Below are 132,255 nucleotides of genomic sequence, written 5' to 3' on the forward strand. Positions count from 1 at the left end.
ATTTAGCTTTTTAATTTAATTTCTTGAATCCAATGTCATTTTTTATTTTGTCATTTCAAAATCAGAAGAAAGAACACTGGCCGTTTCCTCTATAGCCATGGCAACATGAGTCCACAACATGCTATTGGGGGGAAAAAAACACACACTGTAATTTTAACATACAGAAAGTTATAATAAACATGATTACTGTTCATCAGTTTAGGGAAGTTGAAGAGCCATCCACGTGGTCGTGACCTTTGACATGTCTTACACTTCTGAGCTACCATCCTGATGGCTTCAAGTGTCACTCTGCAGTACCACTAAAACAGCGTCACGCCAGCTATAGTGAGATTAGAAAATTACACAAATGGAAGGGTGGAAAGGTATAATTGAAAATGGCAAAGGGTTGAATGGGGAAGACATTTAAAATGAGTGCTCTTTGCTGTTAGGCTGGCAGGATGTTGGGAAGCCTTGGAGGGGCATGCTAAAGAATCATTACACTTTGTGACAGGGCTCCAGGACAGCGCCCGTCGGAGAAAGCTGGCACGTCGCGCCCAGACAAACAAGAGTGGAGTTTAATCACGGAGATTACTGCACTGCCGCTGCTGCCATGACAGGGACTAATTGAGGAAATACAAGACACCTTCTAATGAACATCTAATTAAAGCCACACAATGTTCCAAGAAGCATCTAGAGGAACTTACGAGGGAAAATAAGACATGGCATGGTGCCTTCTAGAGCGTAAGTAGTGCGTAAGCCGCTTTGTCTCTGTGGCTTGTTTCCCAAAAGCATTGTTATGCCGTACTTAAATAAATCTGGAGGTTTGAGAAAGAGTGATGACTGTCAGCCAGCTGCACCTCCCATTTAAGTGTTCACATTATTATCATTAGCGTTAGCAGTATGGAGTTTAGTTCAATTGTGTGTCCAACTTAGCTTTCAGGTCAATAAAAAATATAAGCTTATCCAAGATCATTACTCCTATATGAAATGTATTTGTTAATGAGTGTTATTTATAAGGGCAAATACTTTTTTTCCATTTAATTATTTTCAATCATTTACGGACATATATATTAACCTGAAAGAGAACCGTGTTTTTTTTGTTTTTTTTTGCAATAGAATTGCCAGTGTTGGATGCTTAAATCCCCTGAGTGCTAAGCTGTCTCCTGAAGGACCTCCTGAGGATACTGTCCTCATGTTGGCCTCCTCTTTAACATTATCGTCTGACATGCATTCAGCTTAACCAGGGTGCCAAGTTGGATGCCAAGAATGTGCCCTTAAATGGTACCATAATTTGGACCACTGCTGGTCCCATTATATTTAGATTCACAGAAGTCTTGGAGTTGCATCAGAAAATGACCCTTAGCAACCAAGGCATGTAACAACATTATTATCTGCATTCTAACAAGACTTTTTGGAGTGCCTTATGACATTGCCATTCAATTCTGTCTTGTATAGGCGACATAACGAAGCCCACTCTGAGGACGTATGCCAATGATGAGACACATTTTCGAGCTGTCACTTTGCTGGTCATTTCACCCTAATTGGGACATCACCGACCTGCTTTCCCTGAAAATATGTCATGGTTTGCCCTTGTAATTATGCTGTACCTGTCAAAGGCTGTAATATAACACCAAACAACTCAACTTTTGCTTGTTTTACCAACATAAAGCTATGTGACCTTATGTGTTCATAATATAACACCATTTTGTCTTTTTGCACCCATTTAGTTCTTGGAATATCACTATGGAACACATTCAGGAAATCCATTGCCAAGTTTGATCTAAATCTTACTGAATTTTCCATTTTACAGCATAAGTTGTTGCTCAAAATTGTGTAATTTTTATTCATGGCCACACAAATGTACTCAAGTAGCTGAATACCACTAAATGTTGGGCTTTCTCTTTTATTTTCCTGAAACGCTGTCCAAGACAGTTGGGGTTATTGGAATGTCTTTCAACAGAGTATATCACCAGAGAAGGATGACAAAAATCAGTCATCTAATTCTATGTGACGATAAATACAGTTTACGTCATTTGGTTACAATTTGTGCATTAATGGATGTTCTTTATTGTGCCTTTCTGGTGATGGGGATAACATTATGACTGTCTTCTGTTGTGTTTTCATACTCAATGCTATATAGGCCCATTCACGCAACTTTTTCTTCTGGATTATTATTATTATTTTTTTTTTTAATCCAAGTACATCTTTAATGCGAATCATATCACTGAGAGTAGTCATCCAGTTGTAGCCAACAACAGGGATCAAGTTGACAAATTACTTATCTAAACTTTAAAAGATGCTAAGTATACCCACCATCACAAATCATACCAACATCACATTCATCTGGGCTGTTTGTCTACATGATTACAAGTGCTAAATTTGTGCAAAAGAAGAGATCTGGACTTCATCTTTGTATAGATTTTCCCTGGCTTTCACCCCAAACAATCTGCCACCAAGACTTAGTCAAGGACAGAGATGTAGCAACAGAAACATCCCTCAGGTTAAAACCCATTTTTACTGATGTTTCAAGTGACAATTTCTCAAATTCAAACCATGAACATTAATTGAGGAACTCTTTAAAAAATCCTGTCCAATTTACCCACAGGAGCTTTAGCGAACGGGATTCACATTATCAAAGAGTTTGCCAATTTTACTCTTTACTTAGCTGCTAATATGTTTGACAAGTCCTTTAAATCGGTGATACAGAGAAGGCCATTTGATTGGACTAGTTGTCACTTTGAAAAGGATGCCTGAGGCTGGTGATTGACTCACTCTAGATGGAATGAGAGAGCTTTGTGAAGGATGCTGCTCTGGAAGTGTCCGTTGGATTAAGAGCTATTATGGGAACATCTATTATGACACCTAAATCATCAGCTGCAAGGCGCAGCCAAATGCGCCATGAAACGGACCCGAGAAGACCTCGCTCCTCACACTCCATCTGTGCTACTTGTCACACGCTTTTCGGCGAGTGGAGACAGAGCTGCTAAGAGAGAGAGAGCTGAAGAGAAACAGAGGGATGTACATATGTAAGCGCTCCATCTATATACATGGCATCCAACGTAGGGCACATGAAAGGGTCTCATTGAGCTACTCGCCTTGGGTGAGATGTGTTTGTTTCCATCAAACACACTTGGGGTCTTTCCAGCGCCCTCCCAAAAATGTCATTTGCTCGTTGTTCTTTTTTTGTCGCATTAATGGAAACTGAGATGTTCTCCATTTGATATGAACGATCTATGTCGAATAAAGTCCCATTATGGGACCTAGCTTATTAAATTTAGTCTTTCGAATAAATCCCGTCTCATATATCAGATGTATAGTACAGAGATAACTTGGAAGAAAGGGCCAATGCCGGGTCTTGCTCCACTTACCTTGAGGTGAGTTCCTTCCATCTAATTAGAAGATAAAAGCTGCCACTTTCACAGCGCTCAGGGCATGCTCGGAGAAACTCGGAGACTGAGTGAAGCAGACAGAGAATGAATGGGGTTGAGTGTGCTCTCAGGTTGCCATGGACACCCGCCAGAGCGTTCAGGTTCGAGTTCTGTAAGCACTGAGTAGACGGAGATGTGTATGAAGAATTGAAAACATGTGCGTTTTCTTAATTAGATGTTGAAAGCATGTGAAGATGCTTATTTTTATTTATCATTATAAAAATAAATAAAACAATTACATAAATTAAATAGGGAGGTTAATAAAAAAGAGATGATTCATACAATAATGCAAACAGCTGACTATATATTTGAATAAAAAGCAGGCAGAGTTAAAATAATAACAATGAACTTGCAGCTGCCAAAACAAAAACTGCTCTTTTGTTTTTTTATTTTTTTATTTATTCATTTATTTTTTTGCTGTTCTGTCCAAAAGTTTCGCGACTGATCTAGTTTGGTATGTGCAGAATAGCATATTCTGAGATTGTGCAGAACCCAGCAAGGTTCTGTATTGAAATGTAAGCCAGTGAAGTAAAACTGTCCTTGAATACTTTTCCATGTATTCAAAGTAGTCTATTTTCAAGCATACTCAGATAACCCATTGTTTCCCCTTAGTAGATTGGAGAGCTGTTCGTGCAGCAGCAGGGTGGTTGTCATCATAGAGGGTCTCCATGCAAGCTAGTGGCTGTGTCTGTGGCAACCAGAGTGGTAATAGGGGGAAAAATAAGCTGAGGCACCAGCCGTAATCCTGCGTTCAGAAGATCCAGATGGCTAACCTTTCAGTCAAAATATTGTTTTTGGAAAGAGGTGTGCAGACTTCTACCTCTCTCTCCCTCACTCTGTCTAGAGCTCTTGCCTTCTTCCCCCCCCCCCCAAGATCCCTCCTCCATTCTTTCTCTGTACTTCATCAGATCTATTCATGCTCAAAGTTCATCAGAACTTTCTAGAAAGCAGATGCAATGTGCTTGGTGTGTTTACTGTGCACATACAGTATGTGTGGAAGTGCGTGTGTATAAATGGATGGATATGCATGTTAAACGTGGGCTCCCCTCAGTCTCATGGGTAGGACACACACAGAGCGACCTTGTGTTAAGGAGAGGGCTGACTCGAACCTGCCCATGCCACTCAGTACCGTTGATATAGAGACCACCAGTGTAATTTCCAACACAAAAACACAGTTGCTGAGAGTTAGCAGAGAAGTATCTAACATATGTTATATGGCTTGTTTTGATTTGGATATTCGAAATAATGAAGTGGCCTAAAGATTCTGGTGGTACGGATAGGTCTACGGATAGGTTGACCCATCGCTTTTGTAAGGGATGGGTCAAAAATGGAATTATAAATGTAATTACAGAAATTTATTACAGAGGTAATTACATGCAGGTATTTTTTTTTATATGTTCAATGTAAAAACATTTATGTACACAATATGTACATTAGGCCAAATTATTAATTTAAGTGTAAGTACATAGTTGTTAAGGCCATATAATATATGAGTTGGACCAAAAAAATCTAAATATCAAAAATATTTGCTTTTATGTTTCAGTGGGAAAGAAGTCATGCCGTTTTTTGAAAGAACGACATGAGGATGATTAAATCATGTGGTAAACAATCACTTTCAGTGATATTAGAGTTTTGAAGCAGATATTATTATTTTTATTTTACAAATGTTGTAGATAATTTATTTTCTTTAACAATTTTCAGTATAGATTTTTACATTTAATTCTTTATATATATATATATATATATATATATATATATATATATATATATATATATATATATATATATATATATATATATATATATATATATATATATATATATATATATTTTTTTTTTTTTTTTTATTGGAGTTAATTTACAAAAAATTATTATGGTGCTATTTTGCTCTGAAGTAACTGCTATGAACACAAATTACAAAAAAATTAATCTGTCAGTAGATTCATCAAGATAATTACTGTTAATGTGCTGTCAACGACTAAACTAAACTTGAAATTGCACTGAAGGCTGAAAGAAAACAAGGCATGCGGCCTCAGGAAAGATGCCGTTTTGGGCATCCTGTTAGTCTTCTGTCACCTTTAAGATAACAAAACACACGGTGTAAAATAAAGACATACTTCCCACACTAAAATGTACTCATAAATAAATAACTAAGTAAAAATCAGCAAGGACAAATCCTACTCTTATGCCTTCTCTTTCTCCCTCTCACACACACACTTGGGTCCAGTCAGCGTGCCTCATGGGGGGAGCCGGGCTGGCTCCTGTGGTTGATGGTTGGGGCGTCTCTGCTGCTGTGCATTGCCACACTGGTCCTCTTTCCTCTAGAGCCGCACAGACAGCCAGACTCCTGCACGCTGCTGCTGCTGTTGCTGCTGCTGCTGCTGGGACACGCAGCTTATGTCCAGCATTGAGCGCTCTAACAGTGCATTCGATGGCCAGCAGAAACATTCCAGCTTAAAAATTAGACTGTCTGTGAGTAATTTAGTGGAGAGGAGAGAGACAGCAAGTCAATTCAAGTCAAATCAAGTCACCTTTATTTAAATCGCACTTTTAACAATACATATTGTGTCAAAGCTGCTTTACAGTATTAACTAGGAAAATAGTGTGTCAGTAATGCACAAGAAAGGTGTGCTGACTCAGAAATGCAGTTTTCCAGGTTGTCACTCTGGATGCTGAATGAGGCATGGTATTGTAACTAAGTTAAGATAAGTGGGGAGGACCCATAATAAATGCAATTATAAACAAATTATGCTTTTGTTACTGAGTGCTCTGTACAGTAAGGGATAATTATTATTTTTCCCCCCTTAATAGTTTCCCCCTCCCTTGTGACTGAGCTCGGCTACATCCTGTTGCAGTGTTTTTACAGTAAGCAAACACTTTTACTGCTTTTTGTCATATTTTTGTGTCCCATTTCAATGAAATCCCTATTAGCTATGTTACGATGAACTCATTCCTTCTTACCAAAACCCATTCCCATTAAAGGTCAAATGTCCTCAGGATATTACAGACAGGGTCAATACAAATGTGATGTCACTGAGAGAATGGAATTTTGTGAGCCCCTGGGAGTATACTTTTGAACTGGTAAATGCTTGTCTTCTCTGTAGTTGCGCTATTCCAGGTTAAAATATCATTCATAATTGGATTGGCATAAATATTTATTGAAAATACACATTGTGTCGCTGTCCATGTAATGTGTGTGGTGTAGATAGATAGATAGATAGATAGATAGATAGACAGATAGACAGATAGATAGATAGATAGATAGATAGATAGATAGATAGATAGATAGATGTTTACACATGTTCTTATTGTCACGTTTTGTTTGATGTTTTTGATGACAGTTGGGACAGCAGTTCAATGACAAAGGTCCAGATGTCACTGATATCTCTCAAGTCTAAATTTACCTCTTAGCCTGGAGAGACGGGAACAGGTGGAGATCAGGCACTGCCAAATTCTTATGCTACAAATCTTACGGGTCACTTTTTCATGGGGGTGTGTGTTTAGAGAACAAGTGTCTCATTTCTGTGTGTATGCATAACAACCTTTTCAGATCCAAGAGAGTTTGCGGGGCAACACAACCCACATCGGGTTTCTGTTCGAAGCCAGCTGGTCTGGCTTTATTAATGCAGGGCATTTCTTTTCATTTTAATTTTTTTTGTAATGATTTTGGATTTTTTTTTTTTTTGTAACCGTTTGATTAACCTGGCCCACAGCTGGAGCTGCAGGGTGTGACTTCCTGGGGAAGCACAAGAACGGCACCGGTGAGTTTTTCCTTTGCAAGCTCTTCCCTTCTTCCTTCCCCTCTTGTGATGAACCGAAAAAGTCTGTCTGTGGAAAAATTGAGAACTGCACAATGGCCGAGCGTATTATGTTGTAGAGACTGATGTTTTATTTGTCCTTCTGTTAGGGGATTTCAGTTCAAACAATGTGAGCTGTGAACTTTAGGGGGTTTGAAATGGCATAAAGGCTAGTAGTCATACACATAATCATTTGTACTAATTTATGTAGGTTATCTACAATAGAAACGATCAAAGACAGAAGGGCTCTGTAATCCTGAGATTATTTGGTGCTTTTATTTTGTTCTAATTCCTCAACATCAGAGTAAATCATTACTCCTGTTTAGAGTAATTGAATCCAGCAACTATTTGCTTGGCTTGAAATGAAGCATGGGAGAAACCTCTGAGCCTCAGCACAGTGTAGGTTCTTCTCACGTCTGAGCTAGCTGCCACAACAGAATCAATATCAATTTGTATCACTCAGGCCTGAGTACAAGTTTGACATTGCTAGTTTAAGTTTGAAGTAACGGGGAAATTTGTGAGTTTACACTTGCAGAAGCGGTCTCTGAATGGTTTTATAAGTTTGGACATGAGGAGGAATCTGTGGGCAGTGTTTAAAAAGAAAGAAAACTGAGAAATACCTTTCATTATCTGAAGACATTCAGAAAATGTAAAGAAGAATGCTAGCACATACTGTATAATAAACAAATCCCTGTATTATTGAAATGAAAGCATGTTAGAGAGATGGGTGAATATGATGTTATGTCTTTCTCAAAAAAGATATCCTTCAGACAGACAGATCGACGGACATATACAGATAGATAGATAGATAGATAGATAGATAGATAGATAGATAGATAGATAGATAGATAGATAGATAGATAGATAGATAGATAGATAGATAGATAGATAGATAGATTGATTTTTAGTTGATTGGAAATTCTTCATCATTACCCTGGTTGTGGAAATGGGAGTTTTCAATGCTTTAGCTCTTTTCTTAAAGCCACTTTCTATTTTGTGAAGCTCAACAATCTTGTTCTGCACATCAGAACTATATTCTTTGGTTTCACTTTATTGTGATGGATGATTAAGATTCTTTTTTTTTTTCTGTGACACAGGAAGCAATTGCTGGATAATTTCATGTTCATAATCACCCTGGTGTGCTAAAATGATTAATATGAATGGGAATATACTCTACTTCAGATATATTTTACCCTTAGAATTTTTAAGGGTACCATTAATTTTGGCCAACGTGTATTAGAGAAAAACATTTATTTCATAATGAGACTTTCCCCATTTTAAAGTCTTAATCTTCAATGAAAGGTTATAGATTTTTGTAAATTTTTCAAATAAAAGATCAATATGATTAACAAAATTAAACATTAAATGTTGTATATTTACAATCTTTTCTAAGTTTTGACAATCTTTTATAAGATTATATTTTTTTTTTTTCATTTAGTTTTCACATCAGTCCTCGATAATACATTTAATAAATTAATAATTGATATGAAATCTAAGATTTTTTATTTAATTTCTTATGAATTTTCTCATTTATATTTACCTATATATTAAATTCTATTTTAATTTTTTTTTATGTGTGTGTGTGTGTGTGTGTGTGGGTGTGTGTGTGTGTGTGTACAGATATGTAAGATTCATCAATATGGAATAAGTTTTGACATCAGCCCAGTGAGAATAAAATGTACAGAATTTTCTTATAATTTCCTCATTTTTATTTACTTTAAATATTTACAATATTTTTAAGACTCAAAAATATACGGCTAGTTTTGACATCGGCTTAGTCCTTTGAGAATAAAATTGCGATTCAATCTGCTTCCTCCTCTAGCGTAGTTTGTTTGCATTCTGAGAACAATATTTCTGAGGCAGCATATTTTTAAGAAAGCATCACTTACAAGCTTTCTGCCATCTAATCCCTCTCTTCCTGGGTGTTCAGGGTGTGACATTCTGCACCCCCCACCACCCCACCCCATGGAGACTCTGGCAAGGCAGCTCTGACCCAGTTTACCAAAGCTCCCATGTTTGTCATTTGAAAAACTTTTCTCGCTACCTAAATAAATAAATAACAAAAATCTTTGATCTGAATTGTGGTTGCGAAAGAGCGTTGTTTTCTCGCAGCAAAGGTGGTGCACTTTGTAGAGAAGGCACCTTTTTCTTTTTGAACCCTTCTCTGTCTATTCGCCAGTGGCTATGTCAGGGTTTGGTTTGTCTGTCTGTCTTTCTCTGTGTGTGTGTGTGTGTGTGTGTGTTTCTGCACTAGTCCTCTTCTCCAGAGCTCCCGCAGGCTCCCGTGTTATTTGCAAAATCTATAATAGCCCCAAATTAACTGCCAATTATACAAATATGGCAGTCAGCCTTGGTTGCTTTTCCTCATATTTATCAGTGCATCTAAAAGCATAAGCGATTTGACTTGAGCTATGAACTGAAGTACCAGCAGCACTCTGCGTTAAGGGTGCGACAAAGACGGACCTGTTTCTGCACTAATGCCACTATTAAGTCTGCATTAACTACGAAACATATACGGTGTTGAGAAACAAACCCCCCACATTTATTTATATTAATCACAGTTGGCACGCAGGCGTCGCAGTAGTTGCCATCCTTATGTTGCTTATTGCAGATCCAGATGCTATGTTCTTAGGTTACATGCTTCCATATTACTGTCTGTCAGAGGAGTATTTCATATTTAAAACAAATTCTCAGAAAACAGTGACATATTATGCACATGGAAACATTTTCATTTCCCTAGCGTTGAAGAAAGGGAGAATTATCTTGGTCCTACTATAATTGCACGCAGTTTTTCATTCTTCTCTCTTTTTCATAAACTAACTGGAGGTGTCGTCTTGGCCGTCTGTTGTTGCTCCTTTCTTTCTTTATTCTCTTTTCTCTCATTTTGCTCATCTTACTCTTCTCTGTCCCTTGGAGAGGGTGGCATCGGCGCAGCGCTCTGCTCCTTGGTGGATCTTACATGCTGGATGGGGCCCGTCTGAATCTACAAAACACGAGTGCTTCACCGCCTTTTGATCTCAGGCTAATCTCTGTTGCCTGCCTCCAGTCTCATCTTGTTTGAATAAGAATGAGTCTGGGGTGCTATTGCAGGCACAAAGAGGTTTAGGCGTCATCCGTTCAGCATAGCAGCACTGCGCGGGTATGTGTACATCCAGAATCGCTCCTCAGACTCGACGCTCCTGTGCTTCTATGTTCTCCAGTGTGAAGCTTCAGCGAGTGTGTGTGAGGGCGCTTTTCTGCCTCGTTAAAAACTCTTGACGTTTTATTTAGTGGAAGTAGTAAGTAAGTGGCTTTTCCTGCAAATATACAGATAATTTGACATTCCAACATTTTATTACTCAAATTGATCAAATGTTTAAAAATCCTTCATATTTAAGACTCTTCAGGCAGAGTTGACCAAAAATGAAAATTCTGTTTTACCATTTTTTTAGAAAGTGAAATTTAATGCAATGTCCGTGGGCTGCTTTACCATGCAAAGAAAGTGAATAGTGAGCATGTCCTTCCACCTCCATATTTTTTTTTTTAAGAAAATAATTCAATTTATCATATTTGAAAATGTTTTTAATAATACAAAAAAAATACTAAATGCCATTCAGTGCCATTCAAACCGACCCTGAAGTTTTGAACAGTATTTTACTGAGTTCTGATATGAGGATGAGTAAAAAATGTTAGAGACACTTTTAGGTGAGCTTATTTCTTGAAGGTCCTTTTTAAAATGTTGCTTTGTGTAATTTATGGGTAAGGCCATTAAAATCGCACAACCTTTCCACTGTGGGCCTTAAGATCCAGTATATTCTGCAGTTTATGTGGCATAGAGAGGGGCTTCGCTCTTCAGTTTATGTCTCAGGTAAAGAGGACAATGGTCCTTTTTCTACTTTTCTCTGAAGAGAGAAATCAAGAGAGTTAAAAGTGTAAAAGTGAGTTTGATTTCTTTACCACCTGAAGTGTGCATGAGTGCAGCCGAGCAGCAGTTTCAACGCTGTCGAAGAGAGAGAGAGAATAAATGAGAGAACAACACAGACAGAGTGAAAGGGATGAAAGAGACTGCAGATGTCTAATAAGAAAACGTTTTCTGAAATAAAACACATCAGACATACTTATACATGTACGTAACCACCCCCCTGCAAAGATAATCTACACTGTCTGGTAAAGCAACTATTATGACCAGTTTGAAATAAATGTAAGAAAATATAGGTAGAATTTCCAATTGCCTGTCCATAATGCCCACCATCTGTTAGGACCCGACTTCTGCACTAGCTCAGGAAACACCGGTTGGCACTCTAAGTCTGGAGAGAGAAAAATGTGATGTTGGCATCTTTTTTAGTGCCGCCGTTGTGAGAACAAAAAAAAAAAAAAAAAATCCATTGAAACAATGAAATAACTGTGCAAGTTTCACAGAGGTTACGAGTGAATTAGTTTCCACCGTTCAAAGGAGGAAAAATCATTAGAGTATATTTTTTATATATTTATTTTTCCAGCTTTTAACATTAGACAGAAAAGGGAACTTTGAGCTGAAGGGGGAAATATACAAAGATGTGTAACTGATCCAATCAACAGAATAATTTAGGAAGCAGAAATTGAGGGTGCCTCCATTTAACTCACTGCAGTTAAACTCTTGTGTTATTTAGCTGTGATGGGCAGGGTTGACTCAGCTGTGAGAAAGCCTTAGTGTGCCCCTGCTGGCAGAGGTATGTATTGCAGGTACATATTTCACTCAAGTCAACAGAGAACTGTTCAAAGAAACTGGCCTTTAAGCTGTGCTCATACATGTTTGAAATTAAAACAAATAAAGTTTTCAACTTATACTGTCATTTGACACTAACTCTAACTCCTATTAAGGCCTCTATTAGCAAGTGGGACAGAGTACAGGTGTATTGACAGGGGAGATAAAGACTTCAGTAGAGTGCAGGGTAACTGGAACTGGGGTGGCTTTTTCCAGCACACAGCTTTAATGCTGAAACCAGAGCAGCAGCATCCTGCACAAAGGCTTAACCGTGTTGTGCTGCTTGTGGTTCATCTATAATGAATCAAAGGTGTAGCGTTCACGCGCTGTTTGCCCAACAGAGCATGCAAATTATCAAATTTGTCCCCACACGAGTCAACACTTCACTACCGGTTTTCTTCCTACCACAATGTGTGTTAGCGTGCTCAGGTGCTGTTTAAATGCAATGAAGAGAGGGCTCAGACCATGATGATTTCATCAGCAATGCACTTTTACGAGTTTCCAAGTTAAATGTATGCTTTTTTAATACTCTGAGATCCACTGAAAGTTGCAGACATATGTAATGTGGCTTACTGTAGACTTTTTGAAGGGTCAGAGCTAATGAGAGATGAGATCCCAGCCTCTACTGAGAACTGAGAATAACCTGATCTCAAATTATCTTAAATGGCTGGTGTGATGAAGATAAATCAGGCATTCAACTGCTTAATATATGTGCTAAATCAGCCAAATATGAGGATGACACTGATTCTGTTAGGCTGCAAGATGTTTATGAAATGAAAGAATTATGCTTTATATTTAAAGGTGAACATGCAGAGACACATCTTATACATTTGTGTGCAGCTACTGTGGCTTAAAATGCTTTCAGACGTTCAGAACTCCTGATGGATTAATTGATTGATTTATAGATAACAATTTCTCAAAAAATTGTATAGTGTTATGTATTTTTTTAAGTAATAAAATGATACTTGCCTGCTTAAAATATCTGCCTTTTGACCACAAGAATATATAAATAACTTAAGGAGAATAATGTTTTTTTAAAATCAATAAATAGGTTAATTATTATATTATATTATATTATATTATATTATATTATATTATATTATATTATATTATATTATATTATATTATATTATATTATATTATATTATATTATATTTTATTTTATTATAAATTATAAGGCATTCCAACATAAAAACAGACATAAGGGTGACTGAACAGTACATAGAGACACAAATGAAAAAAAAAGCCATTTTTACACCCATTTGTGACTCTTACATAACTTTGTGCTGCAGAAATACCCCAGCTAGTAAGTGTGTTTTTCCTCTCCCTGGCCGTCGGTGTGTCTATCTGTCTGCCTATCTAAAACTTCAAAGTTTAAGAGAGGAAAGAGGGAAAGAGAGGAAATGGGTGAAATTGAAGGTGGCAGAGAGAGAGAGTGAAGCTGAGGGGAGGAGTAAAATAAACGGATAAAATGAGGAGGGGAAAAGAAGAATCTATGATTTGGCCAGACTTGGGAGACAGCCTCATCCCGGCGCTCTCATGCACTGTGAAACCTCAGCGCTGGTGTTTGAGTACTTGACAATGTTATCAGCTCTGACAGCCAGATTGTGTTTCACATGAGTGTGATCGGCAACAGATTACACACGTATACTCACGCATACACGCAAACACTAACAGCCTTGCTCGTTCCTGTTTGCCAAAGAAAAATGTGTTGATGTTTATCGTGCTCTTAAAATAAAATGAAATAGAGGCCTTGTCCCTCTATCCTCCCGAACGCTACTTATGTCTGACTGTAGATAATAAGACACACGTGGGTAACTACCAGGCTCCCGAAAAGAAAACAACGTAGGCGGGATTGTTGTCAGCCACTAACATTGTGTATTTATCTTCCATCTCCTTACATCTGCTCGTTACAAACATGAACAGATGAGGCCGAAACCTCAAAATTACCTTTCTCTGAAAAGCCTCTTGTATGTGTATACGAAATGACATAACTGCTACTGGGCACTTTCCTTGTGGCTTTGAACTTACTGGAAATCGGATTGTTGATCCTGAGTGATGGCAAGCAGGGCCGACAGTCTGGTAGGGATCGACAGCCAAAGAAAACAAAAGGGAGAATAATTCATGTGGGTATACACATGTATACAGTATGTGTCTTTCTGTTTGTAAATTAGGTCAGGAAAACGAACTAATCTTTACAGTATTATGATTCCATTGACAGAAACCCCCTTTTGAGATATTAGATTAAAGTGCCTTTGGGGAAATTCTAACAGGCAAATTTGAACAAACTCATTAGTCAGCTCTGCTGCACAATGTTTAGTAGACTGAACTAATGTAGTTAAATCTACCTATCCGAAATCAAATCAAATATATTTAAAATGTGTAAAATAAATAATAAACATGTAAAAAATGTGTATAATGCTCTTATATATTTATTTTACATCTTAAAATGTGTGTATATCTATCCGTATAAAGAGAATGGCTGGAAACAAATTTTAAATATTTACCTGCAAATGTGCAGTAAAGGTTATTTCCTGCATGTGAGAAAAATAATAACAGAAATGTATTATTTGTGGTTAAAACTGCAAGTGATCTAAGTCTGCCAGGTCACCATCAGTGATGTATGGTATAGTTGCTGTAGTTACTGTTGTTTCTGTTTCTCTTCCTGTTCTTTATCTAGTTTACCTAAGACATGAATATGCAAGAGGCAGCTCGGTAACATTGTTTATATATTTATTTATTCCTTTTGTAGTTCCCCAAGCCATGCCGTGTATCTTGAACACTGTGCCTAGATATAGCTATTAACACAGAAAGAATCTCTCTCTCTCTCTTTGTGTCTCTTCACCAGGTGCCAACTAAACAAACAAAACCGCACTCTGAAACCTAAGAGGGTCTTCCTGGTAAAACTGTGCGCTGGAGCTGGAAGCTGGAACTGAAGCAATTGTGAACACGGTGGGTATAACATAATATACATGCTTTTCAAATAGACATAACAGTTAATAAAAATGATAGTGTGGCCTACTGATCCTGAGGCTAAAGACATTTTCATTGACTCATATAAGCTGACTGGCCAAATGTGAGGAAATGTCCGTGTACATATATGGGGAATCAGAGAATCTGATGAAACTTAGCATGTGCTATCATATAGCTGGTGGAACCGAAGCTGTATTGATCAAGATATTGAAATTACCTATAAAAATGCAATTCAAGATTACAGTGTCTTGTGACCCAGAAGTGGGTTCCCACGGAAGCTGATACTGCTGTGTCCAATTACAGTCTGTCAGGCAGATTAGCAGGTTTTATTAATTCATTAACTGATTTCATGTTTTACCTCTACCTCTGGTTCGTTTGTCAGTGACTCAAGTGGTGCTTAAGGTTAAATCTAAGGCCATAGCTTCATGGAGCAATGAAATATGTGCATGATGAAATTCAGATGACCGCTTTAAGATGGGGAACTGAAAAAAACAGCAATATGATTGTTTCTATTCCTTTAACAAAATGTAAACGTGAATTAAATTATTATTTCTAAGCATTCACGGGGTGGTCTTTGGCATGGAGAGCTTTGGTGGTGTCAACCAAGGTTTCTCTAATTATCATCTCTTGAAGATGCGTTAAAATCGTTTTATGGTGGGACAGATCTGTCTGTGATTTATTCATGTTTAGCATGTGTTACAGTACGTATCTTCAGTGAGAAGGAGGCTCATTTAAATATATGGTGAGAAGATTGGGCTGTGAGAGGGCACTAATCTATGCAGGCTTATATACAGTACATCTAGTGCTAGAAGAAATTATCACTCTATACGGTTTGGCTATATGTCTTTTCCATAGACTGACAAAGTCATTTATGTTACTTTATAGATTCTTCAGATCTGGATTTATTACAGCCCTGCTGCATACATTGTTTTCGAATGAACTAGAGAATAAAAAGTCCAGTCTCTTAAGAGATCCACTACAAACTCAAATAATAATAATAATAAATAAATAAATAATAATAGTTTTTATGTTTACACCAAACAGTATGTTTGTTTCCATTAATTTAACTAACTTACAAAGTTTCTGCTTGATTCTTTTTATTGTTCATTAAATTCAAAGCTACTGAAAAACAAGCAATGAACCTAGCACTGCAGACTTTCCCTTTAAATATATCTAGGTTACTTCAAACAATAAGACATCAAAAAAAAAAAAAAAAAAAAAAAAAAAATCTTTAGTTTTACATATTAATTGGCTGAAATATTTTACTGTTTTTATTGCATCAGGGTCGGTCTGGGTCTAATTAAAACCTTGTTTCAGTTTCTTGTTAGGCTAATTGTAGCTACATTTAAGAGCTAAATAATATTAATTACATCTACTTACTTTAGGGTTATGGTTGAAGGATGAGGGTTTGGTTTAGGTTTACAGTAGTTCTATGTAATTATGCATAATGTAGCTATTGCTATTACAACCTACATGTAATTTCTAACAAGGACGCCATAAAGAGTTACCATAGGCTATACCTCTAAAGTAGCCTACAACAAATAACATACTGTAGTAAAATATTCCATTTAAATAAAGTAGACTTTTTGTCTTTGCACATTTGTGATTTGACTTTATCAAGTAGAAGATAAAAACGCATTAATGTTGCGCTTCTTTCATTAAAACACTGGAGTGATGTAAGCCCGTCCCCCTTGAAGAGTAAACCCGATTATTTGCCCTGCGTAGAGAGAGAGAGAGAGAGAGAGAGAGAGAGAGAGAGAGAGAGAGAGAGAGGCGCGGAGCTCAACATCATCAGTCGCAATAACGGTTTAATCATTCCTCACCGTGGACGACTGACACCAACCTCAGCATCTTAAACGCTTTATTAGAGACAAGAAAAGAAACACGCATTAAGAAAACGACACTTTTCCTGTGGTGCTGGTGATTTTTGGTGGATTTTAAGTGTGAAGCGGTGAAGTCCACCCGGCGGCTCAACACCTTCCGTCACACCGCAGGACAAACTTCACCGGACCATGAAGTAAGTGACACTCATACCGGACCCCGGTGCGTAGTCTATTTGTCCGTTGATAGGCCTACATTAGGTGACATTGTTTGGTAAACAGTAATTCGATGATTTTATTATCTCCGTTATTTCGCGGGAACACAAGGGAAAGTGTTACAGAATCTCCGTTAAGAAAGTTGACCCGACTTCACACGTTATTTCTGTGACTGCTGTCAGGACAATCATTATTAGTGTTTCTTTATGTAGAGGGTTTTTTAAAGAGAGCAAACCAGGCGCGTGCTTTTTGGGGTCTTTTCAAGTACTTTATTATCTCGCGGAATAAGCCGACACACTTTACAGCGCTCGTGTATGAATTAACAGTTACTGCCCTTGTGAATAGTAAAAGAAGTGTCCGGTGATGTATTGGAGGTCCAAGGTTAATACACCGATAAATGTTGTGTTGAATTAGTCTAACATGCGCTCACATATGATCAACTTTCATTCGCCTCATTGACACTATTCACTATTTTTATATGCAGGCAAATCAATCGCTACAGTCTAAAATTGAATTAGACCAACTCTGCTATAGCTTATATCCATACATCAATAAAACTAAAGAAAAAAAAATAAAAATAAAGACAGCAACACGAAAAGCAACATTAGTCATTCTAGACACTAAATATTTTATTAGATCAACTCAAGCTAAGAGACTTTATCTGTTTATTATATAGCCAAAAGCCATAGTTTTCAGTTTTTATGAGAGTAATTTAATTAATTAATTTATCAGTAAGCTTAAACTTAAGATTGTATAAGCTTAAAATAAGCAACATTTATATAGCTACATACAAACTTGTGAGTTTATAGCCTAGAGAGAGAGAGAGCGAGATTTCTTTATAAATAAATCTAGAGAGTGAAGATGAGGATCAGAAATTTACAATTTCATGCTACCATAATGAATTAAAGTGTTTACAAAAAAAGAAAAGTGTTTTTTATATGTATTTAATTGTGGCATTTGGGTGACATGACTCTGTGTAGGCAACATTTTTATATCAGTTTTTCAGGAGTTATTGTAAGAAGCTGTTATAATCTAATTACATTTGAAGTGACTAATTAAGCTGCAAAAAAAAGAAAGAAAAGAAAATAGAGAGAGAGAGAGAGAATCTGCATACTTTTACAATCAAAGGTGAAGACAGATACAGATGTAATAAAAGAATGAGATGTTTAATTAACAGGAGAATTACTTTTTGGTGTTTTTTATGTCTTAACATACTTTTTCTAGAATTCCTGTACTTAACCTTTTGTTTTAACAATTTCAGTCGCTCTGCAATATTTGAAATAGAGGTACAATTTCTCCATTCAAAAGGGTGTCACCTATTGTATTTCTGTCATTTTTACCTCAGGTGCACTCTCTTCCCGACTATACTGTCGGACAGGCAAACACAATCAATGAAGCTCCTGTATATGTGTGTGTTTGTGTGTGTGTGTATTAGTGTGTGTGAGTGTCTCACCTGTTGCTCTTCTGGGATTTAGTGTTTGCTTAATCTGCCCAAGAGGAAAATGAACACACTCTCATGTGGACTCATATGATTACACTCAGAGGGTCCTCTCATAGCCGTGCACATATACGCACAGACACGCGCACACAAACACGAGCGGTCGTCCTCAGACCTGTCGTCTCTAGGAAATCACCAGGGATTAGGCTTCTGTCGATTCACAAAACCAACAGTGACAACATGGCCTTACACTTCTCTCAAAGAGGGATCAGCTCTCCACGTGTCACTCTGATTGGCTGAGGTACTTGAGCCGATTGTCAGGGGCATTTACAGGCACAGTTTGTGTGCCCCTCAGATGCACAAATTTACACTGGTTTGTACTGTCCAAAGAAAAGGATAGGTGAAATACACTTCTTTTGCTATCAATTAAAGAAAGCATGTGCAGTGTAATGAATGGTTATTCATCTTCAAGCAAAGGCAGGCATTATGCAAAAAAAAAATATATATATATACATTTTAAGTAATACTCATCAATCTAAATGTGTTCAAATTTTTTCCCCCTTAAAAATAACTCATTATACGTGTTTAAACCAAACATTTGCCACTATCTCCCACTAAGTTTCATGAGCTCACAGAGAAAGAAAAAAGTCTTTATTTTTCATTGTAACTCTTCAGCAATAATAATAAAAAGTAATATCTGCTCATTTTATTACACAGCAGTGTGTTCATTTTGATTCAGTGAAGTTGAAATTTCCTCATTTAAATTTTTTTTCATACCCTCTTAGCTTCATTTACTAGGCTAAAAATTAGTTTAATAAAGCAAATAAGCCAGCTTCAGATAAGTCATTTTTACCCTCAAAGAGGTTATAATGTTTGGCATTAGATGAATGAACTCGGCGCACAAAAGTCTGTCCTGGTTTTTGCATAATGAATTGAACTTTGCTTCCGTCTCTATTTTGTAATTAGCAGTGACGCTTGGCAACTTTCTTTCTCGCTGTAAAGTGGAAGGTGGTGTATGGAGTGGATTCACCAGAGTGCGTCTCAATCACAGAGGAATAGTCCTGCCTTTGATGTTTAATTATATTGTGAAAAGAATATTTCTGCATAAAATTTAATTTTTCAGCTGAGCTTTCTCTGTTCTAAAGATCTGCTGTGGGCTTACGTGGTATGTACCGAACACACAATAATTATTATGTATGCTGTCGAAGTCTGCGTGTATGTGCCTGGAAATAGTTCGGAGAGTTGTGTATGTGCATTTGCGTGATATGAGAGAAACTATAATTCACTGTGTATTTATACGCGAGCAGATGATAGAAAGCTGGTAGAGGCTGCCACGAGGAGGCTGCGATGACAGACAAGTCAGTGTGCGTGCGTACGCCGAATGAATGTGCACAACATATCACGCTGCGAACATGAAAGAAGTGCTGTTCCAAAAAATCAGATGGGTAAAGGTGACTCCTGTTTCATATAAACTCCTCTTTAGCTTTGGGTGGTCCAGCATGGAGCCTCTTCTGGCCTTTCTCTCCTTAAACATCCAAGCACTTCCACTTTGGTCAGTATCTTAGTAAACAGAGCACATTTTAAGCTAGATAATAGTTCACAGAATATTAAAAACTGTTCAGGAAAAGGTTCATCTATAGCTCATGCATATTTGATGCAATCCAGCATTTGTGAATTTATTTATTTATTTGTATTTATTTTTTTGATGTTGCACTTCTGTTAGAGTTGCCGATTTAAAATATGCAGTTAAATAACCAGTTCAGAGACTTCACACTTTCAGATTTAATGCAAAATAAATAAATAAATAAATAAATAAATACATCCGGTCATGTTTCTATGTCTTGATGGCACCCAACTTATCTTTAACCATCTTTATCTGCATTTGCCGACTCTGTGCTTAAACACTGGAGACGGAGAGTGGATTTCATGATAAAGCACAGTGGCACAGTGTGTGCGTCTCGCTTCACAGCAGAGGGACCCATGGCACACTGCTGGATGAGGGCCAAAAAAGCGACAAAAATCTTCACAAAAAAAAAAAGGGGAGACGAGTCGAAAGGGTAGGGGAGAGGAAAAAATGCTGAAATATTTTCCAGCAAATGTAATTTATCTTTGTCAGTGGGGCAGCATAGCCCAGTCATTCTGTAAGGTTCTCCGGTGAGAGGGGGGACAGAGGGGCCTCTATGCCCCAGCTTCGCATAACATTCATAACCCCAACGTCTCTGTCGCCGGAGCTGCCCGTAGCACAGTGCCGTGTGGCAAGGCATGTATTTTTAGCTATTTTTTGCACTCGCAATGGACTCGACGGTCCTTTTGACACTTTCAAAGTGTCGCAACTCCCTGATTTTTCACGTCATTTACTGTTTCACATGTTATTTTTTTTAGCTCGTTCGCTAGTAAACACAGGCCACTTCGTCTGACAACTCCCAGACGTGATTCAAATACGCTTGAACATGAAACGATGGAAGGAAATAAAAGTTTCTTTTCATTAGTGTGAGGTTGAGGTGTTTCATTCAGCCTAGCTTGCAGAGACAGCCTCTCGGGCGCTCGCAAGAGCAGCTCTCACGAGCGGTGTCCTGCCAAGCTACACACGTGTGTCTTTCTGCAGTCATCTGCGCCGCTCTCAACAGCGGCCTGTCAGCAGCGGAGGCTGAAACTTCGGAAAAAGCGTGCCGCGCTGGACACTCGAGATTCGAGGAAGAGAAAGAAAAAGAAGAGTCGTGAAAACCGATGCGGAGATGTGTCTGTGAGCCTGGCATTGTGACACTTAATGCCTTTATGTTTGTGGTGGCGTTTGCACAGGGTCCTTCAGCAGGCTGTCATCCACCGCCAAAACAACCAATCAGACGAGCCAGTTTCAGCCATTGGCTGTCTGCTCTGTCTTAAGTCGGTTTTATTCCACTTTAAATGCCAGATGCAATTAATTTTAGACTTTATAGAATAATATGTTAAGATTTTAATTGTTATTTCTTACTGTGTTTTATATCAAACAGTGGGAAAAGAAGAATGGCTATAGATAGATATAATATTGTTTTGAAAACTCTTCCATAAGCACTTAATAGCATCTTGCTGACGTCTTAAAAAAGAATAAATAAATAATAAAATATATATCCGCTTCTTTTCTTTGTTTCATATCTAACAATGGAAAAAGATCAGTCTAGGAGCTATCTAAGATTTTTCCTTTTTTCCCCCCTTCTCCACAGTACACTGTTTACTTTGATGTATCACTTTTCTTCCAGTAGTTACTCCGAAGTACAGCCAATGATGTCATTAATTTTATTACAGATGCTCCATCTGGGAAAGAAGAGAATGAAAGAGAGAGAGGGAGAGAGAAAGAAGGAAAGGAAATGTGCAGCACCGACTTGTATGCATAATTAATAAGAGCAGCGCTTCATTTGAAACTTCAGGGTTTGCTGGCCAGTGCAGGACGGGCCGTGGAGTGCTCTGCTTTGTATGGTGAAACGCGGAGGTGGCTCCTTTCACCTGCAGCTGCTGTGGAAAAACAAATAACCTTGTGCGAGCGTGCGTGTGTGTGTGTCCGCGCTCAACCCTGACAATGGCGGGAGCTCCTGTGACAAGAGACCATGTGATGCAGGCGTGTCATTAAACTGCTCGTTGGCCCGTGGCCCACACTTCCTAAATGTTGCTGTCCCGCCAGAAATAGCTCAGCCATGAGATCGACTTTTTTTTTCATGTGTTTGTCTGCCTGTGTGTGCATATGTGTGCCAGGGACTACGATTGTGAGCCTGCAGCATTGTTCAGGTTAAAATTGGTCACTGTCTTATTTTTGGATCAGAGCGGCTCATGGGTTATAAATAGATGAGGAAAGGAAGGGAGATACCTGCCGAGACTCTGGTGAGCTCTGCTGTCCCCCCACCACCCGATATCCATGTTATATACTCTTGATATCATGCTCTCCCTATACAGAATTTGATATGTGTGGTTTTAACAGGAACTTATTAAATGGAAAATAGTCATATGACTATAAGTTAGGCTTGAGACAGAGCCTGGTTTATGTCTTCTCAGTTGGCAAAGAGAAGGTAGTGTGCGATGTGAAGAGAGAGAAAAGAGTGCGTAGGCATGGAGTGTAATCTAATAGGGCGATGTCCACATCATGGAATATTTTTAGAAGTGAAGTGCTAATTTTATTTCTTCATTACAAACTCGAGCTGTTTATGAACATTAAAGTATTTTCCCACCTCCAGTAGAATACAAAAAAAAAAATATATATATATTATTTGAATGTAAACAATTATTAAAAATATTCTTAATAAAACTCAATCAACCTAACTACACCAGATTGCACCAAATCAGATTTAAGCATTACATAGATCATTAAGATTAATAAACCTGAAGTTAAAGTGCATATTACACCTTTACTGTTTTACTTTTAGTGTGTGTTAAATTCAGTGAATTCAAATTACGAGGTACTTTGCTAAGCAAATAGTTCAGTTTATTTACTTTGTTTTAAAATGCGTACAGTACCGTTCAAAAGTCAGTAAGATTTATATTAATCACTTTTATTCAGCAATGATGCATTAAATTAAAATTGTAGAAAGTGATAGAAAGTGACAAAGACATTTATAATATTACAAAAGATTTCTGGAGTAATGGCTGCTGACAATTCAGCTTTGCAATCAGATAAATAAATTACATTATGAAATATATTTGAATAGAAAACAGTTATTTAAAATTGCAATAATATTTCACGACATTACTGTTTTTACTGTATTGCAATCAAAATAATGCAGCACTCCTGAGTGTAAGAGACTCCTTCAAACACCACAGTCCAAACTTTTGAACACTACTGTATATTTGCTTAAATCAAACCTTAGTGTAAAGAGCTATGCACTTAGCACATTACGACGTCCCCAGCCCTGTTGCTAACTGTTAAGATTGTGAATTAATGATGTGCCATGATTGAATTTGACTCGGCAAACATTCCTGTTAGCTCGCTCTAGTTTCCCGCTGGTGTCCCTCTAGAGGGGTTGTGTATTGGACCTCTGGACTCTACGTTAGCACCTGTAGACCGCAGAGAGGCCTGAACATAGGCCTGACACCTTGGTTAGATTAGAACAACTTTAACCGTAGCGTCTGAAGTTACAGTGCTGTTGAGGGAAAGGGTTTACAGGGGGATTTCAGAGTGGTGTATCACTTGTGCATGCATTGTACATGACAGAAACTGTCATAATCTCTAAAATACTTACTCAAAATCTTACTGCTGTTGTCTCTTTCAACAACACTAGAGTAGAGGACACACAGTGGTTGCTTTTATCCTCAGGTTATTGTTTCCCAGGTCAGATTAAAAGCGATGTGCTCTGTAGGCCTGGTAACGTAGGAGGTGTAATCTTATTATATTCATCATAATCTTTCGCAAGAAAGAGGAACTGCTCTTGTCAAGCTTCAGCGATCAGGTGAAGAAACCTCATGTTAATAAAGCAGCAGTTAGCCTCTTTCCCTTTCTCCCCGAACGGGCATGTGCCGTTATATTAATGCGTTTATGACAGTTTAATTGGATAAGCAGGCCACTCGTAAAAAGTCTACAACTGTTTTCACCAGGGCAAAGCACAGACCTTTCTTTCCACATTCTTCAAAACGCTTCTAGGCAGCCCGTCGATGACCCACTTCTGAAACGGTCGAGAAAACAAGTAAGAGCCAAGCACGAATCGTGGAGAATGACAGAGAGAGGGCAAAAAAAGGGTAATTTTGTTAGGAAGTCGATTAGAATATTTTTTTTGCTTTCCCTCTTTCTCTCTTACTTATCCTAAACACAGCCGGCTTTTTTTTTCTTCTCCAAGCTCCCCTCCAGCGGAATCGGAAAAGAGAGGGACTGGGAATGCTGGTGTGGATTAGCTTCCGATGCTTGGCTAGCCCCCTCGGATAATTACATGTGTAATGAGTTGTTTATTTGGGATAATGCGCAGCAGGAACGTCTGCCTAACGCCGGAGCTGGGAGCAGACCCAGGGAGAGTCAAGGATAGCATAGGAGGATGGAGGAAAGAGGAGACAGGAGAAAGACCGTCCCCACTATCGGCGCCAGAACGTGGAAAGGGAGGCTCGGCAGAGAAGGGTTGGGCATTCTCATCCCTTCTCAGGGTCAAACGACCACAGGACTTTTCTCAGGGGTGGGGGGAATTGGAATCTGCCAAAAAAAAAAAAAAAAAAACATACAACGCAGAAAAAGAAAAACAACGGTTGAGGGGGAAAAGGGCCGATATGTGCCCAGCAGTGCAGAAGGGAGTGGAAAAGTCCATGGGTGCAAACGCAAAGGAGGGAGGGAGAGACGAGTTGTGCTATCATAAGCCGAGGGGGACAGCTGGGGTTATGTGAACACTGCAGCTGGATCGGGAGCCGAGGGAGATCGCCGGGCCGATCCCTGTGCTGCCGAGTGGCTGGAGCCTTGAGAAAAAGCTTCCCTCCTTTCGCAACCTTCTGCAGGCTGCACTTTCCCAAACCCCCCTTCTAAAAATGAGATGGTGTAGATAAGCCTCTGGAAAACACACACACACAGAGACCTGATTTACACAACACCGGCTGTAAGCACTTGCTTTCTCTTGTTTTCTTTTCCGCTCTTATCGAGTCGAATCGAGAAGCGGTCATTATTTAGCTAGAGTGAGCGATTACCATCAGAATAACAGCAATTAGAAGGGTGATTATTTTTTATATAAATGCCTAGAAAAACAACACGATATGTATCTCGCAATTTTTTATTCTTCCGCTGAGCAGAGATTTTTGTTCTTCTTTTTTTTTTATTTGACTAGCATTTTTTTTTCCTCCTCCATCGAGATGACTGAAAAGTGTGAAGCAGAAAAAAGTGAAGCCGTTTAATCCGGCATGCGGCGTCGCAAAACTTTCGCTGTCACTGTTTTCTGATCACATATAAAAAAAAACAAACGTCACAGGCCCGTCACAGCTGCAAGACACACGAATCACGCGGTAAAGGAAGCTATGCAAATGTGCGCAACCTGACACGTTACTGAACAACAAGGTGAAGCCTGAGAAAATAAATAAATAAATAGTGAAATACATGCGCACACATCACACACTACACATGGATACTCCTGTGTGGAGGATTTGAAAGAAGAATGAAAAAAAATGTTGTGGAACATTTTTTTCGCACACAGGGGAGAGACAGATTAATTGCAGTGATGCACGGCAGGACATCTTGAATGTAACTGTGAAGCTAAAACATGAGAAAAAAGGAAACAATTACTCTTAAAATAAAGCTTAGCATATACTGTATATATGTATATAAGACGGGAAAATAGGAAACTTTGCATATATATTAAGAGTAAAATAAATAGTTTCAAAGTCAGTCAAGTCAGCATGTGTGTGCGTACTACCAGTAAAACTCTCAAATCTAATCTAAACATTGAAAATCTAATATTTACGCTCACTTTTCTTTCCGCTCTTTCTTCCTCCTCAAGGGTTAACCAGCAGCACTTTATCTGATCACACTAGCTCTGCACTCTAAACCTCCCGTCCATGTTTGAGGTTTTCTTTGAAAGTCCGGGCCGTTTTGATTCACCACAGCTGTGCTGACTCTTTAATCATATGCTATCTTTTCACTGCTTTGCCCCATCTAACCTTCTCTCTCTCCCTCCCCTCCCCTCTCTCGTCCCTTAACGCATCTTAATTGGTTGCTTTCTGTGACAAATTACGAGCGCGTGCTTTGATGAGGTCGGGGCAAGCCGGTACTGGAGTAACTTGTGCCAGCCCCTGGTGGTTCCTCTTACCACTACAAAAGGGGGGTGGGGGTTATGCATCGGCATGCTGAGACCGTAATGAGAGACTTGGCCCGGGGCAGCCTGGTCCCCCTGCTCCAAGCTGAGAGGACATGAAAGGGGGGTTTGCAGGTATCTTACCAGAAGAGATCAGAATTTGTTTCTTTTTTATTATGATATATTTAATTATATTTATATATTGTGTGTCTATTTTCATATGTATTTTCTTTTATATATATTCTTTTCATATACATATTTATTTTGTAAATATAATAAATATTTCAATGTATTAATTCGTAATATTTTGTAATGCAAAACTAGGCCTGAGGCTATCTTTTCCCCAAGGTCCAAGCTTTGAGGACATCAAAGTGGGGTTAGAATTTTGATACATGTCTTTATTTATATATATATATATATATATATATATATATATATATATATATATATATATATATATATATATATATATATATATATATATATATATATATATAAAGATATATATGCTTTTATTAGCATGCTGAGAGTGCTCTTTATTTCACAGTTACACAATTTGCACAGTACACTCTTAAAAGTAAAGCCTTTTTGTCTAAATGGTTCCATAAAAAACATTTAACATCTGAAGAAACTTTCTGTGGCGAAAGAAGGTTTTTCAGATGATAAAAAGGTAAGAAAGAGATGGTTCTTTAAAGAACCTTTGACTGAATGAATGTTTCTTCTATGGCATCGCTGTGAGGAACCTTTTAAGCACCTTTATTTTTAAGTGTAAAAGCTCAAAAAAAATTATATAAAATTAACTTTTTTCAGAGTACCGTTGCCTCAGTCATAAACATTCAGATGGGTGTCCTATGACGTTGAGTCGTGTCTAGAGCTGTTTGAAGCGTCCCGCCCATGAGCATTGCATTTTTTTAGATGACAAGTCGAGTTAAAAATAGCTCAGCTTTTAAAAACGTGTCTCAAAACCCCAGTGTGCATCAAGCTGTTTTTGATCACATCTTATGTAAAGGCCCCCTAAGAAATTCATCTAATGGAGGTTCGGAGCACTCAAAATTAGCCTAATTATACAAGCTTCCTTAAGTCGACTAGTCATACATGCAACTCTCCAACTAGTTGGTTTACTAGACATCCCTAGTCTTGCATAAAAGGAAGTGAGGCCAAGAAATGGAAGCAGTGATTCAAGAAGGAACCGTTAGAGAGGAGGAAAGAGAGATAGGCGTCACCCAGTCATTTTGCCACTCATGTTTAGATAAACGCTAACTGCAACAATCACGGTTTAATTATCTGCAATGTCAACAGTGCCAAAATGATTCCAACAATCAAGTGGATTAACTTGCGCTTAAACTGAACAGTGACATCACTTGAAAATCAAGGAGGGGGAGGGCGGAATAATGGGATAACATTTTGCAGCAGGAGATTTGAGATAGTGTCTGAGCTCACGTAATCTTCATCTCCTCTTCCGCGCTCTCTTCCTCCCGATCTGGGTTACTCGGTTTCCTCGCAGAGCTTTGGGACTGATGAGAGAGAGAAATGTGGGGGAAAAAAGAGGCAGGTCAACGTTTTGAAGGACATCCTTGCTGAATGTGTTTCAACTTCAAATTATGTTCTCCCTGACAGATCTAAATGTCTTTTGTGATCAGTTTAGATGTCTTCCAGTCACCTCAAGGGGGGTCAGAAACGGCATGTGTGATGTTAGGGCAGCAATCAATTCATTTCTCTGGCCAGTGTAGGCACAGGGAACAGTCATTTGGACATAGTGCTTTGAGAACTGCAGTGGCAAGGTTTCAAAATGACAAGTCTTGCCATTTGCTTACAGAGCAGGTCACAGATCAGTCAGAAGAGCGTATTTGCATTGCTGAGTTTCCAACCATAATGGAAACACAGAGATTCCTACATATTGCAATATACTAAATTCAACCTGATAAGAGCTGGAGCCATCTATCTATCTGTCTGTCTATCTGTCTATCTGTCTGTCTGTCTGTCTGTCTGTCTATCTATGAGAGAGAGAGAGAGAGAGAGAGAGAGAGAGAGAGAGAGAGAGAGGCTGTTGAGTGTTAGTTTTTATGTACTGAGAAAGTTCTTCCACTTAAAAAGTACTGAGTGAATTATTTTCACAGTATCTGTACAGAAAGTATTTCAGCATGCACTACTATTATTAAAATGCTTCATTAAATTCAGTAAACTATCAATTTTGATGTAGCTACAGTCTTTGAGATTGAAGAGATTCTTATATTACTGGACGTTAGAGTTATGTAGAGGGAGCTCAGTCTGTAGAAAGATCAACAGATAACTTAAAGTATAGAAAATAATGATGAACGGTGATTTGAAACTAGATTAAAATCAAATAATGCTGGACTTTGGGGAAGTCAGAGAGGCATTCATGTTATATTAATGTATGTAGAACCAATGAAGTAAGTAGCTGTTGATTCCTGACGAGATAGAAGAAAGGAATCGCAGCAGAATCTTAAAAAAACACATTGTTTAACATAAATACACAAGAAAAGGACACTTGAGGTGACACATTTAATGATATAGCAATCTCATTCTGAATTTGATTTTTTGTTTGCTTTTGAGTACAGTGAAAATGAAACAAACATCTGCTTTCCGACTCTTACGCCATCATTACTGAAACATCATAAAAAGAACTTTCATGCAATCACTGCCGATTGATCGGAGAGGTTGCTCAACTTCCCTTTTTCACCTTACCCCCTTTCTCCCCCTTCAACCAGCATCTTGTAAAGCCACTGCAAGAAGGAACCATACAAAAATTCCCATGAACAATCTTTAAATCATTGCAATGAGATTCTGTACATGAATTAAAAAAAATTCATGTACAGAAAAAAAATCCAAAGAAAAGATAGAGAGGGAGCAATGATAAAGTGGCAAAGGAAGTATCTTGGCCCTCGCTCTTGCCTGGTGAGCCACGTTAGCCTCTGGGCTTAATTGAAGCCAGGAGGGAGCGTTTAATAATTGCTGTCAGAAGATCAAATTTAATTCTCTTTTCACAGGACCGCTGTAGGGTAGAGTGAAACAAATTGTCATCGGAGATTTCCAAATGAACAAAGCTTTTAATTAGTCTGATTAGAATGCCGTGGTACAGAGGGAGAAGAGGGGATAGAAAAATGTGCAATGAAATAATCAGAGGATCATCCGAGCATGCTGTCTTGTGTTGCCGGGAGGTCACATGACTTTGTCTTCTCTCAGAACTATCACCCTCAAAAACATGGCTGACATTGGCATTCTCTGCCAGCAATCTTTTTGGGTGAAGATATCAGGCCTTATCTGTTGACAGTGACGAGCTTAGGGTTTTTTGTTTTTTCTTTTCTTTTATTAAGTTCTTTGTGTGCAACGCTTCACAGCAAATGCGTTTGTCATTCTTGTTTTAGCATAAACATGCCTGTTCATATACAATTCAGCTTTCAACAAGAGTGACGCTGCTTTCTAGAAATGATGTGACTCTTTTACATTTTCAGAATTGTAAAAGTAATTTCAGTTAAACTTGAGCTCACATTTTCATGCAAAACAATGTGAGAGCCACTGCGAGTTTGTGTTTTTAAATAATGTCATATCAATCGTAACTTTATGCTGAGTTAGTCGCAATAGATTGCATATACTTTAGTCACTATCATTATAGTTACAGATATATTGACAATTAAAAGGGGTTTGACCACAGTTATTAATTCCTAAATGATTCAGTGCACTTCTGAAAGATGATGTACCGTAGGGTTATTCAAATCTTGCCCTGGAGGGCCAAATGCGGTGCAGAGTTTAGGTCTAACCCTAGTTAAACACACATGAGCATGCTAATCAATGTTTTTGAGATCATAAGAAAATCACAGGCAGCTGACAGCTGATCAGGGTTGGAGCCAAACTCTGCACTGCAATGGCCATCCAGGTGAATAGTACTGTATGAACAGAACAAAATGAAACCAGATAGTAAATATGATTGTTTATCTCAAACACTGAAGGTGTGAACGCAGTAAAGGTGTGAACGTAGTAAACACAGTCATAGTCATTGTTAATGAAATTACATGTCTATCATGCAAATGAGTCTGTTTCTCTTTGGGTTTTTTTTTTTCTTTCTTTTTTTTTGACATGCTAACGTAGTTTGTTATTTCAGTTCTCCTTTCTGTCTTTAACTCTGTTCCAGTATACTAAGAACTCACCCAGAAGTCTGAGAGATTCTTTGAGGTAATGCCTTATTGACCGATGAAACCACCCAAAGCAACTCACGCAATCTCCATTTCATGTCCACCGCACGGCCATCGCCCTGTTGACCAAGACCAAGCCGCTGTTAGAGCTTTAATTTTTGCCTTATTTCTTTACTAACAGCTGTTCGGCCAGAACAGGACAGTGATCAGTCATTACACCATTCACTCAGTATGTGTCTGTCAGCTGAGCAGCTGGCTTCAGCGTGCCTCTTTCATTTACAGTTGACACAGTATGTTGTGCCATGCTTTTCTTGGGCCAGTAACCAATCGCTAATTGAAAGATAGCTCTCACCTTCCCTGGTTCTGGCTTTAGCTGGCCACACTTCTCTGTTTACTGACTTCATGAAGGATGCAACTGCTGTTCACACCCTTTCATTCTATTTTCCACTGTGGCGCTAGATCAGGTGCCACCATATGAAAGACCAATACTACTGCGCTTTTTCATCAGACTTTGCACCAAATATCCAAACTTTCCCATTACAAAGTATTCAGAAAGCAATTCATCTAATTAGTTGGAGACAAAAACATACTATTCGTGACACAAAAGGAAAATATTAGGCAGGTTAAACACTATATCAACAGAGATTCTGAAGTGTGCAACAAGTAGACACTATGAGAGTCATCAAAGTGAGGGTGTGCAGTGGAGGGTCATCAAATTTAAACTGTTTTAATTATATATAATTCAATTATTTAGTTATTTTTATTATTTAAAAAAAATATGAGCCGTTTGGCTGTAGTAAGTAAGCTGTAGCTGTAACTTGCCATCATACATACAGAATGTATTTCAGAGGTTAAAAATACTTCATTAAATTCAGTAATTAATGGTATATTAAATATATATTTGGATATAGCCAAAGTATTTGTCTTTGAGATTGGAGAGATTCTTGTATTAAATTGAAACTGATAACTATATGATAACTACTGAAGACAATAGAGAGTTCGACAAATGATTTAAAGTTAAAATTGTTACAGCGATTTGAAACTGGATTCAAACCAAATAGTGCTGCTTACAGTGTAAACTCACATATTTGACAAGAGCATCTTATATAATCGTACATGATTCTGTGCCAAGATTCTTGGTTGTTTTGACAAAGAGAGGTGAACTTTGGGAAGTCAGAGGGGTAGGAGTGTTATTTTAAGGTACTTGTAGAACTATTTTAGTAATTAGCTGTTGATTCCTGTAGAGACAGAGGGAAGGTATTTCAGCAGAGTCCTGAAAGAGCGCCCTGTATCACATAAATAAATCCCTCCACCCAATGCCCTAATCTAGCAAAGCACCTGAAAAGAGTTATTCACTAATCACTGCAAAAACAGAACAGCAGTTCATCTATAATTTTACACTTTTGGTAATAAAACCTCACATTACATTTTTTTTTTTTTTTTAAGTCTCTCTTCATCTTTGCCCTTTTTCTATCCGGGTTGAAACGAGTTTATGAAACTAATGACTTAAATCGTCTGGAAAATAAGATGGGCTGTGAAATCAGTTTTACTATCTCAGAATGAGGTTGTTTTGTGTGATGAAATCTGATTATGGTGTGGATGGCTGCCGTGATTTTTTTTTGACCATATCTGCTGAATGTTGGTAAAGCCTTGTCATTAAAGTTATGGCCTTCAGTGCTTAAAAAGTAAAAACCGCAAGATCTTTTTGTCAGGGCTTGCATCAGTCAAGGCCGTTTGTTTACAGTCAGCTGTGGCTCAAGCCCTCAAGTCTTTTTCTTTCTATTCTTCTCTTCTTTTTTCTTCTTTTCTGGCCTGGAGAAGGAAGCGCAGGAGTTTTGGTTCCCATTTTGTGTACGCTGGAACAGTTTAGGAAAGGAAGCACCTTTACACCTTTGATTGTCTGTGGCTGCTGATGTCATTTCCTTCCACCATTCTGTGTGTGTGCATGTATGTTTCCTGTCTCTATCCAGTCATACAGTGGGGGGTCTAGGGGGTATAGATGACCATGGAGGAACCCAGATAGACACTGATGCTCTCTTACTGTAATGAGACTGTGTGTCTAACAACAGCTTTTAATGTGTTTTGACTGCATTCAAAATACAGTCCGTGGAAATTAGAGAGAATTCAAATTAAATGTGTGGTGTAATTGCTTTTCTGCACTAAACGTCCAAATATTAGTACCAATTGTAAACTGGTTAAGCAATATGGCGGATGAACATAAGATTTTTTTTTTTCCTATCGGTGCACAGAAGAAAAACCTTTTAATTTGTGTTTTTATATTTACTAGAAATAATTATCATACAGTTTAACAATCATTTTAAATGTTTTCTTTTTGTTGCAAAATTCTCAGATTTTCCTTCTTAACAAAAATTTGCCAAAAAAAAAAAAAAAAGATTTATTTAGTTATAATGCATCAAATCTTACATTTGCATAGGTTAGCGTTCATTCGTTAGAAAAGTCTGTACCATTTAATACAATTTGAAAATCCACACGCAAAACAAAAATGCATTCTGTATGCCAACCATTTTTACCAGCACTCATTATGATCTTCATTTCCAGGGTCGCTCCCACACTGACCGGATCTCAGGATCAGGTCACCCATCCTGTGTCTTTTCCACAGCCGAGATTTATAGGCACTCTTCCCTCAGGCAGACACTGCCACACTTAAGAAGCACTGCCCATAATGACTTTATACAGACAATAGGCTGTTAGCTCTCTCGCTATGGGCTCCCTGCCCCTCGTCAAGCCCAAACCAAAGAGCCTCACCTCCATGAATATATGTGTTAAAGGAAAAACCATTGAGCGTAAATAACAGTATTTATTTAGTTTTGATGATTACTAAATAAAAAAAAATTATTCGGATTGAGATGTGGAAAAAGTCTCAAGGCTCAAAATCGCGCCTTTGTATTGGAATTGTTCGGAAGACATATTAAAAATTGTTTTTTGGCCTCTTCAAGGAAATGAGAGTTTATTTTAAAAGAGTGAGAGTTTATTTAATATATCATGCACCTCCTAAAAGGTTTACTTTCTGCCCCGTAATATGTTATTTCAAATCTTCGCAACCACATTTCCCACGAGGATAGAGGATACTGCCCTTTTTTTTCAAACACAAGCAAGTACCAAATGTCTTGCAGATGTGCTGCGAAGAAAAGCAAAGAGGGAAAGTTGAAGCCAGAGAGTTTACGAAGGGTGGCAACATTGCGCTGAGGTCAATTTCTCAAAAGATCAACTCCTGTCTGATTGTAATAATAACGTACAGATGACTTTAATGTGGTGGGAGTCAAGCACCGCTGCACTGTTGCGCAGATCGCGCCAGATCTCAATAAAAGCGAAGCCTGCCAGAGTTGTGTATCTCATCAAAACAAGTGTTTCATTATCAGATATAGTCTCTGTACTTTTTTACAAATATATTCATGGCATTTGCATCTTATTAATTTTTTCATTCTCAGCCAGAGACCCCTTAGAGAATCAAAAAATTGCTTTGTATCTTTTTTTTCATCTAAAACAAAATTATATCGGTGAGCATGAAGAAGTCATATTCACTTTATTAGGACTTTGACAGTAAAATTGTGCGCTTTCGAAACATTTTTTTCTTTTCTGGTGGAACACTAGGGATGGAGCCGACCCAGAATCATGCCTGTTTATCAACGTACTCATTGCCCTTATAGTTCCATTTCTTAAAGGCAGAGAGAGAGACAGAACGAAAGAGAGAAAAACACACAGCACCTCATTACATCCCAGTGTCGGCGCCCCCACCTCTTTCTCCTTTCTACCCACGATTTCTCCTCGTTCCCCCACCACCCTTGTGCTCTGTGGCAGGGGAAGAGCGGCATGGTTAACAGATGGGAGGGTGGACGGCAGATTCTCCTCCTTTTCCTCTAGAGAGACCTGCTCACATCTCTCTCGTTCTCCTTTGGGTTTCTCTTTTCGCTTGGATTTGCTCTTTGTACGCGTTTGAGCCCAATATATCAAATGAGAAAGGTTGTGGGTTAACTTGTGTTATCTTTCTCTCTCTGTCCTGTAGCATCCTTCTGTGACCCTTCAGCCCTTTGGTGGTGACCCCTCTTCCAGGCTTTCTTCTGTCTATCACACTAAGCCAAGTCTGTCCTGATGTTCACTTTCAGGGGAGGGATCTTTTTGGCACTTGTCTCTCTCTCTCTCTCTCTCTCTCTCTCTCTCTTTCGCTCCCCATATGCTTTGGCTATGGATTAGTGAATTGGCTTATCATGGCAGAGAAAGCCTGTTAGTAGTCCCTCTCCGCCTTACTCTTTTCTCCCTTTCTGGCATAATTGCACATACTAAACCTAAAACCCTCTCACACTCATATATATTTAATCTCAAACGCGCACACAGTCTTTGTTCCCTTGATTTCATCAGGGGTCAGTCACTCTTACGCATCAAGAACAGACATATTCAGCCATATATTGTACTTGAGTGCTTGTGTGGCGGCGACAGGACCGTTTTTATATCTAAAGCGCCTCTGGCTGCTGATCAACCACAGCTTGTCTGCTGTAGTTCGGCTTTACTGGTGTAAATTGGATTGTACTCATCTGTGGTAATCTGAAAGCAGATGAGTGTGAGCGTGTGTACATGTAAAGGAGGGGATGACGGAAAGAGAGAAGATGGGGGAGGTGGGGTGGCCGGGGTGTACAGGGTGAAGGGAGAATGAGAGGTTGTGCTGAAGTTGAACCAGGTGAGGGAAGGATAACTGGTGCCTCAAATCATCCCATTCCCTCCCAAAAAAAAAAAAAAAAAACATTTACTCTTAAGTCACACTTAAAATGAATGGATATCTTTATATGCTTTAGATAAAAAAAGACAAAATTTGTACAAAAGCTTTTGTTGGTAATGACTGCTTCAAGACGCCTCCTGAATGGAGAAACTAGTCACATGCATTGCTCAGGGGTGATTTTGGCACATTCTTCAACACAGTCTTCAAGTCTGGAAGGTTCTGTGAGCATCTTCTATGAACTCTAATCTTTAGTTCTTATTTTCTGTTGGATTCTCAGATGACTGGCTGGGCCATTCTAGCAGCTTTATTCTCTTTTTCTGAAACCAATCAAGAGTTTCCTTGGCTGTGTTTTGGATCATTGTCTTGCTGGAATGTCCACTTGTTTCATCTTCATCATCCTGGTACTGTAGGTGTTGGGACTGAACCAACTAATATTAATATCCACTGACTAGTGGCAGGTTTGCTTTCTACTTACTGATAGATTTCAGCTGGTGTCTTGGCTTTCCTTGCCTATTTGCTCCTCCCTTTATTCATGTGTTCAATCATTTTTCCCGGCATCGTTCCATTTTGTTACACATCAGTTGATTCCTGAACATGTTTGTTTTGTTTTCTTTGTATGTATGGATTACTTGGGGTGTTAAATCTGGTGAAAATGTTATGTCAACAGCACCTTTAGAAATATATGTACTAAGAAAAATGGTGACGTGTTCAATACTTATTTTACCCACTGTAACTACGCATCTATCTTAATGTCCATAGGTAATGCGAGGTCACTGAAAGAATAAGTAAGTAAATAAATAAAAAATATTTTAAAAAGTTAAATCAGGTTTTCTTTACATGTCTACAGGTTTAATAATTTGTTATCTAATGCTATAACATTCATACTTTCATTCATTTCAGTTGTTGGTGCCACTGTAAACACGAGTCAGTCTCCAGATGAATCCCATTAAAAGCTGTTTAAAATTATGTAAGGTCCACGTTGAGACTCTGGCATGGTTGAATCAGGGATTACAGACCTGTCATTATCAATGAGGAAGCTTCTCTTTGAGTCGCAGCCATTGACCCTGTTTTGATTGAGTTAACTACTTAATCAGCTTTCAAATGTGAGCAGTGAAACCGCACTCTGTGACGCCAGGTCTGCTTGCTGCACGATGAGTAAATATTTACACGGGTGTCCAGTCATTATCACCAGCTTGTAGTTGAGTTGTTTTGCTTCTTGTTTTATGTCTTTTACATTGGTCCTCTAAACAATCATCAAGCCCCTTCGGATTTCGCCACTTACACGTTGAGACGTGCTCGCTAACGGTCCAGCTAACAGCTATTGTTTGTATGCTAATAGAGTGTAACTTATTCACAGCTATTATTAGAGACAAAGAAAAATAAATCATATCCATATCAGCACAAGGTTGTATTTATGGCGGTGAAACTTTGTATTTAACAACTATATTTCAACGGCACAGGGAATCCAACAAATCAGTGCGGAATTTGGGAAATTAGCCACACTGTATGAAATGAAGATGGAACTGAGCCAATGAAATTAGAGTTTGCTTGCGGTTTAACTCGAATAACATGAAAACGTCTCTGGAAAGCTTTAAAACCCCTACTCCACCCATAAGCACTTGATTATTAATAAAATAGAGCAGCATGGCAGTGCGGATAGACGTGAGAAGCGCAGCGTATCCTTTAGGTGGATCTACATCAATGTTCCTTGCGCGCTCTGGCAGGTGAAATCTGGTTCAGAAAGAAGAAAAAGAGCTGGAGAATAAAGAGAAAGCAATGGAGGGCTTTTAACGTGACACCACTGACAGCTTTACTGCATTACAGCAAGCTTAAATAATGGGACACTCATTTGCATAATGAGGGGCGTTATCACCTCTACTGTCAGAATAAAACACAACAACACTTCTGCCGCTCCTCCCAGAGATGAATCGGGTTGGCCTACTTTACAGCACCAAAGAGGTGCGCACATGCACACAAACACCGGCACGCACACACGTGTGTTCTGTGATCGTGCTGTGTGGATCTGAGCTGTGAGCACTTTATAGAAAGCCTGGGTTAGCTTCTTGGGTGAGGGCAGCCTTTCAAAAGCAGAAAGAGCTCAGCAGGAGGGCCTGATAAAGGCCCCGCATACCTTTTTCCCTGAGAGACGGAGAGCCGAGCAAAGCCGCGACGTGACAACGGGATCATATTCTAGAGAGGGTTAAATAAGGATGGCCCACGTTTCCATTCAGGTTCTTCTTCTGATCTATTGGATGGTAAAGCCTCATCTCATCATCAGCCACAGTTTGGTTGCATCCACACGCATTTTCAGCTAAAAGGGCAATTCCAATGTGTTCGTTCGGCGCGCTAGTGACAACTCTGTGCAATGTTACACCAGCGTTGTTTAGGAAAGTGGTGCTGCTTGTCATTCGGGCGACAGTAAAATTTACACTGCAAATGATTAGAGCTGTTAAGTTAGTGGCACTTCCAAAACACTGTCAAATTCTCTGTGACTGTAGAGAGAGCATGACAGTGCTGTCTACCCTCATAGTCGCAGCCGAAGCGCGAGAATCTGATTTGCATGATATTGATGGCAGAAAACAGCGCTGCCTCGGATCGTCTGCAGATTCTTTTGTCTTTATTTGCTGTCCCATGTGGCTCAGACTCTGCCTTCCCCTGTTTTTTAACGCTGCGGTTTTGCCATTTTTCATCTGACTTAATGCCTTTCTCTCTCTGCCTTTTGCAGGTACAGCTACTGGAATCTTTGAATTGAGCGGAGGAAGTCGAGAGAAGAAAGCCCGGTTTGAAGAAAAAGCGAGCCAAAACAGAGGGACAAAAGAATAAAGTTCATTAGAGCAAGAGAGAAACGAAAAGACGGGGACAATGGGGAGGAAAAAGATTCAGATCACACGGATTATGGATGAACGTAACAGACAGGTGAGTCACATTGACCAGAAGGAGAACAAAAACCACCTCTAGACTACTTCCTTCACAGAAGTTTGATGGGTAATTTCAAACCAAAATAGACCAAGTAGGTGGTGTGCGCAGGCTAATTGTTGGCGTCCTCGCATGCCGCCAACTCTTGCTTATGGCTGTGGAATATTACTTTAGAAGGGGCAGGGTGGGTGGAGAACACAAACACACAGAGATGGCAATGGTGGAATGATGCCACATGCTTCAGGGCTTTAGGTGGAGTCAACACAGAGGTAGAAGATGGCCCTCGAGGGGCCCTCCTGTCTTAGCTAGTAGTTTTCCTTTTCAACTTGGCTCTCAGCTTTGACTAGTTTAGACACTAAGATAATAAAATATATATATATATTAATTTGGCTTTAAAAAAAATCTGTTAATGCATTCAAATTCAAATATAAGGAAATCATTTGTATCTCCATTTCTCTGGCCCTGAAGCAGAATCAAGTCGGGAACACACAAAAACTGGCAGATATTATGCATAGCAGATACTGTAGTTGTATTGATCGTATTGGTTCCAGTTACATAGACACTTGTTTTACTGCAAGATCAATAAATGTTGTTTAGGTTTGACCATTTACATTTGACTTCTTATGGAAAACAAGTAGAAAACCTGGAAAGCAGTTTGACAGAAAGTAACCATGACTAGTTTGAGGTTTTTCACTTTGCATCGCAGGGCCATGCAGAGAATTTTGGAGGGGCAGGTGCTCAAAAGTATATAAGGGACATATGGAACACAGCTTTAAATAGGGCTGTGCTCCTTGCTGATACATGTATCGAAACGGATGCTCCTGTATTAATAGCAGCAAATGCCATGACACAGTTTTTTAAAAAGAAACACAGAACAGAAAAGACCATTCTAATTTTAAAAGTTAAATACATTTTGCACCTCTTAATTACTGTGGAATTACAAACTGAATTATATTATAGATAGTATTATTAGTATTAGTATTATTATTGATTTTACAGGTTATGGTGATTTTGTTATGGTAAACACTACTGTGTTGTTGTCGAAAAAATATTATTATTTTTTTTAAATTATTTAAAATGGGATTCTCTTCTAATCCTGTTCTAAATTTATTAATTCAGTTTATTTATTAATTCAATATGATAAGTATAATTCGGAGGGTGAGAAATTCAGTATAAGCCTGTTTTACCAGTGTAGTGATAATTGGTTTAAGGCAATTTTTTCAATAAATACTCTAATAATAATAGTTCAAAGTAGGAAAGTTTTTTTAGTCAGATAACAAAGACAAGACCCCTCGACACACTTTATACTCTAATCAATCAAACAGCAAGAACAAAAGAGAACATACACCTTTGTTTTTATTGCTGTGTGTACAACTGTATTAGCTGCATTTTTATTATTTAATGAATATTTAATTAAATAAAATGTGTGTTCACGGAAAGGTTTCTAGATTTAAATTAAAAGAGACAGTATTGATAGTCTTTACATGAGAGTTTTAAGTTTTATTCATATCCAAAATGAGGAGATGTGAGTATCAGGAGCGCTAAACACTCTTATCCAGTGTATGTTTCATTCATTCATACTCGAAGCCGGAGGGCGCTCTCACGCAGAAAGTCCAAAACAGACTCATAGAAGTAATAACTTATGATGTGCAGGACATCCCTAAAATGGACGAAAGCATCCGGCAAATGCTGTATCTGAGCTGGATAAAAAGCAGAAACATTTTTACTGATCAAACTTGAAGACAATAAACACACTATTGCAAAAAATATATGGTTTATTTGTGTTTTTCAAGTTATCTCCAGGTATAAAAATGAATAAACTATATGAATAATGCAGTACTGATTGACATATAATTTAGTATAGAAACTATGCAATATATTTCCTGCCTTATTCTGTGATAAAAAAATAAAATAAAAATTACCCGTTATAAATCATGCAATTGTCAATTGGAAGATATTGAACAAAAATATTAAATTACTCAAGGTGTCTGAAATTGAGGGATCGTCAGGTGAAAGGTCATCGTGTGGATCATTTTATTTACGGCTAAATTATTATTCATTAATTTTACTAATAGTAAGATTGGACAGGCCTTCACAAAAGGGTGTTTAATAATAAATAAATAAAAAACAAATAAATAAATAGTCTCGACAAAAGGGCACTTTGGGCATCAAGGGGAAAAGGGGCAGATGCTAAAGCACCCACCGCACCCCCTTCTGCACGTGCTTGCAGTATATCGTAACGTGACTCTCTGAACAGTCAACCAGAGTCCTCACATCCTTTCACAGGATGACACTCTGTCACAGAAACAGACATTCGTAGTTCCTCAGTCTGGTCTGGAGAAAAAAAAGATGTGATTTTGGGAAAAGGACTTGGCTAACAGTTGATATGACTGAGTAAGACCATACTGCTGCAGTTAATGGCTGCTGTCTGGACCTTGGGTGGGTTGATCAATTATTGAAGATAGTGTGAGGGCCCGAGGAGAAGTGGAGGAAAAAGAAAGAAAAAAGCGGTGAGGAAAGTAATGGGCGTGTCAGCCGGAGCAGACGGAGGGGGCACAGTGACATTAGTCATTCAGTACTTGTGGGTTGAGTAAGTCCTCCCCCTTGAGGAAACCAGAGGCTCACATGCATGTGGGCACTCATGCCAAACGCTGAAAGAATGAGTCAAGGTACTTCTCAAACCAGAAACTTCTCTGTTCTCTGTTTCTATTTATTTTGAAAAACCAACAAGTTTTGAGATTAACGAGGCATCATAATGAATTTGCTTCTGAGTTTAAAATAACATTAACATGTACGGATTTCAAAGGTTTGTGTGTATGAAAAATCCAAGTTGTATTGGTGAATTTAAGCTTGCTTGAAGGAATAGTTCATCCAGAAAGGACATTTTTCTTATATGACTTTATGCAGGTCTTTGCATACAGTGACAATTCATATATGTCAAGCTCTAAAAACAACAAAAAGCATAAGTAGTCCATCTGAGAATATGTGATATTAGATCTCATTAATGTTTAAAATATATTTGATTTAGAGTCATTGCTTAGGGAAACAAAATATAAGATAATGACTTATATTTTAGCCCCCCCACAATTTATTTTTTAGGGGGAGATTGGCACAATAAGTGACTATTAACTGCCATTATATAGATTCTTCTCTTATCCACAGATAAAATCATGAGTCTATAATGACAGAATTGTCCTTTTTTTCACTATTTTCTACTTTCATTGCTCCGAGACACTAGAGTTTCTAATCATGAGCAAAGATAAAAAGGAGAGGAGGAGGGGGGCTGAGGTCAGGATGTTTTTGGCGAGGCTATCGGATTGCACAGAGAGCATCCTGTCTTGGTGTTATCGCCGTTCTCTTCTCCTTCTCTCTCTCTTTTCTCTCACTCCCCCTTAACTAGACTTCAAGATCAGAGATTGATACAGGAAGGACACCTGATGAGAGTCAATGCCACAGATTTCCAGGTCTTGGGATAGAAAAGAAGAAAGGCAGGGCACAGAAACAAACAAGGATATGTATTTCCTTTTGACCAGTTTCCTTAAATATGGTTGAAATTAAGCTTTTCTTACTCTACTGCATTACTTATGTATCTTTGAATGTTAAGATGCAAGACGCTTTGTGGGATTGACCTCTTGGCTCAAGTAAACTTCCAATCTGCATGATTGCAGTGTTGCAAGACTAGGAGTAGATATAGTATGTTAACATTTTAAATTCTTCTAACTATTTATAATATGAGGTATGACCACATCTTTAGCCGTATGTCAGCATCTTTAATGAAAACCAATACCAAAACCTTCTGTGGCCTTGCATAGTGATAAGAATAAGCTCATAAATTCTCCATAGAGATTTTGATCAGAAGATGCTATGCTGAAAATATGCAATCATAAATTGTGTATTTATAGAGTATGCGCCATGTTCGACAGCTGGCACAGGGGTTATCATTGACTCTTGTCCTCTTGCTGCCATTCATCTGGGGCTGTGGCAAACAACTTGCTTCTTTGTATTACAAGTGAAGCATGAAGACAGACATCACAAGACAAGAATGGATGGCCTTTGACTTAATAAGGTTTTTTTTTTTTTTTTTTGCTTTTTCTCTCCCCTCTAGCTCTTAATGTGTTGAAGACATGGCTGGGGCTGTGCATATTTTCACTTCCTCTTTAAGGAAATCTTTCCATACTGAAGCCAAATAAACAACAGACTGTTTCAATGGTGTTACCTTAAGCTCGACATTCTTGAGATGTTTGCTCTCTTTTCATGCAAATGCAACACATTTTTGTAGCAGAGTTTCATTTTATGGGTGACCAAATTCGAAAAAGGCAATGCTAATAATAAATTACTAAAGAATTATGTATTAAAATTTATTAAAACAGAATATATGTATATAAAATATATGCATTTAAAAATTATTACAAAATAATAATAATTTATTTCAGTGATTTGTTGAATGTTCAGCTTCAGTGAAAATCAGCTTCCAGTCTTCAGTGCACTTGAGTCTTCAAAAATTATTTCCATATGCTGATTTGATTATGCTTTATATTTTGTGTGTGTGTGTGTGTGTGAGTGTGTGTGTGTAAAAACTGTGATACATTAATAATAGATTTATCAGTTTCTGATCAAAAATTTACTTTTCAACTGTAGTCTATATGAAAATATTTTTGATATAATAGCATATACTTTTTTATTAATGTGTTAACATTTGTTTATACATTTTGCCTGATTAGCTAATAAAAACAAGGCAGGATAAGCAAAAAATTGAATTAAAACTGAATTAAAAAATATATGGTAAAAACCTAAACCTACACAGTGCATAAGAATCAATGTTTTCAAACATTTAATGTTGAATGCTCAAAAATCTTTGGCTCGACTGTCGTCTTCCATCATTTCCTTGCTGATATCACCTCTTCCAGATTGGCAGCTTCACTACGGCCCACCCTGCTTCTGGCGCCATGCTTATGGGCACAAGGCCTCAGTCGCCCTGGGCGGCCACTTTGGCTCCGTAGCCCACCTCCTGAAAACACTTGCACAGAGCAAGGCACCTCCAGCAGGCCTCCCTGGCGTTGACTGGCTGCCCAGAAGCTTAGACAGAGGGCATCAGTGTGAGGAGCCTGGCTTTCTTCCCCCCAGCCACTCAAACACTTTCCTGGGCACGTCACATGAAAGGACCTCCTGTGTCATAAAAGTGCTAGCTGCATCGCTAACAAGAGCATGCTTACTGTCTAATTTTTCACACTGCTGGATACACAGCATACACTTACCGGCGCGTTTGAGAGAGATGAATCTGTGTAATAATTATATTAAAATAAAATGATGTTTAGTCAGTTGTATTTGGAAACTAGTGTACATTTTTAATCTTACAAAAGTACATTTTAAATAAATGCTGTTCTTTTGAACTTTCAGTTTCAGTCTTCACAAAAATATTTAGTAGCATGACTGATGACTTATTTTGATAATGTTTCTTGAGGACCACATCAGCATATTAGAATGATTTGTGAAGGATCATGTGATGCTTATAACTAATGGGTGCAGAAAAATTGGGTTTCAGATCTAAGTAGTCGTTTAATATACATATAAAAACAGTTATGTAAAACTGTAATAATATTTCACAATATCACTTTTTACAGTATCGTTTGATCAAATAAATGCAGCCTTTGTGAGCATAAGAGACTACTTTCAAAAACATTCAAACGTGAACCAAACATGTGAATGGTAGTGTATAGTTCATTTTGATGTCTTCTATTCCATTTTTATTTGAATGGGACAAAAAGGAAATGATTACTCACTTTGATATGAGCTCAGGGTTTAACCTACAAAGAGCAAAAAGAACAATTGCGAAGAATTTGGGATTTTCCTCGGCAGAAAAGGGGACAGTTGTCACACATTACTTCTGTATTAGAAATCCGTTTTCTGGAAGTTCATTCAAAAGTACGCACTTTAATTGGCACTCAGCATGCACTAGATGTGGTTTTCACCCCTCTAACTGACTTGGCAAATGCAGGCACCACACGTTACCACACGTTCTGTAGGCTTCTGTTACCTTTCTTTTCATCTCTGCCTCATGATGGTGTGATGGCATGGAGACAGAGCTTGATTCAGCCACCCATGACAACAGAGGCGTCTCTCCAATCAACAACGGAAAGGTGTAAAACAGTTTGAGTAAAATTAACAGCAAGAAAATAATGAGGCCCTCTGGGTATCCCATCACCCCTTGCTCTCCTCTCCACGATTCCCACCTTTCTCTTGTGATCGTTACCTCTGTGCCTGTCTCCTCAAGAAACACGCTGTGCGTGTTTTTTCACTTTTTCATCTGTCTCTCCCTCTCTCTGTCTTATTTTTCTGCTTCTCCACCAACATCTTCTCAAAAATTCCTTTGCTTCCGCGAAGTGTAACTTCTCCAAATTTCTCCTCTTAGAATTTATCTTCTTGAAATTCTTTTGTTCCTCTTACGCTAATTGTTATTCCACTTTTCTTCTCATTATTCAGTGATTTTCTTGTTTTCATTTTTCACGCAGGTTTTGCTTCTTATTATATTTCTGCTGATGACCTTCAAAACATTCTCTTTGTTACAGCAAGTGACGCTCAGTAAGGTTTTGAAAGCAGTGCTTAATGCAATTTTGTTACTATCAATGTAGTTTAGAAGAAACAGAGCACAAACGCATCTCCTAACATCTTTTAACATTTAAATATAAGCTGTTTGGAAAGGAAGTCGAATTTGTGTTGGGTAAACATGTCTATTGTCAATACAACCCCTACTGTGAGACTTCACCATAATGATTCATAAAACACGGAGCGTGAGCGGGGAGATTTCGGGGTGCGTGGGTCGCACGGATGATGGTGCAGGGGCAGATGGTGACAAATGGACATTCATCCTCCCTGTCTCTGTCCTCTAGAGGAACTCCCCAGGGGAAAAATGCACTGGAGGCGGGAAGCAGAAGCGAAGCCATTGTGAAGGGGAAGCTGTCAGTCAGGCACTTCCTGTTATGAGAGGAAATGCATACAAATGTGCTTCCTGACCTCCCCCCTCCGACTCCCCCTCGAACACGTGCACACACACACACACACACACCAAACTCAGGCTGGGAATCGGACCATTTGTCTCCGTTCTCCCTTTCATTCCTTCTGTTTGGCAGTAGAAAGTGATTCTCAATCCTTTGAACAACAGTTCAAACTCACCTCACCGGTACGTGCGCGACGGCACATTTAAGTCTACGTACTCGGCAGTTTGTTTGCCATGCATGACAAGAATTTGCTCACATGATAAGGGCTTCACACTTCTGCGGTCTACAGGTTCAGGGTTCGAAGAAACAAAATCACGATCGTTATGAACCGTGGTCCATCATTTCTTGCAGCTCTCACCACATCTAGGAGGTGTTGCAACTGGCATTTTCTGCAATTAGCACGCTGGCTCGCTGAAGGCTCATGAGCTCCGCGGATAACAAGGAATGAGATTGCGGAGGCAGGTAGCGAGCAGGAGAAGCTGGAGAACATCACACTTAAGGCCCCTGTGACTACATTATTCTGGCATGTTTCATATATGGTGAACTTTGTACCAAAACATAGATTTTTGAGATAATGTGTAGGAAGTCATTTGCTTTGAGTTCTTCATCGTCAGGTGAAATAAAATAAGTCATTTTAGCTAGTATTCAGTAGTGTGATATCAAAATGGTGGCCACTTTGTGTAAAATAAGCAGCTTTTATCAGGCTACTGGTTTTAGTGTTTCTCTCATGTTGAGTGGACATGATTTTAAACAGATTTTCCACTCAGATTTGGGGGGGTAAAACTTAATAGTATAGTTCACCCCAAAGTAAAAACATTATTTTATCATTTATTCACCCTCAACTTTCTTTTCTCAACAAAACACAAGAGAAGACATATTGAAGAAACTTCAGAAAGTTTCAGAAATATATGACAGAATTTTATTTTGGGGTTGAGTCTCCATTTAGGATTTTACACCTTAGACATAAATGTGACCCTGTACCACAAAACCAGTCATAAGGGTAATTTGTATATATATTTTTAATACATAAGCTTTCCATTGATGTATGATTTGTTAGGATAGGGCGATATTTGGCCGACATATAACTATTTGAAAATCTGCAATCTGAGGGTGAAAAAACCCCCCAGAGAAAATCACCTTTACATTTGTCCAAATTAAGTTCTCAGCAATGCAATTACTAATCCAAAAAAAAAAAAAAAATATTAGTAAAAGTATACATTAAAAGTTTTGGTATATTTACGGTAGGAAATGTACAAAATGTATTTATGGAACATGATCTTTACTTCCCAATGATTTTTGGCATGAAAGAAAAATTTATCAATTTGGCTTTTGCCACAAATTTACCCATGCTACCCTTGAATGTTTTGTGCTCCAGAGTCACAAACTGAAATATACCTGAACTTGTGTTAATTACTAGCAAAGTAAAATTATAAGGAAACTTTATGGATTTGATGGACATCAAAACAATATAAATGCATTTGCAAAAAGCCACCGATGAAGGATTTGTGAAGTATCTTTAGAATTGGGTTATTTGTGTTTGACTGTGGGTGTTGATGTCATTGGCCACAGTTTTTAGCTTGACCGCAGCGATTATTAAAAGTCCTTATACCTCCATATCTGACTATCTGTGTGATACAACATCCTCTTTCAGAGAACTGCATGCCCTGCAAATTTCTACATTTATTTTGGATCTGCGAATTAATGACTGACTTTGTTATTTCTTATTCAAATAATCCAAAATTCAAAGTCTGTTCATCAAACACACTATTCAGCATTTTCTTTTCTCAACCTGCTGTCATACCGGAGGTCAAATCATACAAATGACAGATTTTTTGGTTTATTCTTTTCGCATCTTGTCACACTTGCCAAATCTCCAGAAGTCTGAAGAAGAAACCTCTCAGAACTGCTATGCCACACTATAGAGGCTTTCTCAGGAAGCTCAAAACTCGCATTGTGGCTTTATCTTGGAGAAAAGGGAGCTGTCTAAACATTTGTTTTGTTGTGCCTACTCAACTTGTCAAAATGATCTTGTCAAAATGATACATAATCAATACATCATTACTTCTCTCATAAATGACTGAAAATATGATGATAGAGGATGACCAGCAGGATGAGAATCACTACTATAACTTTTGTAACTGTAATCTCTGAAGATTGAGAGAACGCTGTCAAACTGAATTGGTGAAATGCAGTTCAAGTACACAAATTATTAAAAGTGGTGACAGGACAGTTTACCCAAAAATGACAATTATTTTATAATTTACTCACGATAATATCATAGCAAACCTGCATTGCTTTCTTTATTCTGTGGGACACAAACAAATTCTTAGAATGTTTTTTTCATTTATTTATGACCCCATTGACTTTTATTATATGGACAGAAATGTTTTCCAAATATATTTTAAGTGCTCTCCAGTTGAAAAAAGTATAATGAGTTTGGAACGACATGAGAGTGAGTATTTTAGTTTTTAATTTCAGGGGGAACTATCTCTTTAAGGAGCTACTTTTACTGTTCTGGTTGATTCAGTGATATTAAATAATGTTTTTGTCTCAAATTAAACCAGTTCATTTAGATATTTCCACACACAGTTTCTGTTTAGATTACCTGACAACAAAGATTTTTACAGTACACTATAAAATGTTCCTACTTGTTACACAAGTGTTATTTAGACTTTACCCATATATTTTTTTAATTAAAACATATTTTTTAAATAATGTGTCTCTTATGTAACTAAGGCTCATTCTTTATTTTCTTTTATTTTTCGTTCAACATACCAGATAAACTAAATAGTTTCACCATGACAATGTCAGAAACAAAAGATTAGCAGCATCAAAAAATCTATACTTTATGCTAATACATGCAAATTATCTTGGTGATTGTCACATGCACAAAATATTTTGTAATGTAATGCACTTTCATAATGCAATAAATAAAGTGATATAGATTATGTATCACAATAACAGGTGCATGGGGACATTTTGGCTACATTTAAAAGAGATGAAGAGTTTAGTGGTTTGGCATCAAGGTTCCTTCTATATCATGAGCTGGTTTTGTGTGTGTGGTTTCTCAAGCATTGCATTTAAGTGCTAAAGAGACATGAAACCTATGAGGTCAGAGAGAGATGCTTCTTATTTTTAATACTGCTAATTTAGATGAGAACATGCACTGAGAAGTCATTAACAACCTCTCAAACACAGCAGCGATGATCTTTGTGTGCATGTGTTTGTATGTCTGTGCATCTGCTAAAAAACGTGCCTTTGCACACAGATGCACGCAAGGAGAATTTGCCTTCTGTGCAATTCAGACAATCTGTATTTTCTTTTGTTCCCCAGTTTACTTAAGATTATACTATGAAATGAAATCCTAATTATACAGTTAAACATTTGTATTAGAGAGGTATGTTAATGCGTAATTTGGAAGGTTATAATTCAATTATTAAAGCTATTTTCTTCTTAGGAATGCAAGAATAAGCGCAAAAGTGAAATAAGTGTTTTACTTTTGGTTAAAGAACAGAATTTTTTTTTTAAAGATCTTCAGTTGATTTATGAGAGGAAGGAGCTATTACACTATTGTCTGTTTTTCCAGATAATTTGGAAGAGCACAAAGGAAAATAAAGGAAAGTAGACAGAAGGAAAGAAAAGTAACATTGATTTTCCGAAGGAACACTGTATTTAGGACAACTCAGGAGTCAGGAATATTTAAGAGCATCAACGCACATAGAGTCATCCATCTCTGTTTTTATGCCACCAGCCAATGCTTTGTGCTACACCGTCAGCACAGCCTGTGACTTGTCTAACCTTTTTTCCCCTCTTCTGTCTCTCACTAGGTGACGTTTACAAAGAGAAAGTTTGGCCTGATGAAGAAAGCCTATGAGCTGAGCGTGTTGTGTGACTGTGAGATTGCCCTCATCATCTTCAACAGTACTAACAAGCTGTTCCAGTATGCCAGCACAGATATGGACAAAGTGTTGCTCAAATACACTGAGTACAACGAGCCACATGAGAGCAGGACCAACTCTGACATTGTTGAGGTGAGTTTCTCCGATCTGCACACACTTACCTGACATTCTCACACTGGCAGCAGGGCATTGTATTTTTTAATAATTAAAATATCTTACTGACCCCAAATATTTGAACAATAATTGTTTTTTTTTTTTTTTAATGGCATGTCTGACAAATTGAATGAACTTTAATTATTGACCTGATAAACATCATATAATTTAGTGGTGGTAACACAAAGTGTTACATGGGAAATGTAGATTGTTATACTGGGGGTCATTTGGGTTGGTTGAAAGTCTTGGCCAGTGTGTTGTGATGTATCATGTTTCAATAGACTAAAGATCATTATCATGAGATTTTGACTAGGATTCCTTGTGCATAATGCCATTGCACTCTTTTTTTCAGAATTTCTTTTTTTCTTATTTTTCATGGAGAGACTCTATAGACACAAACCCAAATGACAAGCAGTTTTTAGAGTCGAATGAACTGTAGATCATGCAGCACCTCTTTTGATTGTAATTGTAATTATTTCATTTGACTCTGTTCTTTTTGAATGCCAGCTACTTTGATGTCTGCATTTTCTCAATCAGCTTAATGCTCCTAAAGACTCTCGGGTCTTAGAGACATGTTTTTTCCGTGGGTTCCTGCCATAAACCTGAGGCCAGGCCACACTAAGCTATTGTAGCCCTCTTGAAGCAAATGTCCAAAAGCATGTTACAGAGTGAGATCTACTTTTCTGAGATGTCACAAAACATCTTAAAGAGCGAAGGTGACATACATGGGTTGACAAGGTAGTCCTACTGTATGAAGGACTTGTATGTCCTCTTTACATGAACAGCAACAGCTCCACATCTACATACAAAGTTAATATTCTTATACAAGTTAAGATCTATGGGTGAGTTTGTGTTGTGGGTTGATCTCAATCTAAGTGAACTCCAACTTCTTTACCATTAGAGTCAATCAAACAAAATGTGTTTTTCTGTCTACTTCCTTTTTTATACTGACATATGTGTCATAAGTCACATTCCCGCTCACTCTGTGGTCCATCTTCATTTCCGCTCTATCTACACTTGCTTTAATTCGCTTAGTAACTCTGCAGCTCGATAATTTCTTTTTATTTATTTACATATTTAGCGAGTGTATTTTTGCATGCATATATCTCATAAAGCCGGTTTGGCATTTATAATTAATGTATTTTTATTTCGTTTTTATGTGCTAGGAAATATCATCTCAAATGCAAAGATGGGGTTTTGTAAATTCATTGATCATCTGTCATAAAGGTTTCTTTTTTTGCCATTTTTGTCTCTTCTACAAGCTCAGACCTTGAGGCAGATTTAAAGGGCAGGTGGAAAGTGCTTGTTATTCCTGCAGTGCATCAAGGCACAATTACATAAATGCACTCCAAGCTTCAGCAGCTGTGCTAGATGAGGTTTACAATTATGAAGCATGAAGAATCTGATGGAGGACTGAATGTCATGTGCTTTTCATGTGTATTACAGTCCACACTCCATGGCCAGTAGTGTAGTAACAAAAGGAAGCATTTAATAAAGAAGATCCACTTAACACTGGGTTAAGTGGTGTAATAATTTGTTAGTATAATTATTATTAATTTCAAATTAATAATAATAACAATAATATGTATTATTATCATTATTCTTTTTTACATATGTTTGTTTTTAATAATTTAATATAATATATAATAATAATTATAATATATAATATATAATATATATAATAATAATTTAATATAATATATTAATAAGTTAATATAATTATAAATAAAGTATTATATAAAATAATTATAATAACATATTTTGTTATATTTCGATTGTATACATTGAATATTACAATGAACATAAAAATAATAATATCTGCATAGTTGTTTTAATTTAGTTTATTTATTTTGCACAATAATACAATAAATACAATAAAAGCAGAACATAAATGTACAAACCATATATTGTGCTGGGAGAGGCTAAATTACAATAACAAATATAGAAATAGAAATAACTACAAATTAATTACAACATATGTATAAAACATAAAATCCATTTAAAAAATGAAAAAATGCACCGCTGTGTAACTCCATGAAAGCTATAAATTCCTAAAGGTTTTGCTGAAATGTTAAGGTATATGGTGAAATATAATAGTTTGTAATTACATTACAATTCAAACATTACTTGTGTAACACAGGTCATACTCACAACTTGAACAAAAACTATTTTAGTTAGCTAGACCTGAAACTGTCTTTATCAATTAGCTCTGAGAAAGAAGTAAAATCATACTGGTATATATATATATATATATATATATATATATATATTTGTATTTTTAGCAAGTCCTAAACATCTTGGTTTGCTCTGCCGTGTAGACAGAAAATCACCACATGCAAACATCGAAGTGGGAAGAAAATAAAAAAGAGCATATAGCGAGTCAAACTGCTCCCATCACCAAGCAACAGCTTTAGTGGAGTTTCTTTCCAATTTGCCAGATCTGGTGTTGGAGAAATCGATTTGAAGGTGGCTAAAACGCCGCCCTAACTGGATTTGTCGACGCTGAAGTGCTGAGCTCCTGCAGGGCCCCGTTTTTCTGCTGCTAGGTTACATCACGGCCAGGGGATGTGGGCGGTAGGAGGTAAAGAGGAACAAAGCAGACTTCCTGTTGTGATGGCAGGATGGGGACGAGGCCTTGGGGTGGGCCGGAGGGGGAACTCGGCATAGGGGTATCAGTGCCATAGTTCAGCTTTGAGCTGTAGTGTGTGTGCGAGACATGTTAGACAAACACATATATCGGCTATGGACTGTCTGCTGTACATGCAGAGATTTAGCATTGTTTAAACGGGCTAAAACACACACACACACACAATCATAGAAAACACTTCTTTCCTGTCTTTGCCTGGAGTGCCTGTGGGGTGCAGTGGGAGGATGAGGAGAGGCAGGGGAGCCGGGCGCAGCGTGTGGGCGTCTTGAAGAGCAGCCCGCTACATTAGCAATAAAGCTCCGTGTAATTAGCATGTCTTTGGTTGATAATTAGCGTTGTTGGGAGAGAGGCAGTGAGAGGCTTGCCCAGCCTCTTTAGCTCTGTTTATGAGAGGCTAAAGGCTCTTCTACGCTACTCCACTGGCCCTGGCTCTTTCTTTCAGCTTATGCCTTCCGTTTTCATCCATTTTTATCTCTGCTTTTGTAAGTCAGGCCGTTCTTCAGCTGAAATCTATGCGGATGTGCCTTTCTCAATTTGGCATTTGCGTAATAAAATATATACATTTGAGAAGAGGGACATGAAAAAGCAAGAGATGAAAACTCATTAAGTTGTTGATAGATTTAAAAAAATACATTTTCAAAATGATAACCGGGACATTGGTAAATAAAAAAAAAAAGTAGTGTCAAACAAATTAACAAGTTTGTTCGTTGTTGTTGTTGTTTTTTTTCTGTTTTTTTTTTTACATAGCTCTTCGTTCCTCAATCATGGTTTGGTTGTCAAAACGCTCTCTCATTTGTTGGCATGGTTGCAATGCAGCATTTATTTGGCAGGAGATTAAAAACTTAAACAGCCATAGATTTCCCATAATGCACCGTGCCAGACCAGTTTCCCCGGCATGTTGCATTTGCAGTTGCATTTGCATTGATACTCATCAAAGCCTCTGTTTCATTATTATTACATTTAATTTTATATAACAAGAAATCAGACAATTACCGAATTATAAAATATCAAAATAAAACAATATGAAGCATTTAGGAGATTATAAATAAATAAAACACATGCATTAATTTGATTGTTTTTATGTATTTGTTATAATAAATAGAATCAGTAAATTAATTATGATTTTATATATAAAATATAAAACCAGTCAATGAATGAATTATGTAAATATTATACAAAAGAGAGATTAGCATGGCTATGAAAAAAAGAAGCTCATTGTGGTTGCATGCTTTACTCATGTCACCTCTCCCATCATCACATGGAACGGTCGTGTGAACAGGACACAAACACTTTAGAGAGTTTGCTAAAAACTCATCCCATCATAGATTAGCTTTATCTGAACAGCCACCTTTTAATCTTCTCTCTTCTCCCAGCGCCACAACTTCTGAATGAATCGGCAATAGAAAGGAGCGCGTTTAGCCGCAAGCGCCGGGAGACAAACTGAGAGAGAGAGCGACAGGGAGGGAGGCTGGTGATTATTTCCAAAGGTCACACTGTTAATGACTACCTGCTTGGTTAATGAGATTCCACAAAGCTCCCTCACGATGTTTCACCCTCATATGTGTTGCCGTGTGCTGAGATGTGCGAGAAGGGTTGCAGGCGTCAGCCTTCTCTCGACTTGCATCTGTTTAAAGGAGAAGGAGAAAGGGAAAAAAAAATGAAGATCAACACAGGTTCATTAAACGTCTCGGAGAATGCTTAATGTGGACAAGGTACACTAATTAACTGAATTTCATTTTTATTTCTCTTCAAAGTGGCAGTAAAGAGTTAATTAAAAGATATTTTCCTCATAAGGACTTTGCACATTAGCAGGCTGCTCCAGTAGAATATTCCCTCAGTTGTCTTTTGAAAAGACTTTCTTTCTTACTGGTTTGAGTAATCAGAGATCAGAGAGAACATTAGCCTACAGCGATTTTCTCTCAGCGCTGAGTCTCAATGACCATTTATTTAACTTACAAAGGCCCGCTATGACATAACACACTGACATAACTGTGTCCTCTTACAAACAAACATACATCTGATAGAGGGAAATATTTGCGTATCACCATAATCTACCGCCCCACACATACATGCTATTAATGGCTCAAACGAAGAGTCAGTAAGTTTATGGTAATTGAACCAAGTGATGTTCAAGCTCGATGTTTTTGCCAGAACTTGTCATTAAACTCAGAAGAGGCTTTGTCTAGTTAAGCAAATAAACCCAGCGACAAAGCCAAGTCAACCGAGGAGGAGATGCGTCACAAAGAGTATGTGAAGTATAAATGGAAACTTTAATATTATTACTTGATGATTTAAATGTAAATATTATAACACATTATAACTGTTTTAACTGAAAAGATATAATGGATTACGAACATATATACCGTATTTTCCGGACTATAAGTCACACTTTTTTTCATAGTTTGGCTGGTCCTGCGACTTATAGTCAGGTGCGACTTATTTATCAAAATTAATTTGACATGAACCAAGAGAAATTAACTAAGAGAAAACATTACCGTCTACAGCCACCAGAGGGCGCTCTATCCTGCCAGAGATGCTGCTCAGCATTCCTGTAGTCTACACTGAGCAACATAGAGCGCCCTCTCGCGGCTGTAGATGGTAATGTTTTCTCTTGGTTCTTGGTTCTAAATAAATGCAACTTATAGTCCAGGGCGACTTATATATGTTTTTTTCCTCATCACGACGTATTTTTGAACTGGTGCGACTTATACTCAGATGCGACTTATAGTCTGAAATATACGCTATATATATATTAGTTTGTATTCCTGTATTTGCTAGCAACCTTTTAAAAGTTTTTTTTTTTTTTTTTTGACGTTGAAAAATAACTGTAAAATGGAACACCTTGTCTTCAAAGCAGATCTCATCACTCGTTCAGTGAGGAGCAGCACCGGTCCAGAGCATTTTGACCACACCGCCTTAGAACAACTTAGAACAACAGCTTTGAACTTCTGCCACACGGCTGCTGGATGTCAGCAAGGAGAACCCAGAGCATTTGTTCTGCCTCTCTTTTGCGTTCTCTTCTTTACTCGGTCTTACTACTTCCCTCTGATTGGAAACAGCTGCAAAGCATCTACGGCAACACTTTAAAAATGAGTGCATTTCAGATGTGTCCAAATTAGGAGCCCCCTCCCTCTCCCCCTTTCTCCCTCTGTTTGTGTGAGTGTGTGTGATGTGGGTCTCTGTGTGTGTGTGCGTGTGCACATTAGTTTTTTTTAGTATCCTTCCCCTAATAAATGGCTCAAAAAATGGTAGCGGTCTAAAAATAGTGTGCTCTGTTGCTAAATTTAGCACTTGGCTTATGCGCTGGCGAAGTGAATGGAGAAGAATAGGCTTGGAGAGGCAGGGTGAGTAAGCAAGGCTCTATTCAGTCAACAGCTTCCGTGGAGGCCTCTAGTGAACCCCTGCCCTTGGATTGCACCCCCCTCCACCGCCAGACCTGGGGGTGCCACTAAGCATTTGATCCAGCGGATAAAAGCTGTTATTATTTTTTTATTTTTAAAGACTCTAAAGGGTTTTTATAGCCAGTGTAACCAGTGCTTCCATGTTACAGGCAAAGAGCAGCACACATATCCACATTTATAGAAAAGTCTGTGATTGTAGATTTAAATTGATATGAATGGTTTTAGGTTTTAAATTAATTTAATTTTAGGTTCCCTAAATATTTATTGAAAAACATTCACCATTTTTTAAGCTTTTGGTAATACTTTAGAATATTGGGTTAACTGACAATAAACAATCATTTTGTTATTTATTAATCTTTGTTAACATTAGGTAATATACCTAATGTAAATGTAAAATACCAATGTAAAACTAATGTTAAATCAGCACAACACATGACATCAGTGTTTAAGATACAAGTAACAAGGCTGTCCTCTCTGGATGTCCCTCATACTGTCAATGGAAAATGAGCAATCTATTTCTGTAAGTGGGTGTAGATGGCAGTGTCCCCTCCCACAGGGCCTGAAGGGTGTGGAAACGCAAGGTCATGCCAGAGAGGTCAGGTGCCTGTGCATTGTTCCTCAAAACCCTCTGCCCCTTCCTGTAATGCAGCTGCGTGATAAGAACCCCTACAGACAAAAGCCGATAACTGATGTCTGTGTGTGTGTGTGTGTCTATGCATGCAAGTGTGCTCGCAGTCACTGCATCCAAAAAAAGAATCACAGCCCTTTCAATATGTGTGTGTGTGTGTGTGTGTGTGTGTGTGTGTGTGTGTGTGTGTGTGTGTGTGTGTGTGTGTGTGTGTGTGTGTGCGCGTGATAGGTGTCCTTCTGTCTGTCTGGAAATAAAACAAGACATAAAGACATAACCAGCATGTTTCAAACGGAAAGATGGCCATGGTATAAGCACCCCTTTATTTAGCTTGACTGAGTGCCATTGTGTGCATGTATGGGATGCTCCATTAGGTCATATGAATGACTTGTCTGTCTGTCTTGCTAACAGCCATGGAGAGAGAATATGAGATGACACGCTTTACAGTCATGTACCAGAATCTGGAAAACATGGCACGACAGAGTATCACATTATTGAAAAGGTAGTAAATAAAGACACAAGCGTACCATTTTCCCCTAGAGTTTATCGTAATGTTTCTTTGAGTAACAGCTATTTCTCTCTGTGCTACTCCACTTAAAGCCTATATATATCGGGAATTGCTTTAATTTTAGAAATGCATAAATATAGATGATTTTAAGTGGATTTGGTCTTTCGTTCATCCATTCCAGGATGTAATTAGATGCTCAAGGTATGGTATTACTTATCCATTACTTACTGTAATCATGAGAAATCAAATTTTCCTTGATCGGTTGAGATAAAAGAGCTCATTGTGTAAGGAAAACATATTTTAACTTTTAGAACTGAAAACTTCTAAAAAAAAAAAAAAAAAAAAAAAAAAGCTAATTTGTTGAAACTAAAGCAGCTTGTTTATTCTGCTATACATTTGACTGTTCAATATACCTAAACACACACATATATGTGCAATCTTATTACAATTTAATTTAATCTGATTATCTTAAATCTGAATTTTCCACAATGTGTAATAATTGCTGTGTCACATGATCCTTCAGAAATCATTCTAATATTCTGATTTGCTGCTAAAGAAAGATTTCTTAAAATATAATATATACATTAGGGATGCACCGATAGGATTTTCTTTTGCCCGATACCAATTTAAACAAACAACTATTGCCCGATTCCTATACCGATATTGGTCAATTGCATAAAGCAGGGTTGAAAATGAGGGTAAAAACAAAAAGATTGGTTCACTCCCTGCAGAACAGTTATTTGAACGTTTCTCTTCCTGCATTCCTCTGTTAAAACCAGTTTGAGTGGAAAACATACCGTTATTTTTTTACCACTTTTCTTTGCCATTAATAATAATAATAATAATAATAATAATAAAGTACAGCATTTAATTTACTCAAAAAAATAGAGAGCCTTGATCTTGCTTAGTCATAGCCAATATAGCATCATCTTGTCTAAAGTTACCAAAGACCAAATGTATTGAACAAAAGAAAAACACACACACACACACACACACACATATAATATATATATATATATATATATATATATGCACAAACTGATAATGAACATTTTTACATTGTAAATTGGCCTTATGGAAGAAAAAAATATATATTATGTGACTCCTACTATTACTCATATATCCCATGGAATGGCAGGCCTATAGTTGTTGTCTTTGATGCTTGATTACAGCGTAGAGGGGGAAGGTCTCAAAGCAAGACAATTTAAAGTAAAGTATCTGGATTTTAGCAGTTAAGAGGTGCCCACTTCCAACAGCTAAAGAGCCTGATGGGTTAGTTCAAAGACAGATGGTCTTTTGTGATGCACCACCTCATACTACCATTATACTGTACAGATACAAACACAAACAGGCACATATGGAGGCCATGTCCCTTGTCATCTGCATTCGTGTCTCGCTACACAGTTGTAGCATGTTCAAACCACACTTAATGAAACGGTGGCTTCCCTGCTTTCTATCCAGCCATGTGCTTCCAATAAGGTCAAGACAGACTGGTTCTCTCCCTAAAGTTCTGCACTTGTGTGTTCAATGGGAGCAGGAGACTCTGCGGTCCCCCCAAAAGTACCATATCAAAGCACAGATTTTTTAGTTAGGCCATCTGCAGAGCACTTTTGGATCATGTGCACGTCTGTCACCGAGCTTCACTGACCTCCATCCACTCTGTTGAAGCAAGAAGTGTGTTCAACTGTGTTCAGTAATCAGTTTTCCACTCATTGGTAGCACACACATGGTGGAGGCGTGACTGCTGAGGTACATGATTTCATCTCTGTTGGCCTAATGGGACCACCTTGGAGTTAGTGGCTTTATAGTGGATTTGTGTAAGAGAGAATGAAGTGGAAAAAACACTTGTACATGCGCCGAGCAAGGAGAGTCACTGAGCTGCCAAAATAGACCTTTGTGTGAAATTATGTCTTTTTTGTGAACCGCTAATGTGAGCTAATGAAAACGAATGTAAATGTTCCACTTGGACCTCATAGTTACAGTGCAAAGTTTGATTATTAGCGTAAGTTCTTCGAATCTGTCCGATATGAGCACACAAATGGTTTAAAATTGGAGAGAGAGCAACAAGTGACCTTCCACCAGTAGGAATAGAGATGCATGATAATGTTTAAACTGCTCTATTCTGCAAATGATTGCATTGTGATTATTAATCATGATTGTTCTCATGTGAAAAAAAAAAAAGTTTTTACACTTAATCGGAATTATTGCACTTTAGCATCATAGACAGTCGCTTCTAGACCGCGCGAATACTAAATTGAGCTCTCTTCTGCTTTTTGTGCATTGATGAATAAATAAAGACAAAATTACATTAAAAAAAGCATTTTGGTGAATATCCTAGTAAACACAGACGGTTAGGCATATGTCTTAACGTAAACAGTTGAGAAAGAAAAGGCATTTGTATCAGTATATTAAATCCGTGAAAGCAAACTAATAATAAATCTAATGCTTCCAAAGAAAAATACAAGTGCTCAGTGCTCCTGACTAAATAACCGTTGTAACATTAAAAATTATTAATCTATATTTAATTTATACAGTGAAGACTGTGCAGTTATTTTACATTTGATTAGCCTATTACATTTCTGTAGTGTACATGAAAGATATGTATAGACCTATCTTTTTTGTTGTGAATGTCCCAACTGGGGTACAGAATGTTAAAAATGCATCTAAATGTTCTTGTTTTATGTTTTGGTTGCATTTGTGTTTTAATAAAAATGTAGATGGTATATTAATATATTATCAAAATATTGATATATCGATCGATATACACCTGTAACGAATCAAATCTTAATCGTATCGTATAGAACTTTTTGAGGTATCAGAAATGATCGTATTGCTTGGAATGAGAATCAATACCGTATCGTGACGAACCATCCGATTTACACCACTAATTTATAATTGTGCAGATGAACTGTGCAGCCCCACACAGGGAAGAACAGAAAGAAGCTGAATGTGACACTTTCTCTGAACCTTGCTGCAAACCTGTCAGATCTATTCCACAACCGAAATCCTCTTGAAAATAAACCGTGAGGTCTGTCTGGGTCAGACTCCCTCATCAATCTGGCCTGGTTTTAACTAGATGTCTAAATGAGCACTGGACACTGTTCAGATTTTAAAAAGAGGCCAGAGTAAAATAATCAGTAGTGAAGACAGTTGGGAATCGTCTTTGGCTACTCGAGCTAGAGTTTCTCTGGCTTGATTACAGCTGGAATTGCAAGACCATAGTTGATATCAGTCCATTATTTAGGCTTCAGCCTGGAGAGAAGGTCTGACAGAAGGAGCCAGGAGGGATGAGAAGTATGAAGGAGTTTAATTAGGAGCACAGCACTGAAGGAGACATTCCTTCCCACTCTTTTCCCTCCCTTGTCTCCACTGATTCTTGATTCTCAGAAGCCTCCAGCCGCTCATCCCTTCACAGCTCTCTATTGACTATCTCTGTGCATTTTAGCTTTTTATCAAGCCCCCTCACCCCCGCCTGGCCATTTTCCACTTTGTTAGATTGATTACTTCTCATCGATAATGTTTTGGAAGGACGATCACACAGCTTTCATCTTGCCGAGCTATTAAGGCTTTAGAATGTTCTCGCTGCTTGGTCCAAGTACAGGGTATTTGTTGTCTACTGTATCTTATTTTTAGATCAGCAAACTGGAAGCATTAATGTAGCTGTTGCTTCCTGGGAAATCAATTGCATTGGCTGTGTGTTTTGCCTCCCTTCAGAAATGGGAGTGATTATTAGTGAGTCATTATAAAACCCATAGGAAAGAAAAATTACTAATGGGATCTGTTTAAAATCTCAGTTGTTTCTCATAGAAAGCAGTGTCATTCAATGGAGTTCAAATAGAGACTTTTGCTTAAATCTCCTACTTCTTCTTAGAAGCAGACCATTGTAACCTGACGTGGAACAAATGGATCTGTTATCAGTGGCTGGCCTTGAAAGATTCCAAGCTGTCCAAGAGTTAAACAAATTATTAAACATTAGCATTATTATTGTTTTTATCAAATGTATATTTGTATTATTACAACATTTATAAAAACAATATATATTATTATGACCTGTTTTCATATATAAACTAAATCTATTGATTGTTCTTTTTAAAGTCTCGATTTTTTTCCTCAGCAATGAGATTAAATGAAATTCAAATAGAGACTTTTGCTTAAATCTACTTCTACTAAGAAAAGGACCCTGGTAATCAAAAATATGCTCATATTTGCCAAGACACCACATAATCCGTTGTTATCTGAGATAATTAGTATTACTGCTCTGTATTATTACTGTCTCATTCTATTTTTCATTTAAGTGAACCTAAGAAAAATGTGATGCATCAAAGATGTATAAGTGAGACCTCCACCAAACCTCCTGAGCTATGAAAGAGTAACATCGGAGTATTTCTCTTTTTCTCTGAGGAATGGGTGTTTTTTTTTTTTTTTTTTTGCCATTTATGGCCAGCTTCAGCATAATTCAGTGATTGGCTAACTCCCTGCAGCAGAATATGCATGTGTGTGTGTGTGTGTGTGTGAGAGAGAGAGAGGGGGCTGGTGACAGGTGTGGATACTCTGACAGGTGCACATATCTGGAATGAGTGGCATAGCCGCGGACTTTAGGGGGTTCACAGCGGCTGCATGCTGGGTCTTAAACTGCGTATCCCTGCTTGAGCGCTCACTCAGCCAGCATGCCCTCCCATCAGCACACTACAATCTCTCCGCACTCCCCTGCATCCGATCGACGCCGGCCGCGCTACATCATAATCTTCCCTCCACCACGTTGCCGAGGCACTGCCTGAGTACTTGAGTAGGGGGCAACCTATCATTTGAAGTGAAGAATTTAAGTAACCAATTTTATTTGAACTCAGAAATCACTAGTAATTTCCACAAACGATTACAAAGAAATGGTTAAGTAACAAATTGAATTAACTGTGGTATTTTCATGTAAAACATGCTCCAGCAATCTGTGTTTATAGCTTTTCTTGATGTTTAATTTAATTTGTTACTTTACTATTTTGTGTGTGCGTATATATATAGTAGTTGTTTACTTAATCTTTTTACTAACTGAGACACCATATCTCAAATTTTCCATCCTTTTCTGTTTCAATCTCACAACAGCCATGCCGGGACTCGTCTTCAAAGCATTTGATCAGCTCAATACGTATAAAGGAATCAAAAAAAGCTCTCATCACACAGTGCTCTCCACACAATCCCTCAGCACCTAATAGAAGCGTGTCATAGCAAAGAAAAGAGGATGAGAAACCCGCCTTCATCAAGCCCTCGCGTCAGCAGAGTAAATTAATTATCGTGTGATTGATGCAGACAGGCAGATGAAGGCAGGGAAGGACTGCGTGTGTGAGCCTGAGCGGCACATATGTTAGCTGGTGGCTAATATCCCGCCACACCACACTAAAAGACAGTCGATCCTGTGGAACATCTCGCTTTGATGAGACGTAAAACCTTGTGCAGATAATGACAGTTGAAGACTTTTTTTTCTATGGGTCTGCGGTGCAGCATATGGCAGTGCGCCTCAAGTTTTTATTTCTTCTTTTCATAAAAACATTATGTCCCTCACAGACTTTGCTAATTTTATATCATCTAGGACAGTAGTAGCTTTGACTACATTCAATTAGCACAATAGCATATATTAAATTATTAGTCATTTAAGATGTGGTGGTTAAGTGTTAATATTAAAGTAGCATTTCCCATCTGGTAGACACTCACTCATAGACTGACTCTACTGTGAGAGGAAGATCTCATTCCTTCTAGAAGGTGGCCATCAGGTGGCAGAGAGAGAAACTGCTGCTTTAATATATCAGGAGAGCCCACAATTCTGTCTTTTACCGTTACACTAGCCTGTTTGCTTAAGCATAGCACAACCTTTCAGCTTCATCACACATTTTTGGTTTATATTCTTAATGATTATCTCAAAAGAATCCTTGTATCATTTTAGGTTCACTGGGAGTCTCTCTGTTCATCTCTATGGGCGTCTCTGTGCTGTGGTCAGGAGCTGTAGCTGCTGAAATCACATTTAGAACATTTTTTTTTTTTTTCTCTTTCTCTTTGGTACCCAGATCTGGTTAAATATTCATGTTTACATTTTAGGCTGGCCCTTCCTGTATGTGTATCCTGTTGTCTCTCAACAACTTCCTTTAAAACAACTTACAAAGAATATCTATGATTTATTTCATATCACATGAATATTAATAGCATGGTCTTAAGCAAATAATCTAAAAACAAACAAGACATGAAAGAATTCTAGAAAAGAAACCATCAGCTTGAATTACTTTATAAACAACCCCTTCAAAGATTCAGCTCTAGTGCTTCTCAAACTGTTGTTCACAAGCTGCCTCATATTTTGATTTGTGATTAATATTGTTATTAATTGAGTATGAATAAATTATGAAATTGAATCATTATTATATTAAATGCATACTTCACCATATAGAAGTTTGGGGTTGGTGAGAGAATAAAATTCAAATTTTATATTATTATATTAGATATATGTCTTACCATTGAAAAGTTTGAGGTTGGTGAGAGAATAAGGTTATAAGGAATACAATATTTCTGAAAGAATATTTTGGTAAAATATTGTTGGAAGATGTTTTTAATGCTTAACCTTTAATTTGATATAATATAAGCAGTAATATTGTGAAATATTGTCACAATTTAAAATAACCATTTTCTTTTCAAAAGCAATATATTCCTAGGATGGAATGTTATCATCAGTGTTACAAACAGTTGCGCTTCTTAACTTTATATATTTGACAGTTTCCCCTGAATTCTGAAGTGGGCTCTCCATGAATGATTTTCACCTTCATTTTTGACTCCCATCTAAATCCAACTTGTATGAAACCCACCTGAAGGTCTTCATGGTGGTTTGTATTTGAACTGTGTGCAAACTTGTATTTACAGACCCTGAGAAAGAAGGGTCTAAATGGCTGTGACAGCCCAGACCCCGACGCAGACGACTCGGTGGGCCACAGCCCAGAGTCAGAGGACAAGTACCGTAAAATCAACGACGACATTGATCTGCACATGATCAGCAGACAGAGGATATGTGTAAGTACCTTCATCTCAGACAACAAGCCCTCTCACGCTTCCTTCTCTTTCTCTCTTTTTCTGTCTCTCCGTGTGCTCTGACTCACTGCCGCGCACGGGCCTTCAGGCGTTGAGCAAGAGGGAGAACAAAGGTGGCGAGAGCCTGGAGCTCGAGTCTGCTCTCGCTCTCACTCCGTGCACGGAGGAGAAATACAAACAGATTAACGAAGAGTTTGATCTAATGATCAAGACTCAGAAGATCCCTGTAAGTACAGTGAAGAGAGGAGAGGTGAAAAACTAAAAGCTAGCAATGCTAACAAGCATATTTGAAGAAACAAAGCAATTCATTCTAATCTTGATTTAACCATTATGTACAATCTATAGAAGTCACGATGATGTAGTATATCTAGCATTTGTAATGACACTGACACTGCCTTTGGATGCATGGGAGATAATTGCACATCTGAGATATGACTAAAACAAGAAGCACAATGACAATTACTGTAAGAAATACAATCATATTAACCTCCAGAGTATATTTTGTGCGTTGGAAGGCCTTTCACTGATTGGTGTTCAGAAATAGATGCTCTTCATTACACATCTGAACCAACAGCCTGATTGATTTCAAACAAATTTATTCGCAGATCTTTAAGACGCATGCGCTTTCCTAATTACATGTGTGTCATCTATCTATCTATCTATCTATCTATCTATCTATCTATCTATCTATCTATCTATCTATCTATCTATCTATCTATCTATCTATCGTTTCAATATGATCATGATGCATGATTTTGAGGGTTCAGAAATGATAGAAAAATACTGATGTGTATATGTGTGTGTTTAAAGGTTTGTCGAGTAAGTTACAGTGTGTGTGTTTGTGTTTTTTTGTTTGGTTAGGGTTAGAAAAATTAACTTGGGTTGGGTGGAGTGGTAAACGATGGTGGTGAAGATAGTGGTCACAGTGACGGAGTTATATTTTCCCAGTTAGAGAGAAAAGCAGCACAAAGAGGAAGAGTGGCACCATGCAGAAGATGCCTAGGCTCACGTACACATACAAATGTGGAAAGCTTTTCCGTAGAAAAAATAAATAAAGACACAAGAGAGAAGAAAGGCTGCAGTCTAGGATAGCTGCACAAACATGCTAAAGATTCTTTCATGTACTGTTTGGAGGGACTAAATCATGTAAGGGTTTTTTATGTCGGTATTATTTAAACAGTATATTTCTGTTTTGTTTTTGTTTGTTTTTCAGAATCTAGACATGCACTTTTTAGAAACGTGATCTAAAAACATATTTGACTTGCACTCCAGCAAAAATACAAGAAATGGTTGGTGTCATCAGATTAGAATTTGGTTTATAATCAGTTCTCGTAAGATTAGAAAAAGTCATGAAGCATCAGACTGATATTTTTCAAGCTATTAAAAGGGCCTTGGGGTCTCTGAGACTCCAAGGAGAACACGAGGGGTAAAGACGGAAAAATGAACACCTAACGAAAGTGAAGCAGTGCCCACCAAGACCTTCACTGCGGAGAGAAAATATCTGGCTGCCTCAAGCCATGATTGCTGTGGCCTTGTGAGTTAATGAAGAATGAAAGAGTGAGAAAGAGGGAGAGGCTCCTCTTCGCTTTCTGTCAGTTGATGCTTTCCCAGATGAGCACTTACAGACCCTCAGGACACATGGCTACAATTAGGGGCTATTTTGTCCTTAAAAACATAATATGAAGGAGGAACAAGACTCTTGAAGGTTAAGCCTGCGTCTTTTGGAGGGATGCGAACAAGAGGATTTACAGAGATTTAGAGACTTTAGAGCCATCTCAGGATGTTCATTTATGGTAGATAACAGAGAAACTGGACAGAAATACTTTGAGGATTAAAGGCATTGTATGCAACATATTTGTCAAAATGGCTAATTTCTGTCTTGTTTTTTTTTGTTTTTTTGTATTCAATGTGTTTCACTCTTTGTTTTTACCATTATTATTGCAGTTTATATTACTAATTATCTTAATGGTGTATGTACTGCTTTTGTCTCCAACCAGGCTGTGCCCTCTTCCACCTATGAGATGCCCATCCCCGTGAATAACCAGATATACCCAGGCAATCATAACCTGCTTCCACTGGCCCACCACGGCCTGCAGAGAAACAGCATGTCACCTGGGGTCACACACAGACCACCTAGTGCAGGTAAAAACACTTAGGACACAGTTTGTCTACAAAACAAAAAAACAGAATTATTTAAACTTCCCTAATGAAAAATATATATACTTCATTGTTTACTTCAATACATTTACTTTATGCTAAGAAAACTACAAATACATTTTTATATTTATGTACTTAATACTGCAACTGTACTATTAGTATACTAAACAGGTATACTTAAAGTCTGCTAAATTGGAACAACTGATTTTGTACTTAATGCTCTTTAATTGTGCAGAAGTAGTGCTGAAGTCTAATTAGAGATATACTTTGTATATTTGAGTGTGCTGAAGTGTAACTATATTTCAGGTACACTTTAAATATGTCGCATTTCAAGTCGGATATTATTCAAAGATCATACAATCCTCATCAACGGTGACATTAAAACACATTTTAGACTTAATATGAAATATGTGCATTTTGCACAGGTAATATGCCAAGTAAAGTGTAATTATACATTTAAAATCAGAAAGTCTCGAGTTATCAGTAAATATGTTAATAGATTTGACCTATACTTAGTATGCAATAAATGTATTGTTCTTTTTAACTAGGGTTTCATTGGCACAGGAGCAACTTTTCTATTTTGCAGATGTAACCAACACTTAAAAAAAACAATTATTAAAGATAATTTTACAAGAAATTAAAATGTTTATAATTAATATACGTATATTTCGTTTACTTATAACTGTTTACTAAAAATGTGTGAGTGAAAATCATTTCTACACCTTTTTCTGACCTTTTCAGAAAAAAATACTATTTTAAAAGAATTATTCAAAATAGTATTGCAATTACAAACTCTTTTTCATGCTGGCTTCAGATTTTTAAAATATACCTACATAATTAACCATTACCAATATTTAATGGAATAACCAGCATTCCTCTATATTTCTATCCACTTTTGGCCGTTTGTTATTGTTGTGATGTCTTGCTTCATTAGACAGAGTCTCTCACCCACAGCTCTGTCATTAAAACTGCTTTCTCCTGATGCAATCAGCTCTGTATTCCAGGAGCGCTTAGCTAAATATGAGTTTTGGCCCAGTCTGCACACCTCTGACCACACTTGCTCTCCTGCATGCTTAAAAATAAAAATGTGTAATTTTTCTTGGACACCGCAGCCGAGCCCCGCCGGCCACATCGCTTCCCCCTCAGAAAAGTGTGCTGAGGTGGAAAAGGACAGTGTTTTGTTCTTCTCAGACACACACACACACATCTCTGTCACCTTATATTAGTCTTTCGGTCTCCACCGCTCTTAAACGCGATGGGAGGGAGGAAGATCTCTGGGGCTTGAGGGAGCTGAATAAATGACCTGACAGTTTTAAGAAGGAAGATTTTGCGGTAGGATGTGGATGTCAGTTGCTATGAAGTGACTGAAATCTCTCTCTTTCTGTCTTTCTCTTCCCATGCTAGGTGGTCTGATGGGCACTGATCTCTCCACTGGCGCGGGCACCAGTGCTGGTAAGGACGGCATCCCCACATACTACAGTATGTTCCCTCTCCATCACATCTTTTTACTCAGCCAATAACTGCACAAATTCTCTTCCAGCTCTAACCAGCCTCACAAATTTTCAGCAGGACGTTGTGTTTATAAAAGCTGGGCTTGTATTCACAGTCATTTCTTTGCAGACTTCAGTCATTAAGTGACCTGGGCTGTACTGAATTGGTTTTAAACCCAATAGCCACAGTAACTGAAAAAAAAATCACTTCAGTTCCTGCAAAATAATTACTGTACATTATTGTTTTTGTTCTAATGTGTGTATCAAGTAGCATATGCAATACCTTCAAAAGTTTGGGGTTGGTAAGATTTTTGATGTTTTTGAAAGTATATTGTGTTTTTGAAGCTGCATTTATTTGATCAAAAATACAGTAAAAAATGGTATCATTGTGAAATATTACAATTTAAAAATAAATGTATTACAATTTAATAAAATAGTTGTTTTCTATATTAATTAATATACTTATATATTATATAAATTATTTTTTTTTTTTCAATTTTTTGTATTTAAAAAAAAACTAATAATATATTTAACAATGTATTCCTATGTCCACAAAGCTGAATTTCCAGCAGCCATTACTCCAGTCTTCAGTGTCACATGATCCGTCAGAAATCACTCAAATATGCTGATTTCATATTATTATTAATGAACAAAACAGTTGTACTGATTACTGATTAATATTTTGTCATTATTTTATTATTATCTCTTTTTTTGTGGAAACCATTTTTTTCTTGATGAATAGACAGTTCAGAAGAATAGCATTTATATGAAACAGAAATATTTTGTAATATTATAAATATATTTACTGTCATTTTTGATCAATTTAATGCATCATTACTCAATTAAAACTTCTTACAAAAACAATAACCTTAATGACCCTAAAACTTTTGGTATTTGGTTTTAACACTTTTCTTGCTGAATTTGTCAGATTTGGTGAAATCAGTCTTCTGTATAGTTTGTCCCTCTAAGCTTAGTAAATATCAGAGTGTTTTATGGTAAACAAGCATACTGGCATTAACCAGATGCTGCACTGTTTGACCCGTCTCCTCTGTTTGTTTGCTTAAGCTCTTGTCTGAACATGACAGCACACAGCTCTCCTCTCACCCTGCACTTCTGTATGTCTTTTGTAGGATAACCACTATCGTATGTTTGGAGTGAAACATAGTTAGAATATTTTACCATCTAGCAGCCCAGTGCTTTTGAAACATTTGTATATGAGTTTATGTATACAAGAACGATCCACTTGAAAGGGATAGAAGTACAGTCGCAGTGGTGCTTTGACTTGTGGTTGCCTCCGAGTCTTATGTGGACGTCTGTGTATGCGTGTTTGCGTCTGCATGTGTGTGTGTGTGTGTGTGTGCAGTTCTGCCGGTCTTAACCACTAACCAGTGGTCACTACAGTAGCATGGCTTGGATATTTAAAGCAGGACAGTAGATGTTTTGAACTTGGCTTTTGAGTTGCTGGGACACAGCTGGGTAACCTTGTCTAGCCCGGGGTCTATTGTATGAGGGTAAGGGTGAGGTCTGTCAACTGACCCCCCTCTCCTCACTGTCTCGAATGCACAAAAGTACCACTTGTTAGTGTGGCCCTGCTGTCCACATTCAAGGTCTCCAGCCATCAAATATAGCCACTGTGCCGACTTCAGGCTGACACAGGGCACAGTGTGGAGTTGATGTAGGCCACAACTCTGGAAACAAGAGTTGAAGAGAGTCAAACGACACAAACGGCCTCAGTTTTAATGGTCTAATAAAGGAGATTCAAGTCTTTTTTTTTTCCTTTCTCCCTTAGCTATCTCTTGATTCTTAATGCTATTCAAAAGAGTATAAAAACTGAATACATTTATTCAGCAAGAATGCATTACATTAATCAAAGTAAACAGTAACAGTAAAGTAAAAATAAATAAGCAAATGCTGTCTTTTGAACTTTCTAATGATCAACTGTTTTGCAGCATTGATAATAATAATAAGACATTTTACTATAGCACCCAATCAGCATGATTTCTGATAAATCATGTGACACCGAAGACTAAAATAATGGCTGCTGAAAATTCAGCTTTGCCATCACAGGAATAATTTCAATTTTAAAATATCAATAACATTTTTTTTTTTTTTTAGATTGTAATATTATTACTACTTTTTCTTTTTTTTCTATCAAATACATTCAGCCTTGGTGGACATAAAAGGCATAAACATTAAGGGGGAAAAAATTGAACAGTAGAGTCTGTATATTTTTTCCCCAAGTTACCCTCTGTACTGTTGTTTTGACAGCATGTTCCATCAAGAGTGTGTCATGGTAGGATGTTTGTCACAGACAGTTATTTGCTCGCCGAGCACCCTGGCATTCTCAGACAACCACAAATCCTCTTCTACGTGTATTTATGTATCTGTGAAACATAGGGTTGTGCTGTGAGATACGGAGAGGTCAGCCAACACATGAGAAAGTGAAGCGGCCAGTCTTTTTTTTTTTACCTCTTAGGTGGAGTCTCATAGCAGAGTTTTTCTTTGTGTTGTTTTTTTTTTATTATTATTATTGTTAATTTACTGTTTCCGGGCATCTGCTCCCACCACACCGCTGAAGTTCTTTCAGTTGCTCGAACCAGGGCTGGCCTGAAACCTCAACACCGAATCAACAAACACGGACAACAGGATCCAATGAGGCCGTTACACCACAACAAGAAATCAGAGACATTCCAGCTCGCAGGGAAAGCGAGCGTGTACTTAACCACACTAGCCGGTCAGCTTGCTTTGACGCTGGGTGGAAACTTAGGCCAAGCCCATTTACAGTTAAGCCTCCTCTGCAGAGCCCCAGAAATAGAATCGGCTCCTTTATCATGTGTACACATCAGGCCATTTGTGTGTGAGGAGGGGACCACTCGTTTCTGGGCAGCTGTAATTTTAGCACTTCCCCATTGTGAGGGCGATGGCTGGGCCACAAGCGCACAGGGGAGAGACTTGTGTGGCTTTTGCGAGGGAAACGGTGTGCGTCAGAAGATGGACACTGTTGTGGCCTAGCGCGCTGGTTTTGGCTCTCAGATGCCTTCTAGAACAAACTACTTTAAAAGTCAGCGGATGGCATGAGAGAAATTAGTTTTGTGCTACTTATTGGCCACCTGGATCAAGTCGCCAAGGCTCATTTTAGGTCTAGCACACGTCGTCCGTCTGTCTGCTCTTGACGGGTCACTTTAACTCTCGCCTGGTGTTGCTGATCATTAATGACGATGGCCTGCTTGTTAAATAGCCTACACCTCGGTCTGTGCGATCTGAGCGCTCCATGCGTCTCACGATTGGCTCAGGGTGTACTGTACTGTACAAGGCTATTTAATTCATCTGCGCACATCACAAAATCACAGGTTCCTATGGTTACCGGAGCAGAAGTAAGGCCAGTCTCCATGAATGCTTCTATCGCTCTGTCCTTTTGTGCAGTAATAATGTGCATCTGTCAAATGGCTTAAATCTAAAAAAAAAAAAAAAAAAGTTCCAAATGCACAGTTATACACTGAAACTTATATAAGGCCTGATTTGTTGAAACACTTTAAAATGAAGATTTTGACTTCGGTACAAGACATAAACACACATATCAAAATTAAGGTTAGACACTTATAATGGAAGTGAATTTTTAAGGATTTAAAAGCAAATATGTTCAGCATATAATTTTATATGCTTACAGTACTTGTGAATTGACCAGTATTTAGAAAACCTTTTTTTTTTCTCATAATCGTCAACATGCATATTGTTATTGTATTGTGGCTATACTATAGAAAAAAGTGATTTTAATGTTTACAAATTGCCCCAGTTATTTCCATTGTAGGTTTCTCACTGTAGTGACCCTGTTAAAAAAAAAGAATAATAATAATATATTTAAAATACATTGTCATACAGTTCAAATCTGTCAACATATTTAGTGACATATCTCTTGAGACTTACTGATATAAATATATATATAATTTTTTCAGAGTATTAAGTACATAAATATGTGAATGTATTTGTTATTTACTTAGCATGAAATATATTTAAATATATTTACCCTAACTTTCACTAGGGGAAGATTTTTGTAATTGCTATTTATTTTTATTATTATTATTTTAGAGAGAGAAAAAGCAGGCATAAGTTCTTTTTTTTTATCAGCATTATGCCACAAGTGTTGTGAATTGAGCTCAACTTGAGCTGAACCCCTAATATTCATTTAAATGTGGAAATATATTTTTATCAAATGCTGTGTTATTTCCTCATCTCCACTGTGAACAATGAAGTGTAGCTGTTTAAGTGTTTAGAGAAGAGCTCAAACCAGCTGTTTTTCGAGCCCCGTACTTCACTATGTATGAGGAGACAGGAAGTGTACCAGTGCACATGGCATTAACATCCACCCGCTCACACTTGTACAAACAGTCTCTCACAATCACACTTACTCTTCCTGGTTCCCGACTCATGTCCTCCTTATTTTCCTTGAATCGTGCAAATTGCGCTTTCAAGACTTCTCATTTGAAAACAACAAAAACCATCGCCTTCAAATTAAAGAAAAATCACCATGGCGAAATTGCCGAGGACGACATCTGCATCTAGTTTTCCTCTCGAGTGTATGATTGGGAAATTCATTTATGTCTACCGTATAATTCCTAACCCTCTTTTAAGTGGCAAAAGCCATGCAGCACTCCACATTTTCCCCCTCGAAAGCAAAAAAAAAAAAAACTAGAGGGATCTGGATTGAAACAAAGACTCTGTACTCTGTATTTTTTCCAGTATAATGTACCCTCTCTGGTTCTTTGGAGATGATGAAGTTGGGTTAGCAATTGTGGATGAGGAATAAAGATTGCTTGTCTGATCCACTTCTGGTAGTCATAAGAGAAAGCCACATGTGCACACATGTATTTATCATTGATTGCCAAATGATGGCCTTCACTCTCAATACTTAAGGGCCATGGATTTTATGTAATTTATAGAGACTGCTGCTTTGGGAAATGAGATGTGATAGTGGCAACCTTCCCATTGTGCTCCAGATGGGACTTGGAGTGATCTTTTACAGTTGGGCCTGAAATGACTGGAATATCATTCAGAATCCATTTTCTCCCTTATATTGTACATTCAAATATTTCAAAATTAAATGTAATGGATTTGCAGGATTTCTATTCATTCCAAATAAGGAAATGAATTTGTCTTACATGAAGTGTTTGAACAAAAACATCAATGTTCTTGTCAAAAAATATGTATTTTTTAAATGAATAATTTTTTCTTAATGAGCTTTCTAATTAAGTTTTTACTGTTTTGCTCTCATTTGACATGAGCTCTTAAAGCACCAACGCATGCCACCTGTCTCTATTCATCAAACACCTGCCTCCTTACCGCGAAACCACGAGAGGAACAAATGAGCCTCATCTCTCTCCTCTCTCTTTCTCTTCATCTACCCACACTCCACATTTTCAACTCTCAACTTTTTTTTAAAGAGACATGATGCTGCAACAGTTTGCTCAGAAACAGAAACATTCTCAAGCAATCTGTCATCAATTCGGTTTAGCTTTAGACCAAACACCTCATCCTCACATAGACCTTTGCACTCTTTAGAAAGACTAGACTTGCATCATATCTTTTACCAAGTCACATTTTAAATATTAGCACAAATAATGACAAATAAAAATTAATTAAAAAAGTACTCTTACCAGTGATTGTTTTTTGTTTGGTTTGGTTTATGTTTTATGTTTTATGTTTTGTGTTTTGTGTTTGTTGTTTGTTTGTTTTGTTTTGTTTTTGTTTTTGTTTTTGTTTGTTTTGTTTTGTTTTTTGAGGATCAAATGCAGGGTAAAAAGCCTTTTTTTTTTACATCATTTTTTACATACTTTACGTTTCCATTTTTTTTTTTTACATTTCTGATTATAAAATTAATAAGATTCATATATTTTTTTATCTATATGAAGTATTGAGTTATTACAGGTTGGACAACTAATGAGTGATAATGTAATAATTTGGATAAATAAAATAATGTAATGGTATCTCATATTAATTTCAAAGTGAGAATGTTGCTGTTTTTAAAATATTTTGTCCTACCTTTAAAGAATTTCAAGAAAAATAATGTAGCTTATCCTTGATAATCAGTTGAACTGGGAACTTGGATCTTTTTTACCCAGAGGCCGACAAAAACCATATTTTGAATCATAATGACATATAATGATTCATGAGTGAAAATCATCCGAGCGTGATGGGGTGATTTGGGGTAGCTGAATTAGTCTGGTTTGGTTTGATGGAGGGTGAATGAGAGGGTGTGTTTACCAAGTGCTTGGTACAAATGAATGAGTGGTGGTGGAGGTGAACGTTGCGTGAAATGGTGTGGAAACGTCGAATTGAAAGAGCACATTCTTGGTGAAAGATGGTTGCAATACTCCAGAACGGATAAAACGGTGTTTAATGGCTGCATGTGGTGAAGGCTCACTGGAACCGTGTGGAGAGCTGCAGACAGGCTTGAATAGAGGCTTCACAGTAGATGACGGTGGAAATGGTGCATTCTGGTGCAGGCGAGAGACTCAAATGAAGCTTAAATTGTGTGGCATGGTGAAAGTTTGATGTACTTAATTTGGTTCTCTTGTGTCTAACGCCTTTTCCCCTCCCTTTCTGTCTCGCATTAGGAAATGGCTATGGAAACCATCGTAACTCTCCAGGACTTCTGGTGTCCTCCGGAGGCATGAACAAGAGCATGCAGGCCAAGTCCCCTCCACCAGTGAACCTGGGGATGAACAGCCGTAAACCTGACCTACGAGTTCTCATCCCACCCGGGGCCAAGAACAACATGCCCTCTATTGTAAGTTCATAGCAGTGTGAGCCCTGATGATACAACCCATGCACCCCAGTTCCTTCATAATCGTCTGTGGTTCTCCTGTCCTTTCTTCTCATTTCCTCTTCAGTAGTTTCATAAATTAAACTTACAAAAAATAGAGAGTCCTTCATAATCAGTCTCCTCAGCTTTGGTGTTGTTTAGCAAAGTGCTCACCTGTAGGTTCACATAGTCTCATATAGGTGGCCCTCAGCTTGACTAATTCTGGATTTATCACCCTCCCTTTACTGCCATCAGTCTGGGGATGTTGACCTTCTGTTGGTAAGTGACACTGTCACTCAAACCCCTGACATGGGCTAATAGACCTGAAGGGAATTTGTCATCCTCATGTGCATAGAAAACGAATAGCGTGCCCTAAGATGTTGTTTAGCGTATTGTTCTTATGCAAATATAAGTGCACATGCTGACCTGGAAAAGTCATGTTAGTGAATAAGGAACATTTACACAGAGAAGCTCCAGAGTGACATCTAGTGGTCATAAGAGCCTCATTTTCAGGTCTTATTGACCTCTCCATCTCCACCTCTGCTTTTCTTAATCTCTGTCACATCGTTCAGTCATCATGCCAGCTCCACAAAAGAGGAGAAAACACCTCCAACCTCTGTTGCCTTGGAGACCTTGAGTTTCTATAGCGACCAATGCCCTATGAGGGATTGCAAATCATAGGTTGAGAGGCTTCAGGGGTGCTTTATGTCAAGTGATTATTTTTCATTCATTATTTTGGGGGGGGATGCGTCATCTATATGTGATAAGTCATCTATATGTGTTCCTCTGCTCTCTTCCTCTTCTTCTAGAATCAGAGAATAAACAACTCTCAGTCCGCGCAGTCACTGGCGACCCCCGTGGTTTCTGTAGCGACACCTACTCTACCGGGACAGGGAATGGGCGGCTACCCATCAGCCATTTCCACCTCATATGGTACTGGTAGGTAGCACTTGATCTGCCATAAAACTATATTCACAAACACTTAACAATAAATAGACTTTGTACTATATACTGATTTGACATCTTAAGCACAATATTTAAAAAGTTTTCAGATAGAGGAATACATTTTATTTTATATAGTTATATCACTTTAATGTTTAATTTTTATTAATAAATAAATAAAATGTTTATCATACAAATATAATAATTACTGTTAAAATAACAATCTAAAATACTGTTCAGTGATCTATAATGATCTATTACTAATTACTGTAAAATGACATAATTAACGTTAAGAATGAATACATTTAAACATTTAATTTGTTTATTTATTGATTTACTTATTTAATTTCTTAATGTATAGATTACTTTATTAAACCCAGATGAAATTAATGCAAAATCTTTATGCATGATTAATTTTTTTTTAATAAAAATAAAAATGATAGTAAAAAAAAGAAATCTTGAGCTTTTCAACCTAAAACATGAAATTTGAGATGATTTTCTCTCTCTCTCTCTCTCTCTTTCTCTCTCTCTCTGTAGAAGTTTATTTTATTTCTAAGTATAACAACATTGCAGTATTAAATATATTATTAAATATAAGGATTACACTTGTTTGAAATTAACATGTATAGATTATTGGAATTAGAATTGATAGTTTTTTTCTTAATTTATTTTATTTATTATTATGGTTTTTATTTATTTATTGTTTGGCTATCACTGCGTTAAATCTACACTGAATGCAGAATCTCATTTTGATTTAGCATGTAATAGCTCTGTCTCTCCAGCAGGCGGAGACATTGTTATCCAAATAAGCAGGACGGTAGTTTCAGATACAAATGTTAACCCAGGTCATGTGTTTTCTTTTAGAATATTCCCTGAGCAGTGCGGATCTCTCCTCGATATCTGGCTTTAACAGTGCCAACACTCTGCATCTGGGCTCAATGAGCGGATGGCAGCAGCATCAGATCCAGAACATGCAGCACTCTGCTCTCAGTCAGCTGGGGTAAGTCCAAACACACGTGCACTTAATCACCCATACACACGTCACATAGCCAGTTTTAACTCTTACACACTTAATATATGCAACTTTCTCTCACTGTTCTTACTGTTCTGTATAGAAAACTTTTCGCAACTCTGCAAAAGTTGAAATATTGTTAAAGAAATGTCGGTGATTTGATTGTATCTTTGGCACCTGTGTACAGGAGTGCACCAGCACTCGTTCCGATCCGTAACCCCCTTCATTTCCTTTCCTTCCTACAGAAATTGCTCTAGCTCTCACTTATGTCAGGGTTCAAATCTCTCCCTGCCCTCTACTCAAAGCCTGCACATCAAGTCCGAACCTGTTTCTCCTCCTAGAGATCGATCCAGCAGCACCACGCCCGCCGGCTACGGCCCGCCACTGTCCCACCAGCAGCACCAGGGCCTGCCCCCACAGGGGCGACAGGACTCGGGCCGCTCCCCGGCCGACAGCCTCAGCAGCTGCGGCAGCTCGCATGAAGGCAGCGACCGCGACGACCACCGTCCCGACTTCCATACGCCATTAGGATTGGGCCGGCCCGGACTGGATGAGCAAGACAGCCCATCCATCAAGCGTGTCCGCCTCTCGGAGGGGTGGGCCACATGATAAGCCATGCCCCCCTTGGACTGCCCCATCCTCGATCTTGACCTCCCCATGCGAAGCAGCTCACACGCTAATCATTGCTCTCCCTTATCCTCTGATTTGCTGTAGAGAGGGGAGGAAGTGCTCTCGAAATTACCTGTATTTTTATTATTATTATTATTATTATTTCAACAGATTATGTCTAATATACATATTGTTGTGATTGATGGGTTTTCAGGGAGGGAAGCGGCAAGGAGGACTGATACACCAGGGTTGGGGAGGGTTTAGTGGGTGGGGTTACTATGCATAATATGTGCAGTTTGTGGAATACAATGTAAAGAATTACCATATATGCATATATATTTACACGTTGTGTAGGTGTACATGTATGCAGAGTAACAAACCAACAAAATGTGTCAGGTACTCTCGGATCTTCTTCTTTTTTTTTTTTTTTTTTTGCAAAGTACATGCCTCAGTGATGTTCAGCCACAAGAGGAGCACAGCAGAGAGCGTATCGCGGAGGTGACAGCTTAGCACTTGAGTCGTTGTCCCTGTACAATATGTACAGATACCTTTTTTTAGAGCCACTCTCTTCAGGAGGGCCTCTTCGCTAAATGTATGTTATGGGTGACAATGTCATGTTGCAGGTTCAACGTATTGTACATAGAGAAAAGGCTGGGACACGGGGGAACGGTCAAGGTTGCTGATTTCACACAAACATAACTGTTATGCAAGAATTTCGAAGGATTGTACAGATATATGTGCAGGTTCTTTGGTTAAGTTATGGGGGAGTGGGTATTTCAGAAAAAAAGTATAAACAAAAAACTCTCCTGCTGATGAAAGAAGATAGTAGGACGGGGATGAAGGACTTTAAATTAAGAGCCATGTTACTTCAGTCTGATGACATTTTAACCTAGGATTTGCAGTTGTTGTTCAGTATTAAAATAAGAAAAAGAGAAAAAAAAAGTATGATACACTTGCTTATATTTTCATATCAAAAAGGAATACAATGCAAAGCATTTTTGTGGCTTTTTGTAGTTTATAAGAGCCAGAATGTGTTTTGATAGCTTTGCCTATATGAGAAATGAAAAAGGATGAGAAACCTTGGGCTTTTCAAACCGTAAGCCACGAAAACTAAGACAGTGAACCCTTGCTTTGCTCAGTGTTTTTCTCTCTCTCTCTCTTTCTTTGTAGAAGTTCTGTTTTTAAATGTGTATTTCTAAGTATATTGAATATTAATATTAAGAAACTTTTTTTTAAAAAAAAATCTGTGAAATTAACATGCTTGTGTATAGCTTTCTAATATATGAATATATATGATAAAAAAAATATTGTCATAATGTTTTCCCCATTGCGGGGATGTGCAGTTGCATACGTTTAATCGTCTTTTCTTTCCCCTTCTTTTTTTTTCCCTTCACCGGACTGAGTCTTTCAGGGGCAAATGCATTCAGAATGATGCTTTTAAATTTAAGTTGCACTCATAAACATGCCCCCCTTTCCCCTTTTTAATAAGCACAAGGTATCCACTCTGGTCTGGAATATTCACAACATTTTCCAGTCTCACATTAATTGACATTGCACTGAAGATTTTCTAATATACGACAGCACAGTCATAGATACCTCATGACTGCTTGTGTAAGCTTGTATCATCAGTTAGTGGATTGTGACTAGTTTTGTTCAGTTGATATACATATCTATCATTGTGCATTCTGTGATTTTGACAGGACATGTGTTAGTCTGTTTTTTCTACCAAAGACAAGTGATGTTATGTTTGCCGATCCATTATCCTTTCTGGTGTTTCTTCACAAGTTGTTCATAGTGGCTGGTACCTCTGACTCACCCTCCCAGTGCCTCAGATTACCTTTCAAACGAGTTGGTCTTGTTGAGAATTGGGAACATTCTCCTCTAACTAACAAGTGTACGGTATTGTGAAAACGCCATTGTTTGTTATATAGATTTCAACTGTCCATATATGGCTCCGGTTAATTTTATTTCCTTTTTTTAATAGAATTTTTTTTTTTTTTTTGGTTGACCTTTTTGTTTTTTCCTCTCTCTATCTCTCTCTTTCTCTTGTTGTTTCCATTAAGTATATAATTAACAAAATAAAAATGAAAAAAAAAATTGCTGAAAAATTCTGTAGTAACAAATGTAGCTTGTATAAACCTACAGCTAACCAGAAGAAAGAGGCTTTCAGCGGCACAAGCTGGACTTTGTCGCCACTTGAAGACAAGATGTCATTAAATTAAACCACATCTCTGTATCTCAAGGGACTTGATTCAGCTGTAATGTAGTAAAAATTAATGTATGGAATAAAAATTGTTTCTCCTGCTGGGACTAAAAAAAAGGTATTTGTATTTTGCAGAGAATTCAGTAAACTTACTGGCTTTCTTAGTTACACAGACGTCCTGGTGTGATTTTTTATTGTGTTCTGTCCCTCAACTTGACTGCAAGATATCTGTGTGAACATGTATTTAGCCAGTATCTCTAAACCACACATTGTTCACTCAAAATGGTTAATCGTAGAAACATCGGTACATAATTATTAATGTTATTATTATTAAGGTCAGTATGTATGGGCCTGTCTTCAAATATACGCAAGGCTTTACCATTCATGTTTTGTAGCTATGCACCGTAGAAGCTGGGATAGTCAACAAACACTTAGTTTGACTGAATAAAATATTAAATTATATTCATCATACATTCACACAACCTCTCAGAACAGTTTTGTAAAATTGAATCCTGTTTCTTAAAAGATACTATTAAAAAAAACTGGCCCAATAGATTACACGAATATCTATTGGGTTTGTTCAGCCAATCAGTAAGCTTTTAGGCGCTTTTCTGTCGCGTGCACAGCGGCCAGTCCATATATGGCACCGGAAGCTGAACATAGCGCATTTTCTTGAGTTTAGAGAGTGTAGAATTTTCGAGATTACTTACCTTTCAACAACGCCATACACAGCCAAACCTGCTAAAAACAGTAGAATAAAGCAACGAAACCATAAACAGGAAGAAAACAGGTAAACATCTATACAGCTTTTCGTGTTCTGAGGGAGGTAAGAGCTTCAGAACGGTTAACGGTTGCTTTGCTTCTGCCTTAATATTGTTTGGTCGCCCAAATTGAAGGATTGTGAAATTAACGTTACAAGTTTAATCTAAGGTTCTTCTGATGAACACACTCTGACACACCTGACCATCCCTCAGATAAAGTTAACAAGCTCTGAGCTGGAGTTTCTTCTTGTCTCCCTTGAAAACAGGCTATGTTTAGCTCCAGAATGTTACTCAAATATTTGAAAGGGGCTAACATTTATTAGTAGACAGGTATTATGGCTAACAGTAGTAACACAGTAGATTTAATGTGTAGGCTACGCGTTATAGCCTAGTCTAAACTATCGACCTTTATATTTGTGCATTGGTTTATTAATTGCCTTTATCGACAATGTAAAATGTTTTCAGGAAAATGCTAGACCTAAGATTATACATTGTAGAAACAGTGAAGGCTGTTGAAGAGACAATGAATCTTTCTGGCCACAAGATGTCACCATTGTTGCAGATTTTTGCCTTATTTCATTCCCCCGCTTCTCCGGTGAAACTGAGATTTCTGAACTAATCTCTGTAAAACGTGTTAAACATACAATCATACTGCACAAACTCTACGTATGATACATATTCAAACTCTTTAATTAGACATTAATTGTGTAGGCTATTTGAATTATGTGCCGAATTTGATTTGTTTTTGTTACTGAGTGCATTTTAAGCTGTTTCTGCTTGATCGCATTATTTGCTATTGACCTGCCCTGTACATATAATGTAACATTTGAATATTTAAAATAGGCCACTTTCATCACATAGATTCTGGGAATCTGTGAATATAATTTTGAGAACATCATGAAGTTGTCACATAGGCTATATGTAAATGTGGCTCTTGTGTAAACCCAAACTTTGATGTGGATCATTTACATATATACTATTGTAGCTCTGTATAAAACTAAAATGTAAGTATGTTTGCCTGTGATGATCAAAAAGACACTCACAACAGAGATTATTTCAACGTTTAATCAACATTATTTTCCACTCCTCCAGATGTTGCACAGAAGATATTATCTCTCCTACACTTTACACTTTCACAAGTCTTTTAAAAAAAGCATTATACACGAACACAACAAACGAAAAAATAGAGAAAAAAAAAACAGAATCAAAGGTGCACTTGAAATAATTTGTAGTCTAAACTTGAACTGAAAACTTAAATCTTGGATCTGTAATATAACGCTAAATAATTGCGAGACAAATGGACAATTAATAGCTAAATGAAAATGTAAAACGTCATAAATACCATTAATATATGGAACACTGTGAAACTTTTCACGATAAAAAAAATAAAATAATAATAAATAAATAAAAAGCTCGAATGGGCACAGCTATAATCGTTGCAATAAACTCATTCTGACGGTAGCTTTCTGCTAAGAAATGAGCGAAAAGCAAAACGAAAAAGTTTGTTAGAAGTTAATCTGCTTTTAGTTATTTTGTTTTAATTTATTATTCATTATTCAATTTGGTTTTTATTCATCATTCATTGGATAGTATTCATGTCATCATCATCGACAAATAGGCTATTAGCTACATTAGTTGCGGATATTTTGGGGAGAATATCGAAATTTAACAGACGAATATTTTTAGACTCAAAATATGATTTCTCGCTTTCTCCCTCTTTCTTTCTTTCTTTCTTTTTTTCTTTTTAGCACATAAATATTTGCTCGTCAATAAGCTTTATAGAAAAGGAGGGCATGCAGGTGTATTTTTGACAAGCATCAAGTGAACATATAGTTGACTGTAAAGTTTTTTTTTTTTTTTTTTTTTGTAACATGGCATTTAAGGTGATTTTTTTTAAATTAAACTATGCGCGTTAATACTACTAGGATATTACTGTATTCTTTAAAGCGATTATCACAGTGTAAAATAATAATAATAATAATAAATTACAAATCCGTGCATTAAGCATATAACTGCATGATCTTGAGCACGCATCGCGTGTAACCCGCGTATTGGTCAGAAGTGGCTTCGACAATGTTTTTTAAATTACATTTTTAAAAAGAAACTTATCCTTTGCTTTCTATAACACATTTCCTGGCTTTATAAAGGGGTCTGTCTTAAGTAAGAAAGCGTAAAGTAGTCTAGTATAAACGACTTTCCCTCGTGTTTTTACAGTTAACTGCACATAGGCTACTGGATATAATTTGCAACAAGAGCGACAGTTATTCTAGTCATTACTAAATGAGAGATAATTGAGGGTAACAAAAATAAAACGGACTAACAAATAAATCTACCGTATAGCCAATATGTGGATATATGTTTTCAAAACTGTTGCTATTATAGTGCGTGTAGTAGCCTATACTACATTTTATTTCCCCAAAACAGAAATGTGTGTAGTCTGTCTAACATGTCTACAAAAATAAAAAAGGGACACAAGGCTCCTGTATAATTTAAAGATTAGTATTTGGCCTATTTATCTATCAATATTTGATTACAATTTAAACTCGTTGTATCAATCAGTCTGCTTATAAAAATATGACGACAGTCGTAGATTTATATTAATGGAAGCTTTGAGAGAAAAAAATTAATACATAATCAAATAGAATTAACATGATAGATCACATTATGACAGTATGAATGATATGTTCACGTGGAGTTATCGCTCGTGTCTCCTGATAAATCATTTGTTTCTGCTGGAGAGCGCCACAAAGCATTTCACCGCCAGATGTCGCCACGTGTTTCAGAGACGCATCACGGTGACTCAAATTTCCTTTTCTCACTTCAAATGAATTTCTAGAGAACGAATGGCTGAGGCAATATTTCGAAATGGCTTGAAATACCATTTAGAATACAGTTTATTATTGTATTTGCTGTCTTACACGTTTAGATGAATTGGCCACAAGGTATGTGTCCAACACGAAAAAAAAAAAAGCCAAGCAGTTGAAAAGGGGGAGGGAAAAACTAAAGTTTATTAACACTATAAAACATTTGTAAATGCCCACCGTTTCATCTAAATTCCCCGTTAATCGAATAATGTGCACTGCATTATTCGGCACAGCTGAACAATAGAAAGAAAACATGAATGTCTTTGTATTGAATCACCTTGAAATGAGCCTTCCTCCTCTCTCTTATTCCCTCTCCACCCTCTCTGTCATACGTCTAACTCACTTAAACAAAAAGTCTCTCCATATATTTTAGGACCTATTTTATATATATCCTATCTATTAATGATTATGAAAGAACCAAGAGAGATATAATTGAGAGGAGAAACAGAAATAAGCCATAGCCTATGCTCGTTTAGACGCTTTAGACGTTCGGTTTTCTCGTTCTCATAATCTACACGCGTAATTAAAGAGGCTGGAATACAGATGACCATTAAGACAGTTTGTTGCCTATATTTTTCCCTTTACTGTATTTGTTTATATATCGATAATAAGAATCATTATCTTATCAATCTATTAACAGAATATACAGGAACACGTTGTAAATATATATGTGTGTATATATATATATATATATATATATATATATATATATATATATATATATATATATATATATATATATATATATATCCTGTTCAAGATACGCAAAAACAATAATAATTTTTTGTTTGTTCTGTCTTGTTTTTGTACGTTTAATCTTAAATAGAGTAGGCTAACGGGAGGTTCTGTACAATGACTATAAAATGTGTGAAAGCTTCAGTGAATACAAAAATCCTAAAAATGCCACTTCCTCTCATTAAAACATTTTTTCATGAGCCTCGAAAACATTTTCAAAGTTATTAAGGCACTTTTGGATTAGGTTTTAAGGGTGTCTTCGGGAATTGCATGAATCTCTTTCTCCGCGAAGTCGAAATAAGCCTAAATTTGCACTAACTTTATAGCCTATAGATTAGGTTACTTGGTCCAGAAGACCAATCAATGGCAAAATGCTTCGAATGTAATGCAGAATAATATAAGAATCTGATGAAAATAAATTAAGATTTGAAGATGGCTAATTCATTCTCCAATTATACAGATAGGAGTTGTATATGGTTTATATTATAATTTGGGACGTTATGGTGATTCATTGCCTGCCGTTATATTTATAAGAGCTGTGGGAAAGTTTGAAGTCCCTTTCTCTATAGGTTTTAAATATGCATAAGTATGGTAATCGCGGTCCTGCTGTGTTGCAAACAGACGCAGCAGATCACACATGTGCTACACAACTTCGGACCGTGAAGTCGTCAAGACGAGGACATGAAGAGTCCAAGTAAGTCCTGTTTTTCTTATTGACGTCTGTTGGTATAAAGAGATATAGCAGGGCTGTCTGAAGTTTAAGGCGGAAAACATGCGAGCATAGGACAGCACGTGTGTTGACCCATTGGGAATCAATCTTTACGCGTGTGCCCGTCTGACCACTTCTATTGGGTGCCAGATCAGTTGAGCAAGGGTTCACAAGATGAAGATCAGACGCTTTACGAGTAGGAACTATGAAGAAGAGATGCCTAAGATTGCGCCTGAGAAGTTCTGGAAAAGAGTCTTGACTCGAAAGTAAACGCAGTTATATTAATAGGAAGTGGATATTAGGCCTAATGATGACTTTAGCGGTAAGTTTTGAGGTCGATGATGTTTGTGTCGATGCCAAGTTCAATGCAATAGATATCGTTCATTCATTTTTTTAAAGCATTTGCCTCATGATTTCAGCTTTTCTTTGTTTAGACTACTAGCAGATTATTTGTTCATGTGGGCTAGACAGCTAAAGAGAACTAAAGATGTGATGCTCATTTAGCCTACTATGTACCTAATAATTTACAAAATATTATTTTTGTTGTTGTTGTTCTCTAATAATAATGTGTTTATAGCCTACTGCTAAGTACAATTTTGTTTTGCTCATTTTGTTCGTATAGACTACTTCAAATTGCATGAAAATATTTGCTGCTTCTAGTAGCTAATTGCAGTTGTAGTATCTTTTAACCGACTATTTCTTTATGAGAGATGCTCTAACTTAATGATATGCTAATGTAACATAATGCGCTCTGTGCCTTTTTGTTTGAGACGCTCAAAAGAAGGAATAGCTAAGTAAAAAAAAAAAAAAAAAATATATATATATATATATATATATATATATATATATATATATATATATATATATATATATAAACCTTAAGTATTGTTTAACTTTCTTTAAATGGATTGAAATAAACAATGATGGAGACAATGCTGTAGCGTAACCTATGCAATAAAAATCCGCATCGCGAAGAGCCAAAGGCGCATGAAATAAAATGGAATCGAGACAACGCAGCCATGCACCGTGAATGCAAAGGAAATTCAAATATACCTTTTAAATATGCATCAATATTAAAAATAATACACTCGCAAGGACCAACTGCGGTGAAGATGTAAGAATGGCGGAGCAGGCGTCTCATTATGCATGATGAGCGACTTCCCTGGCAATGAGTCTCCGCTTCTTTGCTGCATATGGTCCAGTTTCACGGTCAAGAAAGGTTCTTCCTTTCAATAAAAAAAAAAAAAACAACAACTTACATATTCTTCCGAAAAAGAAACGAGCCACCTCGAAGTCGATGAGGGGAAATTACTCCGACCGCTGAAAGAAAGGCTATGTTGGGGGATTTGCATATTTGATGCGCTAATTTCCCTGATGTATTTAAATATGGCTGCACGTAGCCGATAGGCTTGCTACGTCATCGGACGTGACCTCGTTGTGAAATCTAAACGTGAATTCGTTTTAGTCAAACACAAGTGCTGGCAATAATTGAGAACAGTGAAGGAATAAGAATTAGTTAACACTATTTAGAAACGTTCAGAATCTTACATTTAAGAAATGTATTTTCAAAATCTGAACTTGATCATTAAATAAAGAAAATGCTATTATGACAATAATAATTATTATTGTTATTAGATTAGGCTATGTTATATAAATATGTGTGGTGTGAATAAAGGTTTTGGGGTGGGTCTGACCCCCTTAATTTATGTTTGAAGCCGTTATCATTGAATATCAAAACAAAAGGTCTGGCATCAGATCTCACAAGTGAATATTCTTTGTTACATACCGTATGTGTGTTTCGGAAATAGAAGTAAATCAGTGCGCGTATTCAAATATTATGCTGACCCACAGCAATCTCAGTCGCCAGAGGAGGTAACTATAGCAACGGTATTCAGCATTTTTTATATCATAATTTGATAGGACATTGACAAAACATAATATTATTATTCATTACTTAATTACTAATGTGCATAGCCTATCAAAAGTAAGTTGCACTATATATATATATATATATATATATATATATATATATATATATATATATATATATATATATATATATATATATATATATATATATATATAGGATAGTTGCACTAATTGTAACTATAGATGCGCCAAAAGAGAAATGATTGTGTAGATAGTAGACTGCAAATATTATTGTGTGTATTCATGGCACGATGTAAAAATTTAACAGCCTGAGGCCCTATTCTGAGCTTGCGTGCGCGCACTCGAGCGTGAGGTTATGGTGAGTTTAAATAGGACCAATTTCACTTTTCTCTTTTATTGTTTATTTTTCTTTTCTTCACGAGCTATTACAAATCAGTGTGTAAGTTTTCCGTGAGCTGATGATGTCCTCTCAGTGTCAGATGGCCATTTCGTTCCGTCAGTCAAAATGTGTTGGGCAGAAGCGCTCGGAGCAAATTCATTACCGCAGTCAATCCGTAACCTGGTCTGGGAACTCGGGGCTAGTCCACGCCAATAGAGGAACAATGCCTCCTCAGTTCAAGTCCAACAAAAGACCTGGCGAACTTGTTTGAATTTCAGAGCACGTCCTTTCTTTCACAGAGAGGACTGCCCCTCCCGAAAACCCTTCATGAAAAAAAAAGAAGAAAAAAAAGAAAAAATAAGGGGGGGGGGGGGGGGGTGAGCATGCCGACCTTCTCTGCTCAACAGTGCACTTTTCTATTTGGTGCTGCAGACAAATAGGTTATGGGAAACTTCTCAACCCCTCCTCTCCCTCTCCCCTTCTCACTGGCTCTCGCTGATACGGTGGCTGTCGTTCTCGTGCGCTTGGACTGTGCTCTAGTGAGAATCAGAGCCGCTGAGGCACGCGTAATGAACTGCGTATTAGCGGCAATTTTAAACCGAAAGCAGCCCGTGCACGCCGGCTTCATACTTCAGCAGGAGTTGCATCTGGTCACGTCGACTTCGGCATAATTATAAAAAATCTTTGCTCAAGTGAGTACATCTGGAAACACTTCTCTTTTTTTCCTGTCTTTTCTCTCTCTCTCTCTTTTTTTGTCCATTAATAATACAATGCTATAAGTTGCATTACAGATTTTGACGAAAGAAATTTAACTACATTAGAGTTTTTGTAGAACAGTGTCATAGATATTAACATACTTTGGACTGATATAACACAAAGCACTTGTCTCAAGGCCAGAAGTCTCATGCAGTGATAATACAAGGTGACAAAGTCTCACAATTTATGCGCAAGGGAATTTAATTTAGCATTTTGGAACAGAAGTTTTCTTGTTGTGCTGCTTAGACAGTAATTTTGATTGGAGGCCATGCATCAAACACACTTTTATTTTTTTTAACACACATTTCTGTGAGATGTTATGTGAGTTGTAATTGATTATAATCAATAAGCGTAGCTTCATGTGGACATGTGAGTCAAATGTCTTAATCGCTCTCATTGAGGCAGACGTTTTACAACTTAGAGACCTATATTAGAGACCTATTCTTTCCATTATTTGTGTATGTTACTGTACAGGCCTGCAGAACACCTTGTGTACTGACATCTGTTTGTGACGTTTCAGGTGGTCTATACAGTTAATGATATAGTGTAAATGAATTTAAGACACATTGTACACGATGAGTGATATAAATAGTTTTATTGAGAATGTTTTTCAACTTTTCGAACACGCATACACACAGACAGAGAGGGAGAGAGAAAGAGTAGTGCTGTGTTGACTCCCAAATTCTGAAACCCACACAGATGCTGGAGAGTCAGCATCACGTTTTGATTGATAGGTTTGTTATCCACTTACTGTATTCAATTACTGTTCTCACGGAACAGAAAGTAGGCATGAGTATGTAATCCATTTAAAAATAAGATTCTGATAACACCTCACTCTGTCTAGAGAGCAGCTGCTACATACCTTTGCGTGTTGACTGTTAGTGTCAGAGGAGAACAATCGCAAGATTCCTCTTGTCGCCGGCGAGCATTTCCTTGTATTCAGTCACACTAAAAACCAAAATCCTCGTGAGCGAGAGTGATTGGCGTTGCCTTTCAAATATTTCCATCAAGTATAGTCGCCTTTGAAAATGCGTTATGCGTAAGGATCGCCGCTTCAACCTGCGCGAGGGATGCAAACGCGCTCTGGAGATTTCTAATGACATCATCATCATCCCCACCTTCATCATGACCTTGCACTCCTGTGGTCCGAGACCTTTGACCTTTTCTAGCTGGTCCATATTTTGGTACTGGAAGCCCGCCCCCCCGCTTACCCCCTCCGCCCCCCACTCCTCGAGATGTGGCCCTGTTCCCTCTCTCAGACCGCTGGCAGCAGCAACACAATCCTCCTCTCGTCTCTCTCATAGCAGCTCTCAGGGATCCGTGGCATTACCGATCTCCTCCGTGCACGGACAACCTGCCACCACTCGGCTAAAAATAAGAGACCGATCTCTCCATTCAGTGGCGAAACAAACGCGACGTTATTTCCGTGTGCACTTTTTTCCTCTGGAATCGGATTTCTCTTTTGTATAATATCGCTGTTGGTTCCGTGGGATATCTATCGATGCTGCCACGATTTAATAGAGCCAAAGGAGCCTTTTGTGAGATCGGGAGGTAATTTGCAATGCAAATGATGGCCTGTGTGAGGATGACTGCTTCTTATCCGACAGGCTCCAACTCTCATATTGTTTTAACGTTAACTTCTCCGATGTCAAATGGATTATAGCTTCCGTTTTGATTCTCATTTCCCTGTGAAGAAACTGTCATATATTTTTGTTGCGAGCATACCTACTTTTAAGAACTACCAATGACAATTGTGAAGTCCCGTGCCTATTTTTTGTTGTTTTAGCAACTTCTTCACTTGGATTTATTCTTACACACAAGACACGGAGGTATCCGGGGATTACTGTTGTGGAATTGGAAGCGAGTTGTTATCTTTGGTTATCTAGCTGTATGAGTATGTTGCACTTCATAAAGCTAGATAACCGAAAGTAAAAACTGCCTCCTGGCTCATCGAAAACTCTGGATGCCTCAAGACACGAAGATACATGAACAAAAATGCATTATAGGCTATGTCAGTCGTTTTGAGAATTGTTGGCTAGACACATTGTCAAACAAGAATTTGGGTTTTAATTATTTGTTTATTTAGGTTTCATTTTATGTTATGTTGCTGTGAAAAGTATGCATTTCTTAATGCTTGCGCCCAAAAAAAAAAAAAAAAAAGTAGGCTAAACGTTAACACAAGCAAACAAAAGAGTCAGCTTCGTTTTTCCCTGAGGAAATGTTGTTTTAAATATTGTTTAGTGGCGTAATAAATTAATAGACTATCAGAGATTAATTTAATAATACTCGAGTTTGTATGCTCTCACCAATTTACTTAAAATTGACACGTGAAGAGAGAGGAACCCACGTGCTCACTATTTATTTCAGCTCGGTCGCCTTTGGCCAGGAAACGGCGCTGGCATCCCAAACAGAAATAATTAGGACATATAGAGAGAGCTGACAAAAATGAAAAGGGGTGGGCACATGGGGAGCGAGGGGGTCGGTCCTCCTTAATTGATTCCGTTAAACGGAGCGCAGTAGATGTGAACGACTGGACGCTCCCATTCCCACGCTCGAGGGCAAGTGGTAATGCCACGGCCCTATCCAGAATATGACAGACAGCGCCGGCGGGCTGGGGGGGCTGGGGGCGACATGGGTCATGAAAAGATGTCAAGTGCACCCGACTCATCTGCATCCCTTTAGAAAGTGGCGACCGTTCCCAGCCTCAGCAGACGCGGGCCCCAAAGCAGGAACAGTAGCCTAACGGCTGTGAATATATCACTGGCATGATAGCTATATAACGTGCTGCTGCTACTACCGAGGTGAAATGTTTGGAAGTGTGGGAATAAGGCGTGTGTTTGTAAAATAAGTGGGTCTTGAGCTTGAAGTTTTGAAGCAGCTTTGCTGCAGCTCTGCCTTAGAACGCGTTGAAACATGACATCACCACTATTGTCCTCCAACGCGCTTGCATTTGAACTTGACAAGTATCATTTTTTTATTTATTTTTTCGTCTGGCTTAACGACCTCTCATTATACCGTATTTATTCTTTGCAGTAGACTTTAGGTCTACTCTATTATGAATTTATTCTGTGTATTTTTTTTAAATAAATATAATATTTTAGAGGCCAAGGCAAGTTAGTTGCAGATTAAAATAGACATTTTATATGCGGAGTAAACCTTAACACATATTATGTCTTAAACAATTTACCTTTCAGTAACAATATCAAGGAACTAAACACTTGCACAGTGCAATTGTGATTTTATTAAAAATGTTAGTCTATGAAATAGTATTATAGCTTTAAATACATTTTTAAACTAAATAATTATTTTAACATCTAGCCAACAGAATTTCCAAATTAAATAAATGCATTACAGTATGTTGCTATTATTATTGTTGTATTTTTAGTAGTTGTTGTTGTTTCAAAATTATGATGCATTGAAATGTGTGTGTGTGTGTATATATATATATATATATATATATATATATATATATATATATATATATATATATATATATATATATATATATATATATATATATATATATATATATATATATAGCTTTGTTTAAATGCCAAAACTAATGCAGTTTTATCCCAGGCTCTTTTCTGTGAATGCCTGTAATAGTAGGTCCTCGTGTGTTGTCAAGAAGAAGGGAAGGAACATGATATTGTCAGGCGATTACCAGAATCTACTGTGAAAAGACATTGACACCTTGCCTTTTGAGTTCAAGACAACAATGGTGTTAACAACAAAAACCTGCTTTTCTACTTGCATCATTCTAAATTAATTTGAAATCATTTATTTAATTTTTTTTGCATCACAAAAAACCGTACACCTTGTTTAATAATTCATCTTTAATGATTCCTCTTATGATAATATACATGTCCTTTCGTTTTACCCAGCACTTGCTTTGTATGCACCAGCTCTTGACAGTCAATCTATTCAAAATGTCCGCATTGCAATTTAATGTGTACTGTTGAAAGGTTATATGTAGTGTTGAATGTTTGCAAATCATTTTTGAGATCACTTCTTTCATTACTGCAAAACCACATGCTTTGAGTGATAGAAATGGGTCATGTTTTTTCAAGAAAATCTGTGATACTATAGAGAAGGCAGTACTGCATGCTATAAGCCAGAGCTTTGACTTCTAACATATAAAACACATATTTAATATTTAATGTATTGTTGTTGTTGTTGTTTTTTTGTTGAGGATTTACACCTTCTAAGTGATATCTTAATATAAACTCTGTTTTGGAGGTTGTTATGGAAATAGCAAAGACGCGTAAGTGTACTCATTCTGAGCTTCAACTAAATATTCAGCATGTGTACATGATTTAGGACCTAGATTGAGGTGAACTCCAAGGTTCCTTTTGAATATGAATTTTTATGTAGTAGGCTGGCTGGCTGCCTGCAGCTCTATGAATGAGCCGTTTTGCTATTGTGTGTGTGTGTGTGTGTGTGTGTGTCTTAGACAGTTCAGGCATATTGCTGTCTTGTAATTGGCTGAATACTATAACCATAGCGACCATGGCAGCTTATCAGTATTCATTGGGCAGGCAATCTTCATATTTTTGGCTACTCCACATCCTCCACCTGTTCTCAGTCACAATCCCTTCATAGCGCTTCTGCACAGTTTACACAGACTTTATTGCTGTGCTCATCTCATTCAGTTGTTAGCATTTGGGCAACTGACATTGTCATTTGTGTTTATTCCCTTAAATATATTTAGTTTACCTCTAATTTTAAATATATTTAATTGATGGATGCTTGGCCTGTTTAGTTTTTAAATTATGTCCTTGGATCCATGCTTAGTCAATTGTTAAAAGGCTATGCTTTCTTCACTTTTTATGAAAATGCATTATATATATATATATATATATATATATATATATATATATATATATATATATATATATATATATATATATATTATTTTTTTTTTATTTTATTTTATTTTTTTTATTATTATTATTTTTGTGTGTAAGGTTAAAGCCAGATTTTGTTTGCTTGTTTTAGCAATGTTTGTGGTTACACTATAACTTTCAGGTTGTATGTCCCACAATTCAAATTTTAGCTAGGTACATAAAGTGGCATCACTTGCAACATATTGATACTTTTTACAGTGTTGTGATAAGTTCATATTCTCTCACTCTCTCTCTTTATCTCATCCATATCCCACTGATTTCATAAGAAGCAATTCTAGATTCAGGAAGCTTACATGAATGTGTAAGTTAACTCCCTACAATCTAACTGAAAAAAGTGCCATAGAATGTGCTGTGATGTTAAACAAGCAGGTACATGTTGGCACAGAGCATCCTGTAGACCCGCCCCTTCTCAACCAGGTCACATGTACAGTGTTGTTCCCACTGGTTGGTGTCGCTGTGGCAACAAGAGGTGATCTCACATGCGTATGATGGCTATGTGCAAAAGCAGGACAGGTTCCACATATGTGTGTGTGTGTTAGTAAGTGGAAGATTCTCTATGCATGTATGTACGTACTTGTGTAGGTGTGGATCTGTAAGCGTATTAAGAAGCCACTTAAATGTATCTGTGCATGTTTTCAGTCAGATTTGTCATGGTTGTGTGTATAATTGTGTGTTCCAGTGTGTATTCAGCATCAATCTGGTATCTCACGCTCAAATCTTGATTTATCAGTGTCAATGCACAACTCATTGACATCTCAAAGAAGCAGACAGGTCTAGTGCCAAAATGTTCAAATAGAACAACCCTGCAATATGATTCATGGAGCAAATGAACCTCAGTGTCAAGATTTAGAAGCAGTACAGTGATTGCAAAAAAAGTCAAAATATGTTCCTTTAATATGATGTATTACCCTTAGTAACATGAGGAAATTCTCACAAATTGCAATGGGTAAAATGTCACAGTTCAGTCCTGCATAGTTCAATCTTGACCTGAACACTTCAAAATCAGTTCAGTAAGTTTTTTTTTTTAAATGCCTTAATTATTGATTTGATTTATTGTGTAATGCTACTGTTGATTTTGTAAAAAAAAAAGAAAAAAAAAAAATCTGTCATTGTGTATTATACAGTATTGTATATATTTTTGCAATGTATATAATTGGTATTATTACATCGCATGACATAATGACAAGATTGAATAACATTGTTTTTACTCTAAGTCAAAAGCAATCTGTGCAATAACAGCGTTGTGACACCGTATGTGTTAGTGGCGTTAACCGCAGCTGTGTGTCTGAGCGTTTCTGTTGTCTGCTCAATTTAGATTATGCAAATTATCAGAGCTACGAATAAGTCAATTTGTCTCAAAAACCCCTCAAAACCCAAATCAGTTGAGTGATGCATATCATGCCAATGAAAAGCTTGACAGTATTATTTCCCCCCAAAAAATCTAATTTAAAGCTACGTTGTTCATAAATTACAACAAAATAATTTTTTTCTGTACATTTTTTAAAAAATCTGTTTGAAGGAACCCATTTTTAAAAAATTCAGGAGTGAATATTGCAGTTCAAATATGGCTATATTAGGGTATGTTATTAGGGTTGAGCCACTCATTTCTTTGAAAATGAGTAGAGATTCCTTTTTGTGTCTCAAAAAAGAATGATGGGTTACAGTCTAAAGGCAGCATTTGTCATATGTCAGAAATGATGCACAGTGAATTGATGCACGTTAGCATACTTCCATTTGAATCACTCGATTCTATGCAAATTTAATGCATGTGGACTCATGCATATATGCGGAAGCTCCAGACTCTCAGCTTAATATGCTTATTAGTGTGACGTGGGAATTAAAAATTTATCATGCAGGTGGGGTAGGCGAAGGGTGCCCCACAATATTCCTAGAATCGCATTGCAGACTCTGGGTAGGGAGGAGGTGGGCTGGGCTCCGTCAGCGCAGTAGCATTTCCTTCAAGGTGCCACCATCTTAAAGAATTTAGCAGTGGTGAGCATGCGAAAAGGATAGACCTAAAATGTCCGCTGGCACGCGCTTGATTACAAAGCCCTCCTCGCATGTTCCAATACGGCGCCACCGTGTTCGCATAATCACGCTCACCAATTATGAAATTAGCTGGCGTCTCTTGCACCGTGCATGTCAAGGAACCCATTTGCATGCATAAACCCGCTCCACTATTGTCAGCTACATATGCGAATTGCTTGTGGCAAGCCTTGTATTTATCCAGCACAACTCATGCGCCATATTCCAACACAGCATGGAATCCTCTGCATTTCTCCCACTTTGTATTCATCTTTAGCCGTGTGCGATTAGGAAATTCTAAATGAATATTTATTTGCTCTATGTGGAATTGTGGCCCCTTGGCTAAGGCTAAAAAGAAGGCCAGATTCTTTTACGTTTAATGTGTTTTGACATGTTTCAAGATAATTGTGTTGAATGTGATTACATTTAATAACCATCTTGATTATCACGAAAAGGTCAAAAATTAATTCAAAATGATGTCCCTTTGACAGAGATGATCAAATTAACATAAAGATACCCTTTTGGCGAATTAAACAAACATTTCAACGGAAATACTGTCGTAACATCTGCGCAACAGTGTTGTGCCTGGTTGCTCGCTGTATTTAGAAGGAGTCACTCAGAGGAATTGCTATTCCTCACTCAGGCTCCACTCCATTCCACTGTCTTAATTATTTCAAAGGTGGCTGTCTGGAATGGAACTCGCTGTATGACACTTCCATTTGCATTACCTTTCATCTCCGCTCGTCCTCTTGGCACTACCAAGACAGGAGTGCTAGAAATGACTCTTAATGCTTACCTCCTCCTTGTTTATCACCCCCATACAGATGCACAAAAACATATAGAAGGCTCGCATGATGATACATGCGCATTAATCTTGCAAATTTATACTAAAACTGTAATTAGAAGCTTATATTGGTTTACTCGTTGAACACAGAGCTTCTTGTTAATGGTGATCAGCCATCCGCCAGTGTAGGATAAATTCTAGCAGATCGCTAATTTTAAACACATTCTCGTGTTGAAATGTGCTACATGCGTCTATCTTCTGGACTGACATCGGCTGTCATAGAGTGATGGGCTTCCTTTGAATTCAATGTAGAGGAAAGCTTCAAAAAGACATGATATTATAGTGCAGAGTGGCAGTGAGGCATTCTCATGGAGAACGGACAGTTACATGAATCACACGGCCATGGTCCTGTGTCATCCTGGTTCGGACAGAGTTACTGAATGACTTTCTACAGATGGTGACCAGCAGGGAAGGTGTAATGAGGTGGCATCGGTGGAGATCCTTCTCATGTGTGTGCATTTGTTGCTGTCAGTTACGTATTTGTGCATGTGTAGATTATACTCCCCCACACACATTTGTCGCAAGTATCGGGCGCACCTTTATCTGAACAGATTGCTCAGAGATGATAGGTCTGTGCAAATGTCCTCTTGAGCCTGTCGTGTAGACTGCCGTCACCCGTTATCTGAGAAGTGTTAATTAACGTGAAAGTGGGCGACAGAGGTGTCAGCAAAACTCCCTCCTTCTTGCAACCACCCACCCAAACACACACACACACACTTATACCTGATTTGTGCAACCTACCTCCACCTCAGCACCCCAACACAACCCCCCTGCAACCAGACCTCCGTTATGAGGGCCGGCTGAATATAATTAAATTCCTGCATGTTTTAGACTGTCAGTGGTTAATGGGAGGAAACGAGAGTATCTCCTGCACTAAACGTGTTGAGAAAGGAGATAAGAAAGCATAAAGGTTGGTGGCGTAGATGAAAAGGACAACAATGACAATAGGCAACAATCATTCACATAGTCAGTCGTTTTGTGCCACATGGCTACACAAAGCATTATCCACAGCTGGACTGATGTTTTTTGGTTCAACTGAAATTGAAAAGGCCCTGTTTCCACCTGGTATTAAGATGCATTTTCATTGATCCGATCACAAGTGGTCAGCGAACACGCATACTGTTCCACCTGGTATTAAAATGCATTTCAAATGTATCTCCTGTGACTATTTCTTTCTGGATTTGCTCGAGACATTCTGTATGTATAGTGTTGACTAAACAAAACCTAGAAACAAATTGAAAGGATAAAGAATGCAGCTACAATTTTTGGTCACAATCTGTGTGTTTTTGAACAGAATTGATCATCCTGGTGTATTTTCTCCCAACACGTTCCAATGTATTAGATTAGTGGGCGGTCTTTTTTGGCTATTCAAACATATTCATAATCTACAATACAAAAACAATCTAGTTAAGAGTTGAGTACCTCTGGAAGTGGGCAAAAGTGGACAAGATTATAACATGTTAGACCCTGCTTACAATTCTATTTAGCATCGGCCACTTGTGATCAATGAAAATTGTCATTGTACAACCATAAAAAATATCCTGAGTTATTCCTCAGAGATGTATTTTTAAGCAATCACCAGTGTGTGTGTGTGTGTGTGTGTGTGTGTGTGTGTGTGTGTGTGTGTGTGTGTGTGTGTGTGTGTAAAGGTGTGGGCTGAGTTTGTGAATGGTCGTATGCATGATCGTTCCTAAAGTGTTTTTGTTTATAGCTGGTCGTGATCCATGAGGTATACAGTGTGTGTATGTATGTGTGTGTGGTGGGGGGGGGGGGATTGCTTCTCAGCCATCAGATGTGATGCAGACTGTCAGCTGGGGAATCATACCTGGCTCCATGCGAGAGCAGTCGGCCTTCATATATAGTCCAGTAGCCACTGATTGTCAGGACTGAGGTGTTGGCAGAGGGATCCAGTGAGTGCAGACGCTGAGGGTGTGGGGGATGGGGTGACTCAAACACTGCCAACATCAAGAGCAAAAATGGACCTTGGTTTCACCATATGTTGTTACCATACCATGTTTAGCATATAGCTGCTCCGCTTAATTAATGCTATCTGGAAAGGTTTTTCTGAATGTATAACATCAGTGTGTGATATTCAAGAGATGTGGGGGCTCTGTATAGGGTGTGCTATTATGTTATCATGTAAAGCAATATGCATTTTTTTGTAAACGGAAGCATTCAGTTGTGACATTAATCTGAGGCTCCAAGTGGGGAACATTCTCACAAAGGAGTTGAAATCTTTTATTGCACTGTATTTTGTAAAAGAAAGGATTATGATGTGCTTTTTTGAAAATAAATGTCTATTTTTACATGAGAATTTGCTTTTTGTTTCTGCCTTTTTTACATTTGCATTAAGCACAAAAAGCTGTATGGATTGATTCAGAAAACAACTCCGCTATTAATGTGATTGCACCATATATAGATAGATATTGTGTTTGATCAAATTATATATTTTTATTTATTTGTAATGCTATAATAATCATCTAAAAGCTTATGATAAGAGGTGGTGCAGAAAGTATTGAATTTTTTTGTAATGCTATGAGTGAGTATTACGATAAGTCTAATAAGGGCTTATGAAAGTGAGAAGGGAATAAAAAGTAAAAACAAAAAACCCTCTACATGACTTGTAGGTAAAAATTTTATGTAATAGAATATTACTAGAGCATGTGAAAGTAAAAATGCATTGCAGGATGCATTATATTGCAGCACTGACTAAGTCAAAAGCTCAAGCCATACAGACACAGAGGCTTAATAAAAGCTGACAACTGTCACTCTGCCTCTGACATGTGTCAGGAGTGGACATGGCCCTACACCACTCTTTCAGAGTTTCTGTAGATAACACAGAATGCTTAACACAGAACCTTTTTTGAAACCTATATGGCTCAGAGGACTCTTCCTTCTGGTGTTGTAGTATACTGAAAAACAATCTCTTAGGCTATAGGAACATGCACAAAAATACATATTTCATAATACAATTTGATTGAGCTTACAGCTAATGGTATAAAAATATACACATTTGACTTGAAAAGCTGCAGCCCTCCGGCAGCATGTGTAGCGGATGCGTTATTTTACATGTTTACTTCTTGCTGAACAAATCAAGAAACCATCCAAAGCCTCCTGTTAAGCTGTCAACATCTGCAAACTCCAGAGCTATTTACACACAAAGTGTGTGTGTGTGTGTATGCCTAAATATGTAGAAAGATAAATATAATGTTATGCTTTGGATTAGTGCGACAGTAGAGCAGAGCAGCACAGTGTGTATGTGTGTGTGACTCTAGGGAATGCATAGTTGCAGAGATCTCGGGCTCTGCTGGCCAAAGACATACTTTGAGGTGACAGTCATGCAGCCTCTGCCAGTATTCTCCCATACAGAGGGATGGTTTGAAACAGAAAGAGTCATTTCATCTGAAAAATCACCAGTGGTGAACCCCCCTCCAGGTAAATGCAATGCTGGTTACACCAGCTGCAGCAACTCTTTCTGGACATCTAGAGATGATGCAAAGATTGAAGGCAGTAAATATGTTTTAATTAAATGGACACACATTTGCATACGCCGTAGACACAGCAACATGACAGTACTGCTCTGAGATTCATGCACACACACACTTTACAGCATATTGTTCAGTTGTATAATGTTCTGGAGTGTTTTATTTATTTATTTTCTTGTCTAATTTGACTTTTTTTAGCAAACGGTTTAGGATATGCTCAAATTAAAATTAATAGACAGAGTTTGCGGGTAAATATATTAAGTGTACCTACAAACATATGGCAATTTATGAAAGTATGAAATCATTTATGGCACATTATTACTTCATCTTTGTGATAAACACCGGTGGATATTCACTTGAATCAGACTCAGCTTCAGCGAATTAGTCAACATGTTATTTTTTCCTCTGTTTTGCAGGGCTGAAAAAAAAAAGTAAACATAACTTGTGAAGTGAGCAGGAGGAAACTGGCTTCAGTGGCTATCAAATGATAAACCAACAGAAGGTGAGTACTCAGATTAATCCAAACGTAAAAAGAAACACAAATCGTAGCCTGTAAATATATTTGTACAGTTTTTGGTGTTATATTTTGTCTGATAGATTTGTGTAGTTGCAACAAAGCGTGCTGGTCTCCAAACAAAAGTCTTGATTCTCATCATTTCTGTTAGATTTAAATCAGACAGTGCTTCATAAGCGCATCAACTATATTTGGGTACTACTGTCTTATGGGGCGGTCACACTGCACTTTTCGTTCCATGGACTTCCATTCATATGCATGCGAATGCGTCAGACCGGAAACGCAAGCTCATGCGAAAAATTTTGCAAGTTCAAGATGTGGGACCAATAGAAGATCGATACGTCACTGTGTGACCTCTCTGTACAGAAATTAAAAAAAGAAGCTGTATGGTTCGCAGTGTCAGTGGAAACAGGAACAGATGCTACTTTCGAATGAGTCTTGTTGAATTGAACATGTTTTATAATTTTTTATTGCTTAGGGGGTATATATTTATATAGAGAGAGATACAGAGAGTACATTTTAATAAGACGCTTTCGACGCCGTCGCAAAAGACACAGTACAAGCACATATTAATCCATGTTGTGATAATTGAGGAGAAACCGTTTTATCTTGCTCCCGCCCATATTCGCAGCGGCGTCCGAAATAATTTCGCACGTTTAAAGTCTAGTGTGACCGCCCCTTTACTTTTTCAGATGCACTTTTTAAGTTCTTTCCATTCTTTTTCATTACATTATAAATAATATGTATTCACACCCAGCTAGGACATATTTGAATTTTAAATATTACTTTATAAACTCTGAATGTGCATACTTCGAAAGCTAACTAGCAAAGTTTGCAAATATAAGGAAAAAAAACACTAGAAAAAAAGAGCAGTTAGTGCTAACATGCATGCTGTCAGTACACTATACCTGTATATCAGCAGCACACAGGCGATGCCCGGCTGTTTTATGCTTACTCTGTGGCCCCTCCTCTCTTGTGCCTTGCTGTGGTGTGATTAGTGTTGGCCCTGAGGAGCTAATGAAGTCTGGCGCCTGCGTTTGCATGATTACAGTTGGCCGTGGCACAAAGGGAAGAGCCCACGAGGACAAAAGATGTCAGTTTACAGCATGCCAAACCATGCTTCTGCTGTGTATCAAACATCCTGTATCGCGGTGTTTTATATGACATGTTTGAATGCATATGTGGTCGTAAAATTAAATCTGTATTGGGCGCTGTTCAAGCGCATTTCAATATAACAAAACAAGATATAGCATGTAAAAATATACATTCATGCATGTCATTGCATGATTTATGTCTTATAAATATATCATTATTTACAATTTGAGAAGTAATATACTAAAGCTAGTTAGCTGTTCACAACTACGGATGATAAGGATTTTTGCTTTCATTAAATATACAAGCATCTTCAAGTGGGATGTTCAATGTGGCTGTAAACCGCATCATCCTTTCCTTCTCAGAACAAAGAGTATGCGCATGGTAATGCCATGCAAATGTATGCAGATTTCAAGCAGCAAGGGGGAGGAGCTGAGAGGGAAAACAGAGGAGAGGCTGTAGTGGAGGTTCACTGCAAATACACTTAATGTTTACATATATTCTCGGGGTACATTGTTTAAAAAATTCCAGCAGAAAGTTGGAATTGCGATTAAAAGACATTAAAAAGTCATGCATATTAATTTAAATCCTTTGCATAAATCCTACGACCTCTTGTTATACAATCTACATACATTTTGCTTATTTTATTGCCTCCTTTATCACATCCTTTAACATTTTTGACTGTGTTTCATAGTCTCTTTTTTTCATCACAATTCTTTAGAAGTGATATAATATCTCTGCTGCATTTTCAGAACAATATATTTAAGTATAAAATATATCAAGGAAATAAGAAGTTTAATATTTGAAGGTGTTAAATGACAAAAACCCAAGACAAATTATTGCTAGGTTAAATAAAGCTATAGAGATTTCATAAAATATCTTCCCCTTTTTCAAAAGCCTGATACAATTTTGGGTAACAAAACAAAAACAAAAAAAACAACCAAGATACCTCAGAATATAGCATTTTATAAGTGTCTTGTTGGCTTTTCATTATTCCCAAAGAGAAATATTGCAAATATAAAAGCCCCTCCCCATTAACAGTCTGAAAATGGGACTTGATGATAGTCACAGCTGATTACATTTTGTGTGAAGCTGCATAATACAGTAGGTAAGCACTCACGGACTGTAATATTCGTTTAGCCACTAAGCACATTTAGAAAATATAGCATTAAAAAATATATATAATTAAATATGTTGATTTTCTTTCTTTCTTTCTTTTTACTCCATTTTTGGATCGCATGCACACTTTTTTTTTTTTTTTTTTTAGACGTGCAACATCCTAGCCTGGGCATAATTTGCGAGGCATGTGTAGAGTGTAGAGCATTAATATAATTTCTAAATGTGATTGGGTTGTCTGTATGCATGTGTTTACCAGTTCTTCCATTACTGAAAAGATCAGTGATTTGTGTGCACCGGCACATGAAAGACCGTTAAAATAATGCCCATCCCCAGACAGGAGACACAATACTGTGTTAGTCTGTGGCACACACACGTCTGGGCCTCTCCTCAGACACAATATGGCGAATGGAAAGAGAGAGAGAGAGGAGGGGGGTGTGAAAGCACAGACAGACACTCAGAATAATGCATAATGATGTTAACATTCCTGCATGTTTAATAGAGCAGGACCCAGTCACAGAGAGATGCACCAAGTCAGACGAACACACGTGTGTGTGTGTGTGTCCATGCACTCAGCATCCTGAGATACATTAATTTAGACTCTTTATGCAAGGGTGTGTTTGATTCTTTTCTTTGAGGTTATGACAGCGAGCGCTGGCCCAACAGCTTCAAATCGTTGCACATCTTAGAAACACACTTTCACATATATGTCATGTGCGAGGATGCAAATAGGCACTGATTTTTTAACATAGCCTTTTAACATGCTTTTGTAATATTTTATTTTGCACTATAGCTATGGTTTAGCATATATATATCGTGCTAGGTTGTGTCTTAAGAATTGGAAAAGAAGACCGTGTGTGTGCACCAAGATTCACAATGACAGTATGGCTCCGTCCATCATGCATACACATTTACAAAAAAATAAATACAAGCAGTCGCAAAACAACTCTCCTTCCCCATATCAATAGGCTCTCGTTCTTTGACATGGGCGGCTGTATCATTTTAATTGGGAGCTTAGACTGAGGTGAGATTGCCCCATTTCTATTTATTTCATTTTGCTAACCTCACATCAGGCAGAACCGCACCAATGGGACCAACTGAATTGGATATGAAAATAGACAGGACTCATTTGTCGAGGGAGAAAAAGAGTGAGAGGGAGACAGCCGTCGTCTCCAGAGGAAGGCGGGCGAGGACGGAAAAGCTCATTTTCTGTGGCCACCCAGTGCTGTCTGCATTGCAGATCGGTGAAAATCCTGGCGAATATGATGGCGAGGCTCGGGAGAGGGTTTATGTTATCTGTGCCTTTGGTACGCTTTGTTGTTTTTTCTTTCTTTCCTTCCATATTTTTTCCTCTGTGGTCGCCATAAAATGTCAAGTTAATTTCCTGGGTGGTGTGAGCGACATCGCAACGTGCACCATGTGTGTGACATGATGTGTGTGTGTGGTAGCTTGTGGGGGGAAGAGGTTTGCAAGGAGGAGCTCATGCAATGTGCCACATTACATGCAGGAGTGTGTGTGTGTGTGTGTGTTTCACTCAAATATTGTTACGATATACAGTATGTGTGTGAGGGGTGGGGTGGGGGGTATGCCTGCGTATTGTGCGAGCGAACAATTTCTGTTTCTCTGTGTGTGTGTGTGTGTGTGTGTCTGTGTGTATGTGTGTGTGTGTGTGTGTGTAAATAAGCCGTCGCTCCTACACTGCTTTAGTGGGAGTTCCAGGACCTCATTTGGATGTGACACATTGTGAAGGATTATGGGTTGATGATTTTCCAAGAGGATTCAGACCTGAACCATATTATAGGGTTCACAGACATCTCTCAGCAAAATTAAACTCCTACACCTAAATAAAACCAGTCTGCCTCAGTTTGTGTGTCTGTGATTGAGATATGTGTATATATATATAGCGCATATGTATATAGTCAAATGTCACCATTTCTTAATATATATTTATTTAAGTGCACTGCAGCGAACTGTAATTTCCTGGAAATATGATATTGCTTACTTTGGGAAATAAAATAGAAAGCTTATGTTTTCAAATGTTTTTATGTAAAATGACTAGTTGTAATCTTTATATTCCACTGAAGTAGGCGTGTGATGAATAGCGAGGATTGCCAGTGATCTGACAAGCAAAAGTATAGTGAACACACAATCCATTTTCACTGGATCCATGTGGTTTTAGGTAAAAGGCTCCAAGGATGGTCATTAGTGTGGGATTTTGTGCCGATCACTTAGATTTTTTTATGTGTGACGTGTGAATATAACTGTATATGTATTGTATATGTTTTTTTCCCTATCTATTCCTCACAAACTGATTATCCTTGAGACTCACTCTGTCACACAAACCGTTTGAAAATTGTGTGATTTCCATACAGAACGGCCTTGATGTACAGAGCACGAGCACTCTGGCAAATCTTCATGATCCATTAAGAAGACTCCTCTTGTTCTGGCTCTGGGTGATGTTGTTCGTATCCGTGATACCGTATGGCCACGGCAGAGGCGTGTCGATCGGGGAATTCAAATGCGCGAATATGCGGCGTAGGTGTGTGTATTCAAGAACGTATTCTGATAGATCTGAAAAATGTTGAAATGTGGAGGAAGGGTTTAGGCATTTGTCACTCTCGCTTATGCTGATCTGTGCTTCTGCCCTACAAATGTCACATCCCATAAGTCAGAAAAACCTCACCAGCCCTAGTTAATTGCACATACTCATGATGCGCTTTGCATATCACTTGTAGTGGACTTGGTAGTGATGTGAAAGAGAGATATGACTGTGAACGGGAGGGTGACTTCACTGGTGCAAATTCACACTGCAAAGACGGTAAGGTGGGACCCCCACACCTTTTCGTAATGCCATTCAACTGCTATGATTTCCAATTTCAGTATAAAGATGTTGTCATTTTATGACCTTACAAATTCATAACATTTTACTTAACAAAATTGACATTAATAACACTAGTAATATTAATTACAGTAAAAAAAAATAGATATTATTTTATTACACCACTATTAGGCTATATTATTTTATTACTTTATTAAATACAATCTATTATTATTGTTGTTGTTACTGTTGGTTTATTTTTATTTTTTATTTTTTGTCTTATTTGTATTACTTCCTCAACAGCCTTTGCATTTTAATAATGAAACAAATAAAAAAAGGGAATGAGTGCACTTACTAAGACAAAAAGGGTAAATATATATGAGTGTGTGTGTGTGTGTGAGTGGATGTGTGTGATTGTGCTACAAATAGGTATAGAAGATTCCCTCATCTTTTAATGGCTGAATGTGAAAAGTAGTTTTGAGTGGGGTGTACAGAGCGCAATCAGGAGCCGTCCGATTAATTAATGAACACAGTGAGGACTTTCGCTACTGCCTGGGTAAACAGCTATTGTTCTTAGCCCTGAGTTTCCCAAACACGGGGGTAACAATGACGATACTGTCCCTTTACCCCTCATTAGGGGCAGTGTGAGGGAAACCTTGGAGGATCGATGTGTGTGTGTGTGTTTGCAATCACTCTCCCATGATCCTATTACTGCTTCCTGGTCCTGGCTCCTATCACATCTTTCGTGCCAGCTGCAGAGAGAGAAAGAGAGCAAGCCTGTCATAGCATCTTCACATCAAAACCTCCTATCGGAGAGAGAAAGAGAGGAAGGGGGACGCCGAGAGGAAACGAAAGAAAGAGTGTGTTGTGTTTGGACTTCATTAGCATAGAGGAAGAGGTGCACAATGGAGGACTTTACATCCTTGTTAGTGAGAAGCAATCAATTAACAGGGCCAGACCAACCCTGGCAGAGCAATGTCGAGTCTTTGAAGGAAATTTCTCTCTGCCTGATGAATAAATCTTGTCAAAAAATAAAAAAAACCTGAATGTGTCACTGCATTCAAATGCTTGATTGGACTCTCAGAAGAAAGTAACGGGTTGCCCAGTGTGTGTGTGTGTGTGTGTGTGTGTGTGTCAGAGAGAACAAGAGAGGTAGAAAGTCCATACATGATTGTCAAAGGCACAAAATATACCTTAGTGTAAAAACACCTTAGTCAAAATATAGCTTAGTGTAAAGGAAGTGTATAGAAACACAAAGATCGATTTATCTGTAATCAAACCTTCTCAGAGCTTGTTTTGATGTTATTTTCTCTTCCCCTTTATACTCTATATACTTCATATAGATATATCTGATACCTGGAATTTCTTTTCCTCTGTGGATTTGTTAAATCACATGTCACATATTAGGAGTAACACACAAGAATCCCCTCGAAATTGTGAAGGGACCCAATGCCCCGTTTCAGCTCCTGGCAGTGATGGCTTTTACAAAAGTAAAGTTGCAGAAAGGTCTGCAGCAGACAGCGACAATAGCATATAAAATTGTAGATCCCACCACCCCACCCCAACAAACAAATCCTCATCTGTGATTCTTATTCACCGTTATCCCAGACTCCTCCGATGTTTTTCTCCACCTGGGAAATTGTCCTTATAATGACTGCAATCTGTATTCAAAAAGCGGGACATTTCCTCTCCGGCAACCTGCCATGACTTCTGTCTAGAAGCTCTAATTGAGCGGCATCAGTCAGGTCATCACTGGGATGTAAAATTGTATGTGAAACTGATGACTTTTTCAATGAAAATTGTAAAGCTTAAATAATATACTTTAGGGATTGTGTAATAATTGCGTTTCACGTTTGAAATATTTTAAAACAAAAAAATATATATTTTTTTTTATTTATTTTTTTTATTTTGGCGATATAGTAATACTAAAACATATATTATTAATATTATTCTTATTATTGCTCTCATCAATAGTAATGTCAGTCAAATACTGCACACACTGAACAAATGAATACCAAAAAAAAAATGAACCGATTTGTCAGCGCTTTATAGTTTTTTCTTAAAATTGAATATGGTGGTGTTGTTTATTTATAATATTTCAGTGTGTGAGTAATACAGCCTTGTGATTTCTCGCTGATTTGGTCTGCCATCCCTAAATGCTTCAAGAACATCGCTTTTGATTGGCTGAGGGCTTACGTGCCAAAACCCCATAATGTTCAGCGGGGCACAAATCTTCATCTTTGCGTTTTTCATTTTCCCCTTCTCACAGACTTCTCATCTTCTCATTTTGAGACATCACAGGCAAATATTATTCACTGATTTTTATCTAAATCCACGCGCAACTACGTGCGCCCCTACCGTTGGCACCGCAATCCCAGCAAACTCGTCAGGAACGACAAGGACTTATTCTAAATTGAAGGCCTTCATTTCAAACCTCTTTATATTTGCCACATCCACACATGCCAGTTATATCCAAATCAAAGACTTGCGGATTTGTCGCCGAGGCATCTGCTGTTAAGCTGATGGTCCCTGCCAACTCGTCTCTCAGATGTATATCAAATACCACACACACCCCCCTGTATTTTCCAAAATGCCAGGTGCTTCCTCCGAACCCTCCTCTTCTGCTCCTTCCTGCACTCTTTCAGCAAACCGTTGTGTTTTAAAAAGAAACCCAGATACATTATCGTCCCTTTTATTCAATTCTAATACAGAGTGTGTCCGTCGCAGCGTCCTCCGAACTGCAAATCCGCGCCCAGGGTCTTTGTGGCAGCCTCATTTGCATAGAGACTGCCGTTCGCTTGGCTCTCCGTTAATGGCACATTACCGTGGCAACAGCATGTTGTAAGCAAGGGAATAATTAATGATGAACCGGTGACATGGGTACTCACAGCAGAAGCGGGCAGCAGCGCTCGGGTGGTATTCTTTAGAAAGCATTAGCCAACATTAGGCAGAAATTCAAGGCACCTTGATGTGTAGAGAGGAACAAAGGGATACGGAAAGAAAGAAAGCATATAAATGTGTGAGGATGGATGGATGGGCGTGGGCACAGTCACGTCTGGGAATGTAGGGCTTCCGTATATTCTGAAAGTCAGTGCCGGCAAGAAAGGAAAGATCTGAATATGATTGACACTGTAATAGAGGTGGTTTGTGTTGCAGCTAGGGCAATGCACACGCTGTGTGTGTGTGTGTGTGTGTGTGTGTGTGTGTGTGTGTGTGTGTGTGTGTGTGTGTGTGTGTGTGTGTGCATGCGTGTCTCTGTGTTTTGATGGTAGGGTGCTTGAACATGCTCCCAGTTGAAAGTTGAAATCTTCAATATTTAATACAGTGGGAGAGAAAGAGGGTGTGTGTGTGTGCGGGTGTGGCTGTAATGATTATTTGTGACAGAATACTGTGTGTGTGGGATCAGTCAGCTGAATGTAGGGCAATGTCAGAAAGCCTTTCTGCCTTCTTTGGGTGCTGCTGAGAAGTGAAAGGGCGGGTGCATGCAGCCCATCTCTGCACCCGAGGAATACCCCGTGTCAGTGCACTTTTTCCTCTCTTCGTTTTATCTCTGTGGTTGTTATTTGAGAAAATGGCATGTGCTGTGATAAAATATGAGATCTAGTGCATTGCTTCAATGCAACACTCAAATACACTTTTACAGAAATATGACAAATGCATTAGCATCTATCTCTCATTCACAAGACATGTTGCAATACTTCTAATAGTCCGAATCTAATAATAGCTGGTGGCAGGGTCCGATAATAAGACCCACCAAGTACCAAATACAAGTATAAATGGACTTTAGCACATCAATACAACACTTGCCCGTGGCTGGTATTAACTCTAAGAGATGCAATGTATAACGTATGGTTTAATGCATGTATACAGTATAGACTACTGTTCAAAAGTGCAACAATACATTTTTTCTAAGAAATCAAATCTTTTATTTAGTAAGGATGCATGAAAATAATCAAAAGTGACAGAGAGTAGAGACATTGTCACAAAAATAAATAAATGTTGTTGCAGAATTTTAAATGTCATGAATTGCAAAAATATTAGACATTTAATATAAGCAACTGTGTAATATGAAAATACTCAAATTTTAATTGTTTTCAAAATGTTAAAAATAATAAGAAATGTTACTTGAGCATCAAATCAGCATAATGATTTCTGAAGGGTCATGCAACTGAAAATTTGGTTTAGTTACATTTGAAATATAATAAAATAGAAAAGTTATTTTAAATTAATAACAGATTTAACATAACAGACGTCTTTCAAAGACATAAAACATCTTTCTAATCCAAACTTTTGAGCAGTAGTGTATATAATAAATTTGTATAATAATTGTAACGGATAAACCTAATAAAAAACTTATAATGCAGTTCCCACTACCTTACTTTTGCAGGTTCTATTGTTTCTTTTTATCCATTATTTATATTACTAAAATTTCATATTCCTTGCAGTAACTTAGCTTCATCAAAGGAGACATTTATTATAAAAAACAGTCAAATATTCTGATATTTTTAATATCACACATGTGGTTCTTCACATTAGCTTATCTATTAGAATAGCTATGTTTTTTAGGTTCTTTGAAGCACCAGTACACAAATGGTTCTCTAAGAAGCAATAGAACTACTTCTGTTCTACACTGGCATCTGTCTGGAAAGCCTTTTTGCAATCTTTGCTTTTTAAAGAGTGTGTAGATGAATAATAGCACATAGCAGGGCACATAACACTGTTTTACACCCGTAAGAGAGAGGAGAGTAATGTATTGCAGGGATGGAGGCTTGTCGTTTCATTGAACGAGGGCAGGGACAAGGCAACACAAATCCAAAAGGCTTCCAATGCACAAGGATTCACACAGCAACCATGGGAATGAAGGCTGCTGGGGTTCAAGGTCAATGCCAGAATGATGTTGCACTGTCTGTTTTGCCCTCACACATATGCAAACATATACATTTGCACACCACTACCAACAGAAGTCATCGGCACCCCTGTCTGTGTGCGACACAAAACCAACAAAAGTAGCTCTGTGTGTATGTATGTGTGCGTGTGGGCACATTCACATGTCATGCTTACTCGTCCTATAGAATCAACAGCTGTACATATACACAGAGAATAAATATCCCACAGCTTTGTTTGTCTGTCCAGACAAGCTTGGAGCAAGCTGGCCAGCTAGCTGTGAGAAATGATCTAAGACCTAGTGAAAAGAAAGACTCTGGCCAAAGCTGAGGAGAGAGTCTGTGATTAGCTCCTTTGTTGGAGGTCTTTTGAGCTTCATTGGCTCCAAAGAAAGGCCGTCTAATGAATCCATCCAAGCTTGGCCCAAACTTTGTATGGACGACAAACTAAGTTATGGTGGTCTCCCTGTGCACCGCCGCACAGCATAATGATACAGAACGTTTGCACATATGGTCCCCTGATTTCAGGACCCCACATAAGCACTTTCTTATATGCCTGGTTATCCGTCTGCTCCAAGACCCCGGGGGGTTTACTGAGTCTACTGGGCCTGGTGTGATTAAAATGTGTATGGAAAGGCTACCATTTTGCAATGTTTGTTCATTCATTCATTATAAATTATACTGGTATAAAAATTTTTTGTCAGTTTGAGAATGTCTTAGGGGGCATTTTCACAGAATTCGAGAGAGGGTAGTAAAACAAAAATCTAGAAAGGCATTTTTTAGTTTTCTTAGTTTTTTTTTTTTTTTTTTTTAGTTGAGTATTGCGTTTTTATAATGCATTGTCATGTGTGAGATGCTGCGAGTGCAGCGGTCCAAAATCTGTAACATGCTTACACAGAAAACAAACTTTTGCTTAAATGATAGCAGCGCTCGAGATTCATTATCACCTCAAGTTTGTGTCAAACCTGATGATACATGTCCTCCAGCATGATTTGAGAATGATCCAAGAGCATCTTGGGCTTCAATAGAACGAAGATTTGGCCATCTGTGAAAAAGCTTGTAATGTAAAAGCTTATAAAGCTTGTAATTGATGGGCAGTACTGAAATTCATCTTTTATCTGTGGAACATATTATAAGGCCCAATCTCAATTCTACCCCTTAGCCCTTCCCCTTTCCCCTACCCCTCCATTTTGCACGTTCACTTGAAGGGGTAGGGGTGTCTCGATTCTCTTTTGGTTGGAGGGGTAGGGAAAGGGGAAGGGCCAGATAGCCCTTCAAATGAAGATTTTTCGGGACCACAATTCAAACAAAGGGGTATGAATTATCTTGGCAACATGGCTGCTACAGCAAAACAAAGACACATAAATGTAAGCTTTCTTGGCATAAATAAAGATTTTAACGAATAGTAATCATTTGTTTTATATTACATTCAATTGTGAGTTCCTATTAACGGTAGGGCTGGGTACCGAACTTCGATGCCTTTATGGTATCAAATGAAAAACTTTGATACTATGAGTATCGAACAATTATTTATCTTTCAGTGCCAAATTTCGGTTCCAAAAGCCAAGCGGCCGTTTTTTTTTTTGTTTTTTTAAGCGGCTGTGTGAGCTTGTAGCATACGTGCATGTAAGGACCCAAATGCGCCATGATTGGCTGTCCACCACCACGTGACGTGACGGGACGGGGAGGATTTCTGAAAAAACTCGCAGTCACACAACACAACTGTAGTTGTTTTTTCTCAAAACGTTTCCAGCTACACTTTATTAAAGTCATGCCGAGTCAGCAATGTGCAACATATGCAATAATAGTATTGCAACCAAAGCCGGTGTTAATGATGTATTTGTTTGGATGAGTGTTTTGCCCTCCCTCCCTGTTTAGTTTGGTCTACTCTATTGCGTATCTTGAAATGCCCCCTTTCACGTCGTCTAAAAAACAGAGAGTGAGAGGCAGATTTATCCGGTACAGTGAATTTCGATACTCGAAAGATGAATTAATTCTCTGTACGCGCATTGTCTGAAATGCTGCTCACAGCGCGTGCTTTGAATGAATGAGCGCAAGCTCCGAACGCGCGTGAATTGTTTAAAACGCTTGAATCAGCAATATTTAGAAACAAATGCAAACGATCGGCTATGATCCGTTTCACCCCTTCAAGCGAGTGAACAACGCGAAGCAAGTGAAGTTAGGAGATTTACATCACTATTCACGATAGCCCATCGGACGGACTGGAAAACACAATAGCCCCAGGAGGTGGGGCTAACGATTTTGCGAGTCCTGCACCTCAGATCTCTTTGTGAAACACTGGTTTCCACACTGGTTTCGTTAAACAAAATAAATGATTATTTTAAAACATTGACTCAAAAGAATCATGGCCTCACTAATCTGATCATGAACTTTTATTACCGAGTCAAAGATGAGCTATTATTGAACATCTCGAATGAATAAAGACTTCAAGTTCATCTGTAAAGCACATAAAGCTACTGTTTGAGTCTATTTCATGCATGATTCGCATGGATCTGCTAACTGAATGCAAAGAGTGAGTTCTAGAAGAATGCTTGTGTCTTGATGAGCATGTATAGCTCACTTGGAGTCGCTAAATGAACAGCTGTTGTTCTTTTTTTTTCAATGGAGGATCAGTTGCCCTATTGGTTAAAATCCCCAAACTGTTTACTTAAATATAAAATTAATAAATGACATAAAAACAGGGGCGTTTGTGTTATGATGTGGTGGGCTGCTGTGGGCCAGAAAGCCTGGGCAAATTTTTGGTCCCAGTCCGCCGCTGAATAGCACACCCCTATCCAAAAAGCACAACCAGTTGTATTAATAATGTTATCCTGAGTGTGAAGTGTTACCAGAATTTGTTTTAATTATGGTGAAAAATAAAAGTTTTGTGTTTAATGTATTTGTGCTGATGTTGAAATGGATTTCAAAACATATGGTATCGAAAAAAGTATCGTTAGGAACCGGTATCGAAACTGAGGTATCGAAATTGTCACTGGATCGAAAGATTTTGAACAATACCCAGCCCTAATTAACAGTCATGTTACTCAAAGAAATGAATGCAAAATATCACTAATATTTGCTAACGTCATATCATTACAGACTGCATGATAGTGCCACAGCATATGTCTGATCAGGGCGATAACTGCCGTAGACTAATCCCCCCAATAATTAGAAATCGCTAAACCATTTTCTCAAATATTGCCTATTCGAGAGAGAGAGAGAGAGAGAGAGAGAAATGGAAGTTGCGTTTATTCGCGTCTGTGCGTTTATCTTTTTAGAGTGAGTTTACTTAAAAATAGCGACTGTATCCTCTCGCTGCTGGAAAATATAATGTAGCTATTCAGTATTTAAACTGTATGTAATAAAAGTTGTGGGGCAGCATTGACAAGTTTATTTTCTCCTGGATGTGTGTGCTGCGTGATTTCCGATATGTGTGTGTGTCAGTAAGCAGCTCATTAATACAGAACGATAATTAAAGGCTCTAAAGCACACCAGTATATGTGTGTATTGTGAGAGCTAGACGACGAATGATGGCGTGTGACGTCATGGTAGTGGTGTCCCTCTGTTTCAAGGGATAAGGAGAAGGGGTAGGCGGAAGGGTAGGGGAAGGGGTATAAAATAGAATTGGGATTGGGCCTAAGACATACGTCAATGTTATTTTATTGTCAGTGCAATGGAAGTCAGTGGTCACCAAAATGTTTTGGTTAGCAACAGAATAAAGAAATCTGATAGAAAAACAAATTCATACATGTTTGCAATGACATGAGGGTGAGTAAATGTGTACATGACAAATTTTTACTTTTTGAGGCAAACATCCCTTTTAAGCACCAAGTAAAAAAAGCTTTCAAATTGTGTCCTCCTGTCTGTGACTTTAATCCCCATTCAGCTGTGAGGAGAGATAGGTTACTAATTTCACTTAGTTGGCCTGATCATCAAGATGCCATCGACAAAGGGGTCCAAGAATTACTGTGGTTTGAATCTTTTTGTTTGCATCAGTTTGTGAATGTCCCAGCAATATTATCCTTGTCCCACTGCCCAGGCCTCGTAACTGAGCCTGGCCGAAGAGAACGGGCTCACTTTGTAGCCACACAGCAGGCTCGGCCAAAACCTTTTCTGCTCCACACACTGTCATGCATAACAACTTTATTGACCCAAATGGGAGCTGAAAGCAAGGAAAAGTGCAAAGGAATGATAGATGACTGGAAGTGAGAGAAAATGTCTCTTCAAGCAAGACTGGAAAAGTGCAAACTTAGCTCAAGATTTAAAGCTCTAGATGTTAGTGTGGAGTAACACTTAAAAGCCATTGTCACATCACTGCGGTCAACATAGTATGGAATATTGCAGCTTTGTTTAATATGGTTTTTCTATTGTATATTATGATTATATTACAGACTTCATGTGAATCCCCTCAGTTTGACCTGTAGGGAGCTCTTCCTTGAGAGTTTGTTTTGGATGAACATCATGATGTTAGACTATTCAGAGACTTTAGAGCCAGAAATAAAAATCCTTACCACGAGGTCATGAACTATTTTATTTAGTACAGAATTTTCAACCTGGAAGCTGAACTAGCTGTTTTTAAGCCTGGCAGGTACACCAACATCCCAACATCCCAAGTTGATCATTTTAATCATTGCTGATTTGATTTCCAACCTTCTGAAGTAACAAAGAAACAAGTTCTAGTATGGCTAAGTATTCAAAGGTAAAAGTTAATTGTGTGCGTGAGGGGGAATAGGAACCGAGGGGAGTGGTCTGTTCAGGCTACACACTCGAGAGAAGCAGCCCATAGCTGAGAGACCCAACAAAAGGCCGTCTCTATCCATTGTGTTAGTGCTGGATTTCCCACGAGAGGCCCGTCTGCTTGAAAAGGGGAGTGTATCAGTTTCTCCTGACATGGATGTTTATTCATTCTGTGGCCAACTGCACCGCCAACTCAAAAGGATTCACCTTACCGTTTTGATGTGTATGACACACACACACACTTTTTTGGGGGGGAGATAGGTGAAAAAGAAAAACACTGGCACATGGAGAGACTAGTATGAGCTGTGTGAATAGGCATGTCCACCCTCACAGTGACAGTGTTTGTGACAGTATCATGGTTGCTTGTCTGGACTTAGCTTTTTGTGTGAAGTGAGCCACCATTTTGTATTGGAGGATTTCAGAATCCTGCTGGAAGTAAACCTTCACTGCTGGTATAGGATTAGGTTTAGAGTTTCTTACATTGGATTTGCTCGTTTGGGGAGTCTTTCAGAGAGTGAAACATTTGTATTTTCCTTGTAGTCTAGACATCCACTGATTTCTAAGGAGGAGACAAGTGGACCGGTTGACTTCCAATGTGAAGTTGACAGTGTTGCAGCAACAGTTTCAAATGAAGACACAATTATGATTACACACATAATACTCAGTTATTTGTGAGTTAAAGGGGGGGGAGGGTGAAATGCTATTTCATGCATACTGAGTTTTTTACACTGTCAAAGAGTTGGATTCCCATGCTAAACATGGACAAAGTTTCAAAGCATCCTGGTAGGGCGTTGTGTGGTGGGTATCTTACTAAGTGGCATTAGGCTATGTAGTTGAAAGGGTTCAGCTTTTATGCCCCAATTAACATTATTCAGGAACAGTGTGTCTGTAAAGTATCACTTTATTCACACTCGACATACTCTTGGATCTTGTTAGCTGATCCGTTATCCACATGGACATGGGGCATTAAGGTCTGGACAATTCCCTTATTTCTTTAGCCATCCAGGTTTAACAACTTTAGCCTCTGAGGTAGATAAGTCAAAACAAACTTGGCAAACTGAAACCTTCTCATTTCTGGAGCACCATTATCGTCTAAAATATCGCAACACTCAGCTTCTCCTCTCCCTCTTGACCCTTTGTGAGACAATCAGAACCTGTGGACCCGGTGGCCGTGTTCAGTCTTGGTTTCAATGGCTCCATTGTTGTGCTGTAACAAGACGCCAGAGCTGGTTGTTTGATCCACTCTTCTGAAAAGTTTTCTTTGCCGTCGTCTTTTCTCTTCCTTTTTTGTTAACCGATGGATCAGCTGAGAAGGTCAAGGAACATTGTCTTTTGTTGTGCAGTCTCTTCCTTTATCTTCTCCTTTTCTGAAAAAAAAGAAAATGTGGTTTGGTATGAATTGCATTTAAAATGCTAGCTAATTTTTCCACATGACTAAGTTGTCTCTGCGGCACTTAAAGTGATTATTACCATGCTAGTTTGTTGAAGCCTATCCACATATTTGTCAGGTGTTGCTTGGTTTCTCAGCAGGCGTGTCTGTCGGCCGACTTCTCAGAGGCAAAATCATGGTCTTTAGCGTGAAAGCATAGAGGCCGCTGTCTCTCAGCCTGAGTGCTAGCAAACTGTCAGAAATCAGGTTTTAGTGGCTTGTTCAGGTCACGCTGAGAGAGCAGCCTCTTGTTCCTTACTGTCTCTTTTTTTTTTTTTGACTTTCCTGTTTCTTTCTTTCTTCTCCTTTTTGCTGCCCACATTTGTCAGTGTATGCTTAAATAGTGCATCTGGGCAATAGTTTGAATACCGCCTTTCATAGAATGCAAAATGTACAGTACGTAGCTCTATATTAATGCTACTTTAATCTACAATATCTTCTTTGTGTTTTTATTTACTTCTACCGATAATTACTCATGTGTATATCCATATCAGCTGATTCATAGTGAAGGTTATCATTCCATGGTGGTAAACGAGTTAGTTTACATCTTATGTAGCAAAGCATTGCAATCATTAAGAGCATCTACTAGCGTTAGGGAAGACAGACATGCAGACACCATCATCACATTATACAAGGTCTTATTGTCTGGCCGGCTGCTTTGCCTTGCGTGGCATGATTTGTGGGTAGCCATCTGTGCTCAGCCTCTTTTGAAATGTGAGAAAGAACATATGCATTTGCATAAGAATAATTGACACTTCAAATTAGCCCTCCAATCACAAAGGATTATTTTTAATGTATGAGGCTCTTCCATCCTGGGGAAAGAAATTATGGTTAGAGATGAAGATGCTATAAGATTTTAAACCTGCAACAATATTTATTATTATTATTATTATTATTATTATTATTATTATTATTATATTCTGAATTGTTAAATAATACATAAACTAAATAAATTATAAAGAAATGTTTTCTTTTATACATTATGTATAATGTTTATTATTATTATTCTGCTAAATAGCTAAATAAATAAATAGAAATAAATAATACTAACACAATAGTGTTAATACTAACTAACATAGTGTGTGTGTGTGTGTATGTATCTATATCTATATCTATATCTATATATATATATATATATATAGTTGAGGGCTTGGGGTAATGATTTAAAACGGATTGCAGTAGTGTGATGAACAGACTGATATCTAAATCAGATGGTGTTTGTAGGTTGTGTGTGCGTTTTAGTGTGTGATTGTGGGCTCATACCTGCTTTGTAAGTGTATGTGGTAGTGCATATGTAATGTTGGTGGAGAGAGAGGAGGACTGAACAAGCACACTGTTCCATTATTGATAACAGCTAATGAAATGAATCATTTCAGGATGAACAGAGGGATAAACTGTACATGTCCCTGGATGCCCACAGAAGCACACAGAGATCTATACACTCGGAAAAAATTTCTTGGATAAATATGAACTACCTTATATCTAATTACTGTGTCAAACCTAAAAAGATTTATGAAAATGATAAAAGTAGGAAAATATTGCACCACTTTAGTGAATACGGTTCCACGCAGTGCTAAATGCATTTATCTAGATTTAGCCGTTTCTGAAAGGCCCTATGACAGGGCTGCCCCTGCTCCATTGGGTTAGCTGTTGGTAGACGGGGTTGATCTCGCCCGCTCTTAGACGGCCATGAATTCATTTGCACATATATGAAAGGAGAGGAGCCCCTGGCGAAGAGATATTTGTGCTGTCTGGTGTCAGATACCAAGGTGGGGGTGTGTTTGTGTGTACATGGATGCTCGTCCTCACCCATCTTGCCTGGTGGAGGAGCATAGGTTTATCCTAATCTCCATGGAAACACTGCAGTATGCCAGGGCTGTACCAAAGCGTGGGTACCCAGGGCAAAGCACTTGATTCAGCGGCACAAGAAAAGAGAGTGATTATGTGCGTTAGTTAGATTAAATAGTAGCAGGATAAACATTGTACGGTTGAATGGAGAAATAGTTGAGTTGGTTCTTATCGTCTTGGTCAGGGACTGTATTTGTTTAGCATTTTCATATTCCTACGACCCATAGTCCCAGATATATTTATTCTCACATCAACACTGACTTCGGCACAATGTGAGACTCCGCTAAACCACAGGCTTCTCCAGGTTATGATTCGCCTTCATACACCAAGCGGATATGTGGAGCATATATTTTTAAACTGAGCCAAATGTGGGTTTAAAAGGGCGAATGAAAAATTCTGTAAATTATTTATAATAGCTGAAACTCTTTTAGTGTTCCTGTTGGGTTGGGAGTGAGACTGTGCTTTACTTATACATTGTCAGATATGTGGTGAGGAGGTGCTTTTATCTACACCAACAAAAGAGCTGTAGGTGGAGGAAGAAGTAGGTCACGTCATTTACTTCAGGCCAGAAAGAAGCAGGGAGATTTTGACTGGTTTAACTAGACGTATAGGAGCAGTTCATTCACACATGACACTAATTATTGTGTTTTTTCTTTCCTTCTAGTGATGCCCACGAGGACGTGCGGTGCTCTTTGATGTGAGAAAGGAAGGTTAGTAGACTCATGACTTGTCACATAAAATAAGGGGTCATATCTGAGGTTAAGAAGTGGTCACAGAAGGAGAAAAACAATTTACCAGTTAAAGTTGGTTGAGTTGAATCGAAGGAAAAAAAATTAAAACCCTTTGACTAGGAATCAAAGGCACAATGAACCAAAAAATATATTTTGCTGATCAAGCTGCTGATTCCAAAACTAAGGTGCCAAACAAATCAAGTGACTTTTATTTATATTTAAAGAAACAAACTGTATGAAAGCAGCTTCATAGTGTTAAACATATTGTATCAGTAATGCAAACAAAATTCAGTTCTGATGTAGCAACTCTAAAAAGAAGTCAATAGTATATATTGTCAATATTTCTGTTAAAGACAGTTCATGTCATCGTTCAGCACGCATTTACTGAGATCTCATCCATTCCAGGATTTTCAGGATTTTCTCCATATAGTGGACATCAACAGGGACCAACGGGTTGAAGGTCCAAATTGCTCTACATGATCCCAGCTCAGGACTAAGGGTCTTATCCAGCGAAATGATTGACCATTTAAAAAAAAAAAAAAAAAATTAAGTAAAGATTTTTTTACCTAAAATGCTTATCATGCACTGCGATGCGCTTCCTAGATTTTGCAATTTAAACATCCAGGATACACACACACACACACAACCATTTTAAATAATAAATTGTTTTTGTTTTTTTGTTTTGTTTTTTTTTTTAGAAAATGACCAATTGTTTCATTAAACAAGACCCTTATTCCTCAGCTGGAATCGTGTAGAGCCCTTTGAAGCTTTTCAAAAAAACTTTTTTTTTGCTTTTCACTGGAGTATCATCTTTGATTAAAAAGATAGTTTAGTGGCCCAAACTGCAAATGTACTTCTTATTGCCCCTGTAATCAGTATTTAGTGCACATGAACACTTAATCTAACTGAATCTAGGTGAGTTCTTAGATGGTGTTGCTCTTTTCATTCAGGACAGCAGTGTGGTCACATCAAGGAAGATGCTTGATGCAGGGTTCAGTTCGGGCAAGCGTGGCTCAAGCACCTCTTTCATTTTTCAGAGAAATAATGTGCATTCTGAGAGAAATCTGACACAGATAGGGTGATGAATTCTGCAGAGTCAGTAAAAGCAAACAGATGCTGAAAAACATATCTGTGCCGGTCTTGGACCACACTTCAAAAGTACATGCTTCTCCTGAGGCAGCGTGCTGTATGTAGCAAGCACTTTTAATTTATTCCTCTGGGCTGAAGTACTTTTTGTTGTCGTCTTGATTTTTGTATTTAATTATTTACTCTCTGGGACAAGAGATTTATAATGGAGATGGCTGGATGAGACAAATCGAACAAGCCACTGAAGAAAGTTCTGGCAAGACGTCCACAACATCCTACCTGCAGTTAAACTTCAAAGGAAGCCTGGAAACACGTTAGCGTACTGCTAAGATACGGCTTACAGTATATTAACCAGTGTAAATGCCCTCTCCAGAGTAAAATCTCATGCTTGTTATCGCCTTCTAAGGTTTTAAGAAATATAATACTATAATAACCAAAAAGAGAGGAAGCTACAGGGGGGTAAGTGGAATCAGATAAGTTATTCTCTTGCCCAACAGCGAACAAGAAATAATGAGGAGAGACAGAAACGCAGACCCTCCCAGAACTGTGTTCTTCAAAACAATAAAAAAAAAACAACAACACTCTTATCAGGTTATAAGGAGACGTGTAAGCAAAACCCTTGTGATAAGATGAGGAGGAACAAAGGTGAAGACGAGAAAGTGTCGGACACTCCATTATTGTTTTCCTCTTTGTTAGCAAACAGTACATGAAGGTTTTTGAGAACTTGGTGATCTTTCTCGTCAGTCACGTACTGTACTGTGATAATGGTTTAGACTCGAAGTGATTCACGTTTCATAATGAGGCAGGGTTTAGTTTCCTTTGAGAAGTCAAACTCCTGGTCGGTGGAAGGAGTCGTGGAAGTGAGAAGTGTCCATTTCAGGACGCGAGTCAGATCTCGAAGGCGATGAAATTTAAAGCGTCATTTCGTCTTGTGCCTGCATTGTGCTGTTTTGTTTTTATTGCGAATTTGAAGCACAGAAAAGAGCAAAACAATGGCACCTTCGTGAAGAAGTGCCTGCGATGAGGTTTCATTTCAGAAGAAAGATCTCGAGAGCAGCAGTCGGAGGGTCATCCCGAGTCTATTAGAGCCAAACCATTTCAGAATTCAGCTTATGAATGTGCACTTAAAGTCTGACAGGGCAATAGAGACAGTTCATTTTGCTACAATCCTCCATGTTTTATTTCTCATTGATCTGTTCTCCTCAAACTGTACACTTGGATTAAGCGTGTATCTATATTAAAGAGGTATCGTAATACATAGTAAGCCTGCCGACAGACAGCCTGGAATATTGGGAATGTCAGATTCCCTTCTAGTGCTAGACAACTTTTAATAAAACTGGCAAGCTGTGTGGAAAACTTTGTGATGCTTATGAGGCCTCTTCCAGTGTGCTGTAGAGAGAGAGAGAGAGAGAGAGAGAGGGTGAAGTTCTTTTCAGTTTCTTGATAAATGAAATGATCGTAGTAGCTTGAGCTGGACTAACTGAGCAGCAAGGGATTTGTGAGGGCTTAATGTCAGAATTAGTGCTTTGTGTCAAATCACTTACAGACCTGAGTGAGGAAGAACAACTCTTTATGAAAGAAATACTTTTTTTTTTTTTTTGAGAATCACCTTTTGATTTCTACTTGAAGAGCTTGTATTTGCTGGAAAGCAAATACAATAATTGTGAATGAAATAATTGTGTAGTGGAGTATTTTTTGTACACAGTGCCGCGAACTGTCAATCACTCCTGTACGCGTGCATCACTGTCCTCCTCGCAGCTGCAGCAACTTGCGCTCTCTTCATCAAGCTTTAAAACAAAAAGGGGACAAAAAGATCATATTGTCTTTGTGCATAGGCTATAGATTAATTAGATAAATGAATATCTAAATTTGTGCCTAGCCGCCTACGGTATTTTTTTAGAACTTAGAAAAAAAGATGCTGCAGCCAATGAACAGCCAGCGGGGGCTGCAGGACGACTCAACCTCCGCAGACAGTTTTTAATGTTTATCAGACAATAAATACTCAAGATTTTGCTTTAGTATAATTTTCGGGACAATTAGGGCCAGATTCGGGAGTCGGGACAACAGTTTAGATTTCGGGACGTCTGGTCACCCTTCCTGAAAGAGCTGCATTACTTCATTAGCTTGAGTCTGACCTGCAGTGATATCATTCAGACTTGGTGAGGTGTCAGTCAGCGAATCATCTGATTCTGATCTTGTTCTTTCAGTATTCAAAGTCTGAAGCCAAGAGAACATATTAAGTGCTGTTAACTGTATTTGATTATTAACTGAACCGAGTGTACACTCATAACGACTTTCACACACCTTCTCCGGCCACGTTGAGTTGTTGACACTTACAGTGGGAAAAGCGACACATGCGCTATTCACTTGTATAACTTAAGGGTGAATGGGTAATGTAGTTTCTGCTCTCGGTGGGATGAATTAGGAAGCTTGCATTGTGAAGGGCGCTCTGAAAATCGGCAGTGCAGGTAAAAGATTAAAACCTCTATTAAAACAGATGTCCAAATGAGCGTACTGGTACGCTAAAAGCACGTTCTGGTCACACGGAGAGGTGGTGGTACGCTCAAGAGCTATATTTGGAAGTGGCGGTACTGAGTACCTGTGTGTACCGGCCCACTTAAAGCACTGATGGTCATGCAGAATATATGCTTTATAAGAACTAATAAACAGCCAATATGTTAATAATAGGCATGCTAATGAACAACTTGTTAATAGTGAAAATTAATTCCAATGCTAAAGTTTTACCATGATTTTAAACACAATCACTGACTATATACTGTAGTATTGCCTAGTTTTTTTGAACTTGAATTGTAGGACAAATGTCAAACTGAATTAAGAAATGGCCCAAAAAAATTGCTGTAAATATAGTACACTTGAACAAAATTATTGTAGTAATTGAGAAATTAAATTTGATGACATGAATGCACTGCGATTTATTTTTGACACATTTTTACAGAATTAAATGCAATTTTAACTTGAATCTCCTCATGTTGAATAATGTTTAATGACACATTTCTGTGTGTAGTGTGGGTCTAAATGACTGCACTTTCTAAAGTGTTCTTCTCTCTGCTGCAGGTTGAGAGCACTCTCCCCAGCACATACCACCCTCATTAGTGTCCAGCAGCTGAAGACGCGAGGTCACAAACCCAATGAGTTGCCCATCTCATTCAGCTTTGCCGACAGGGAAGGATGACCACTATGACCAAATGTTGCGCTGTGGTCTGACAGCACATTGTGTTCAACAAACAAAGTGGCTTGAATAACCCTTGAACTTTGTGTGGAGTGCATTATTTTTTCAACATTTTCAACTTTTCAACATTCTTGTAGATGTTATCCATTCAATAAACTGTGCATTTTTCTAAAAAAGGGAACAGGTCTTGTGATTTATTTGCTGAACTGTGGGTGATGAAATATTTAATATACTGGGTATTAAAATGATCAGTCTCGGATCCATTGAGAGGGTTGACATGGTTGAATCAGTACCACACTAAGGGACTGCCACACAGGGGAATTATTACTTCAGTCTGAACATGTCACCTCTACAATATTTCTACCATTATAATGTACAATTATCCTTTCTTTCCGTTCTTGGCTCTAAGTTTTCTCAGACTTGTCATTGTTCAAAACTTTCAAGCACACAATATGAAAGAGCAATAATGTCTAGTCTCAATGTCATTGCTTGGATTTGATTTATACACATTTTACACAAGTATTTCACAAGCATAATGCAAAGTAGCTCTCCACGTTTTGTTCTTGAAACCGTTTAGTCCCACATAATGTGACTAAGGTAAAATGAGTGAGACGAATTTCATGTTTTAATGTCCCAGAAAAGCTGGTTTGCTGTTTTCTCTGGATTGCATCAGGAAGTGGTCAAGATGCACGAATAAAGCTTCTTTGGTCTGGAAATGAAAGTTCATATATTCTGCTCTTTCTGCATGTGTCACAAAGAGTTGATCACATGGGAGTCTAGCAGAACACCTGAACACAAAGCCATGCATTGTGTGTGATCCTGACCTCAATGTCATGTGACTCTGTTATGGCCAGGTGTTGCCTGTATCTGGAGCAGAAAAGACCAAACCGATCAACCCAAAGCAACAGCGAGGAAAGGAAATTTCATGGGAAAACTGAAATAAAATGCATTGAGAGTGTGAATTACATGTGTATGCAGTGAAATGCTAATAGTATTTACAGTATTGTTCAAAATAATAGCAGTACAATGTGACTAACCAGAATAATCAAGGTTTTTAGTATATTTTTTATTGCTACGTGGCAAACAAGTTACCAGTAGGTTCAGTAGATTGTCAGAAAACAAACAAGACCCAGCATTCATGATATGCACGCTCTTAAGGCTGTGCAATTGGGCAATTAGTTGAAAGGGGTGTGTTCAAAAAAATAGCAGTGTCTACCTTTGACTGTACTAACTTAAAACTATTTTGTACAAAAAAAAAATTTTCTGGGATTTAGCAATCCTGTGAATCACTAAACTAATATTTAGTTGTATGACCACAGTTTTTTAAAACTGCTTGACATCTGTGTGGCATGGAGTCAACCAACTTGTGGCACCTCTCAGCTGTTATTCCACTCCATGATTCTTTAACAACATTCCACAATTCATTCACATTTCTTGGTTTTGCTTCAGAAACAGCATTTTTGATATCACCCCACAAGTTCTCAATTGGATTAAGGTCTGGAGATTGGGCTGGCCACTCCATAACATTAATTTTGTTGGTTTGGAACCAAGACTTTGCCCGTTTACTAGTGTGTTTTGGGTCATTGTCTTGTTGAAACAACCATTTCAAGGGCATGTCCTCTTCAGCATAGGGCAACATGACCTCTTCAAGTATTTTAACATATGCAAACTGATCCATGATCCCTGGTATGCGATAAATAGGCCCAACACCATAGTAGGAGAAACATGCCCATATCATGATGCTTGCACCTCCATGCTTCACTGTCTTCACTGTGTACTGTGGCTTGAATTCAGAGTTTGGGGGTCGTCTCACAAACTGCCTGTGGCCCTTGGACCCAAAAAGAACAATTTTACTCTCATCAGTCCACAAAATGTTCCTCCATTTCTCTTTAGGCCAGTTGATGTGTTCTTTGGCAAATTGTAACCTCTTCTGCACATGCCTTTTTTTTAACAGAGGGACTTTGCGGGGGATTCTTGAAAATAGATTAGCTTCACACAGACGTCTTCTAACTGTCACAGTACTTACAGGTAACTCCAGACTGTCTTTGATCATCCTGGAGGTGATCATTGGCTGAGCCTTTCCATTCTGGTTATTCTTCTATCCATTTTGATGGTTGTCTTCCGTTTTCTTCCACGTCTCTCTGGTTTTGCTCTCCATTTTAAGGCATTGGAGATCATTTTAGCTGAACAGCCTATCATTTTTTGCACCTCTCTAATCAACTTTTTAATCAAAGTACGCTGTTCTTCTGAACAATGTCTTGAACGACCCATTTTCCTCAGCTTTCAAATGCATGTTCAACAAGTGTTGGCTTCATCCTTAAATAGGGGCCACCTGATTCACACCTGTTTCTTCACAAAATTGATGACCTCAGTGATTGAATGCCACACTGCTATTTTTTTGAACACACCCCTTTCAACTAATTCAACTAATTGCCCAATTGCACAGCCTTAAGAGCGTGCATATCATGAATGCTGGGTCTCATTTGTTTTCTGAGAATCTACTGAACCTACTGGTAACTTGTTTGCCACGTAGCAATAAAAAAATATACGAAAAACCTTGATTATTCTGGTTAGTCACATTGTACTGCTATTATTTTGAACAATACTGTATTTATTTCATGGAAAGAAACATCAAGATTTAAAAATGAGAAATATCATGCACTATTTACTCTATAGGTCACTTATGACATTTCTGACATTGACCATGTTCTTGCTTCTATTGAAGCTCAACATGCATTTTGAATCATGTATGCTTCTATTGAATCATCTGGTTATATATATATATTAGGGGTGTAACGGTTCACAAAATTCACGGTTCGGTTCGATACGATACACTGATGTCACGGTTCGGTTCGGTTCGGTTCGATACGTTTTAGATACAGCAAAATGTAAAAACATCTCAACTTTTCAGAATGCCGCAAGCGCACCGCGGGTCATGTGACAAGAACCAACCAATCAGCTTCATCCTTTCCCGTAACAACGTTGAGAGCTCAGCCAAGATGAAGGAACAGCTGATCATAGTTGTATATGGATTGCAATTTTGAAATAAATTTAGTAGCAGAGCTACTGCAAGCGATTTTTAGAGCTGCAAATCCATTTATCCTTCGCTGAAATTTCCGCGTCTCATGGAGAGAGCACGTCATTGTTGCTTAGCAAAGACAGACGCCTCATGAGCGCTTCTGCCCGAGCGCTTTGGAAAGGAGGAGAAAGACGTGCTTAGCGTTTTCCACGCGTTTTTAGGCACGATATGTGAACGGCCCCTAAGGCGCTCGCTCACTCAGCACGCGCTGAAGGCTCGTTGCAAAATGTCTAATGCATTTAACAGACCAGAAATATAAGATCCTAAAATAACCAACAGGTCTGGTGTTTGGGTTGGATTCCCTGTAAGCTATAGTGTCTAAATGCTGCAGGGATAGTTTGCTGCGTGCATGTTTCTCCTTTTTTTCGTCTTTTCCCAGATAGTACTGACGCATATATCCCAGATATTCCCGCTGGTGTTTTTTTTTTTTTTTTTTTTTTTTTTTTTTTTTTTTTTTTGTATTCCCGCTGGTGTACCCTGCATACCTGTCAAGTTTTGGATTTGAAAATAAGGGAAATTTTCCAGTATCCCTTACATTTTAAGACAGGTGTTATAGCCCAAATGAAAACACAAACGGGTATATATGAAGAGCATTTATTTAAAGGCTTATTTGCATATTTTCTGTTAATTTAACATTGCTTGTTTTTACATTTAGGCTACATTTTATTTTAATTCCACACATTCTTTTCATTTCATATTGCTTTTCTTTTACAGTTTTTCTTTTCATTTCACAACTTTTCTTTTACTCTTTTAGTGAGTTGTTGTACCAATTTGTTGCAGACTTTGCATTCTTTAAAAAAGTAAATTCGCTGTCCCATTTATCACGGTATTTACACATGGGTTTTGGTTTTTTGGCAGGTGTGCCTTCACTCTCTATCGTAGCATCCATTATCCGTCTCTGTTTTTTCTTTTGTTGTTGTTTTTCCCACATGTTATAACTCATGTCATCTGACCTCACACACCCCTCGCGACAGGCTACTACAGGTGGGAGTTATCGCGAGACTAGTGACAGAGCTCAGATTGGGAATGTTATTATTATTATTATTTTATTAATAACGCAGGTAAAAAAATAAATAAATAAATAAAAATACGGGAGATTTACGGGAAAATACTAATACGGGAGGACGGCGGGAAAGAAGGGTAAAATACGTGACTTTCCCGGCCAAAACGGGATACTTGACAGGTATGGTACCCTGTCATGTTGCAGATGCGACTTACCGTTGTTTTTTTATCCACCACTCTCTTGCCATCACCATTATAGCTTAAAGGGAATCCAAAGTGCACCCAAACACCAGACCTGTTGGTTATTGGGGGATCTTCTCATTTCTAGTCTGTTAAACGCATTGGCTATTTTGCAACGAGCCTTCAGCGCGTACTGAGTGAGCGAGCGCCTGCTGAGTAGCCTAACATAAACATATAAGATGGTGTTTTTTTCTTCTTCGGGAGTGTCAGGGGCGTTGCCTGTTACGTTGTTTGGGTTATTGGGCTACCTTGTTGAACGCATATCATTATATTTCTATCTCTCTCTTTTTTTTTTTTTTTTTCCAAATATAATTAATTACTCCAACGAACCGTTCGGTATACATAATGCGTACCGCGTACCGAACCGAAAGCGTCGTACCGAACGGTTCAATACGAATTCGCGTATCGTTACACCCCTAATATATATATAAACTTTTCAATAGTTAAATAGTGTAAAAAAAACAATTTAACAACATAAGATGTTACGTAAGCCTTATCTATATTACCAATGATAAAAACCTAAGAAACAGTTATTTATATATTAAATTTGAGCTGTCACACAGAGAATTCTGGGAATGGCAGTTTATGGTTTGTTACTGCAATGAGTACAATGAAGTCTTTCTTATATGCAAAATGCTACATTAACAGCATCCTGCTGTGAAATTATATGTAATGTAAAGTTAGATCTATTGCAGTGTTTGTACTGTTAACAGTTGTGTTTTTGCAGTTTTTAAACACTTAAAATTACAATCATTGTCATCATGTCATTCATTTTTATTTATTTATTTGTATTTTTTGAAAGGTAAAAATTCAGAATATTTTATGCAAGGGTTTAGTTTAGAGATGGGACAAAGAAAAGTAAAAAAATCAGTATAAGAATAATTTTGTTTATGGTTAGTTGACATAAAACACAAAAACCCAATGAGCGTGTCTGGTGTCTTTCACTTAAGATCCGCATGAAATCCTCATTTTTCACTGACCGTCTCACTGAAATCACACACAAACCCTCCAGCAGTTGTTCTACTTCCACAGACCAGCATTTAGTTAATTCAGTAGCTCCAGACGCCCTCTCGGACATCTGACAAACACATGAATTCACCATCTGAGTTGTTTCAGTCCAAATCTTCAGATTAATGGTCCCAGACTTGTAATCTATAACGCAGAGATGGAAAATAATGAAGAATTACAAATGACGGGCAGAGGCAGAATCTGATTAGGCATATTGACTGACTGATGTCCATTGTAAATCTATGATGACTGATGTTCCATCTTCAGTTATGAAACACAGTTTTAGAGTAGATCTTCCCAGAACAATGGCACCGGCCGCCCAACTCCACGGCACAATTGAATTGTCTGTAAGCGCACAGAACCACAAAAAGCCCCTCTAGCTTTGCTTTAGAATCACTTACGAATGATCCGAAATCAAACGCAAACAATAAAACTCAATATACCCTTTGTTGACATTTGAAATTTTGAGAAAAGAAAATAAACTGAGAGTGCTTTTAAGGCCACAGAAAGTGACCTTGGTGAGGCCAGCGAGAGGTATCTAACTTTAAAAACTCCATTACCTACTCCAGGACTTGCTCTCTCTCTCTTTTCTAGCTTTATGAAAGAGGAAAGTACTGTGCAGTATTTCACCTTTATCTCCCGATAGCAGGTCTTTGTGTTATCTTATCCTTATTGGAAAGAAGGGAGAAACGGGAAGGAGGGGAAAAGCCTCCAAGGCGTGATACACCACGCACTCCCCACGGATGGTGAGATACCAAACACTTCCTTTCCAAACTTTCCACACTTTCATGCTAAAGGAGATGAGAGCCCGTTGAATTGTAAAGGGAGCTTCTTTTGGATTTCTCTGCAGACAAATAGAGGGATACATCTGAAAAGCTGAGCATATGCTGCAGCACAAGGTGTATGCGCGCCTGCGCGTGTGCGTTTGCGTATATGTACTCGCGCAGAGTCGGGCTGAATAGCACAAAGAGAACTTTTAAAGAGAGAACTGTGACATATTCCCAGAGTGTCTGTCTGCCAGTCAGAATTCCCAAGCATGCTGGGTGATGTCCTCCAAAGCACAGATCTACCTGTGCAAGAGGCCCCTGTGACAGAACACATGCCGCACTGATTTTCACAGATGGGTTTCAGTGGCCTGTGAGGTTTCTCTCTTTCTCGCTTCAAACTGAGAACGACAAGTTTTGGGGCCACACTAAAACTGTAGCAGGTTTTATTTTTTTATTTTTTGCCTGGCACCACGTGTGAAGTCTGAATGCGACGGGTTTAGGTCATAAACACAAGCAGACAAAGTGTAAACTGCCTGTGAAATGTTAGGCTTCAACAATTTGATTTACATAAAAATGTTTTTACAAAAGATTTGCGCAGAAATTCATGAGCATGTACAAATGACAATAATTGGATTATGAAGCTAGGCTATTTTGTGTGGTTTCGTTTTTGGTCAGTGCAGGCCTACATTCCATTTTAATACATTTTAAACATTTAGAATCAAGAATCCAGAATTCCAGAATCTTGATTCTTGACTTAAGATTTAGTGAAATTCCCATGGCTACTAAGCTGACAGCATTTACTAAAAATTACTGCCTTCCAGCGAATTTTCACAGGTGAAATCCAGTCATTACAATCCTAGTCTCAGCCTCAGACGTACAGCCAATGGTATTGTGAGCATGATGTCTGAGGCTGAGATTGTGCATATGGCACACAAAAGTGGAAACACTTCAGGAGTTTCAAAGTCGTCATTGGATTGGATGAATTATACAGGATTTCCAGGAGATGTGTCTGTCGAGTTCTTTAACGTTCCGCCTGGAAACAAAGATGCCTGGCGCCAAACCCCCTCACGATAGAAGAAAGCAACTGTGATGATGAGCGCTTATCAGGATCAACTAAACGCTGGATTCTCAAAAGTATGTGAAATATTTAAAGTTGGCGGCATAGAATCTTTATAATATGTCCAAGAGTTTTACACACTGGTCTGGTATTGTAGCGATATTTCCACCTCCCGAAACGTGCCGCTGAACGAAACGAACTGTGATTGGTTGTTTGTCATGTCAGTCAAACGTTTTAATGGTTGGGCATTGACCAAAGTAAGCTGCCATGGATTCCAGACTTTCAGCAGTCAGTCTGAAGTTCTGGCTACACGAGACCACAATAACAGACCAATGTGTAAAACTCTCTAACATATTTTAAGGATTCTATGCCGCGAACTATAAATATTTTACATACTTTTGAGAATCAAGCGTTTGGTTGATTCTGTTAAGCGCTCATCATCACAGTTGTAAACACAACTGCTTTATTCTTTCGTAAAGGGGTTTGGCGTCTTTGTTTTCAGCCAAAATGTTAAAGAATGCGGCACGCACATCTCCAGGGAATCCTGTATAATTTAACCAATCCGATGACGACTTCGAAACTCCTGAAGTGTTTCCACTATTGTGTGCCGTATGCATCAGATGTTCAGTTCGTGGTCATGACGTCTGAGGCTGAGACTACGCAAGACTACAAACCACCTTATTTTTCAGCGCAGAAATTCTACTTTCAGTGAATGTGCAATTCATTAATCACAGTAATAACTGTGAGAACAAAGTGCAGTAAATGCTCCAGTTGTGTTGAAATATAATAATACAATTAAATAAAAATATAACAAATACTAGACCGAGTTTAAAACATCAAGCAGCATAACAGACTCTTTTTTTATAGCTAAAATAACTTGTAGCAGCTGATGTGGGAAGCCATGGCCACTATTACGTAAAATAAGTAATCACCGTGACAGGAACTTTGCTTGTGGACGAAAGTTTTCCCCACTTAGATTTACAACGGGCTAAAGTCGGTCGCGAGTTCTGTGTGAACAGTTCTTCATACATCGCTGCACTATTGACAATAGACAAGTTTTTTTTTTTTTTTTTTTTTTACCAAATTAGGCTAATAATGTGACGCTAAAGTGTAATCCAGACTCTGGCAGGCTATTGTTTTGGAGATGCTGGAGATGTAGAAGACCCCTGAGCTCAGACACAAGGACAGTTTAATCCTACTCCACTCTGCATGTTTGCCTTGATAGTCACATGGTTGCTTATTTCTACAAAACCACACTTGGTGAGTGTAAAATGTTTATATTGGTCAATAACAGGGTAGCTGAAGCCTTGCATTCTGTGATTTATTTCTGTTTTGCCGAGTTCAATGCCGTCATATTTTGAGGAAATATCACTGTCTTTATGAGGACTGTGACAAGCCACAAAGACAAAACAGACAATAGTAAACAACAGTTGAATTTATTCTGTAAAATAAGCAGCAATGAGGGGAAGCATGCAATTATAGATTTTAAAGGCTCATATGATACAGTTTAATTTTTTTCTTCCTCTTTGGAGTGTTACAAGCTCTTTGTGCATAAAGAAGATCTGTAAAGTTGCAAAGACTAAAGTCTATAATCCAAAGAGATATTCTGTATATAAGTTAAGAGTCAACCACCTAAAACGGCTCATTCTAACACGCCCCCACATGTCGATGTCACGATATGGGAAGATTTGCATAATGCTACCCAAATGTACACACAAAGAAAGAAGGAGTGTTTTCTTATTTAAAGAATTTGTCACCTGATGATTTAAATGCGAGTTCTGAGCAGTGTAGAGTAGATCTTGTTTGTTGTTTCTCTGATCACAAATGCAGACATGGTTTTATGTTTACGTGGAAAGATATGCAAAGCAATGCAATGCGTAAAAATACAGTATAAGTCATTATAATCAGTAATTATGTCACCACTGGATGCAATAAATGCCTCGTTTATAATGGGTTTCATTGGTTTTGTCTCATCGAGCCGAGACACACAGCATCACAGTATGTTAAGGGGTGTAACATTTCCATCACACACTTGAGGTATTCTGCCAATTTACAGTGCCCTGGATAGCTGGCCAATCTCGCTTTTCAGAACGATGAGCTTTGTAAAGATCGTCACGTTTCTGAAAGGCAGAACAGAGGAGACACAATAATATACAGCATGTAGAAAATAATGTTTTTTTTTTTTTTTTTTTTTTTTTACCTTAAGCCACATAAACACATTGCATTACACCAAATACACAACAAAATGTTTTTATTAGTTACGTTATATGGCCCCCTTTAACAAGTATGGGAAAGGATTTGTTTGAAATACATGATATAAACAATGTTTCTGACTAAAGTTCAACTTAACAATCACATTCATCTCCCAGTAACCGTGAATGACTCAGGGAAGTGTTTTTAATGTGACAGCTATACATAGCTGAGTCTTGACATTAGTATCTGTATCTCATCTGGCTGTCCCACTGCTCTGAGAGACCCTTTCTTCTCCCAGCATACCTTTAGGCAGTGTGGTTTAAACAAGTGGAGTGCTTTTTGCTTTTCAACTGATACAGAACCAACAGTCCTAGCCTTATTGTTTTATGAGTCCATACAAAACTGAGGGATGAAAGGCAGAAACAGAGGGCAAGGTATGTTGTCCTTTTCTTTTGTTTTTTTACCCTGTAAAGATAATATCAGTTGGCCTTTTTAAATGTGTTACATAGGGAATAGGGAAACCTCTTTAGACAAAACTAAACACTGAACCTCATCATCATTTCTGTTTGAAGAGGAACTAAATGCAAGAAAAGCATCAAGATTTTCCAATATTAGAGGGGTTTTGATTAGTTAATTACTAATTTCTAAGGCCAATTATTTATTAAAGAGATAAACTGAACATAGCTCCTTGTCTCATAAATGCATGACTTAATTTTCATTTAATAACAACTTTTTTTTTTCTCACGAAAAAAGCTGTAATACGCAGTAATATGGATTACTTTTTTATGCCTTTGAAGCTTTTTTGAAACTTTAATTTTTACTTTCTATTTAATGTAATTGCATGGAAAAGAACGACCAGTATCATTTTCAAAAGGTTCCTTTTATGTTCCACATAAGAAGGAAAGTACATGGGCTGTGTAAATGATGATAGGATTTTATTGTTTTTACCTCTACTATTCATTTTAGAACACTGAAAAAAAAAATATCTGTCATATTTCTGGCAAAAACCTCAAACATGCCAGAGACATTTGTTAATTAGCCTTTTTTATGAGTAAAAATGCCAAGTCTTGTATTACAATTAAAATCACTGTCCTTAAAACCTATCAGAGAATTGAAAATCATCTAAATTGAATTCATCATTCATACATGTATAATTGGAGTGCCAAATAATACTTGGGTCCTAAAACCCTTTTTACCGAAGCCACTCCAAACTTATCCATGAGTGTTCCTGTCTGTGGATCAGCCAGACTGCAGACTAACGCTGTCTCGCTGAATTTAACAGCCATTTGATTCTATTCATGAGATGCAAACATTAATATGCAAAGAACAAATGACATGTCACATAGGCTACTCCAAAAACTTATATAGATTCTTCTATCTGAGACTAATCTCATCTCTAAAATCTTACATAGATTATATTGTGATTTTCAGGTTTTAATTTGATATTAACAAATACATTCATCCACTGATGCAGTATCTCAGTCACTAGGCCATGTCTCAGGGTCAAGTTCCTCCATTCAGACAGGCCATAGGGATCACAGGGGACTCACAAAGGAGGTCTGGTCTAGACAAAGTCCCCTCACCCAGTGCTCAGACCACAGTGGAGGTCCTTAGAGACCCATCCTTCATATGTTTCCATAGCCTTTCACTACTTGCCTTATCAGACACCAAATGTCGCTGTCTAAACTCAGTGAAGCCTTCAACTTGAACTTCAGAC

At 38.0% G+C, this 132,255-nt stretch overlaps 1 protein-coding gene and 1 long non-coding RNA gene across 15 annotated transcripts; both read left to right on the forward strand.

Annotated features, from left to right (window-relative positions):
- Positions 1-6,991: 6,991 nt before the first annotated feature.
- On the forward strand, positions 6,992-78,561 carry mef2cb (myocyte enhancer factor 2cb). Of its 11 annotated transcripts, none has more exons than XM_052556504.1 (11): positions 6,992-7,168; positions 14,776-14,879; positions 37,701-37,891; positions 48,714-48,917; positions 63,017-63,163; positions 65,179-65,323; positions 66,743-66,817; positions 73,440-73,612; positions 74,437-74,566; positions 75,434-75,569; positions 75,827-78,561. In XM_052556504.1, exons 3-11 carry the CDS (start codon positions 37,838-37,840, stop codon positions 76,188-76,190), a joined length of 1,428 nt encoding a protein of 475 aa, XP_052412464.1. In that variant the 5' UTR covers positions 6,992-7,168; positions 14,776-14,879; positions 37,701-37,837; the 3' UTR covers positions 76,191-78,561. The 11 variants fall into 11 exon arrangements, with proteins under 11 accessions (XP_052412464.1, XP_052412473.1, XP_052412472.1 ...); XM_052556512.1 differs by lacking the exons at positions 6,992-7,168; positions 14,776-14,879 and adding exons at positions 16,654-16,917; positions 63,270-63,407 and having other exon boundaries at positions 66,743-66,790; XM_052556513.1 differs by lacking the exons at positions 6,992-7,168; positions 14,776-14,879; positions 63,017-63,163 and adding exons at positions 16,652-16,917; positions 63,270-63,407 and having other exon boundaries at positions 66,743-66,790; positions 75,923-78,561.
- A 472-nt stretch (positions 78,562-79,033) lies between these two features.
- LOC127958919 (uncharacterized) lies at positions 79,034-121,363 on the forward strand. Of its 4 annotated transcripts, XR_008154171.1 has the most exons (5): positions 79,040-79,183; positions 83,375-83,447; positions 98,165-98,250; positions 116,850-116,895; positions 121,078-121,363. It is a non-coding gene; the product is annotated as an uncharacterized LOC127958919 (long non-coding RNA). The 4 variants fall into 4 exon arrangements; XR_008154174.1 differs by lacking the exon at positions 83,375-83,447 and having other exon boundaries at positions 79,034-79,183; XR_008154173.1 differs by lacking the exons at positions 79,040-79,183; positions 83,375-83,447 and adding an exon at positions 83,509-83,784.
- Positions 121,364-132,255: the final 10,892 nt, after the last annotated feature.

This window comes from Carassius gibelio, chromosome B5, assembly GCF_023724105.1.
Source record: "Carassius gibelio isolate Cgi1373 ecotype wild population from Czech Republic chromosome B5, carGib1.2-hapl.c, whole genome shotgun sequence".
Taxonomy (NCBI): Eukaryota; Metazoa; Chordata; class Actinopteri; order Cypriniformes; family Cyprinidae; genus Carassius; species Carassius gibelio.

Bases quoted from the DNA above. Each gene is read 5' to 3' on its own strand.
- mef2cb (XM_052556512.1), top strand. From the start codon at position 37,838: ATGGGGAGGAAAAAGATTCAGATCACACGGATTATGGATGAACGTAAC. The intron at 66,791-73,439 runs GTAAGGACGGCA...GTCTCGCATTAG, and splicing joins TGGCGCGGGCACCAGTGCTG to GAAATGGCTATGGAAACCAT. The intron at 75,570-75,826 runs GTAAGTCCAAAC...TCCTTCCTACAG, and splicing joins TCTGCTCTCAGTCAGCTGGG to AAATTGCTCTAGCTCTCACT.